This window comes from Crinia signifera, chromosome 1, assembly GCF_055691185.1.
Source record: "Crinia signifera chromosome 1, ASM5569118v1, whole genome shotgun sequence".
Classification (NCBI taxonomy): Eukaryota; Metazoa; Chordata; class Amphibia; order Anura; family Myobatrachidae; genus Crinia; species Crinia signifera.
The window spans coordinates 231,438,670-231,582,848 of NC_139217.1; the positions used below are offsets into that span (position 1 = coordinate 231,438,670).

At 44.9% G+C, this 144,179-nt stretch overlaps 2 protein-coding genes across 2 annotated transcripts; one reads left to right on the forward strand and one right to left on the reverse strand.

Moving 5' to 3' along the window:
- The first annotated feature begins 6,760 nt into the window (after positions 1–6,760).
- Positions 6,761–107,980, forward strand: JSRP1 (junctional sarcoplasmic reticulum protein 1). Its single transcript, XM_083179406.1, is given in 9 exon segments — positions 6,761–6,803; positions 24,235–24,360; positions 56,179–56,222; positions 60,154–60,313; positions 74,595–74,753; positions 76,374–76,450; positions 98,426–98,593; positions 105,995–106,461; positions 106,463–107,980. Coding segments are annotated over 8 exon segments (1,320 nt in total). The 5' UTR covers positions 6,761–6,803; positions 24,235–24,248; the 3' UTR covers positions 106,596–107,980.
- Positions 107,981–120,384: 12,404 nt separating this feature from the next.
- AMH (anti-Mullerian hormone) lies at positions 120,385–133,453 on the reverse strand. Its single transcript, XM_083179407.1, has 5 exons — positions 132,808–133,453; positions 132,492–132,661; positions 131,575–131,695; positions 123,727–123,889; positions 120,385–121,979 (listed from the first exon to the last, which is right to left on the reverse strand). The coding sequence occupies exons 1-5, from the start codon at positions 133,211–133,213 to the stop codon at positions 121,085–121,087; spliced, it is 1,755 nt and encodes a 584-aa protein (XP_083035533.1). The 5' UTR covers positions 133,214–133,453; the 3' UTR covers positions 120,385–121,084.
- Between the last annotated feature and the right edge of the window lie 10,726 nt (positions 133,454–144,179).

A 144,179-nucleotide genomic window follows, 5' to 3' on the forward strand; every position in this document is an offset into this window, starting at 1 on the left:
TTGAAACATGGACGACTATGTTTTCTTCTTGCATATAAAAACTTTGATTTATACCAAAATCCGTGGAGTGCCCCTTCATTCCTTTGGGCCCTGCCATTAGCCCTAAGGTCTCTACTACCTACCATTGGGACGAAGGCACCACGGTGTTGCCACATTAATCAGAGTGCTGACCAAGCAACTTTGCTATATATACTGTATATGTGTATATATATATATATATATATATATATATATATATATATATGTTACATTGGACTGTTATCCTATTAGGTGCAATCTTTTATTGGTCATTTTCGCCCTATCCAATTATAGGCTGTTTTAATTGGCTGAAAAGCGGCCCATGATCGTGCAATAACATGGAGATTGGGATAACTTCCTGATCCCCACTACTTATCACAGATTATGCTTCTGGTGCCCTGATGATTGGCAGGTATTGGGGCTAATTGGATGTCATTGCCCACTGCATCTAAGCCACAAAATCTATAGCATTCTGGGGCATGGTGCATATATACGTTATGCGGTCAAACCTTTGACAACTGCATTTTTAAACTTCCTGTATCCTGCCCTCTGCCAGGACACCCGATTGTAGTGCCTCCTAATATCACTACCAACATCAGACACAAGTGAATTTAAAGGGGCACAGATTGCTATTAGACACTGGGATGCTGTCTGTCTGCTGCCTAGAAGGGTGGGGACCCAAAACATATATTTTTCATCTGGGACCACTGCATGCAAGTTCCTTCACTTAGTTGTTCACATGCCTGTATCTTTCTAATGTAAAACAAACCAGTTGTTCAATATATGACATAGAAACACAGAATTTGACGGCAGATAAGAACCCTTTGGCCCATCTAGTCTGCCCCTTTTTTATCCTTCAGGTAATCTCAACCCTTTTTGATCCTTATTTCTTTCTAAGGATATTCATATGCCTATCCCAAGCATGTTTAAATTATTCTACTGTCTTAGCCTCTACCACCTCTGATGGGAGGCTATTCCACTTATCCACTACCCATTCTGTGAAGTAATTTTTCTAACATTTCCCCTGAACCTACCTCCCTCCAGTTTCAGTGCATGTCCTCGTGTTTTATTACTTGTTTTCCTTTGAAGAAAATTTCCCACCTGTACTATGTTAAAACCCTTGATATATTTGAAGATTTCTATCATGTCCCCCCTTTCCCTTCTCTGCTCCAAACTATACATGTTAAGATCTTTTAGTCTATCCAGGTAAGTTTTGTGATGTAGGCCATGAACCATTTTAGTTGCCCTTCTTTGTACACTCTCCAATGTATTTATATCCTTCTGAAGATATGGTCTCCAGAACTGGACACAGTATTCCAGATGAGGCCGTACCAATGACCTATAAAGTGGCATTATTACTTCTTTTTTTTCTGCTACTGATTCCTCTCCCTATGCAACCAAGCATCTGACTAGCCTTCCTCATTGCTTTGCTACATTGTTCTCCTGCCTTTAAGTCACTTGAAATAGTTTCCATTATAGTACCCTTGATACTATTGAGCTTTTGGGTTTTTGAGTCCCAAGTGCATAATTTTGCATTTTTTAGCATTAATCTGTAGTTGCTATGCTCTTGACCAAATCTCAAGTTTACCTAGAATAGATCATCAGTCATTTGATTTACCCCTCCTGGTGTGTCTACTCTGTTGCATATCTTTGTGTCATCTGCAAAAAGGCATACTTTCCCTTCAATACCATTAGCAATGTCACAAACAAAGATATTAAAGAGCACTGGTCCAAGTACAGATACCTAGGGTACTCCACTGGTAACATGTCCACCCATAGAATGCACTCTATTTACTACAACTGTCTGTTTCCTAACCTGCAACCAGGTTCTTATCCATTTAATTGTTTTATAATCCAATACCACACTTTCAAGATTATTTAGCAGTCTGCGATGTGGGACAGTGTCAAAAGTCTAGGTATGCCACAACTACAGCCCCCCCTTCATCTATTATTTTGGAGTCAAAAAAGTCAATAAGATTTGTTTGGCATGATCTCCCTGCAGTAAAACCATGCTGTTTTGGATCCTGTAAGTGGTTTAATTTAAGATATTCCACTATTCTTTATTTTAATAGTGTTTCCATTAATTTCCCTACTACTGATGTAAGGCTCACTGGTCTGTAGTTACTTGCTTCTTCTTTGCTTCTTTGCAGTGCAACTACATTTGCTATTTTCCAGTCCTCTGGACTGGAACCTGTATCTAGTGACTGTATCTAGTGACTGGTTGAATAAATCTGTTAATGGCGCAACCAGCACATCTTTTAGTTATTTCACTATCCTTGGATGCATTCCGTATGGCCCCATTGATTTATCCACTTTCAGTCTTGAAAGTTCTGTTAGGACTTTCTCCTTAGTCCATAGAAATTGTGCTGTTTCTTAACGAGTGACTACAAAAAACCATCAAACACTTAAAATGATAACTCCCATAGTGATCTAATTCCTTACTTAATATTTTTCTCTCTTTTTTCTATCTCTCATATCTACTTACCTCCATTTCTATATATTTTCATTTCATCTAGGTCCTATTAGATGAAATAGAAACTACAGTATCTCATATCTAAGGACAGACTAGATGAGCCAAATGGTTCTTCTCTGCCCTCAGTTTCTATCTATGTACTAGTGTACCTAATAAAGTGGTCTGTAAAGGCCCATACACACCAGCAGGGCCAGATTAAGGGGAGGAGCACAGGGGGTCAATACCCCTGGGCCCCCTCTATCTAGGGGCCACCTGTGGTTGGCATGTATTTTTTTTAGCTAAAGGTTTTGTGCATGGGAGTGGGGTAGTGCTGCAGCTTCCCCTATCTGCCAATGTGACAATGATTAATGGTGCTGAGCATCGGGAGCCAAGGTACACTGACTGTACAAGTGTGCAGTGCATGACTGGGAGTTGACTAAGACCAACGAGACTTTGCACAAGATGTCAGCAGCTGAGAGGCTTGTGCTGAGCTCTGCTTGGTGGAGCTCATCATATGCTTCTCAGGCCCATGGAGGACAGCAGCAGCAGTGGCCTTGTCATGGGAGGGTTTTTAATTAGAGGCAGCGCTGAGCCTATAAGGGCTCCTACAGCAGAGTAAAGTACAGAGGGACAAACACAGGCCTTTCATGTGGTAATATATATATATATATATATGGAGGAACTAAAGACCAGCAACATCAGATTTTAGTATAAACAAGAAAAAAGTTTATGGCATTTAAAGTGCAGAAGTGACAAAAAATCGATCAACAAGAGGAGTCCATAAGTAGATTCAAATACATCCAATAACATGGGAATACTTAGCAGACATGGTTCTCCCCCATAGACAGGTCATTGCACGACGGCCGTTTCGGTGCTAGTGTGCACCATAATCATGTCTATGGGGGAGTACCATGTCTGCTAAGTATTCCCATGTTATTGGATGTATTTGAATCTACTTATGGACTCCTCTTGTTGATCGATTTTTTGTCACTTCTGCACTTTAAATGCCATAAACTTTTTTCTTGTTTATACTAAAATCTGATGTTGCTGGTCTTTAGTTCCTCCATATCCTAATTTCCATATTGGGACCGGGCACTCAGTAGTTGACACGAGTTAGTGTGTGCAGTTTATCTTCATATTCTCTCTCTCTCTCTCTCTCTCTCTCTCTCTCTCTCTCTCTCTCTATATATATATATATATATATATATATATATATATATATATATATATATATATATATATATCAACAAGGATACAGCACTCCAACCTTCTTTATGCAGTAAATTGCAGGTTTATTTCAGCAACGTTTCAATAACAAGGCGTTATTTCATCAGGCATATATATATATATTGCTCTCTGACTGATGACAAGGTTTCCACTCATCTGATCGATTAGATTACTAGAAGTCAACTCTGTGAAAACATCAGTCGGAAAGTTATCTGTACGTGTTTTGAAAATATGATGCTTTGACAGCATATTCCGATACTGGTCTCATTTTTGAATTCCAATACCGGGTTTTATTCAACCCATGGTTCTGTCCATCTCGCATTTTCTCACCACTCGAAAGAACTAGTGGTAGACTGATACCTTGTTACCCCTGAGGAAGTCCCGTTTGGAACGAAACGCGTAGGGTGATTTCAGGAAAACATATATCCAAAGTGGTATCAAGAACTGGACAAATCATTGTGAAAACCTTTTATGAAAATGTATTGTTTTTACTGTGTTATACTGAATAAATTTTCTATATTTTTACCAGTGTGTATATATCTTTGGTGAAACACGGATTAGCGCACTTCTATACCCTATCCTTCTTCATCTTTATTCCATACCTTTATTAACAGCAAGGTACATAGAAGTGCAACTATCCCAAGTCGCGCAGAGAAGGTCACAACCCCGCTTTGCTTAGATATATATATATATATTTATATTAATCCCCCCTCTGCAGTTACCCATTGACCAAGTTTATACTGCCTTCTGCCTACTGTGTTTTGACAGTGGAATATTCTCCCATGCAGTTTGCAGCCAGTAATGACAACCGGGAGGGGGTCCCCTATCTAAAGTGACCCCGGGCCCCCCCGAAGGCTTAATCCGGCCCTGCACCCCAGGCAATTTTGAACTCAAAGTAGGTTAGTTTTCTCATTTTTAAATACTTTGAGCTCAAACTCAACTAGTGTGTAAGGCTGGGAGATAAGCGCTGATGCATGCTCCCACATCATCGCCACATCATCGCCCCACCCCCATGTTAAAATCGCTGAGCAATGAGCAATGAGCAGTATCCACTAGCTTAGTTGTTTGTGGGAAATAGTTAGGACCCCCTATTTAACAATTGGTCCAATAGAGCTTCAGTAGATATATTCAATGACAATTGGATAACATTCTTCTGTCCACAGACACAGTCACAAGTTCCAGAGAGCCAGTGACACTGGCTCTCTGGAACTTGTGATCTACAGTTTCTCTCACTTTGAGAGGCTAATTTTTTACTATGGACAGAAGAATGTTATCCAATTGTCATTGAATATATCTACTGAAGCTCTATTGGACCAATTGTTAAATAGGGGGTCCTAACTATTTCCCACAACCATTGCAGTAGTTTACTGCAATAGTCACCACTAAGCTAGTGGGTACCTCCATTTACGCATTACGTAAGAGGATACATTACTTTTGGATTGATTCATTGCCCCTGATGAAGTCCTAAGGGACGACACGCGTCGGGACGCGTATTCATGATATATGTGGCATTCATAAGAATATGAATGTGTGGATGAATTCCTATATTCTGGAAAACCTTCAATAAATGTCCATTTGTTTAAAAAAAAAAAATTGTATTATTGTATGTATATAGCCACTGAGTGGTGATTTATTATAGCGCACCTCTATTTCTCTTTCCATTATTCTTCTATTTGTGCCTTTATTAACAGCGGGGCACTATAGGGGTGCTGCTTATTTAAGCGCATTATTAGGGCCACAATTCTATATTTATATATATATATATATATATATAAACATATACTTTTTACATATGCTACTCACCCCATTGTGGACTACATTATGGTCACATTATATTTGTACTGTGTGCTATACAGGGTGGAACTGAGTTCCACCACCTCTAATTGTGAGGTGGAACATTTTAACCTCCACATTGTCCCTGCACAGTAATTTTCACAGAAAAGCATTCTACTTTGCAGGGGGATGCCAAAAACCCTACCCCTGGCCCTGTCTCTGCCTAATGGGGGTAAGTGAGGGGGGGGGGGGGGTAATTAGGTGGCATAGAGAAAGGAGTCCCCCCACCTCTGCATGACCACTTTATGGGCGGGATGTTATAACATCCGCGGCCCCCCTTCGCCGGACATCGCATTTTTAATAACGGCATATGCTATAACATATGCCGTTATTCATGCAAGGGACAGCTCTTGCGGTAAGAGCTGTCCCTTGCGATGCGGTGCCGGCACTGGACTTCCGGGTCTGTGACCCGGGAGTCCATCTGCGCATGCGCAGACCCCGGCGCCGGCCGCAGGGCACGCTGGGAGGGATCCGTGACGGATCCCTCAAACAGCGCTGCGGTAAGAAGCCCATAGGCTTCTGCAGGGATTCGCCAGCTTAAGCTGGCGATTCCCTCCGCAGCGCTGACACTGCGGAGGCGCCATATAGCATATAGAAATGCGGTAGAAACCCCGAAAACGGGGTTTTTACCGCATTTCTGCTATATAGCATCCCGCCCCATGTCCTGGTGCTATATATTTCTTTGTTTTCCATAAGTCATGTTTATACTGTACAATGCGATACTATGCTGTAGTAATGTGTATGGCTTGTCAAATTAGGGTCCCGTTCAGCCCAGCTATGTATCTATGACTGTACCTCATTGCATTTTAATAGGAAAGCCTGTGTTCTTTTCCACAGGGGGCTAGAGCTGTAGCAACAAGAAGTTTGCATCCACATGGCTCGGATTTCTCCCTGATTGCTTGTCACTGTATGCTGCCTGAGATTCGCACCTGTTTCTGTATATTTAGCCACTTGCAGCGTGCCAGAGAAGCATGGACACTGTGGCTTGGGTCTGAAACTAAAAGGTAAAAGACACTTTTATCATTCTTTCTTGTGTAGTTTATCATTTTTCTGATCAGAAATTAAATATATACTGAGGACCTTCAATTGATCAGTAAATCATTGGACAAGGCCGTAAGTAAAGTTAGGTCTGGCAGATAGGGGATTTATATTTAGTAACATAGCTTGCTGAAGCTGGCACACCCTCCCTCCCTGCAGGATACTGGCTTAAACCAGATAATTCATGGAAACTATACACAGAGACATAATGCAGATCTCGATTTTGCAAAAACAGGTACTTTCCTCTGATGGTATCTGGGTGTTTGACTGCTTTCTGTGTGTGTATAGGGAGCCTCAACCATGAACCCCTTTCAGTAACAACTTGTGTTTATCTATTGCATGATCTGTTATTACTAAATGGATGCTTGACTTACTGTAATGTAATCTGACAAGTTTACTCATTTTATTGTTTAATGCAAAATATGTAAATCAAACTTATTTTATAGACTTTTTAAGGCATTCTGATACTTTTCTTACAAATTGTTCCTACTTTGGGTATGATTGGTTGATCCTTATGTAGAGACCCTTCCATTTTGAAACTGCCTAATGGTGTGTACACACGGGCACGATATGGCTTCCGATGTTGCAGATATAGTGCACATCGGAAGCCATATCTAATGCCGATTGTGTACTTTTTAGGGCTAATGAGCCTGATGCACTGCCGATGCACGCTCCCGAGTGAGCGCAAATCGGCAGCGACATAGTGAGGGCAGGCAAGACTATATAGTGCAGATCTGCACTATATAGTCTTTGTGCCTTTACTCACATAGCTCCGGTGGCCGCTTCTCCTGGGGCTGCAGGGCTGAAGCGCAGTGACCCGGTCCCGGAAGTCTGCCGTATAGAGGAGGGCAGGGGGTGTGGCCTCTGATAAATGCATGGGGGGTGGCGGGGGGAAGCTGTTGCTGTGCCAGGACCCCGGGTGTCGCAGCACCCTGCCATCTGTGCCCTTGCCCGGCACCTGGTGACAGGTATCGGTACTGTCCTCTCCTTCATGCCGTGCGATGCGAGTCCCGATGCGATCAGATCACATCGGGACTCGCATCGCACGGCATGTCGACCGTGTGTACACACCTTAAAATTCTAATGTGAAAGACCTGTATATGTTTTAGTTTATTTTAGTTTATTTTCATACTGTTTGTGTTTTATGGTCATTTTATGAAAGAAAGTCTGTCAGGTTGTGTGAACCTACAGGTATGATGAAAAGTAATAAGCTAGCACAATACCAATACACTTTACCTCCTTTACTATTTGGCCTCACATCAAAAAGAGTTGCAGTCATTGTCTCATTCCAACAGTTCCCATTGATGTGTGTAAGATCCCAGGTAGTTGCATATTGGGATCAGTAAGCAACAAATTGATATCAGTTTGATCTGTAACAACCAGATAAGGAAATTGCCATGCAGCATGTATTCACTCTCACCTTTACTTGGTTTGCAGTGGAAATTTTTAAAGTTAAATGATGACTGTGGCACCATAAATGTGCACATTTATAGTGTAGAGACAATTAACTCCATATATTACCCATGCATGTCTGATTTTCACTAATTGCTAATTCAGTGTAGGGATGGTCATTGATGCAGTCGCCATCGATGGTTGCCATCGATGGTGATTCTGCATCCAAATATCGATAGTTATCCATTCTATTTGACTGACTTTCCCACAGGCCAATCAAAATGTGGGGGCGGGGCTTCCGGGTTGTCAGGGGCAGAGCTATGCTCCGTGTCCTGGCACCTTGAAGGAAAAAAAAAAAGAAACATTGTTTCTACTATGCCATCGATGTAAGGAAACCATCCGGTTCTCCCCATCGATGGCAAAAGTATTCAACATCGGCCACAAACAGGGCCAGTGCTAGGGTGTCCGGCGCCCTCCCGCAAACCATAAATTTTGCGCCCTTTCACATTGCCATTGCAACAAGCTGCAGCCCGATTGTGGGAGCGTATGCAACATGCAATCCTATGGAGGATCTCGGGTGCATGTACATGTATGCATACACCATCTCAGTGCTGTGTCCGCAAAATGTTGCAGGCACTAAAGGTGCCCATACACACTGCGAGAATCGCATACGTTATGTGCTAGATCGCATCGCACGGCATGCATGCAATGTGTGTGCTATGCCATCTGAAAGCAGTACAAAAAGTATGTGCAGCACATACTTTTTGAATTGTGCGATGCCCGCAGGAGTGCACATCGCATCGCAAGCTGCTATTGCAGCGTGTATGGCCACCTTTAGGCACATAACCCAGCCCATTATTTGAAAAAGTGTCTAAATTAAGATTTAAAAAATCTACAATTTAAAAAAAATTGTTATAAACATGTATAATAAAAGACTCACTGTTCTTTTGCTGTTTAACTCTTGTGCAGTCCCTCCTCTTCTATCTGCGTAGGCAGGACGCTGAGGACGCCATTACACCCCTCTCGTGACTGAGGGGGAAAGGAGGGTAGAGAAGGAGGAGGTGGAAGAAAAGGAGAGGAGATAGAGGGGGCGGAGTGTTGTGGACTGGCAGTGGCACTGGCACAGCACACTGAGAAAGGGGAAGGAAGGGAGGCGCTGCTACCTGTTCGTCATTTGTTTGACAGCTGACAGACGCAGGGAGCAATGGGTAGGGGGCGGATCTGGACATGACATGTCATCCAGGCATTCACAGACAGCGATTCATGCCTCAGCGCAAGTGTTCGTGAGGAAGAGGGGGCAGGTCGCAGGAGGAGGACAGTGTGTGCGCGGTGCAGGAAGCTGCTCAGCCTCTCCATACTGCCGCCCACTGTCAGACAGGCGCTGCGGGCGGCGTGCAGGAGGCAGTGACAGTGAGGGCTGAGGCAGCTTTAGCAGAGCAGGGAGGGAGACAGTGCCTTTTCAGCATGGCGCCTCCGTGCTTTGTAGGAGCTGCTGAGTGGGTAGCGCCGGCCCTGGCCATAAACCATCAATGATTTTGAATCATCGATGGTCGATGGCTATCCCTAATTCATAGTTCTATTTACAGCAAATATCAACAACAAGACATGTTTCACTGACACACAGGGGTGGATTGGGAACTAAAAGTCTTTCTGGAAAAAGTTCTAGAAGTGGCCACACATGGGAGGTACCAAATCAAATGTAGGTGGAGCCAGCAGCTAAAAAGGCAGGGTTAATACATAATCTCACCTGGGTGGAAGCCATTGGTTTCAATATGATTGGAAGTCTAATGACTTCCAGACTGTTATGTGGGGTACACACCAGTGTCAGTGTTTCTTCCGACCCGCTCACGATGACGCGGGGGGGGGGCACTACCCGCTCACGATGTGCACCGTGAGCTGGTCTGATCCAAAGGCAACCCGCAGGTAGGATCTGAAGAACGACCGACCCGCGGGACCGCGCATCAGATCGGTATCAGTCCACACCAGGACAGAAAAGGGCCCAATCACCACACAATCTACATCCAATCGGTCGAAATTGGATCTAGATTGATGGGATCAGACCCTTGTCGTCCTGGTGTGTACCCAGCCTTAAGCTGCTGTTACAAACCACAAACCTCCATAATTCAAATAATATCTCACTTCTGCCCCCTGAGACTGAACTCCGACCCCAAAACCACCATCAGGCAGACAAACAGCTTTTTAACATAATCCCCATGCAGGGCCGTTTCTAGACAATTTAGCTCCCAGGGCGAAGAAATAAAAATGCGCCTCTGCTGCTGCTTCCTTGGGGAGGGGAGGGGGGGAGCAGAGCGCATCGCGCCTCTCTCCTTCCCCTTCACTGTGTACCTGAGCCGTCAGCCATTCATACCTCGTGGGCTGGCTCCTTATTGGCTGCCAGCCCGCGAGCTCTGATAGGCTGACAGCCCAGTGACAGTGTGAGCGAGGGGGAAGGAGAGATGCGCGATGCCTTCCCCTCCCTCTGCTTGTGTGTGGACGCCGGGGAGGAGGCTGCGGTGGCAGTGTTGGGGGAGCTGCAGGGTGCACGGCTGTTAAACAGAGGCGGACAAGCTGTGCGGTGCCCCGGGCTGATGCACGGCTTGTTCGCCTCTAGAAACGGCCCTGATCCCCTGAACATAAGAACTATCCTCACTCCTCCCTCAGTGGAGCCCAGAAACAGCCCAGAAATTGTTACACCCACAGTTAGCACCCACGTCTGTCCCTTTAACAAATGTCATAGTGGATATGAATGGGGGTCTGCTTTAAATATGTGTTTGCAGAGCCAGGTACTCTGCTCTGCGAACTGGCTAGGTGTGTAAGAGAGACAGGAGGGGGACGGGGCCACAACTCTGGGCAGGGCCAGAATAAAATAAGTGACTGGCTGATAAATTACCTCACAGATGCGTCGGACTATCGGGAATCCTCCCTGTAAGGTCTATGGCCAATCTGCATACAGATAGTGGTAGATGCTCAAATTAGTTCAGTAAAACTTTTCAGGTGCATGCAAGGGAGGGGTTAATACTTAGTAAGTAACAAGACATTGGTTCCCCCGGCACACTGAATAGTTTTAGCAACCAATCTTGAACACTACATGATAATAGAATTCAGAGATATTGGTTACATATACCTGCACAGGTGTATGAATTGCCCCCATGCCGCGTCAAGGCTTCTCTGTATATTGGGGGTCCCTAGCGCTATATCTAGGTGCAGGGTGTGGCACCCCAAAAACTATCATAAGCTAGGAGGCCCAGTGCGGCATGCCAGTGAGATACTATGGGTGAGATTTAATAGGATGAGAGTTTCAGAAAGTGAGAGATTTGGTGAGAAATCTCCAGTTTTTTTTAAAGCGGCAATCATTTACACTTCATAATCAAACTGGTTTAGCAGTGTAAATGATTGCCGCTTTAAAAAAACTGGAGATTTCTTACCAAATCTCTCACTTTCTGAATCTCTCATCCTATTAAATCTCACCCTAAGTGTTAATAATTAGTGATGGGAAGCCGAAGCTATACATAAAGAGAGAGATAAATGAAATGTAATTAAAATAAAATGGCCAATCTGCCCTGCTGACATACTGTACATAGGTGCCAGACAAAGCTAGAAGTAATTGTTAGCACTATTATGGAGTGGCTACTGAGTGGTGTTAATGAGTATGGGACTGTACTATGATGGCTTAATTGCAATGGACTATATAATGATATAATCTATATTCCTATTATGGGATGGATGTGGTACAAAGTGTCAACATTCAGGATTTAAACACAAAAATGTTGCCATTCCGAATGTTGACATGGACAGAAGGCCAGTATGTAATGTGTCAATGCTGCCAGAATGTTGACATTGTAAATGTTGACAGCTGTCATGCCTATCATGTGATTTTGTATTGGCAATGTGAGTATTCCTAAATCTAACCCTATCCCTAATCACAATCTTACCATAAATCATTTATTTTTAAATTGTCCACATTGTAAATGGTATCTGGTCCCTGGGTTGACCACTATTGGTCGGCAGTGATTAGGTTGACACCTAAGAATGGTTGACATACCCTAGGTCGACAATGACAAAAAGTCGGCAAAAGCTTAATATCAACATGTACATGGTCGACACTTAAAATGTTGACACAAGTTTTTCTTTCTTTTTTTTTTTTTTTAGACCGACTTGGTTCCTGGGCATAGAGCTAGATTAAAATACCACCATGCCCGAAGCATGGCGAGCACAGTGGTACACTTATACAGTGTCCATGACGACAAATGTCAACATAGACACCAAAAAAAACATGAAAAACTCATGTCAACCATTTGCGTTTTGTCCATGTACATGTCGACCTTAAGCCTGTCACTGTTGACCTAGGGTATTTTGACCTATTCACTGTCGACCAGAAGTGGTCGACCCAGTGATTGTCGATGTAGACAATGTAGACCCATTATCCTAGAACTTTCTCAATGTTGACATTCTGCTATTACCGACATTAAGATCATTTCAACATTATATCCATATATCTATGAGGCGCTATGGTGACATTATGTGACTATATGTTTAATATTCTGGACTTGTAACTGTATATATTATGCGCCTGAATATTCTGTACCTTACAGATATTGGGAAATATCAAAACAAAAATAAACTATGTTATGGTGGCAAATATACAATTAGTTAATGGATCATATAACCAATATAACATAATTTATTGCATAAATTATAAATATCACATATCTAGGAACTATGGGGGTTATTCTGGTTGATGCGGACGGACCGCTGTATGTACGGTCCATACGAGCAAATTCTGCATTCTTTCGGGCGAGCGTGATTCCGCCCACAACACATCCACACAAGGACGGAGTCAGCACCCGACAATGGGGAGTGGCGTGCATATGAGCGTACGCTCCCGTGCACGGACGGTTCACAGCCCCAATGATCAGAGACAGAACGCAGAGGCGGTGGCGTACGCCCGAGCACAGTAGCATACGTGTCACTTGTCTGGACCAGCAATTGGTCTGATAATGTGAAAATTTATATAATCCAACTTCAAAGAGAAATAGAGCTGTGTAAATAAATTTTTTGAATTGTATGATTGTGTTGCAGTGAAAAAGTTGACACATGTCGACTCCTATGAATTGTGTATCCTGTTTTCTAAAGATGGAAAACACACTTGCACTAAGGGTGTAGATGGTTATACAATAACTAACTGGACATATTGAAACATGTGTATTTGGATTAATACTACATAAAAATAAACCAACCTTTAAATGGTGAGAAGTGTAGAAAGAGAACCTTCCAATGTATTTCAGGGCTGTGTCTGGCTTGCAGCTACTGAAATGAGGCATTTCACTTAATAGCCTGCAGCATTGCTTAATATTGCAGTCAGGTGTATACAATTTACTTGTAATTGGCGTCAATTACCAGACCAGGGCGGCCGCACTCAGGCGGAAACTCTAAAGCTGTGTACACAGGGGGCAATAGGGGCTGAAATCGCTGGGAATATGGTCGCTGGCAACCATATTGCCAGTGATGGGAGTGTGCCCCGGCGATAAATCGCTGGGTACGCGCTCCCGTTTTCTGCCCCATTCTAATCGCTGGTCGATTACCTCTGCGGCACCGCCGGCTGAGGTTCCTTTTCATCAGCGACCATCTCTGGTCGCTGATGAAAAGGAGAAACAGAGCAATATATTGCTCAGCCATATATTGCTAGCAATATATGGCTGAGCAATATATCTCCCCCGTGTGTACGGGGCTTCAGAGTGGTATAGAGCACTCTTTGGCATCCGAATGTTTTTGACCCAAAATGCACGGTGCCCTCGCCGAGCGAGGCGGTTGTCCCTCCGTGCAGTTTGAGTGCACACCCCCGTGTACGCCCAGGTATACTCCCAGTTTTGCCCAGTTTTCCCCTAAAAACGCCCACTGTCACCGTGCGATTGCGGATAGGATTTTTTTGCTCTGGACAGTCCGTTCGTCAGCGGTGTGCTGACGCCGCACATGTGCATAGCGAATGGTACGCATGCGCAGTAGAAAAAAAACTCCGGACCGTGCGAACGTGGTCCACCCGCACCAACCAGAATAACCCCCTATGGGCCTAATTCAGACTAGATCCCAAGTTAAATTTGTTCAAAAAATGGACAAAACCATGTGCACTGCAGGGCCAAATGTAACATGTGCAGAGAGAGTTTGATTTTGATGAGGTGTGTTCAAATTTAAATCTAAATGACAGTGTGAAAATAAAGTAGGCAGTATTTACCCTGCACAGAATAAAATGGGTGTGGTATGAATCACCAACAGTCGGGATCCCGACAGTCATTATCCTGACGTCGGGATCCCGACTGCCTGGTCTCAGACAGCGTGGCCAGCGCAACAAAGCCCCTTGCGGGCTCGCTGCGCTCGCCACGCTGCTGGCACGGTGGCGAGCTATGCTCGCCACCTATTCTATTCTCCCTCTATGGGGGTCGTGGACCCCCACGAGGGAAAATAGCCGATGGCCGTCGGGAACCCGGCCGTCGGTGTTTTAACATTTGGGATCCCGACGTCGGGTTAATGTCGGGACCCCGTCCGGCACCCGAATAAAATAACTCACCCAAATCTAATGGGGCTTACATACATAGTGATTTCAGGCCATTTTCTGAGTGATATTACTTACTTTTTTTAAATATAGTCTTTATTTATTACATATTTCTTACTTATACTCACAATACACATAAAACATTCACCCCTTTTTCGTCGGATCGAGCAGTAACATTCATATTGTCCAATTCCGAACACCTTAGTCATATATACAATACATAAATAACATCCTTCCCATCCATTGTTTTCGGCACGAATTTCCTTGTTCCCCTCGGTCTCCTCGTCCTTTACCCCCCCCCATCACTAATGGCTACCCCCCCCCCCCTCCCTACCCTCCCCGGGATTTGTCTCCTCTAAATCATCCTATATTTGTGTCTCCTCTATACTCTATTAAAGTGCATTACGTATCTATTTTGTTCCTGTGGACCTACCTATTTACCATCATAAAATTCGGATTTTATCCAAATATCCCAAACTAGGTGAAACTTACTTATATTCCCTCTCTTTAAATACATGTACCTTTCATGTGCAATAGTGCTATTTACCAAATTTTTCCATTGCTTTATACTCGGGCTGTCGTGCGCCAGCCATTTTCTAACTATTAATACTTTAACCAGAGTGAGCAAATTTACAATACATTGTGTCTGGTGTTTATCTGTGCCTACTTGTGCATTACAATTTAATAAACATACTTTTTCATTTACCACATTTTGGCTGATGCCCATCCGTCTAATAACTTGGCCAGCCGCTTGCCATAACCTCTGGACATGACTGCACTGCCAAATCATGTGTAGGAATGTTCCTTGGTGTATTCTACATTTGGGGCATTTATTACTATTTCTTTTATTGTATTGTTTAAGTTTTACTGGGGTCACATATACTCTGTGTATGATGAAGAGCTGTATTTGTTGGAACCGTATTGATGCTGTAGCCCTTGTGGGGGATGCCATTACTTTTTCCCATTCCTCATCAGTCATACTCCCTATATCCTTACTCCACTTGCTTCTGTTTTTCTCTATTTGGCTATCTTCTAGGTTCCCTATCAGTATTTTGTATATACCGGCTACTTTGATTTTATTTCTTGGGTCTAGCATTTTCTTTACTGGGGAGTCCTCTATGTTTACCCCTTCCCTCCCATATGTTGATCCCAGCCTACTCCTTAGCTGGAGGTACCTATAGAACATGTTTTTTCCCATATTATATTCAGCTGCCAGTTGTTCAAATGTCTTAATCCTTCCTTCTTCATATATTTGTCCTATTTGTACTATTCCATATCTTCCCCAACAAGCCTTGATTTCTTTTCTCCTGAATCTAACTTCTCCTCCCTGGGTATTTATTGCCCAGATCGGAGTTTCTGGGTCCAGCCCCTCATAACCCATCATTTTATTTATCTGATCCCAGATCCTCTTTGCTTGTTTGATTAGAGTTTTTTTTTTAGTATTCCCCTTGCTATGATCCAATAGAGTCTGCTTTGGGGAGTCCCCCTCTCTATTCTGGTGCACTAGTTCGCTTAAATTATTCTCACTTGTTTTTGTTAGCCAGCTCTTCAGGTGCCATAATTGTGCTGCCATATAATACAATTTAAATTGTGGCAGCCCCAAGCCTCCTTGCTTTTTATTTCTATTTAGAGTGGTTATTTTAATCCTAGCTCTTTTATTCCCCCAAATAAAAGTTGACGTTATACTTTCAATCTTTTTGAATACTCTTGCGGGTATATAGACTGGTGCTTGTTGGAAGATGTAAAGCATCTTGGGTAATACTACCATCTTTACCATATTCACTCTCCCCGTTATAGATAGTGGCAATTTTGCCCATGATTTAATTTTCCCCTGGTACCACTTTATCAATGGTTCCAGGTTCAACTTAGTGAAGTTGTTTGCATCATTTGATATGTGGACCCCCAAATATTTCATAGTACCTGTCCATTTTACCACTCCTTCATCCGTCCGGCTGGATGGGCATCCTCCCTTGCCTGGCATTATACTGGATTTATCCCAATTTATTTTAATCCCAGACTGATGCCCAAACTCCTCCAGTGTACTTAATACAATTGGCATCTCCCTTTCTTGGTGCGCCATGTATATCAGCATATCATCTGCATAGGCTGATATCACTTGTTTGTTTTTTCCTTCGCCGGCTCGCCCCAGGCCTCTCATCCCCGGGTTTTGCCTCAGGGAACATGCCAACGGTTCCAACGCCAGGTTGAACAATGCAGGGGACAGCGGACACCCCTGCCTCGTTCCCCTCCCGAGTTCAAAGGCTTCCGTTACGTACCCATTGACTTGTAGCCTGGCCCTTGGTGCAGCATATAGGGTTTTTATCCAATTTATAAATTTTTCCCCAAAACCAAATCTCCCGAGGACTTCCCATAGGTACCCCCATTCTATACTGTCATATGCCTTTGCGGCATCTAATGAGAGGATACATGGGGTGTCTCCCTCTTGCTGGTCAATTTGTGTGTTTACATAAAACCTACGGATATTTATTGCTGTACTCTTTTCTTTGCGGAATCCTGTTTGGTCCTCATGTACAAGTTTATCCATCACCCCTTCTAGCCGTTTTGCTAACACTTTAGCCATGATTTTGGCATCTGTGTTAATTAGTGATATGGGCCTATATGATTCCATTACAGCTGGGTTCTTGCCTTCCTTCAATATAAGTACTATCATCGCCTCCCCCATCGATTCTGGGATTTGCCCCTGCTGCAGACTTTGATTTAACATCTCTGTAATCTTGGGCACCATTTGGCTTGAGAATTTTTTATATATTTCAGATGGTAGCCCATCGCATCCTGGCGCTTTGTCCCCTGGCATGGCTTTTATTGCTTCTCCAACTTCCTGTTCTAGAATGGGGCTTTCTAATATTACTCTGTCTGCTTCACTTAGAGTAGGTACCTCTATTCCCTTTAGGAATTCTGCTCGCTCTCTTTTTGTGCATGGGGATGTAGACATATACACCTCTTTAAAATATTGAAGGAAAGCACTAGCAATTTCAGGGGTAGTTTCTACCTTACTGCCATCCTCTCTCATCACGTATATTATATTCTTTGGGTTGGATATTTCACCCCTAGCTAGTTGTGCCAAATAGCTGCCCGGTCTATCATATAGTATATATTTGTTGTGTGCCCTGAAGGACTCCTGTTTCACTGTGTGTTCCTGCACTTCATCCAGCCACGCTATCTTGGCATCTAACCATTCCCTTCTTGCCTCCTCGGTTCCATCCTGCCAATATACCTCCTCCCTGGCTTTGCTGTTTCTTTCTGCCTCTACGTTTTTCTCCCTCGATGTTTTTTTAATTTGTGCAATCCTTTGTACAAGAGCTCCTCTCAGGGCAGCTTTCCCGGCATCCCACACCACCCCTTCTGGTGCTGACCCCTCATTATCCATAAAGTATACTTCCCATTCCCTAATGATCTCACTCCCTGCACCCAACTGATTCAGCCATGATGGATGACATTTCCACATCCGCCTACCCCTGTCCACGTGTTCACTGGTCTGAACCACGATGGGTGCATGGTCAGAGATCCCATGTGTCATGTATTCCACGTGTTCTATATGGGGGAACATGGTTCCATCCATTAGGGCCATATCTATACGTGAGAAGGATTCATATGACTTGGAGTAGCAGGAGTATGTTAATGTTTTTGGGTGTTTTTCCCTCCACCAGTCCTTCCACCCTATATCTTCCAGGAACTGGTGCAGGCCCTTGTTGCCCCCACTGGTACCTGTATTGTTCTTCCTCCATCTATCTAAGTTGGGGTCGAGTACGTTATTCATATCCCCCAGGCATATAGCCGCCGCCCCTCCTGATCTTGCCACAAACTCAACTGCCTTTTTCAGTACCTCATAATGGAAAGGTGGAGGGATATACACTGCCATAATGCATACCTGGTTGCAATGTAATTTCCCCTGTAGGAACACGTATCTTCCCATCGGGTCAATTTCCTTTCTCTCACATAAAAAGGGTACATTTTTGTGAATCAGTATCGACACGCCCCTTGCCATGCTTGAGAAGCATGAATGATACATGTTCCCAACCCAAGCTCTTTTCAGGGCCATAGTTTTTTCCCCTGCCAAATGTGTTTCCCCTAAACATACAATCTGTGCCCCATATTTCTTAATTTGGTTCATCACCGTTGATCTCTTTATACGGTCATTCAGACCACGGACGTTCCAATATACAATTTTTACCATATTTTGCCTTGTGTTTTTTCGACAATAGCCTATCTCCTGTTGGTGACAAATCCCACCCCTTGCTCCCACCACCCCCCTCCCTGTATACCATCCCTACTATAGTATACCTAGTGCCCCCCCCCCCCTCCCCCCGACATACTCAAACACATACATCAAACACTTGGGGCAATAAAAAATTTGGCAATCACACTCTTGAGTGAGCCCTCTGAAATTAGTCACTTATTTTGCTTTACTTTGGGAGAGAGAGAAAAAAAAAAAAAAAAACAACGGATAGGGTTCGCATCTAATGACAGCATTCCTGTTTCTTGCATGATTACTGCCCTATACAGCTCGAAATGGCATTGAAACACAGTCTCACATATGTCCGTTTCTTATCTTCCTGTTTTCGGTTTAAAGCTTATCAGCCATTCCGATGCTTCCTCTGGGCTGCAAAAAAATCTGGTTTGTCCTTCTGAGACAACCCTCAGCTTGGCTGGGAACATCATTGAATATTGAATATTTAAGTCCCTTAGTTGCCTCTTGATACTTGCATATTTCACTCTTTCCTTTTGGACTTCTTTAGCAAAGTCCGGGAAGATCATTATATTATTCCCGTTGATTTTTAAGTCAAGCTGTCTTGATTTCCGAATTATAGTGTCTCGATCCCGATAGTTAAGAACTTTTGCTATCAGGGTTCTGGGTTGGGCACCTGGTGGTGGAGCTTTCATTGGGACCCTGTGGGCTCTCTCTATGCAAAATTGTGCTGAGAGTGAGTCTCTACCATACTGGGTTGACAGCCAGGTTTCCACCCATTTTTCGGCATTGTCCCCCTCAGTTTTCTCGGGGATCCCAATTAGTCTTATGTTATTGCGTCTAAGGCGCCCCTCCATGTCGGCAATTTGACTCTGGACCTGTAACACCGTCCCTGTTAGCTTTTTGATTTGTTCAGCCATAGGACCCTGGGTGTCCTCTAGCTGAGATATTCTAGCTTCTGTCTCATTGACCCGGGTCTGTATGCTTTGTACCGATTGTCTAAGCAGGGTAATTTCGGACTGCATTTGCTCTATCTTGCCACTTAATCTCTCCTCACTCCCATTAATGGCCTCTAGCAGTTTCTGGAAGGTGGCCTCGGGTACCGTATCAGACATTGTGGAGTTCAACAGGCCAGATTCATTAGGTGACATTGAATCCCGTTTCCCTTTACTCTGAGCCTTGGACTGGTTTGCACTGTCTCTCGCATACTTTTCCAGTTTGGCAGCAGCTGCTGCTGCTGCAGCCGCCTGCCCAGCCTTCCTCATATTTACTATATGGATGCAAAGTGTTTAACAGGACTGCTTCACGGCTTAGTTCATCAACCTATATATTGCCAAGCATACACCAGTCACCTTTAGAGTCGCCTGTCTATAGAGGGCTTTTCTCTGCTACAGTGGAGTAGGCATCCGGTACTTATATACACAGTCAATTTGAGTTAAGCTCTCCTGGATCGGCCGTTTCCCTCCTACTTTGATTCTGTCCCTGGCCACCTTTCCATACACCACCACAGACCTCCAGAGCACGGTATAACATATGTTGGGTACTCACACAGTTCTGGCGTGCACAACCTCTTTGATAGGCTCCCTCGGCAGATTGCTGCAGTGGCTGTATGTAATTTGCTCCCGCTGCTCCCAGCATATGCCCTCTGGATCGGCTACTTTAGACCCTGGCCGGTTTCCAGGTGCAGCGGGGGTTCTCCGTCCTTTCTCTTGGCCACTCCGTCCGCCTTCTGGTAAGCCGTCTCCCTGTGCTGCACCGCTCACTTGGTCACCCTTCCACGGGTGAGCACATCCCAGCGCCGTCTCCTCCCGGCAGCTGACTGATTATCTAGGGTCCCGATAATGCGGCCACTCTAACCGCTCCGACCACAGGTATCACAGCTGTGCGGTATCGTGTTGCGGCGCCCACCACCACTCTCCCTTCGGCAGCTGGCGTGTGTACCACCTTCCTCACGGCCCGATCAGGGAGCCTCTCTCTCCTCTGCGTATGTGCGGGAACACCACATCAGCGCGACCCTGCTCTCCCAACGCTCACCCAACTCCACACATCAGAGGGCTCACAGGCTCCCGCCCTACACAGAGACTTCCGTGATTACCGCCCCACCGATATTACTTACTTTAACTAGATCGCTCAGGAAATGGGCCTACATCGCTGTGTGTGTATGGGCGATACCGATGCGTGGCCCCATGCGTCGCTTGTGCCTGGCAATTAATATCCAGCATGATGGATAAATCTATAATCGCTGGTGTCTGGGCCAGTGTCCCGGTTGAGTGTTCATCTCGGACTCGGTATTCCTAAAAAGAGAAAAATCTGTATGGGGTTTTCTTGCCCCGTCAGCGAGAAGGCCGTTGCCCTGAGGACCCCTGAATATCCTTTACAGCCCCCCCACACACATCATGTGTTAAGGAGAATTGGTGGGTCTCCCTGCACTAATCGAGTTTCGAAGTATTCTGTGTTCTGGAGAGTTAATTTAATTCTGATTTGAAAGTCCCTAGGATGGGAGTTGATGTAACTCTCCCAGGTGTCGAATTAAGTTTTTGTGAGTTTTTCTTTGTGCAGTGTTGTCTCCAGCCAATCCATCTGGAACAAATGGTGGAGTTTTCCTTTGAATATGTCTAGGGAAGAGGGAGTTGGCTTAATCTAACATTGTAAAATAGATTTGCGGGCTGCAGCACTAATTGCCAACAAAAGTTTTTACAGCCCTTCACTACTCTTTGTTGTTCTGGAAGGATGCCCAAAATTGCCCATTCTGCTGTAAAAGGTATATAATTTAGTAAATGTTCTTGGGCGTAGGCCCTCACCTGCAACCAGAATCTGCGAATGAGAGGGCACGACCACAGGCAGTGATATAGGTCAGCTTGTGGGGTTTGACATTTACCACAGTGGCCGGTATTTGGCATACCAGCTAGATGTTGTCTTTTGGGAGAGAAATAAGCTCTGTGAGTGATATTTAAAAATAATTCTTGATATTGAGCGGATGAAAGTAGTTTGCGAGAGGTGGCTAAGGTTTTGAGTAGCTGTTCACAGTAGAGTGTGGGGAACTGTGTCAGCCATTGTTTCATCCCTGAATTGGAGGTGGAGTGGTCAAGGAGGGGGTTGAAAATTCTATAATGTATAGCGATAGCCTTCCTGGTAATTTGTGTGGAGCGGAGCACTCCATCCAGTGTATTTGAGAGGTCTTGTTCAGATAATGCTTTCAGCACTGAACTAATGTAGTGTTGCATTTAAAAAAATATAGAGGAAAATTCCTCAGAATTGGAAAGGAAGTCTGTGCCTGGGAAAATGTCAAGGGTTTGCCGTTGGTGAGATTAATAAGATCCCTCACAACCCTAAGGCCCTCTTTGTGCAGGACTGTAAAGGGGATGTTTGCATCTCCATTTTGAAAATCAGAGTTGCCTAGAAAGGGTAAGAATAGGCTCTTGTGTGCGTTTAAATTGGAGGAATGTCGCAATATGTGCCACATGTGGTATGTGGACCAAAGTAGTGGGTTTTGTGATATGTTTGTGGGGATTTCCTCTTTTATTTTGTGTAGAAAGGATATTAATGTGTCTCTTACTAAGAAGGCTGCTTCCAGATGTGTGTTGGCATATATATCCGTGTTTTTGAACCAGTCTCTCAAAAACCAAGTAAGGAAGGCGAGATTATAGGCTTTAACATTGGGGAGGCCAATGCCGCCATTAAATTTGGCTTGTTGTAGTTTATTTAGTGCGATCCTGGGTTTCTTCCCTTTCCAAATGAAAGTTCTGAATAGGGTATTTATTTTCGTCAAGTCAGCATTACTTATTAAAAGCGGCAAGGATTGTAGGACATATAGCAGTTTGGGGATGGTTGACATCTTAACTAGACTCACCCTCCCCAAGTAGGATAGCGTTAGGTGTTTCCAGCTATCCAATTCCAAGGACATGGAGTGAATTATTTCTTTAACATTTTTCTGGCAGAGTTCCACAGGGTACTTGGGAAGTTTGACTCCCAGATATGTATGACTTTGCCCAAGTAAAAGGTTGTTTTGTCCAGTTTGAGAACACATTTGTCCTGCGATCAGGTCTGAATTAGGCCCTAAGTATAAAATGTGTCATATAACATTAACATCACACATATAAAACAATTGTAGCAAAAATTAAATAAAAGCAAATTATATTTACCATAATTCCATTTATTCAGAACCACTCCATGGCAGCCTCACTCTGGATTTACATCCCATCCTCCATCTTTTGGCAGGTAGATTTCTTTGTAACTCCACCTGCCTTGGGTATATCCAGCCCCCCATACCTGTCTTCCTCAGTCTTTTGAGTGTCTCCCTGTATTAACAAAGAAACATCAAGGGCGGGAAAACTACAGGCTGCCATGGAGTGGTTCTGACGAAATAAAAATTATTGTGGCAGCCTCACTCTGAATAAGCATTTTAATAGAGGGGATAATAAAGGACACATAGTCAAGTGATGCTTAAAGAATATAATATTTTGATTATACCACCGCTTGTTCAAGTACAACTTTCCCAAAGTAGGCGGCTGAAACATCAATACTATAATAACTGGTAAATGTATGGATAGGTAAACGTATGGCAGCACAGATATCCATCACAGAGACTTGCGTCTTACTCGCCCAAGAGGTAGAAATGGCCGTGGTGGAGTCTGCCTTTAGCTTCTCATGAACTTCCAGGCCACCTTTTTCGTAGGCAAAGGAGATTAATTATTTTATCCACCGTGAGATAGTAACTTTAGACGGGGCCTCACCTCTCCTTGCACCTGAATGTAGAATGAATAATTTTTTTGTCTTGATCTCTCTCTAGATCAGGCATGTCCAAAGTCTGGCCCGGGTGCCAATTGTGGCCCGTGCTGTCATTTCAAGCGGCCCGCAGCCTCCAGCTGGAAGCAGGCAGAGCATCAGATGTGGGAAGCACAGCACAGGACACTAAAGGTGGGGCCCCGGGGAGCGCGCCTTTACCTTGCTGTCTGCTGGGCAGCTCACAGCTCTCTGCCCGGCTGTAAAAGCTTTCTTCCCGGTGGCTGCCGGGAAAAAAAGAAATTACACGGGGGCACGTGCCCTGGTCCCCCCCCCCCCTGAATCCACCCATGCTCCTGGATACAGTAGGGTGTGACACAAGTGCAGCAATATATACAGGCATTTCTGAGCATGTTACTTAATTTAACTACATCACAGAAATGCCCCTACATCGCTGTGTGTCTAGGGGCCATAGCGATGCATGGCCCCACACGTCGCTATCTCCAGCACAGTGGTTATTAATTGGTCAGGCCAGTGTTCTCACCAGAGAACACTGACCCTGACACATCACTCAGCACACAGCGCTTTGGTGAGAATGCTCATCCACACACATCACTACATGTAGAGTAGGGCCCATAAGGCCCATGTGTGCAAAGCAGTTTCTACAGTGCATTAGAATTTTGACTTGTGTTAAATAGTTATTGCATACCTGTATATACTGTAGTATAGCATTGCTAGTCATCAGTTACAAAATAAATAGTTTTTACAGTGCTTTCTCTTTTGTTGGTGTCCCTACAGTGTAACCTCTTGCAATGGAGGAAAGAGAGGTATGTGAGAGAGAGGCAGCGCACCCTGCATCTGTAGAAGACCTTCCTCTCTCTCAAGAGAAAGAAACTACAGACTCAACACTGGAGAAACAGAAAGGTGCTTACTACAGTATATACTAAAAATAAGAAACCTAGGGCTATACAACACTTACCCCCTAAACTAACACATTCCAATTGTGAACATACAGCATACATGCCTACTTTTGAAAACTAGTTTCAGGGAGATTATAGTTGGTAGAAGAATTTTGCACAGCACCCCATTGAGGGGGCGTGTCATGCTCAAATCCAAAGGGCGTGTCTTGTTCCATATATGGAGAGAATGTGAAAAGTGATTGTGAACGTGGCAACTAGAAGCGTGGGTGTGTACTGCTACATCTGAGAGGAATCTTTTCAAATGGCTTATATCCAAATGTAGCTAAAGAAATAAATGGAACCTGCGCTTATCATATCAGGTGCATACACGTCTGAGAATTGACACTGTATCATGTCATTTCTATTTATTAAAAATCAATTTTCACCATAATAGCAGGTGGAAAATATGCACATGAATATATAAGTATATAAAAACTAAGCAGCCTGTAGTAAGTATTATGGCCCTTATTCTGGTTCACTGGCAAAGGCAAATTCCTTCTCAAATAGACAAAACCATGGCCCTTATTCTGATCGGTGCGGAAATTCCCGCTTGCGTACGGGCCGCCGATGTTTATCTTCTGCGCATGTGCAGAGGTCACTCTGCGCATGTGCAGGCGATTTCGCCGCAAGGATTCTCTATACGCCGCACAGGGGGCGTAGAGGGGCGTGAGGGTCTACTTATCCTCATTACCCTATGCATACGCCCAGCGTTTCATGGGCGTTCCCATGCAAACGCGGGGCGTATGCATGGTAATGAGGCCGTGACGCGTGGGTACGGGGCGGGCATCTGACATCGCCGGATGTCAGCTGCCCGCCCCCATACAAGATTTCACACGGACAAGTGTCCGTGTGGTCTTGTGTTGCGGGACCTGGTGGAGCGTGCGGCCCTGCATTCGATGTTCGGCGACCATCGAATGCAGGGGCTGCTCCCACCATGGAGGAGGCGTATCCCCGTCCAATTTCATGCGGATCGCCACATATCCGCGTACGGACGGCCGTGGCGATCCGTATGGAAGGCGGGGATTCGCCTGGTGCGTTGGAGCCGCATATGCGGCTCCGGCCGCACCAACCAGAATAAGGGCCCATGTGCACTGCAGGTGGGGCAGATGTAACATGTGCAGAGAGAATTAGATTCGGGTGAGGGTTTTACTTCAAAGTGAGATCTATATTGCAGTGTAAAAATAAAGCAGCCAGTATCTTCCATGCACAGAAACAAAATAACTCACCCAAATCTAATTATCTCTGCACAAGTTGCATCTGCCCCACCTCCAGTGCACATGGTTTTGTCCATTTGAGAAGGAATTTGCCTTTGCGAGTGGACCAGAATAAGGACCTATGGGGGGTTACAATTTGGATAACAAGTGTCAGGAGCTTCTTCAGATCAGCGCAGGTTCCATTTAGTTATAGGGACTTGCAGTTTGCAAATATAGGTGTGTTCACACAGACACACCAAGGAGTCTGCTGCTTTTCAACTGTTTTGAAACTACACATTATATATTATTATTAAATACATACAGTGCCGGATGTTTGAGATTGTTTTTTAGAAGAATAAAAGTGCAATAGCATAGTTTGTCAAAGCAGTGAAGTGATACATAAATCATACAAGATTTCTCCCCATTCGCACTATGGGGTACATACATACGGGATGCAGTGAGTAGGTCTACAAGCATTATGTTGACAGTCATTTGGTTGACCACTATAGGTCGACAGAGACTAGGTCGACACATGAAATAGGTGAACATGGTCATTAGGTCGACACTAGCATTATGTCGACATGAAAAAGGTCAACTTGAGTTTTTTTTCCCCCCCAGGTGGTTTTTCATCCTTTAATATCCAAGTGAGCATAGAGTGAGACTATAATAGTGTTCCGAGCGCAGGAAGGCACCACGCCCAAAGCATGGCGAGCACAGCGAGCCATAAGAGGGGCTGCGGGACACTTAGACAGTGTCCATGTCGACTTAAGTCGACAGACACAACAATTACAAACTCATGTCGCCCTAATGCTTGTGTTGACCTAATGACCATGTCGACCTTATGTATGACGACCTATTTCCTGTGTCAACCTAGTGGCTGTCAACCCTATGACCCATACTTAATACATAGTTGGTTGCAAAGTATGTGTAAACTGCTCTTAAAATGTAAGGAAAATAACCTAGATCCCTTATATGATGAGCTCAAGTTATGTTCTTGCCACCAACATTAGCATGCCAGACACATCTTTGCCCGTGTAATCAGTGACATTTATGTTTAATTAGTTAAATTAGCAGGCCTCCCGAATCCAGAAAATTAAATTCCCCATCTCACTTCTCCACTCTCATTCACTCTCATTCTTCTCACTACCTTGAGTATGATATTTTTATATTTTGACACTCATCATGTGGACAGTTATGAAATGTTTACATGTTCTAATGCCAACTTTTTGTCCCTGGTGACTCAGTGGTCATTTACTTTCTCCTTGCAGTTGCAATGGCATTTTCTGGTTCCAGTCGGTTATGTGACAAGATATAGCTACTTGAAACTCATCGCGCATAATGGGCCTGATTCTGGTTCACTTGCAAAAGCAAATTCTCTCTCTAATGGACAAAACCATGTGCACTGCAGGTGGGGCCGATGTAACATGTGCAGAGAGATTTTAAATAGAAACTCGATAACTGGGCCCCTTTAACTCTCTTCCAGGGTTGCCTGGCCGGGAGGCTCCTCAAAATTTGGTCCCCCTCCCGGCCCCCTGGAAAGGTGAGCAGCCCTACTGGACACTGGCAGGGACACACCGCATCTCCCCCGCAGCAGCGTTATTTTCCCACGGTTCGCTGCTATTTGAGGGAGGGGGTGGGGCTAAAGATGCAAATCGTGCCATTTAGCCACGCTTGATGACATCTACATCAGGCCCCGCCCCCCGAAGTGGTGCTGACAGTCTCCTCTCCGGGATTCTCCTGGATAGGAGAATTTAAAAGTCTGTAACCCTGCTCTCTACACTATATTTTTCTTCAAGGCTTAGTACATCTGCTCCTTTTATTTTAATGCACAAATGGTAAGTTTTATATGTTTTACAATTTAACACATTAAATGAATACACGCTTTTGTAAATACTTTATATAATATAGTCATCACTACAAGTTTCATGATTATTTACCCATAGTGGCCCGGGTTATAATTGAGTCTGCTGCTGCCTGCAAAGTTACATAAATCCCTGGAATTCCCACTGCGCAAGCGGGAATCCAGACTGGAATGGGACAGAGTCTACAGTAGCTGAGAATAGCCGCTAACAGCAAGGGAAAGGAGTGAGGGTGTCCCAGCCTTCAAGAAGTTGTGGCAAACTATACACCGTGCACACTGACAGTAAGGACAATGGTTGAGTATAGGTCCCTGCAGGGCCGGTGCTAGGGTGTCCGGCACCCTCCTGCAAACCATAAATTTTGCGCCCTTTCACATTGCCATTGCAACAAGCTGCAGCCCGATTGTGGGAGCGTATGCAACATGCGATCCTATGGAGGATCTCGGGTGCATGTACATGTATGCATACACCATCTCAGTGCTGTGTCTGCAAAATGTTGCAGGCACTAAAGATGCCCATGCACGCTGCGAGAATCGCATAGGTTATGTGCTAGATCCCATCGCACTGCATGCATGCAATGTGTGTGCGTTGCGATCCGAAAGCAGTACAAAAAGTATGTGCAGCACATACTTTTTGTACAGTGCGATGCCCACAGGAGTGCACATCGCATCGCGCGCTGCTATTGCAGCGTGTATGGCCACCTTTTTTTTTTTTTTTTATTCAATAATTTTTATTGAAGTTTTGCACATAAACACAAACCAACAAGTACCCCGTATACATATGGGGGTAGTTAGGGCAATAATGTGAAACTGCAGAACAGTCAGGAATAAATAATAATGAATAAATACAGCGGAATTGTATAGTCTTACATACAGTAAGCGGACAGGATAACACATCACCACAACATGAATATCACCAAAGAAAACCAATCATGGTACCACATTCCCCGAAGGCGCCATTCGGGGATGACCAAACAGGAGCAATGTAGCATATGCAGTATAGTGAAACAATAATTGTAAACTGAAGTGAGCAATATACTTCCGTATAGTAGGAGTCTCCTATATTGTATTCTGCAGGGTCCAAATTGACCCGAAGTAAATATAAAAAAATATAAAAATATGTCTAACTACCCAAAATAAATCAAATGAATCCCAAAACAAACCTACCTCAAAAAAAAACCCCACCCTGTATAACCTACCCCCAATTTAGGCATACCTGGAGCCCCTAAACCAATGAACCCCTACCCCACTAACTTCACTATACTAACCCGTTTAACCCTTCCCTCTCCGCGAAGAAGGAAGCAACTAGTGGTCCTTAGCTAGATTAATGAAACTTGCAGAGCAATCAGGATAGATACAACATAATAGCTAATCTATTCCAAGCTAATTAACCCCTTCCATCCCACCCACCCATTTGAGGATTAAAGCAGTATGGATTGATTGGGGCAGCAAAAAAAAAAAAAGGATATGTAGCAAACGAGTACACAATACTAATGGCTCAAAACTGGGCTAGACCCAGTTCTCCCACAAGCGATAAATATAGCAGCTATTGCAAATATATTGCTATGATAACTGACAGGATATAAAGCAGGCTTGTCCAACCCGCGGCCCGCGGGCCGCATGCGGCCCAGGTCGGCTAGCAATGCGGCCCAGGTCGGCTAGCAATGCGGCCCAGTGCAATTTTTTAAACTGGGAAAATCTGAAAAGAGAAAAAAAAAACCTGCTGGGAACGGGCTTCAATGGCTGTTGTGGGGCATGATGTTTCTTCTGAAGCCCGGTCCCAGCAGTCCTTTGCGGAGGTGCACGGGTGCACGGGTGACGTCATCACACACCCGCGCACTGACATACGGCGCTTACAAGATGGTCAGGCGCCAAAAGGAGTCGGTGGAGGCTGGCACTCAACGTGCAGTTGGCCGCCATAGGGAGGGAAGGAAAGCAAAGCATATCTGGCGGCATAAAGACAGCGCTGGGTCCTGCTGCAGTGCTGAAGGTGGAGGGGTGGACGGCGCAGCAAAAATAGTAAGACTTATTACAGGTCGGGTGGGGTGGCGTGGTTTGGGGGGGGGGTGAAGAAGAGGAACTGTGGGGCATGTGTGTCACCTAGCACTGTGGGGGCATATGTGTGACCTGGCACTGTGGGGGCATGTGTGTCACCTGGCACTGTGGGGGCATGTGTGTCACCTGGCACTGTGGGGGCATGTGTGTCATCTGGCACTGTGGGGGCATGTGTGTCACTTGGCACTGTGGGGGCATATGGCACTGTGGGGGCATATGTGTCATATGGCACTGTGGGGGCATATGTGTCATATGGCACTGTGGGGGCATATGTGTCATATGGCACTGTGGGGGCATATGTGTCATATGGCACTGTGGGGGCATATGTGTCATATGGCACTGGGGGCATATGTGTCATATGGCACTGTGGGGGCATATGTGTCATATGGCACTGTGGGGGCATGTGTGTCACCTGGCACTGTGGGGGCATGTGTGTCACCTGGCACTGTGGGGGCATGTGTATCACCTGGCACTGTGGGGGCATATGGCACTGTGGGGGCATATGGCACTGTGGGGGCATATGTGTCATATGGCACTGTGGGGGCATATGTGTTATCTGGCACCCTGTGTCAGAATGTGAATTTTTACTCATCCCCTGTGTCAGAATGTGTATTTCAGCTTATTTTCTGTGTCACAATGTGAATTTTGGCTTATTCTGTGTGTCACAATGTGAATTTTTACTCATTCCCTGTGTCACATTGTGAATTTTGGCTTATTCCCTGTGTCAGAAAGTGAATTTCGGCTTATTCTCTGTGTCAGAAAGTGAATTTCGGCTTATTCTCTGTGTCAGAATGTGAATTTGTACTCATTCCTTGTGTCACAATGTGAATTTTTACTCATTCCCTGTGTCACATTGTGAATTTTGGCTTATTCTCTGTGTCAGAATGTGAATTTTGGCTTATTCTCTGTGTCAGAATGTGAATTTCGGCTTATTCTCTGTGTCAGAATGTGAATTTCGGCTTATTCTCTGTGTCAGAATGGGAGAAACAATGTCAAACATCTCACTAACTTCATTTCCAATTAAGTTTAATATGTTAACTATGTTGTCTATGTTTTTTTTGGATGATCAGGTATCGTTACTGTTATTTTATTTTATGTGCGGCCCAAACCAAATTTTCATCTTCTAATGTGGCCCAGGGAAGGTGAAAGGTTGGACACCCCTGATATAAAGCATAAATATACCTCCTAACTATGGCCCTTATTCTGGTTGGTGCGGTCGAGCCGCATATGCGGCTCCGACCGCACCAGACGAATCCCCGCCCAACCTACGGATCGCCACGGCCGTCCGTACACGGACGGCTGGCGATCCGCATAAAAATGGTGGAGGCTACGCCTCCACCATGGTGGGAGCTGCCCCCTGCATTCGATGGTCGTCGACCATCGAAGGCAGGTCCGCACGCCGCGGCAGCTCCCGCAAGCTGAGACCACACGGACAATCGTCCGTGTGGTAGCTTGTATGGGGGCTGAAAGCTGACATCCGGCGACGTCAGCTTTCCGCCCCCATGAGTTGCGTCATGCCCTCATTAGCATGCGTACGCCCCGCGTTTGCATGGGAACGCCCATGAAACGCGGGGCGTACACATAGGGAAATGAGGGCATGATGCCTCTCACGCCCCTATACGCCCCCTTTGCGGCGGACGAAATACGTCTGCGGCGAAGGGGGCTGCACATGCGCAGATTCACCTCTGCGCATGTGCAGAGTAAAAACATCGGCGGTACGGCCGCACGCGGGCCGTACCGCCCGAACCAGAATAAGGGCCATAGAAAGGACCCAATACAAATGAGGAGAAATGTATCCAGCTGAGGATATTTGTGGGCCAGAGACCCATGTCTTTAAGCACAGAAGGCCCAGGTTCATCTCTCCCACCCATATATAAGAATATGATACACATGAAAACCAAGGGTATGTGATGACATACAGTGTAGGGCTGTAGAGGAAAAGCTAATCTAGCAATTGTAGAATTGTAAGCTGAAAAGTATAAGGAATACTGACATTTAAGAGAAAATAGCACACAAGCGAAAATACAAGTTAAATATTAGAAGAAGAGATATCTCAAATTCAAATGCACTACAGAGTGTTAGTCAGGCCAGTCTTCAGATCCAGTAAAGACAGGTGGTATAGTAGTCTCTTCTCCATCAACGGGTGGAGCAGGAAAATTCCCATAAGAGCACCGGCTATCCCAAGCTGGCGCAGAGTTTATTAAATGGAAACGAGACTGTCCCGTACAGTCGACAATAGTTACAGAATTATCGACTGTTAACACAAGTCCCAGAGAGCACACATCCCCGACCTGTAGAGATACAGGAGTTATATGGGTCTTGGTAGCATGACATTGTCGCAGAATGTCCCCAGACTCATCAGCGGGCGTAACATGGGTATCTGTGAAACAGAGTCGTGGAAAGTCCTCAATGACAAGAGGTGAAACAGTGGCATAATTAGCAGGAGAAACCTCCACATGTCTGGTTGAATCCAGGAGGGATATCAAAATAGGCGGTGCCAGGATCATGGATGGAGAAGTCAAGGATATTGTTTCCAGATCATCCAATTTAGCGAGGATCCTCTGGGTGGAAGCACAAATGGCTTGAGGAATTTGCTGCAGTGGGTCAGACATAGTTGGCATATTGCTTGTGTGTCAGGATGAGTTCAGTATTCCTCCCACTGCAACACTGGATATGTGGGTGCTCACTCACTTCAAGATAGTGCAGGCTAATAAGCGGAGAGGCTAACAAGTGCAGAGTAGTATAGGTAGATCAGTGTCTCTGTCCCCAGGAATGTTGCCCATTCAGCAATATGCAGCCGTCAGTGTGTCTGGGCTAAGGAGCTGTGCGCGAGACCTAAAATGGCCGCCAGAGACCCTGAACACAGCCAGTCTAGGTGCCGGAGTCCAAGAAACCACCCGCAAGGAGACCAGAGGCGGAGCGCCAGGAGATAGTTAGGCAGTGCAGTCCCGTCCACTCACCGGGTCACTCACCCCCCACGGAAGCGAGAGGTAAGCCTGGCCGGATGTTTGGCGGGTGTGGCAATAGGGGATATTAGGCCGCAGTCTTCCACCGGGTCTCGCCGGTCCCGGGATCGGCTGTTTGTATAGATAAAGAGCTCACCGAGTGCAGTGTCAGTTGGAGCAGCTTTGCAGAGCAGAGGTTAGTATTGCTCAGGCGTAGGATGGGGTTAACAGGATATTTAGCCGGGGAGCTCAAACACCTTGCGTCCTACTCGTCTGCCGCCGTGGCCACGCCCCCCCTATGGCCACCTTTAAGCACATAACCCAGCCCATTATGTTAAAAAGTGTCTAAATTAATATTTAAAAAAAATCTATTAAAAAATTTGATAGAAACATGTTTAATAAAAGACTCTTATTTTGCTGTTTAACTCTTGTGCAGTCCCTCTTCTATCTGCGTAGACAGGACACTGAGGACTCCATTACACCACTCTAGTGACTGAGGGGAAAAGGAGGGGAGAGAAGGAGGAGGTGGAAGAAGAGGGGCGCCGGAGTGAAGGGGAGGCGGCGCTGCTGAATGTTCGTCATTTGATTGACAGCTGACAGGCGCAGGGAGCAATGGGTAGGGGGCGGATCCGGACATGACATGTCATCCAGGCATTCACAGACAGCGCTACATGCCTCAGCGCAAGTGTCCGTGAGGAAGAGGGGGCAGGTCGCAGGAGGAGGACAGTGTGTGCGCGGTGCAGTGAGCTGCTCAGCTTCTCCATATTGCCGCCGACTGTCAGACAGGCGCTGTAGGCGGCATTCAGGCTGTGTGCACTCGCGGTGCAGGGAGCAAATCTTTATACTGCTGCTCGCCCACGGGCGGTGTGCAGGAGGCAGTGACAGTGAGGGCTGAGGCAGCTTTAGCAGAGCAGGGAGGGTAGCGCCGGCCCTGTGTCCTGCCAGAGAAAGCCTCTTCCCCTGGTGCTAGAGCAGGGCTGGCAATCAGTGTTTCTTCAGGTAATCTTCCCAGTGCGCCTCCATCTCTTCCCCCCCCCCCCAAAGTACAGACAGGTATCATGCCACCCATACACACCCCCTACGGGCAGGAAGCTGCACTTACTAAAGTACTTTACTTGTTATCTTTTACTTAAGGACACACCTCCTAAGTGGAGATAATACCACAGTTGGAGCTAGACATGCCCTTTGGGAGGACAAAACACTCCTTCAGCCTGCAATGTACAACTGACTATAATCTCCTTGAAACTTGTTTCAAAAATAGGCAATACAATATGTACTTCATGTTCATCGTGTTTCATCGACTTAGATAAAATTATAATTAAAGTGTAGTTCTTTATTCTTGGCTTGTTGCACATTCAGATCAATAAAGCAAATTTGAACCTAATTGTTAGCAGTAAATGGAAACTAAAGCCAGGTACACACTAGCCGATGTGTGTCCCTGACTATATTGGCAGCGGCGGGGACCCGGCATGGTGCCAGCATAGGCATGTGCATACAGATTTGCTGATGCTGGCACAGGAGGAGCAATGGGGGGAGCGGGGTGCATACTGCAGCTGCAGTATGGCCCTTGTTACCAAGAAACTACCTTATCTGCACTTTGCAGATGAGGGAGGGGTGTCATTAACTATGTGTGGGAGGGTACACACTAGGGGAGGGATGTAGTAATATACATTGCTGCCCTTCGCTGCCCGGCTACTAACATATGCGGTTGGCATCGTGGTGCTGTGACGGAGCCCCCCCGCGATACCTGTAATGTGGTGTGCGGGGGGTCTCCATCACCTCCTGAGCGCCTCCTTCTCCCCTCAAGCTAAGACGACTGTCCCCGGCGCCTCCTCTTCCTCCTGCAGTCGGAAGGACGTCCGGCTGCTTTACTAGGGGGAGGAAGGGTTTACCTTCCGGGTCCAGGAGGACCTGGACTAAACTGAGGGAGGGGGAGAGGTGAAGTGGTAGAGGCGGTGGGTTGGTGTCGGGCGCGATAGAAGCCCATAGGCTTTTATAGGGTATAGCCACCCAAAGGATACCCTGCCCTGCGGTAACTGTTCGTAATGTTGCTGTCGGTTTGCTGGACCCAGTAAGCCCTTTCAGAACGCACCTGTTACCGGGTCAAACTGTCATGAACCCGGTAATTAGATGCGATCTGAAAGGGGTATTACTTTCTTGTCTAGTGTGTATGGGGCTTAACCCTGTATATTGTATTTGGTGTCCATTGGTACAATAAAACCTCAAAATGTTTTTATTTCATGTAATTCAATTTCTTATATGAATCTTATTGTATTATACCCCTTTCACACATACCAAAAATACTTTTTTTTCCAATGTACAGTACAGTTTTGGTCATGTGTATACAGACCAGGTACACAACCCTGCTCAATACCAGGGTTTTTCCTGAGACTGACCAGGGTTACCTGCAGTGTAAAAGGAATAACCTGGGCCATGCCTAAAATAATAACTGGCACAGTAGCACTTGACTGTTAGTTAGAAGACTCAGGTTTAGTGTGACTGATCAGCATCCAGAAATAACCTGGGTCCATTCACCACATCTTAAAGGAGTCCGGGCTCCCTCCTCTCTGCCCACAGATCTCCGGAAAATGGCACACTGACCACTTTTTGGGTGATTTATTTATGTAATGAAAAAAATGGGACTCGGGACGTGTGCACCACACACACTGCACCTATTATAAATAATGGGTTAAGTACTGAAATGCCGACTTCAATGCATGGCCAATGTCCTGGACCCAAGCCAGGTTAAAGACTGGGGTTATGTGTAAAAGAGGTATTAATAACCATTTCCTAATTGTTCACATACTAGGCACACAAGGTTACTGAGACAGAATTGAAATTAAGAGATGCAAATGACATTAGAGATTTAAAGTACATAGGATTTCTGACAGGAAAACAAAAGAGTAATGCTGTGTACACACGGGGGAGATATATTGCTCAGCCATATATCGCTGAGCAATATATGGCTGAGCAATATATTGCTCAGTTTCTACTTTACATCAGCGACCAGAGATGGTCGCTGATGAAAAAGAAACTGCCGGGGGAGCCCGGCAGTGGTAACATAGGTGTGCGCACATTGAGTGTTAGGGGTGCACAGGCACCCCCTAATGCTGTGCCCCACCCTTATGAACACCTCTGCTGCTAACAATACCAGCAATACCCATAACCAAAGACTTTTGCTTTTTAGAACTGTATTCCATTTAAAGAAGCGCCCATCCATCAATTATATATGTGTTTGCATTGTTAATTGAACTAGACCATTGCAATATCACTAAATACCTGCGTCATCCATATATGTTTATGACTGTATTTGCATGTACTGTTACACAGAGTAATTAGAAGATAATGAAATAAGATCTGAAATAAGAACTGAAATAGGCAGGAGATTTTGGTATGGCTCAGAGACTTTTTATATTGTAGCGAGTGCCAATAGATGATGAAAGACACGCCTCACACGCCCAATAGGTGGAGCTATGCACACTCCTTTGACGGTGCACCCCCTAATAAAATGTGCTGCGCACGCCTATGAGTGGTAATCAGCTGGTCGCAGGAGCATGTTCCTGCGACCAGCGATCACCACAGGGGCAAAAACGGGAGCGCGTACCCGGCGATATATAGCCGGTGCACACTCCCATTGCGGGTAATATGGTCGCTCAGCGACCATATTTCCCGCGATTTTGCACAAAATCGCCCCTGTGTGTACGCACCTTAAGTACTGTTTGTTCGGTTTGAATGAGAGAAATTTACATACAGTAGCCTCCTTTTGATTTCAAGTGGTACTGCAGTTGTTATTTGGTTGTATTTATAAACTCTCCTTATGCTGGACACTAGATGATAAAATACTGAATAAGTGCAATTTTGTTGGTGTCCATGGAAAAGAGAAAATTGTCAGTCACTGCAACAGTACAGCGACGTGACTGATTTTGTTTCCCATGAATTCAGGTGCTTGAATTCCTATGATAAGTCAGATAATATTATATTGCGCCTGTATTGTTCTTGGCAGGAATTCCTTATGTTTGTAACAAGAGAGCACTATGAGATAGAACAGAATGTTACTCCCATAATTTTGGTCTCTCCTGTGAGAACATAATTGCAATTCCATTGCTAGAATGAATGATGTTAAAGGCACAGGGGCCACTTTAACAATCATATATACGAAACTGACCTACAGTCATTTTAACTAGCGCACTTTTAACATGTTTAGCTTCCACCTACACATTAATGCAAAGAGGCTTGCTTAAAATAAATTCTGCAACAAGAAAAAGAGAAAGTACTCTTTTTTTGGGGGGGGGGGGGGGGGGCACGCTTTGAATTAAAACTTTACGTTTAATCATAAATTTTTGACATACTGTAACAGGACGAACACACATTAAACATACAAAATACTAGAAACTCTATTCATGAGAGTACTGTAATTATTGTGGATTGGTTTTTATCAAGAAAAGGCTTACCAATCTAGAAAAAATTCTTATTGGGAGCTGCCAATCACACAAAAAAGAGGTACCACAATGTATGGAGTGGACCGCGAATATTTGTTTTTACTTATATTACACCATAAAATGATAATAATAATAATAATGATAATAAATGCTTATCAGGCCTTTTCTCTTACTATTATTTTTTGAAAAGATAAGAGAAGTAATACCTTCTACTAGGGTGGGATTTAACAAAGAAATTTTGCCTGAGAGCGTACTTTCTGTGCAGCCAGTAGTTGGTACATATGAAAAAAAGAAGATAGAATGAATTGGTGTCTGTACACCCCTGCAGTTTGTTTGTTACCACGGTGACTGCTGCTGATATGCTCTATCCGGACTGGCTCTACCAGACCTTACAATTGAGCGGGTCTATCCGTGTGACAGTTGCAGATTTGGGTGTGATAAAGTTGGGGTATTCAATCTCTCAATGTTAGAGTGGGTGACTCCCTGGTTGGCAATGCCCTTGCAGGGAAGTCTACCCTCAATCAATGAGGTTTTAGCCCAGAAAGTGTCTGTACACGCTGCTTTCTCCCACATGCTTTTCAGTATTGGTGGACGATGAGCGGTGTACTCTACCTTTAAGTGCCACTTGAAAAATACAAGCAGGATAGGTGTATAAGAGAAGGTAGAAAATAAAGCAGTAGGCAGGAAAGAGTTATTACTGTGATAAACAATATATCAGGAAAAGATTTTTCCATAGTCACAGTAATACCGTGTTTCCCCGATAATAAGCCCTACCCCGAAAATAAGCCCTACCCTGGCTTTTGATGACTGGTCCAAAATAAGCCCTACCCAGAAAATAAGCCCTATCAAAATTTACATTACCCGAGTGCGTTCACCAACTTCAATACCCTCAGGTCCACTCTAACCCCCGCTAACCCCCTTCACCGCCGCTTGAGGGATGCTGTACAGTACAATGCTGTTCTGCCATTGAATACCCCAGCTCCAAGTCCCAGGGATGCATCGCGCCCTGCGCATGATGTCACTGCGCTCATCACGCGGCTTCTGTACATGGCGGGAGCGGATAGCAGCAGTGCCGGTGGAAAGCAAGAAGAACAACAGAACTGGAAGAAGGTTGTAGGTGAGGAGCATGGCCGGGGGCATGGTGCTGTAACTGGGGGCTGTGAAAGCAGGACTGGGGGCATGGTGCTGTAACTGGGGGCTGTGAAAGCAGGACTGGGGGCATGGTGCTGTAACTGGGGGCTGTGAAAGCAGGACTGGGGGCATGGTGCTGTGAAAGCAGGACTGGGGGCATGGTGGGCATGTTAATTAAAATAAGCCCTACCCCGAAAATAAGCCCTAGAGTGTTTTTTGTTACAAAAAAATAAATAAGACAGTGTCTTATTATCGGGGAAACACGGTACCACTGAATAATATGCATATATGCATCAATTTTCTACTGCATAAATTCATTTAGTTTGTACAGCAAATAATCTATAAGATTACTGTTGGTAATCTCTCTCTCAGCAGAATAAATAAATAATATATGAATTCTTTTATACAAAGAGTTATCTTGGAGGTCACTCTAGGTAATTTCTCTCTCAGCAGAATAAACAGGTAATATATATCAATGAGTCACCAGGTTTATAGTATATATTTCAAAGTAGCACTCTGATACATAACATATAATACAAATAGGCAGAAAAAGTGGGTCATATTCACAAATACTTGTTTTTGGAGTCAGCCCCTAAATAGGGGTCTTACCGCCACCCAGATTCCTGCCGAAATGCAGCCAGAAGAGATGTCAGTCTGCTGAAAAAGAATCCCTGATCCCCTTTCTTGAGGCCTGATAGCGGTGGTGAGGAGTCTGGTACCTCCCCAATGGCTGAAGGTGTAAGCTAGATGTGGGATAGACAGCTGTTTCGCAGAGGTCCCGCTTCCTCAGTATCCTAACCCTGTCTGGCAAGTGCTGGGTTTTATCTAGTGGTCAACCAATGAAACAATGGGTGCATAAGGATGACGTGAGGTGGGTGTGTCTGTTACCAAGGTGCTAATGGAAGTTACTGAAAGCCCCGTTACTTTGTCACGTTTAAGCATAACTTACTATATTTAAGCTTGATGCTCTCCCTTGCACTCTGACCGAAACGCAGATGTACTGCTACATCTGGCGTCAGTCCAGAGGGGGAGGCTTTGTAAGAGCGTGTGCTCCCGGTAATCTGTGCTTTAGATGTGGCGCGCTGTTATGACGTGCGTTTGTATGAGGTGCATCGGCATGGCAACGTGTACTATGCCCGGCTGTCTCTGTATAGCCGCTTCATGAGCACTAAGGCTCTTTTGATTGTGGCATTTTGCGCCGCTGTATTACCTCATTTTTTACGGCTATCACTTGTCTGTAATGAGGATCATCCCGTAGGTAATATCTGTGCTCGGTGGTCTCTCCTGTGACGTGTCTGGTGACGTGCATATATACAAATCATGTTGACTTGGCAACATGTTGATTAGTCCGGCAGTATGCCCGGCTGTTTCTATGTGGCCGCGTTATAAGCTCTCTGGATATTTTAATTGTGGCATTTGGCGCCGCTATATTGTACCAAGTTTTAAAGCTATCACTTGTCTGAAATAGGATTAATCAAGTAAGAGATGTCTTGTTGCATCACATATTACTCTCAGGGGAGCACCTCCACAACATTTATTAGTGCAGAGGCACCTGATATATCAAAATAGTGGATCATCATATATCACATGTATATTGTACTTAAAACTATATGTGGTACTAGTGCACAGGTTATCTGTCCCAATATCCCCTTCCCCATGTTGAAACTTAAAATAAATTCTATCAGCCTAGAATGGCCAGTTCTGATAAATGGCGACAACAGTCATGTCTCAATAATGGGCCCAATTCACACCTACATACAGGCAAGGCTGTGGATTCACACATGAGCTGGATTTCACTTGAGCGGGGTTGAGTGGGGCAGCCTTTACCTGCTCCCTGGGCTCCTAACACTTGCAGCCCACCGAGCAGGTCTGAATCAGGCCCAATGGGCATCTTATAATGCACAACATAATTTTTTTGGTACTTATGTAGTATCTGGGCTGCCGATTTTGTGATTGTATGCTTTACCTTAAGGCATACAATCAGATGCGATGCGATGCGATGCGATTTTGCATAGGATTCAATGTTAAGAAGGTCCTTTTCATTTCCCCACTATCCAAGTGGGCATAGAGTTGATTTTATATAGCGTGGCGAGCGCAGCGAGCCACCGAGCCCGAAGCGTGGCGAGCGTAGCGAGCCCCGCGAGGGGACGCATATTTCTTAAAAAGTATTCTGTGTCCCCTCGCGGGGCTCGCTACGCTCGCCACGCTTCGGGCTCGGTGGCACGCTACGCTCGCCACAGGTTTATATCCAACTCCATGCCCACTTGGATAGTGGGGAAAGGAAAAGGACCCCTTTTTCCCATTGAATTCTATGTTAAATTGGACTCAGACCATTTTAACATTGAATCCTATGGAAAAATCTTGACCATCGCATCGCATACGATTTGGTCGCATGCGATGCGATGCGATCCGATCCGATTTCTAAATCGGACGCCCAGATACTACATAAGTACCATTTTTTTTTATAAATTTGAGTTCCAACATCTCTGTGAAGGAGCCCATACACGCTCCGTTGTGGACCGGCTCCGTTCTGTACTATGCGATGCGCGCTCCCGCTCATTACATAGTAAGGTACAAAAAGTACTAGCTACACATCGCATCGCATTGCATGCACACTGCATGCACAAGGCATGCGATGCAATGTGTACTAATTAAGTCCCGAACGGATCCGTTAAAAGGACCGTGTATGGGCAGCTTAAGAGATGTTCAAAATTTCCGCAAAAAATGCCAGCGTCACTCACATTTGTTATATAAATTCAAATTAAAAAAAGATTATATTTCTTGTATAAGGTGAACATTACAGGTCATTATGGTGAATACAAATGTTTTGCTTGCCCATTTTCACACCTATTTTGACAAATTCGATTGGAACTCAAAGGCACTAAAGTAAATATTACTTCCGTCAACACATATACAGTTGTGTACTTTTATCTTGGACTCCACCATTTCCTTATTTCAGCAATCAGTAGCGCACGCAGGGGGGGTTTCTGAGTACCCAGAAACCCCCCCCCAGGAGTCTAAGGGCCTTAAGCTGAAAGCTGAGGGTCTCCTCTTTCCATGGGTACAAGAATTTTAAAAATCGGCCCTTGGGAACCGGAGATATCTGACTTCAAAGCAGTGGTCCCCATCCAAGCCTTTTAATTGCTCTTCCCAGTCAGATATTTCAGGTTCTGTCTGACTTAGAGTTTTTATTAGGGTATATTCCAAAAGCTGGGACTCTCCCCCTTTGATGGACACTAGTAGCTTGTCTCTACTGTGCCCAGAACCAGAGATAACAGCCTTCCAGCACCTGGTTACTGCTCCAGCTCCACACACCTGGTATGTAGTTTTATAAACTTGTTTGCAGATTGTTTTGCCTCCTGAACTCTGATCCCCTAGTCCCCAATACCATTTGGTAGGTGGGATTGTCTAGTTTTTAATTCCATTAAAATCTAAGAAATCTATTTCTGGGAACTGGAGATATCTGCAGTCAAGCAAGCTGTCCTCCCACCAGAAAATTATGAATAATAAGCCCACTCCACTATACACCCCTCCTCTGCATATTAAACATCCTCTACCACCCTGGAAGTTATGTATCAGGGCCCCTTCATTCAGCCCAATGCCCCCTTCTCCCACCCCATCTCACACCATCTGTGCAGTAAAGGGGTAATTAGTGGAAATTACTGATCCAGGCCCTACATGCTGAGCGGTTGATATAATACCCCCTACCACCCGCGGGACATCAAAGCTTCCCCCACGCCTACCGCTGGAGGATCGGTAGGGGCCCCAATACATTGCTATGCCCAGGGGTCTACACTGCTGTTATGTATATATATATATATATATATATATATATATGTGTGTGTATATTATTATTATTATTATTATTATTTATATACATTTGGTCTATCTATAATACTTTAACTGACCCGGCATATACTGGGTCACCTAAGTGTCCATCTCCGTGCTTTGCTCCGCCCCTCTGGAAACCCCCTTCTGAAAATCCTGCGTTTGCCACTGGCAATCCCTATGCTTTGTGCATATGTTATGTTGCATCGCACTCTACCCCACAACTCACCCCTGTATTCTCCGTCTAGTACAGGCAATTTGTGCTACCCTTGCCCCTGTCACTAATATGTATTGTACTTATACAATGCGCTTATGCTATGTTTAGCTATTGTGTTATTATTATTATATTTTATTTATGAGGCGCACAAAGACAAAACAAAAGAGTTCCACAATTCAATACACACTACAGCTTAGATGTAAGTAGTGAGGACGTGAGCAACGCACTACTAGTGGCTGGTGGCCAAAGGTGGAGATGAGTATGCGGATGAAGATGGTCGCTGAGTGTCTGAGTATGGGAGAGCTGTAATGAAGCTTTGATTGCTGCTATACTGCAGTGGTCTTTCAGGTTTACCACCATGTATGGCACTGTGGACACTTTCTGGCCCCTTTTAAATAAATACTAATAATAAATGTTAAAAGAATGACCATGGCGGGACGGTCATTAGGTCCACATGGGGAAGGTCGACAAGCATTAGGTCGGCCACTGAAGGCGGTATTTCATGCCCTATCATCCATAGGGTGTGGTAGGAGAATACAAGAGTGCCTGTCCCCGAAGCATGGTGAGCACAGCGAGCCATGCGAGGGTATGCGGTCCACTTTTTTAGTGTCCATGTCGACTGTGTTGACATTGGGTCAAAAAAAGTAAAAAAAACTCCATGTCGACCATTTGACTGTAGATCTTCTCCATGCCAACATAATGCTTGTGTCGACCTAATGACCCTGTCGACCTAACCACATGTCGATCTTCATGCATGTCAACCTTCAATGGTCGACCTAGTGCAGTGATGGCTAACCTTGACCATACTTGCCTACTTTTGAAAATTAGTTTCAGGGAGTTATAATTGGTAGCAGAATTTTGCACAGCGCCTCATTGAGGGCATGTCATGCTGCCTTCACCCAATGGGCGTGTCTAGTTCCATATATGGAGAGATTGTGAATGTGGCACCTAGAAGCGTGAGTGTGTACGGCTACATCTGAGAGGAACCTTTTAAAATGACTTATATACAAATGTAGATGAGCCCTAAAGCAGTTAGTAAGAGATACTATACTTGGTAAAGTGCTGGGAAATGGTGCAAATGAATTAATGTAAATGTATCTGTCTCTAATTCCTTTTTTTCACCAAAAATGTAACAGTGTAATGTGGGCTATTGTGGGCAGTGAAATGAGGGAGATTGGTATACTAATGAAGGAGAGAGGGAGAGTGCTGCTATTTCAGGGAGGCTCCTGCAGAATGCAGGAGGGTAGGCAGCTTTGACGTTGACACTACAGCTGTTGGTGAACTACGCATCCCAGCATGCCCTGCATCAGTTTTACCTTGGCTTAAATAGTAAAACTGTAGCAGGGCATGCTGGGATGTGTAGTTCATCTGGAGTGTCAAGGTTAGCCATCACTGACCTAATGACTGTCAACCTAATGCTTGTCTATGATATGATACATACCCTACTATAATGACTGCATATTTATCAATATGGATACATTGCAGCAATAGAAACCTTTACATATCTTTTATCACTGACATTTACTGTTGGGAGTTGAGCATTGTCCAGTTCCCTCTACACGTGTAACGTGCTCAGTTGCAAACGCAGGATTTTCAGAAGGGGGTTTCCAGAGGGGCGGAGCAAAGCACGGAGATGGACACTTAGGTGACCCAGTATATGCCGGGTCAGTTAAAGTATTATAGATAGACCAAATGTATATAAATAATAATAATAATATACACACATATATATATATATATATACATACATACATACATACATAAATACATACATACATACATAACAGCAGTGTAGACCCCTGGACATAGCAATGTTTTGGGGCCTCTACCAATCCTCCAACGGTAGGGGTGGGGAAGCTTTGATGTCCCGCGGGTGGTAGGGGGTATTATATCTACCGCTCAGCATGTAGGGCCTGGATCAGTAATTTCCACTAATTACCCCTTTACTGCACAAATGGTGGGAGATGGGGTGGGAGAAGGGGGCATTGGGCTGAATGAAGGGGCCCTGATACATAACTTCCAGGGTGGTAGAGGATGTTTAATACGCAGAGGAGGGGTGTATAGTGGAGTGGGCTTATTATTCATAATTTTCTGGTGGGAGGACATCTTGCTTGACTGCAGATATCTCCAGTTCCCAGAAATAGATTTCTTAGATTTTAATGGAATTAAAATCTAGAGAATCCCACCTACCAAATTGTATTGGGGACTAGGGGATCAGAGTTCAGGAGGCAAAGCAATCTGCCAAAGAGAATATAAAACTACATACCAGGTGTGTGTAGCTGGAGCAGAAACCAGCTGCTGGAAGGCTGATATCTCTGGTTCTGGGAACAGAAGTGACAAGCTACTAGTATCCATCAAATGGGGAGAGTCCCAGCTTTTGGAATATACCCTCAAAGAAACTCTAATGCCCCTTTCAGACCGCACTTTGTAAACGTTTTTTTTACCGTTTTAAAACGGTAATCTGTGCGGTCTGAAAGGTGCAGGACCCCATAACCGTTTTACAAAAGCCGATTTTGTAAAACGGTTAAAATGGAGGGTCCTACCCGTTTCAGACCCGGTATTTTTGCATCAAAATCGGGTCTGAAACGGTATTTAGGACCCAGCCAATGAGCTGGGTCCTAAATTCAGAGCAGCAAATATTTAATGAGCACTCATTAAATATTCGCAGCACTGGAGCCGCCCCCCGCTGCCCTACCCCCCGCGCGTGTCGCCCCCCCCCGTGCATGTGTCGACACCCCCCCACGCGGCGCGTGTGTCGACACCCGCCATGCAGCCGGTACCTTCGTTGTGGATCCCGGCAGTGAAGTATGGTCGGGGAAGCACTTATGAAAAAAAAGCGTCTTTCAGAAAATGGCTGCCCCATAGGAAAACCTGTTTTAAAAAACTGTCTTTCGTATGGGGGCAGCCTTTTTCCGAAAGTCACTTTTCTTATAAGAAAAGTGACTTTCGGAAAATGGCTGCCCCCATACGAAAGACAGTCCTATGGGGCAGCCATTTTCTGAAAGACGCTTTTTTTCATAAGTGCTTCCCCGACCAACTGCAGTGCTGGATCACGCAACGGAGGTACCGGCTGCACAGGGGGGGGGGGGGGGGTTGTTAGCCCTGGGGTGGGGGGGATTTGGGGGTGTTAACCCCCGGGGGAGGGGGGGCGGGGGCGGCGCGCGCTGAAGACTGGCGTTGACCCTGTTTTTGGAAAGTTTCCAAAAACGGGTCTGCCAGTGTAAAAAAAAACGCACTTAAACGGTAATATACCGTTTAAGAGATGCGGTGTGAAAGGGGTTTTACCTGGCAGACCTGTTTTTGGAAACGTTTCCAAATACAGGGTCAAAGCCAGTTTTGCGGTCTGAAAGCAGCATTAGTCAGACAGAACCTGAAATATCTGACTGGGAAGAGCAATTAACAGCCTTGGATGGGGACCACTGTTTTGAAGTCAGATATCTCCGGTTCCCAAGGGCCGATTTTTTAAATTCTTGCACCCATAGAAAGAGGGAACCCTCAGCTTTCAGCCTAAGGGTACTCTGCTCCCTCCAGGTAAGTCCTCAGTAGCCACGAGTGTCCCTGTATCCCTCTACGCGTTTCTCCGCCTACTCACATCAGCGGCTTCCTCAGGAGGTATATGCAGTGTCTCTCATCTCCCAGCTTTTTATGTGTGATTTACTTCCGGCCCACGCTCGCGCGCAGTTCGCCGGTTCACACCTCATTCTGATTGTATGCCCGCGATCATTATGCGTGTCACGTCTCCTTTTGTATCGGGTATAGGTTCACTCACGAATAATTTGTCCTTTTTTGTTGATTATTATTTGCAAGGCCACGTAGGGAAACTCCAATCTTATATCCAAGATACTAAACACTTTCTGAATCGTATTAATCAGGTAGAATGGAGAGAAGGGTATATCCTACTCACGTGCGATGTGGAAGCATTGTACTCAAATATACCCCAAGATTTGGGAGTAGAAATTATGAAAACATATTTGGAGAGAGATGTAAACCTTTCAGACTCCCTACGTGGCCTTATCTCACGTTCGATTAAATTTATTCTTAGTCACAATTATTTTTTGTTTAATTCACGCTATTATTTACAAACACGGGGGACTGCGATGGGGACTAGGTTCGCCCCGAGCTTTGCGAACCTATACATGGGGGCCTTTGAGGACCAACATGTGTGGGGGAGCGAGTTCGGGGGGAACCTAGTCCTCTACTGCAGATTTATTGATGATTTGTTTATAATTTGGAAAGGGGATCCCACTAGTTTATGCACCTTCACGGAAAGTCTTAATTTTAATAATTTTGGATTAAAATTCACGAGCACCCATAGTTTCACTAATATTAATTTTCTCGATATAGCGCTCTCAGTCAAAGGAGGTCGATTAGAGACTGAGACCTACATCAAACCCGTGGACCAAAGCAGATATTTAAACTATAGGAGCGCTCATGACAAAATCTGGAGAGACAATGTCCCAAAAGGACAACTAGTGAGAGTCAAACGCAATTGTTCATCTAAAAAGATATACCATCAACAACCTAATATACTGTTATCCTCCTTCAAAGAACAGGAATACCCAGATGAAATTATTCAAAAAGCAGTGAAACAGGTAGAAAAAATTCCAAGGGAAAATTTATTGATTATGAATGAAAACAGCTATAAAAAGAATAGTGTGAAAGAAGATAGATCATCCCAATTTGTTACACAGTATAATGAGTGTTCAAATGAGATCAGAAGTATAATGAAAAAGAACACAGCTCTATTAATGCAGGACGACTTCTTAAAGGACATTATAGACCCTAAAGGCCCCCATACACTAGGGCGACTTGTCCTTAGGACAAGTCGCCCCCGACTTCCCCCTGAGCTTCCCCGGCTGCTCCCCGGGGGAGCTTGAATAGATTGGCACTTGATGTGCCATTTTTTACATGTGATAAATCGTCTCGATTTATCACATGTAAAAAACCCGGGGAGCAGGGGGGGGGGGCTACAGAGGTGGGAGCAGGGGGGCGGGGGACGCTGCGGGGGACAGCGTCGGTGCGAGGCGGTAGAGGCAGCAGGGGGGGCTGGGGACGCTGCGGGGGACACGTCTGTGTCCCCCGCTGCTGGGGACGCTGCGGGGGACAGCGTCTGTGCGAGGCGGTAGAGGGAGCAGGGGGGGCTGGGGACGCTGCGGGGGACACAGGCGGCAAAGAGCCGGGCAGGGGGAGCCGGCCGGGAGCTGTCAGTAATGAATAAAAAAAAAAAGCCCATACAATGAATGGGCAGCCTGTGATTGGCTGCTGAGCGCTCTCTCAGCCAATTGCTGACTGGCTGAGAGAGCGCTCAGCCAATCACAGGCCGCCCATTCATTGTATGGGCTTTTTTTTTTTTATTCATTACTGACAGCTCCCGGCCGGCTCCCCCTGCCCGGCTCTATGCCGCCTGTGTCCCCCGCAGCGTCCCCAGCCCCCCCTGCTCCCTCCACCGCCGCGCCGCCCCGCCCCACTAGGTCCCAAGTCGGGTGGTCGGACGTGCAGCAGGTCCGACCACCCGACGCAGATCCGATGCGCACGGGACCGCGCATCGGATCTGAGGGGACATCAAAACTAGCCGATTTTGGTCCGATTTCGGCCAGATCCGACTGATCTGGCTGAAATCTGACCAAAATCGGCTAGTGTATGGGGGCCTTAAGGGTAAAGTAATCTTCAGAAAAGGGGAGAATTTAAAAAGTAAATTGGTCAAGAGCCATTTTTCAGAAGACACACAGATTAAGACAGATTCCGGAAATGTTAGGAGTTGGATTCCAGAGAAACCATGGGGATTCCACAAGTGTGGCAATGACAAATGTATTACCTGCAAAGGGGTGGCAAGGAAATCGGTAGAATTCAGATCTAATAGTACAGGGGAAACTTTTCAAATAAAAGAATTTATGAATTGTAGGACTTCGTACATAATCTATATGATCCAATGTGGCTGCGGCTTACAATATGTGGGCCGCACCATACGCTGTTTAAATGTAAGGTACCTGGAACATAGGCGGAATATTCTGGGGGGCGTCAAAAATCATCCATTATCCAAACACATTTCAGATTGCCAAGGAAAATCATTGAATGGTATTGAAATCAAGGCCATAGAACATATTAAGAACACAGAAAGAGGCGGGGATAGATATAATAGACTTTGCAGTCGAGAAGCCTATTGGATATTCCGCCTATGCACCTTGGTACCTAAGGGACTCAATGACACAATAGAATTAAATGGAATATAAGTACTGACCACCTCTCTTTTTTTTTTTTTTCCTTCGACCCCGATAACTGATTATAAGTACACCTGCTGTTTGGGGATTCTGGTTCTTGGGGGAGGGGGGGTATTGTATCATAGAGATATATAAGTGAAGTGTATTTCCATATATCGGAATATAGTATAGGCTCAAGAATTTCTACATCTATATAATATTAAATATTTTTTAAGAAATATGAAATAAACTGTATTGGAGGTATTTAGAAGAGTATAGTGTGTATAAATAATATCTATATGTGAGAACAATGGTCCATAACTATATGATTTTATATGATTTTAGTATGTCCATAGGGACAAAATGATTAAGTAGAAGTAACAGGCTTTAATAGAATTTAAATGGTCTGCATATCTTGCGCTAGAATAATTGAACAAATTAAGAAATTATAGCTATGTTTTATTTGTTATATGTTGTCCTTTGTTTGTATGTGCTTGTAAAAATGCTCAATAGATACTAGTACTTCATATATGTGAAAAGCACAAAACGATGTCTGTATGCAGCGTCACCATTTCCATGGGAACTCACCAATGTGGGATTATGAACCTCCTACTGCGTGGAACGCAAATCTTACCAGGTGACACGCACAAAACCAGCTGAGGTACTGATCTCGCATAGAGTCGCGAGAAGACGCATCCATGAAATACTAAAGTACACGTCTAACTCCCCCTCTCCCAGCTCTCGCGAGATGGGGTCAAAAGGAGACGTGACATGCATAATGATCGCGGGCATACAATCAGAATGAGGTGTGAACCGGCGAACTGCGCGCGAGCGTGGGCCGGAAGTAAATCACACATAAAGGCATGCGATGCAATGTGTACTAATTAAGTCCCGAACGGATCCGTTAAACGGACTGTGTATGGGCAGCTTAAGAGATGTTCAAAATATCCGCAAAAAATGCCAGCGTCACTCACATTTGTTATATAAATTCAAATAAAAAAAAGATTATATTTTTTGTATAAGGTGAACATTACAGGTCATTATGCTGAATACAAATGTTTTGCTTGCCCATTTTCACACCTATTTTGACAAATTCAATTGGAACTCAAAGGCACTAAAGTAAATATTACTTCCGTCCACACATATACAGTTGTGTACTTTTATCTTGGACTCCACCATTTCCTTATTTCAGCAATCCCTATGCTTTGTGCATATGTTATGTTGCATCGCACTGTACCCCACAACTCACCCCTGTATTCTCCGTCTAGTACAGGCAATTTGTGCTACCCTTGCCCCTGTCACTAATATGTATTGTACTTATACAATGCGCTTATGCTATGTTTAGCTATTGTGTTGTTATTATTATTATTATTATATTTTATTTATGAGGCACACAGAGACAAAACAAAAGAGTTCCACAATTCAATACACACTACAGCTTAGATGTAAGTAGTGAGGACGTGAGCAACGCACTACTAGTGGCTGGTGGCCAAAGGTGGAGATGAGTATGCGGATGAAGATGGTCGCTGAGTGTCTGAGTATGGGAGAGCTGTAATGAAGCTTTGATTGCTGCTATACTGCAGTGGTCTTTCAGGTTTACCACCATGTATGGCACTGTGGACACTTTCTGGCCCCTTTTAAATAAATACTAATAATAAATGTTAAAAGAATGACCATGGCGGGACGGTCATTAGGTCCACTTGGGGAAGGTCGACAAGCATTAGGTCGGCCACTGAAGGCGGTATTTCATGCCCTATCATCCATAGGGTGTGGTAGGAGAATACAAGAGTGCCTGTCCCCGAAGCATGGTGAGCACAGCGAGCCATGCGAGGGTATGCGGTCCACTTTTTTAGTGTCCATGTCGACTCTGTTGACATTGGGTCAAAAAAAGTAAAAAAAACCTCCATGTCGACCTAACCACATGTCGATCATGTCAGTGGAGTGATGGCTAACCTTGACCATACTTGCCTACTTTTGAAAACTAGTTTCAGGGAGATTATAATTGGTAGCAGAATTTTGCACAGCGCCTCATTGAGGGCATGTCATGCTGCCTTCACCCAATGGGCGTGTCTAGTTCCATATATGGAGAGATCGTGAATGTGGCATCTAGAAGCGTGGCTGTGTACGGCTACATCTGAGAGGAACCTTTTAAAATGACTTATATACTGTACAAATGTAGATGAGCCCTAAAGCAGTTAGTAAGAGATACTATACTTGGTAAAGTGCTGGGAAATGTTGCAAATGAATTAATGTAAATGTATCTGTCTCTAATTCCTTTTTTTCACCAAAAATGTAACAGTGTAATGTGGGCTATTGTGGGCAGTGAAATGAGGGAGATTGGTATACTAATGAAGGAGAGAGGGAGAGTGCTGCTATGTCAGGGAGGCTCCTGCAGAATGCAGGAGGGTAGGCAGCTTTGACCTTGACACTACAGCTGTTGGTAAACTACGCATCCCAGCATGCCCTGCATCAGTTTTACCTTGGCTTAAATAGTAAAACTGTAGCCGGGCATGCTGGGAAGTGTCAAGGTTAGCCATCACTGACCTAATGACTGTCAACCTAATTCTTGTCTATCCTATGATCCATACCCTACTATAATGACTGCATATTTATCAATATGGATAAATTGCAGCAATAGAAACATTTACATATCTTTTATCACTGACATTTACTGTTGGGAGTTGAGCATTGTCCAGTTCCCTCTACACGTGTAACGTGCTATTGCTTGGTCACACGTGTATCTCACTTGAAGCATGACAATAGAAGCCCCTACAGTACTTTCAGTTACTCCCGTCTTAGCTCACTAGAATTTAGTTACTTATTCAAATTCAATGTAGGGTCCCTAAAGTTCATCAAATCTAAGGGGCAATTTTACTTAGATGGGAGTTCTACTGAAGATGAGATGATGCCCACAGCAACCAATCAGATTAGGAGCCAGATGTACTAAGCTTTAATAGTGATAAAATGGAGAGTGATAAACCACCAGCCATTCCGCTCCTGCCTGACATTTTTCAAACACAGTCTGTGGCATGGCAGGTCGGAGCTGATTGACTGGTTGTTTATCACTCTCCATTTTATCACTTTTGAAGCTTAGTGCATCTGGCCCTGTATCTATTATCTTACATAAATAAATAAATAAGGGCCCTTGACTCAGTAAGCTGCCCCACCTAATTCCCGACCCCCCCACACACACACCTCCGTATACCCTCGCAACTATGTGAGGGTATGTGTTAGAAAGACACATACCCTTGCATGTGCCCGCAGCATTAGAAATTATTCGATGGTCGGCGACCTTCACAAATATGTCAGTTGAGACTGTCTTATATTTGCATCCGCCAGCTTGAAGTCATGGCAGGCGTCTGACGTCATGGCCCACCGACGTACCCATGGGAATACCCAGCGCCACCCCTATCCCTCCCTCCCCCTTCGAACTGCCCAGCAATTGAGCAACTCGTCCTGGCCATTTGCAGTTGTGATTTTTTACATTGGCAGAAATGCGCATGAGCAAACCAATTGGGGCAGGGGTCAAATTTGTTTCACCAGAATCAGCCCGATTATGTAGCAAATGGAAAAAAACATGTACACTGCAGGTGGGGCCAATGTAACCTGTGCAGAGAGTTAGATTTGGGGTGTGTTCACACTGACATTTAAATTGCAATGTAAAAATAAAGCAGCCTGTATTTACCCTGCACATAAACAAAATAACTTAATAAAATCATCCCTGCACATGTTACATTTGCCCCATCTGCAGTGCACATGGTTTGTCCATTTACTAAAAAATGTGTTTCTGCGATCAGGTCTGAATAAGCCCCTAAGTTGCAGCTTTGACAGCAGCCAATTGTCATTGATTCTGTCCACCAGACTTAACCCCAGGGTTGCCGACTTTTACAATCTCCTCTCCGAGAGAACCCCGGAGAGGAGACTGTCAACATCACTTCTGGGGGCAGGGCCTGATGGAGACATCATCAGTCCCTGCCCCCAGTAATGCAAATACCGCAATACGCGGGTCTCCGATGAGGGGGCGGGGCTAAATATGCGAGCTTTGCATATTTAGCCCCCCCCTTCCGTTGAAATGCCGCGAATCGCGGCAATTTAACCCTTCCGCCACCACAAGGTACATGAGGGTGGGAAGGGGACAGCCGGAATCCGAGAGGGTTACCCCCCCTTTCCGGGGGACCGGGAGGGGGAGACGATTTTCGGGATCCTCCCGGCCATTCCGGGAGGGTTGGCAACCCTGCTTAACCCCTTTGCTGGTACTCCCGAGAATTTTCCAGGCTATGCGCCAGTGCTCAGACTAGCAAACCCGGAAAATCCTCAGGAGTGTCACTGTCTGCGCTCCCTTCTTCTGGGCAGCGCCGCTGAGCACTGAGATCAGCGCTGCGCTCAGCTTCAGCTGCTGCCCGGCTCCTGCTGCCCGGCCCTGCCTCCTTTCCCCTCGGCTGTGTGCGGAGTGACCTTGCTAACGTCACCCCTTACAAAACCGGGTGGCTCCCACTGTGTTTCCAGGGGCCGGACAGCGCCGTGCAGTGGGGAACACTCCCACTGGGCAAAACTTGCCACCACTGAAGGGGTTAAAATGCTGGAGATCTTGATTGTAAAATCAGGGAGTATATTACTAAATGTTACTTGTAATCGATTTAGATGGATTTCAGATCAATTTGAAATATATCTTAAACAATGTTGGGCTGCCAGGGCTAAAACTCACATTTACCAACGTTTAAAAGTTATATTTAAAATAATGTAATTATCATTATTATTAATAATATTATTGTTACTATTAAGTTTCATATATAGCGCAGCAAATTCTGTTGGGTACTTATATGTTAGTTGGGTGCCCACTAAGCTATTTGCTTAGTTTTACACGTCTGCTCACCACGCTTCGGGCTCGCTGCGCTCGCCACACTATATAAAGTCAACTTCATGCCGACATGGATAGTGGGGGTATGAGCGTACTAACTATAATGGGCGCCTAACTAACATACTGTATAAGTACCTTCTGTTGTACTTTACACTTGAAAACAGTGATAAAACAAAACTGAGGGTATCACTCACCTGGGTGCTCCTCTGCCAAAAATGCCAAGAAAGGGGTATGGCTTAAAGGGAGGGTGTGGTTTTGCAGTTGACCCCCATTTTTGTTTCTCTGAGGTCCAGAAGGTGCCTGGCTGCACCTGACCGGAGCCTATCTTAACTGCAGTGTTGGCTCATACTCTGTAACGGGAGCCAGATGCTACACGTTATATTAAAGTACAGCACACAGCTCCTTTCACTGAGCAGGGGCTTGCACTGTGGTGTCACCCTTCAGCTACCAAGTAACACAGAGCTCACACGTTATGTGTAACACACCTTGTAGTGTATGTAAAATATGAACAGAATACTACAGCATCACTGCCAATTGTTACTATAGGAAGGATAGATAACACCATAGGAAGGATAGATAACAGAAAAAATGTGGTATAGGGCAGATGCTGGAATTTTCAGCACTCAGTGATTCTGTACCCAGAATCAGACGGGTGTGGATCGCTAGATTGACAAGATTTAGGATGACAAAAATTAGGTCGACCACTATTGGTTGACAGACAGTAGGTGGACAGGGTCAAAAGGTCAACATGAAAATGTCAACATGAGTTTTTAGTTTTTCATAAGTGTCTGTCGACATATGTCGACATGAACACCATATGCACCACGTCCCCTTGCATGGCTCGCTGCTCTCTCCATGTATAGGGATTGGTACCTTCTTGTGCTCAACACACTATTATATTCCCCCTCTACATCCACTGGGATGATAAAATATGAACAAGTCTTTTTTCATGACAACCTTTTGACCATATCGACGTAATGCATGTCAACCTTTGTCATGTGTCGAACTACTGCCTGTCTACCTAGGCACTGTCGACCTAACAACTGCATATGGAATCAGAGTAGCTGAAGGGTTTAAGGTGACAAGGGCACTGGCTATATGGATAGTGCTAGGGAAAAACAAGAGTTAAGGAGCCCATACACGCTGGGCGTCCGTTCTGTAAGTTTAAAGTACACATCGTATCGCATCGCATGCCTTGTGCATGCAATGCGATGTAAAGCTAGTACAAAAAGTATGTGCATTACATACTTTTTGTACTGTACTATGAGATTGCACGGTTTAACCCCTTCTGGCTTCGGCTGTTTGCAGCTGCCCGGGGGGGTTTGGACCTGTAGATGTGTATGGTAACTGAATCACAAACACACGTGCTGCAAGGATGTAACACAGGTCTTTACTCAGCATGAGGCAGACACCAAGTGGAAGTAACAGGAGAACAACAGTAAGTAAGTCCCCTCAGCATGAATATATCTCCCAGGATGCACGGCATGCATTTACAGGACCCACTCGGCCATTCATGTGTTCGGGCATCCAAACTCCCGAGCGCTTCCAAATGTCCCTGAACGGTACTTGTTTCCTATCTGGGCGCCCAGGTTTTCAACGTACGGCACCGTAATGAAATCGTATCGCATCGCATCGGATTCGGTACGCGATGATGTACGATGGCATACGATGCTATCCGATCCGATCCGATTTCATTTTAAATCGGATCGCATCGCATGCGGTGACGCGATCAACCCCGATTTTTACATTGGAATCAATGTTAAATGGTCCCTGAGACCCGATTTTACATTGATTTCAATGTAATAACCCCGCAAACCCACGATTTGTATAGGAAACCCCCCCCCTGATGGTTTAAAATGCGCCTCCATTGTTAACGCCACCCCAGTATTGACGTCAACCCGAAGCGTGGCGAGCGGCGGCGGTACGCGTCCTCCGACTTTTTCATACCCCCACTATCCACGTCGGCGTGGAGTTGAGAATAGAATAGTGTGGCGAGCGCAGCGAGCCACCGAGCCCGAAGCGTGGCGAGCGCAGCGAGCCCCGCGAGGGGACGCGGATACCTGTGAAGCCCGCGAGGGGACACGGATACCTGTGAAGTATCCGCGTCCCCTCGCGGGGCTCGCTGCGCTCGCCACGCTTCGGGCTCGGTGGCTCGCTGCGCTCGCCACACTATTCTATTCTCAACTCCACGCCGACGTGGATAGTGGGGGTATGAAAAAGTCGGAGGACGCGTACCGCCGCCCCTCGCGGGGCTCGCTGCGCTCGCCACGCTTCGGGTTGACGTCAATACTGGGGTGGCTTTAACAATGGAGGCGCATTTTAAACCATCAGGGGGGGGTTTCCTATATATCCTATGGGCCAACCATAAAAGCGGGAACGAAATCGGATCGCATCGCATCGCATCGTTCAATATCGTGTATGTGCATTTGTGGTATCCGATGCGATCCGATTTTTATACGGAGAATAGCATGGTGCGCAATTAACGTAGCGGGCGCCCAGATAGGAAACAAGTACCCCCTGAACTTCCCCGAACTTGCCTGAATGGGGCTGGTGCAATGGGCAGCGGGGGAGGGGGGGCAGCGGCAGTGAAGCCCCTATGATCTGGGTGGAGAGGCAGAGAGGTTGCAGGGGGAGGGTTGCAGGCAGGATGTGTTCCCATATGGTGGTGCACCAGTGGAGCACAGCTGGAGGTACCACTGGCAGTGGCGCACACACCTACTCATCAGCAGCATGCTTGGAAATATTCAGGGAGAGCCCGCTCCTGCAGCACAGCTCAGCTCGGAAAATTTCCAGGCATACCACCGAAGTTGCAGCATCATGTTCCTTTTAGCTTCTGCGTTTGTCACTGCTCCACTTAAATGGAATTAACCTTTTAAATATCACTTTGATTTTAAATAAAGCTTCAATAAAAAGTGAACAGTCCATTTTTACCTCTTGGTCTTTTGGAATATATATCACTTCCTGTGTCCTCTGTCCGCAATCATTGTTCATTTTATGCAGTTGTGTTATCAATGTGTTCATATCTGAATAATAATATAATTTATTTTTCCTATTTTAAATAGTGACAGAAGAGAAAAGAAGCAAGGACAATATAAACACCATAAAGGTAAATGCAGGGCTTAAAGTGGTAGCGGAGAGGTAGTGCATCTCCTTTCCCATAACCTCCCCCCCCCCCACACACACACACACACACCTAGTGTTTATAGTAAATCACAAAGTTGTGCCCCTTATACACATAGGCCCTTATTCAGATCTGATCGCAGTACAAATTTGTACTCAAAATGGGCAAAACCATGTGCACTGCAGATGGGGCAGATGTAACATGTATAGAGAGTTAGATATTTGTAAGTTATTTTGTTTCTGTGCAGGGTAAATACTGGCTGCATTATTTTTACACTGCAATTTTTTTCAGTTTCAACACACCTCACACAAATGTAACTATCTGCACAGGTTACATCTTCCCCACCTGCAGTGCACATGGTTTTGCCCATTTTGAGAACAAATTTGCACTGCGATCAGATCTGAAGGGCCATAATGTACTCAGTTGTGCTGCTTATTTATTTATTGACAGTTTCTTATATAGCGCATACATATTCTACATTGCTTTACAGAGAATATTTGAACATTCACATCAGTCCCTGCCCCAGTGGAGCTTACAATCTATATTCCCTACCACATGTACACCAGGGACGTGCAGTCAGGGGAGGCAGGGGAGGCAGAGCCTCCCCTGTCATAATGATGAAAATAATAAAAAGAAGATATTTATATATCTTCTTTTATTATTTTCATCATTTCTCCCTCTCAGGCTGCCTCCCACCCTCTTACACTGCTGCATGTGAGGGTGGGAGGCAGCGGGAGAGGTGCCTCCCGCTGTTTACATTGAAACACCGGGCAGCGGGGGGCGGGAAGGGGTGGGCAGGGGGGCAGGGTGCAGCAATGGGCTGTAAAAGCCCATTGAAAATGAATGGGGAAGCGGCACTTATACTGGTGCCGCAATGACAGCGGCACCAGTATAAACGCACTCCCCCAGATGTGATTGGGCCAGCAGATCCAGTGCTGGATCCGCTGTCCAATCACACATGCAGGACCCGTGAGACGATGCAGCAGCGCAGGGCGCGGGCAGCGGGGAGTCAGTCCGGCGCCTGTTGGAAGATGGACTGCCGCCGTCACCGCCGTGGAGAGGACCAGCCGCCGTCACCGCCGAGAAGACAGGTGAGTTCGTCGGGTGGAGGGAGGGCAGGTGGGGCGCGCGTGTACCGGCGGCGGGGGGTCCTGTAGTGATAGCCACAGCCGCATCTGTCAGCATGTCCCACTCAGACCACCCCAGCAGCAACGGGGTTAATTCGACGCGCGTGTACCGGCGGCGGGGGGGGGGGGGTCCTGTAGTGATAGCCACAGCCGCATCTGTCAGCATGTCCCACTCAGACCACCCCAGCAGCAACGGGGTTAATTCGGCGCGCGTGTACCGGCGGCGGGGGGGGGTCCTGTAGTGATAGCCACAGCCACGTCTGTCAGCATGTCCCACTCAGACCACCCCAGCAGCAACGGGGTTAATTCGGGGGACTCAGACACCTGCAGTGCTTTAAACAGAGAAATGTACGTATGAGACTACCCTGTGCCTTCCATCCCAGACGCTTCATTTCCAGCCAGGCTATGGAAATTAACCCCGTTGCTGCTGGGGTGGTCTGAGTGGGACATGCTGACAGACGTGGCTATCACTACAGGACTGTTCTGCACCCCCCCCCCCCCCCCGCCGGTACCAGTGACGTGCGGTGAGGTCAGTGCCTCCCCAGGCAATGACCTCACCGCACGTCACTGATGTACACACACAGACATTCTAGGGTTAATTTGTTGGGAGACAATTAGCCTACCAGTATATTTTTGGAATGTGGGAGGAAACCGGAGTACGCAGAGAAAACCCACGCAAGTACAGGGAGAATATACAAACTCTGCACAGTTAGAGCCATGGTGGGAATCGAACCCATGACCTCAGTGCTGTGAGGCAGTAATGCTAATCATTACACCATCCATACTGCCTTGCTTATACACATCTGTCGCTGTAATTTCAGCAGCTCACTGTCCATATCCTTTCAGCAGATTCCCCACCTCTAAGTCCCTCCAGCTCCCTCTGGGTGTGGATCAGTTGGTCACCAGGAAGTTGTTAGGTCGACATCATTAGGTCGACATGCAGGAAGGTCGACATGAGGCTATGTCAACATGGGTTAGGTCGATAGGGCCATTAGGTTGAGATGGGTCGAGATTAGGTCGATATGGGTCAACATGTCAACATGGAGTTTTTCATTGTTTTGACCCGAATGTCGACACAGTCGACATGGACACAGGTTAAAGTGCACCGCGTTAAAGTGCACCTTCGGCTCCGTGCGTGGCTACGCTCGACACACTATTTTGTTCGCTCACCATGTCCTACTGGATGGTAGGTAATAAAATATTGCCTGTCGGCACATGTCGGCTCTAAAAATAGAAAAAAAAACCCATGTCTACCTTTTGATTGTCTACCTAACCCATGTTGACCTAATGACCCTGTCAATCTAATGACCCTGTCAACCTACCTGCATGTTGACCTAGACTCATGTCGACCTTCCTGCATGTCGACTTAGACACATGTTGACCTAAATTGCTGGGGACCCAATGACCGTATCCCCTCCCTCTCACCCTGTCTTCAGCAAGCACAGAGCCTGCTCCTCTTAGTGGCTCTTCTTCACTTCAGCGGAGATGATGGCATTACATCACATACACTGTGCCAGAAGAAGCTGCTGGGACAGGCTTCTCTGTTGGAATTACTGTTCAGGGCTGTGGTAGAGGAGGAACTCAGTTCCCCCTACCATTAGAAGTGGTGAAACTCAGTTCCACCCTGTTCCCCTTTACTTTAACCCCTGGATAAATGTAAATATAAATATATGAGTAGTTACCACGTGATATCTCTATCACTGTTGAGAACACAACAATCAATCTTTCTCCACAAGCTCACTGCCTAGGGGTCATCCTTGACTCTGAACTGTCCTTTATTCCTCACATTCAATTTGTCTCTAAAATCATGTTGCATGCAACTAAAAAAACATATCCAATATTCATCCATTTCTTACACAAGACACTAACTCTAAACTCAGAACTCTAATCCATGCATTATCTCACGCATTGATTATTGCAATAGCCTCCTTACCACTACAATCCATTTTAAATGGAGCAGCGAGGCTGATCTTCTTAGCTAGATGCTCCATGTCTGCTGATCTACTCTGTCCCTCCATTGGTTGCCTGTATTTTAGTGTATTCAATATAAAATACTTCTACTCATATTCAAGGCCATTAACCTGACCACACTAAAATATATCTCTTCGTTTATCTCAAAATATATCCCCACCAGGCTTCTCCGCTCTGCGCAAGATCTGCTTCTCTCATCAATACTCAATACTAAGGGCCAGATTCTCTAAGCTTCAAAAGTGATAAAATGGAGAGTGATAAACAGCCAGCCAATCAGCTCCTGTCTGGCATTTTTCAAACACAGCCTGTGACATGGCAGGTAGGAGCTGATTGGCTGGCTGTTTATCTATCTCCATTTTATCACTTTTAAAGCTTCGAGAATCTGGCCCTAAATCACTAGGCCCCGGAGGGTCCTGCTTGCAATCTTACAATCTATAGGGATATTATGAAGGATACATAAGGATAGGATGGAATCCATACCATGGCAGTTCCTCCAGATTACAAAACAGTCCTGATGGGATGCAATAAGATGTGACTGCTAAGCTAATGGAGGTTATGTGGGTATTCTTTACTTTTTCTTATTATCTGATTTGACCAAATAATTTACATGTTATTGACTATTATGTAAGTAATTAGCGCGATATAGGAGATTTTGTTTCTTGTATTATGTACTATAGTTCTATTTGCTGTAGGCTTGAAGCAATTGGAGTGTAAAAGGTCTGATATATTAATTTATATTCAGAGTTCTCTATGCAGTCGTCCCAACCTAGATGCAAGTTATCCTGAACCCTTTCATTCTAATTATCTTCTCATTACAGGAGACTGAAACAAAGTGTGGTGACCAGAATGAACTGAAGATTACAGAGGAGGTTGACTGTTTTGTCGAAGCGAGTTCTATTAAATACTATGAGCCAGAGGGAAGTCACAATCTCTATATGTCAAAGCCAGAAAAAATGAAAGCTACAGAGTCAAAACAGGGTGAGAGCAATGCTTTGTTTTACAATAATTTATAGTAAAGTACAGGGGACATTAAAAGTGGTACAATTCTCCCCTGAAGTGCAACGCCATTAAAACTAAATGGAATGACTGAGGGACAAACTACACAGACCTGCCCAGAAATACACAAATATATTTTAATATTACCAAAACCCCTTTTTATTCACAGAACCAGAAAAAAGAAAGATAGGAACAGCGCTGTACTGAATATATGAAATATTTAATAAAATTTAAACATTTAAAATACAATATTTGGCCAATATAGACACACAAACATATAACAGGAACTCTGAGAAATTCGTCGCTAAAGTTACAAGCCACTGATACCCCTGGATTACAATAAGAATTACCACAATACTAATGTGCACATTTTGTGGGGACTTGAACTCTGACCTGTCTAAACCTACTAACTGGCTCTGCTAATGAGTAATGAAAGTCAGCAACTGCATGCATAACAAAACTAACCAGTTCTAACACCAAGGGGGGAGTTCCTGTTATATGTTTGTGTGTCTTGTGTGTCTATATTTTCCAAATATTGTATTTTAAATGTTTAAATTTTATTAAATATTTCATATATTCAGTACAGCGCTGTTCCTATCTTTCTTTTTCTGGTTCTGTGAATAAAAAGGGGTTTTGGTAATCCCCCTACAGGTTCAGCAGCAGTACCGAATATACAATCAGCGCTCAGTATCATTGTGTGGAGTCTTTATCCTACAGTACTTACTCTGAGACCTTCATATTGTTTACTGCAAGCTGATTGAAATCTTTTGGCACACCGTTATTCCATACTGTTTCCTGGCATTTGCTAAATAATGGCAGATGCAAGTAGCAATCATATTAGAAGAACAAATGTGTTTATGACATTTACCCATATGGTCAAATTGTCTTGTCCTAATTTGACCTCCACTATATTTTTGTACTTTATCTTTGTTGCTCAACATTTTTCGGATAACTTGTGTAACATTTGCGGCTATAACAACAGAACAAAACTTTGCACTTTTGGTACTAAAGGCTGACCATCTTCAAAAAAAAGGGTAATACAGGTACTCCCAGGGATCTGCAGCAGAGCCGGCCTTAGGCATAGGCAGACTAGGCAGTTGCCTAGGGCATTTGGAATGCCTAGGGGCATCAGCAGCTTCTGCTGATTAAAATGATATGCAGCATGCCTATATTCTGTGTGTGAGTGAGGCTGTATCTGCATATGAAATAGTGTATTCATTGAAATCACTGTAACATAGCATTCCTTATGCAGGTACAGCGACAGTCGAACACAGAATATAGGTATGCCGCATATCATTTTAATCATTGGAAGCTCCTTGTGTGTTCTGGTCACATAACAATGCAAATAAGATGAATTTTCAGCAAAGGCACCCAACGTTAGCAGAACTGGCCAGGAGCTGCATGGCCTATTGAGGCAAGATGTATGAGGAAACATCTGTATCCAAGCAGAGGCAGAGCTCACAGTGTTTACCGGCTGTGCGAGTGCTGTCTGCGGGTGGGTTGGTTGTGCAATAGTGTTCAGCATATGTGTAAGGGGCATTATGTGTGTCATGTATAAATGCATTAAAAATGTGCGACATATGTGTAACAGGCATTACGTGTGTCATGTGTATAAGGGCATTAATAATGTGCAACATATGTGTAATGGGCATTATGTGTGTCATGTGTATAAGGGCATAAATAATGTGCAACATAGGTGTAAGGGGCATTATGTGTGTCATTATGTGTATGAAGGGCATTAATAAAGGTTGGCATAATGTGTAAGGGGCATTATGGTTATAAGGACATTAATAATGTGTGTCATGTGTAAGGGGCATTACTGTGTGGTATTATCAGGGGTGCCAAGAGAACGGGGTAGGGGGTACAAATTACCCAGGCAGAGTCTGATGGAAGGGCCCAGTGGGGACCCCGGGTCCCCTCTCCTTAAGTGACAGCAGAAGCTGCAGCTCTTCTCCTCTGCCCAGCACACACTGCTTTGTGCTGGGTTGCAGTGTGGCCATGGAGGTGCTTGAAATACAATATTTTCTCAGGATTGTTTTCTAAGGGTATAATGTGAATAATGTGAGGAGTAATGTATATAAGGTAAAGTGGTACTACTGTGTGATGTAACGTGAATAAGGGACACCATCACATGATATAATGTGAATAAAGTTGCACTACTGTGTGGCATAATTGGAATTGGGGGTACTATTGTGTGGCCATGCCCCTTCCCAGCAAGAACACACCCCTGTTTGGGCTGCGCACCGAATGTGTGCGCTGTTTCTATTTAAAATATTGCGGGTAGGAGCACCAAAATGATGACTGCTATGATGAGGGTTGATGGTGCTGGGAAAGGGGAGCAGGGTCAGAGGCGGAACTAGTGGAGGTGCTAGGGGGCACCAGACAAAATCTTGCCTAGGGCATCATTTAGGCTAGGGCCGGCTCTGATCTGCAGCAGCGGCAAGTCTTTTGAAAGGGATTTTTAAAATTCTGCTGCCGCTCACTGCTGCCTGCCCTGTCGTCTGGCACTTGCCCCTCACTGCTACCCACCCCACAGAAAGAGTTTTTAAATTCTGTTGCAGCTGCCTGCCGACCGGCATGCAGCAACATGACCTATGTTGTCACACTGCGGCGCCATCAGCAGTAGATTCATGCCCTAAACCCCAAACCCAGCCAGCTAAACCTACCCCCCTCTCCCCGCATCCTACACTTATCCCCTTCTAAGTGCCTACCCCTAGCTCTCCTCGCAGCCTACCCCTAACACCCACACACACACAACCTAACCCTAAATCCCCCCCAACACCACCACCTATATTGCCTAAACCTAATCAGCATAGTAAACTTCAGTTCAAAATCCTGGCAGCCGGGGGTTCCAGTGCTAGTATTCTCATTGATGTTGGGATTCTGGTGCAGGTCTCCTGACAGAAGAATAGATAGATAGATACCCACTAAGCAAGGACATACAGGCAGCAGCCCAACCCCTTCCATCCCATTCATGGACAGGTGTAGATGTGTTCTACAGGGACAACGTGCATGTAGTGTGGCGAATGAAGCAATCCCATGGGTGTCCATTCATACCTTGCTCCAGACCCTTTCGTGCTGTGTCACATGATTGCATTTGGGGAAAAGACCTCTGATGTCACAATCTAGTCCTAACCCCCTCCTAAAGCCATGCTGAGCTTACTTCCTGATTAGGCATGAACAGAAAGTCATGTGACTGTGCACTGGAGGAGCCTGCAGGCATGAAAAGAGAGGAGCAGCCTGCAGCATTAGCAGCCAGCCATACAGAGGAGCTGAGACTCAGCATTGGTAAAATCTGCTGCAGAAAATATGGGGGGGGGGGGGATGGGGGGGCTTGCATATCAATGAAAGCTGCATGGCGTGTCATGTGGTTGGCTGTCATAGGTCCTATAGTCCACTAGGGTCTAGCAATTATCGGGAATTGCCATATTAATGTGTGCTAGAGTGGGGGACAGTGGCATATTAATGTGTACTCGGTAGTGGGGTGGTGGGGAGCAAAGACGGATTTAGACCTCATAGGAGCCTAGGCAAGATACTGGTTTGGGGCCCCTCCTGATCAAATCCATAATACCATATTTTTGCTGCTGATTGTAGGTGGCATGGATAAAATACCTTGGCGTATGTGCAGTCTGCCGATAAATGGTCAGCTGCGTGAACATCAGCATGTGCAAATCCGAAATAGGCTCTAGGCCATGGGTCTTCAAACTGCGGCCCTCCTTGCCACAGTTTTAAACTGTAGCAAGGCATGCTGGGATTTGTAGTTTCACAACATCTGGAGGGCCGCAGTTTGAAGACCCATGCTCTAGGCCCCTTGGAAGTACACTTAATACCTGTGCTATATTTAAAGTAAACTGACTGCCCACATACAGTGCATGATACTGTTTTGTGTGTCCAAATAATTTTATCCTATCAAAGAACATCAAGGGTACTTTGGGAGTGTGGGTAGGTCCATGTGATGTTACAACATCATGTGATAGTCATGTAATGCTCCTCTGGGAACGTTTTGGATGCGCATGCGTGGACCTCGGAAAAGTGGCGCCTTCATCGTGGGACTCCAGACAGGTAAATATTACAAATGAGTGCAGTCAACAGTTAATAGGTCGAATACTATAGGTCGACAAATAAAAAAGGGTTGACAAGCTTTTGGTTGACATTGGCTCCCACAACAGGACACTCCCGGCCAACGAGTGGGACGCTGGACCGTCCCCCAAAAATCGGGACAGTTAGGATAGATAGATGCCCATGGAACACTGGGCATTCCTATGGCCCAGCATTGCCAGCACTCCCATTCCTCCCTCCCCACTGCAAATGGCCCGGCGACTTTTTATATCGCCAAGGCTGTTCACAGTCAGGGGTTGCACTTGCACAGAAATGCGCATGCGCAAACCCCGACTATCGGGGCAGGGGCCGAATTCGGTTCACTACGTGTGAACCAAAATCGGTCTCAAAGTGTAACACAAAATAACATACCTTCTTTAACTTTTCCCCGTGCATGGTTTCTCTGGAGCCAGGTGGAATGATCCTGTGCTGTGGGCATCAATACATTGAATAAATGTTGCAAGAACAAGAGAAAAGAACAATGTAAAGGATATGCATAAAACTATGATGTGCAAATAAATGTCCAAACCTCAGGTCAAAAATACATAAAGCAAACCAGTAAATGCAGCAGCTCTAAGGTTGCACAGACCTACATAATTTATTTATTTATTTATTAACATTTTCTTATATAGTACACACATAGGGGGTTATTCTGGTTGACCCACAAAGCTGCGAAACTTGCAGCTTTGTGGGTCATCTAAACGCCGCCCACCGCCCTTACGACCGTCCTCCTGGAATGGCCGGGAGGTTCCCAAAAATCTGGTACTCCTCCCGCCCCCCTCCCCCCCCCCCAGAAAGGTGGGCAACCCTCCTGGATACAGGTGCCAAAAAACCCCCTCCCCTCATGCAATTTGTGTAATTTAGCCCTGCCCCCTCATCAAAGACGCGCTAGTTGCGGGATTTGCGGTACTTGGAAGGGGCTTGATAACGTCTACATTAGGCCATGCCCCCAAAGTGCTGCTGACATACAATTCATGCTATTGTATCTACATTACATTACATTACGGGTAAGTTTACTAAAGCTTCTAAAATAAAAAGAGGTGATGTTGCCCATAGCAACCAATCATTCTGACAGTCGGAATCCCGGATTGGATACCACCATAAGGAGTAAAATTACTACTTTTAAAAATGAAAAGAGGTGATGTTGCCCATAGCAACCAATCAGTTTCTGCCTATCATTTCTCTATTGCCTCCTAGAAAATAATAGGCAGAAACTGATTGGGATTCCGACTGTCAGAATGTCCCAAAAGTCGGAATCCCATACTTTTCGCCGGCTTACGGCACCAATTTGCCGGAAAGTCCTGAAATCTGTGAAAACAGATGTGAATTTTCAGAAAACAGCCATGAATTTAACAATCCACAGCAGAGAAAGCAAAGCAGATCCCACTTTTACAAAGTGGGATCTGACAGCCTTCAATGCTATCGGTAATGGCAGCATTATTGTCGTTAACGACAGCATTGAATAGGTGAGTGGCATTACTCCCCTGTTGGGAAATACCAGCACAGATTGCATACCTCCCTCAGTGTCCCTTTCTTCCATAGGAGCTAAACTAAAGAACCCAGTGCATGATGAGCTTTCTGTTAGAGCCAACTTCTGCAAGTGATTATGACATGGTCAGTGCCCCAGCTGTACCGATCAGAGCTGCCAACAAGGACAAAATCCTACAGTATATCCCGTGTCCTGGTTCATAATTCATTTCAGTTGCATGGTGAATTTAAATGAACAAATGCCCAAAAGCAAGAATCTTTAATGCAATTTTAAATCAAAACCATAAGTCAGGGCCAAATATGAATGAACAAGCAGACTTCCATTACAGTTATGTGACAATGGTAACCCTACTAAAAAAGTTGCAGAAGGGATATCGCCTACTTTTCTGCCAGACAAGCCACAAGTATACTCACCTCTAGCCAAGCGCATCCTGTCAAACATACACATGACACAGGGGCGGAACTACCGCTGGTGCAGACAGTGCAGTGCACCGGGGCCCAAGGGATTAAAGGGGCCTGGCACGCTGAAGTCCCCCCCCTTTTTAAAAAATTTGCAGTGCCGCGCACGTCCATGGGCGGCTGGGGGTATGTGGCCGGTCGGGCCTGGCAGGCAGCAGAGAGTCAGGACAGATACAGGGGGAGTTCGCTCCCCTTAGGGATGAAGTGCCCACTGCTCAGTGCTTGAGGTGTTGGGCTGTGCTGACTGCTACTGCAGACAGCTTCCCCTCCCCCCCCCCCATCTCCTGCGGTCAGCGGGCACAGGATAGAGGAGCTGTGAACGGCGCACAGCCCCTGCCTGAACTCCAGCAGCAGCAGCTGCTCGTCCGCGTCTTTCTCCCCGCTGAGCATCGCGGACAGCTTTCCCGCAACACCGCTCACTGCTGGATCATTGTATGCAGCGGCTGTACCTTGGAGCATACTTGCCTACTTTTGAAAACTAGTTTCAGGGAGATTTAGCTGCTAGTACAACGCGCTACGCCGTTGAGAGGGTGTGCCATGCTCCGCCCGGAGGGCGTGTCTAACTCCTCCTATGGGTGTACGATACAGAGAAGACGAGAGAGAGAGAGAAAGAAAGAGAGAGAATGAATGTGTAAGAGACAGAGGGGGGTGGGGGGGATTGTGCGAGAGACACAGAGGTGGCAGAGAAAGAGAGGGAATTTGCATTAGAGGGAGAGAGTGTGAGAGATGAAAAGAGAGAGCCCGTGAGTGAGACAGAGAGACAGTGCACCATTATATTACATTACACCCCCACCCTGTTAGAGCTAGTACACGCACCACTATATTACACTACATCCACGGTAGTTGCTAAATCCAAGTGGGCTAAAGGACCTTTATCGCCTGGGGGGGGGGGGGGGGGGGGGGCTCCACTATCCACACTACCTCTGGTTAACTTTAGTAACCAGGTGGCGTGCAAAGTCACTGCGCCGAAGCGTGGCGAGCAAAGCGAGTCCACAAGGGTCCATTTGGGTCCCTTCTCTGGACCTTACTCCTCCCCCTCTCCTCCCCCTCTCCTCCCCTGTCACATCACAGGTCTTTTAGCCCACTTGATTTTAGACCAAAACCTACATCCACCCCATAATACAGGCAGTACATGCACGATTACATTACAGTCCCCCACCCCATAATACATCCAGTCCACCATTATATTACATTATGTGCACATCAGCTCCCCCCTTCCCTTATTACAGACAGTACACACACTTCACTGTATTACATTACACACAGCCCCCTTTCCCCCATTAAATACTCACTACTGGCAATGTTGATGCTCCTTCCAGGGAGGCAGACACCTGGCAGTGTGGTGGAGGAGGCAGCTGACCACAGGCAGAGGAACACGGAGAGCTGGCCTGATGCACGGACTGAGCCTGCTGCTCTGTGTGTGGTGGGCGGGGCCAGCCTCCGGTAAGCTGCCAGCTCTGGTCTCTGCTCCTCACTCACATACAGTGATTTCCTCTCAGCGCCGCACAGCAGCTCGGCCAGCGCGGTGGCCGGCTGCAATGTTCTCTCTGCCCACCACTATTTCGGGGCTCGCGCATGCGCATTGCGCCGCCCGGATTTTAATAGAGGGGTCCCGAAAACCGGGAGGATACAGGGGGTTTGCGGGGGAGCGGGAGGCTCCGGTGAAAGTCGGGAGCCTCCCGCTGAATGCGGGAGGGTAGGCAAGTATGCCTTGGAGGCAAGTGGCAATCTATCCCTGCTGCCCCGCCACCATGCGGAGGCAGGGTAACTGATTCTCCTGTCTGAGGGGATGTGTTAGTCCTGCTGGCTGCCTGGCTTATTTTGCTACTGATCGGAATAACTACTATATGCAGAACATGCTGATGCACTGTTTAATTTTTTTTTTGTAATCTAAAAATTCAAAATATATATGGATTGTTTCTATTTTCTATGTATATATTGCTTTCTATGGATCATATTCACCGACATTTCAGTTTGCAAAAAAGGGTGGCGAGCTGAATTCTGCAAAAAGTCAAAAAAAAATATGGCCAAAACATATTTTGGCACCTGGGCCCACAACTCACTAGTTCCGCCTCTGACATGACATTTGGTTAGCGGTAGATGCTCAATTAGTTTAGTAATACCACTCAAGAGCATGAGACAGAGGGGTTAACACTGAGTAAGTAAAAAAAGACATTGGGGCAGATGTATTAAGCCTTAACAAGAGATAAATGGTGATAAAGAGATTTAAACGGCTCGTTACTAACTTTTTTCAAACCCTGGGCCAGATGCAATAAGCTTCAAAAGTGATAAAATGGAGAGTGATAAACAGCCAGCCAATCAGCTCCTACCTGCCATGTCACAAAGTGCATCTGGCCCCCAGTTTGATGTCATGCAGGAGCTGATTGGTTGTTTATCACTCTGAATTGTATCACTTTTAAAGCTTAGTGCATCTGGCCCACAGCCTGTAAAAGCCCCCATACACTATGCGTTTTGGTCCCGATTTGACCCGATTCAGATGGATCGGGCAGTGAAATCGGGCCAAATCGCATGCCCAGACACCCGGTCCAACCCGATGCGCGGTCCCATGCGTATCAGATCGGAGTCGGGAGGTCGGACCGGCTGCACATAAGATTTGCTAAATCTTATGTGCAGCCGGGCAGGGGACGCTGGAGCAGGAGGCTGTGCTCCCGGTAGGTGGAGGGAGCAGGGTGGCTGGGACGCTGCGGGGCGGACGCTGCTATTAGGGAAGAGGCAGCGGAGTGCAGACGCTGCGGGGGACAGAGGCGGCACTAACGGAGAGCCGGGCAGGGGGAGCTGCCGGGAGCTGCCGGGAGCTGTCAGCGCTGGAAAAAAAAAAGCCGGTACTTATGTAGTATCTGGGCTGCCGATTTTTTGATTGTATGCCTTAAGTTAAGGCATACAATCAGATGCGATGCGATATCGCATCGCATACGACCATGCGATGCGATGACCCGATTTTTCCATAGGATTCAATGTTAAAATGGACTGAGTCCATTTTAACATGGAATTCAATGGGAAAAAGGGGTCCTTTTCATACCCCTACTATCCAAGTGGGCATGGAGTTGGATATAAACCTGTGGCGAGCGTAGCGAGCCACCGAGCCCGAAGCGTGGCGAGCGAAGCGAGCCCCGCGAGGGGACGGTATTCTGTGTCCCCTCGCGGGGCTCGCTACGCTCGCCACGCTTCGGGCTCGGTGGCTCGCTACGCTCGCCACAGGTTTATATCCAACTCCATGCCCACTTGGATAGTAGGGGTATGAAAAGGACCCCTTTTCCCATTGAATTCTATGTTAAAATGGACTCAGTCCATTTTAACATTGAATCCTATGGAAAAATCGGGTCCATCGCATCGCATCGCATGCGATATGGTCGGGTGCGATGCGATGCGATGGACCCGATTTCAAAATCAGCAGCCCAGTTACTACATAAGTACCAAAAAGCCCATACAATGAATGGGTAGCCTGTGATTGGCTGAGCGTTGCCCATTCATTGTATGGGCTTTTTTTTTCTCAGCACTGACAGTGACAGCTCCCGCCGCCTCCCTCTGCCTGGCTCTCCGTTACTATCACTGTCCCCCGCAGCGTCCCATGCACGCTGCCTCTGCCCTTCTAAGCAGCGCGCCCCACCAGCAGCCCAACGTTAGAAATAGGATTTACTCCCGCCGCTCGCCGCTACACCAGACCCTGTGGCGAGCGGGAGAATAGAAATAATCCTATTCAAAATCTGGGCGGCCGCTGATGCCCCCAAGCCATTATCAAGGCTTCTCTGCATAGTGGGGGTCCCTAGCGCTATATCTAGGTGTAGGACGTGGCACCCCAAAAAAACAGCATAAGCTAGAAAGCCCAGAGTAGCACACCAGTTAAATACTATAGTGTTAGTAAATATTAGTGATAGGAAGCTGAAGCTATTTATAGAAAGTGAGAGATAGAGAGAGAAAAAAAATGAAATTACAATATTAAAGAAACAGTGTGAGAAAAAAATAGTGATAATAGAATGTAAAGGTGTGCAACACTAGGGCCACCCAGCTTAACCAGTCCAGGGGCACCGCACCCCACACCACCGTAACCCTATATTCTCTCCAAGGACCTTCGGGAGAGGAACTTACCAGAGTCTGCAAATTTCTATTTTATGACAATTGTTTTCTTACACTGCATTTAGCAGGTGAGTGAGGAACCATGGGCCCGATTCAGACCTGATTTGCACAGCAGACGATTATTGATAGCCTGCACATGCTTTAGTACGCATGTGCAATGCCTGTTAGTGAAGAAATCCTGCTACTTTTTTCCTTTGCAAGTTGAGTTCTGGGAAGTAAGCATCTGGGGGTGGTAACCGGCCGTGTAGTGGGAGTGCTAATAAAAATGCTGACGTAACAGAAGAAATGGTAGGTGTGCCCGAGTGTTTTATGGGAGGATGTGTGACGTCAGTTTCAGATATAGCTGTTTTTATTGCTGCTACCGAGTAAGGCCCTGAGTACTCCGAGTTTGCGATAAGTAGTAACCAGTGGAACAATCATTAGATAGTGAGCATCTAATGAATGGTCTTGGACATTTTTGCTCAGCTGTGATGTCTTCACTAGCCATACACTTCTATTCGCGAGCACATTCATTTGCAAGGTATAATTTCACTATAGTGGGGCAGCATCTACCTGTTCGCTGACCGTTACTAATTCACGATCAGGTCTGAATTGGGCCCCATGTATCAGCATAAGTACGTAATACAGTACATTTTGTTAAACGAATGGGTTTGTGTGCGCTTTAGTACATATGCATTATAATGACTACAAATAAATTATACAAACATACAATGCACTTACGAATCAATTTAATGGATCTAATAATTGGAGCTGGCACCTAGTGAAACTTGTCTCGGTGTGTCTCAGGTATTTGTACTGTATGTGCCACTTTTCGGGTCCCCCAGCTACTGCTCTGTCTTCAGGTCAAACAGCAGACAGCTAGTTTCGCTAGGTGTCAGCTGCATGTATTGGGACTCTAAAGATCCACTAAATAAATCCGTAAGTGCATGGTTGGGAGTTTGTGACATTTAACACTACTTACCTTATCTATACGAGGGGAGGTGTCTACATGATGATGTCAGCGGGGATGTTAATCCTATCCCTTTGAAACTATGAATTGGAACCGAACTACAGAGCATAATCTTTGCATAACAGCTGATTCGGATATTTTTTTAAACCATTTGAGTGCCAACATTGCTGTGAGAGATCCTCAAAATATCCATTCAAAATGCCAGCTCCAATCACAGTGACTGTTCTTATTTTGGGTGCAATAATTAACTAAACTTCAATTAATTGACTTGGCTGTATTTGTATTTATCTACATAAGTATAATTCAGCGATGTTTGTGTGTGTGTTTATGTTCCATGATAACTTGCAAAAGGTTTAATTAACAGTCCTCAAACTTTGCACACTACTGTACCTTATCATCTTAAGGGACCATCTAAGTTCAAAGATGGGTTTAATCGGACGAGCCCTTATGGGTGCTGTCATAAGTGTCCATGCTATTCCTGTTGTTTTCATGCATTGTGATATGTCGTTGGAAAGCTTCTGAATTTCTCAATACAACACAGTAAACAGACTCCCTTAAGTGGGCCCTTAAAGGCCTATAGGGTCCATTCAATGAAAAACATTTTCACTTTACAAAACTTTAGACAAACTGAAATTAATAAGCGACTCATCGGCAGAGCGGTCTGTGAATCGAATGCTGTAGATATCGTTGTGAAATCCATGGGAGATCGCTCCCCAGTCAGTTATATTTTCTCTTGTTTGCTTATTCACTGAGGGTTTTCGGGATCTTCTGTACCTGCTGCAGCAGCTGCTGCCCACAATTTTATAACTGTAAATATTTAAATAAATCCTATATTTATTTATATTGATCTCTCTGTTTAGTTATATAACTATGGGCGAGATGTATCAAATGGAAAATGCGGTAAAACCCCGGTTTTACCGCATTTTCCTATGTATCAAAAATGATACCGCAGTGAAGGGTATCGCCACCTTTGGGTGGCGATACCCTATAGAAGCCTATGGGCTTCTTTTCGCCGCCGACGCAAACCCGCCGCCTCGCCGACCCCCCCTCTGGCTTACCTTCCTGAAGGGTCCTCCTGGACCCTGGAAGGTAAATCTCTCCTCCCCCTATCGACGCAGCCGGACGTCCTTCCGGCTGCAGGGGGGAGGAGGAGGCGCCGGGGACAGCTTGCTTAGCTGTCCCCGGCGTGACGCCACGTGAGGGATGCAGGAGCCGGCTGGGAGGTGACGGAGACCCCCCGCACACCACATTCCAGGTATCGCGGGGGGCCTCCGTCACCGCACCACAATGCCAGCCGCATATATTAGTACATATGCGGCGGCATCGTGGCGGCGCGAAGGGCGGCGATGTATTTTAATACATCCCACCCTAAATACAGTACATCTTTCATGTACTATTTTAGAAAACTAATTGGGAGCAGCAACAGATTTAGTATTTTTAGCATAATCTATGATTGTGCACAATAATATTGTATTGTTATATTTTGAATGGCCACTGTCAGAAGAATTTGTCACTTTTTAACAATATACACTCAATTTACAGCTGTGCTCATAAGTTTACATACCCTAGCAGAATTTGTGATTTTCTGGCCATTTGTCAGAGAATATGAATGATAACTCACAAACTTTTCCTTCCCTCATGGTTAGTGGTTGGGTGAAGCCATTTATTGTCAAACAACTGTTTACTCTTTTTAAAACATAATGACAACAGAAACTACCCAAATGACCCTCATCAAAAGTTTAGATACCCTGGAGATTTTGGCCTGATAACATGCACACAAGTTAACGCAAACGGGTTTGAATGGCTACTAAAGGTAACCGTCCAGCGGCGTAACTATAGCACCGCAGCCCCCGCCACCGCGGGGTGCCCTGTGCATGTGGGGGCGCCGGGGGCTGCGGTGCTATAGTTAAACCCCCCTCAAGGGCGGCGGGGTATGGGGTGCTTGGCGGGGCGGCGGCAGGGGGGGGGCGCCCCCCCTCTAACAGCGGGGGGGCGCCCAAAACGTAGCTACGCCACTGTAACCATCCTCACCTGTGATCTGTTAACGTGTAAACAGTGTGTGTGTGTGTATAAAAGTTCAGTGCGTTTCTGGTCTCCTGAAACCCTTGCGTCTTTCATCCAGTGCTGCGCTGATATGTCTGGAGTATGAGTTATGGGGAAAGCAAAAATAATTGTCAAAGGATCTGCGGGAAAAGGTCATTGAACTTTATAAAACAGGAAAGGGATATAAAAAGATATCCAAGCAGTTGGGAAGGCCAATCAGCAGTATTCAAACTCTAATTAAGAAGTGGAAAATGAAGGATTCTGTGGAAACCAAATCACGGTCAGGTAGACCAACAAAAATGTCAGCCACAACTGCCAGGAAAATTGTTTGGGATGCAAAGAAAAATCCACAAATAACTAAGGCCCTTATTCTGGTTGGTGCGGTAATATCCGCGTGCGTTCGTGCCGCCGATGTTTTGTGTCTGCGCATGTGCAGAGGCGTCTCTGCGCATGTGCGAGCGGGACGCACGGCAAAATTCCGCATGAAATGTGTACACTACGAACAGGGGGTGGAGAGGGGTGTGAAGGGCTGTTTGGGCTCATTACCATATGTTTACACCCCGCGTTTCATGGGCGTTCCCATGCAAACGCTGGGCGTACGTATGGTAATGCGGCCGTGATGCACGTGTAGGGGGCGGACATATGACATTGCCGGATGTCAGCTGCCCGCCCAGATCCCTGCGGGAGCTGCCTGGCCACTCGGTCCTGCATTCGATGGTCTGCGACCATTGAATGATGGGGGAGGTTCCCTGAGATGGAGGAGGTGTATTCATGAGAAATACACGTGCGGTCCGTTCGGACAGCTTCCTACCGCGTTCGGACGGAGTTGGCGATCCGTATGGAAGGCGGGGTTTAGGACGCACGGTCCTGGCCGCATATTCGGATCCGGCCGCACCGATCAGAATAAGGGCCTAAATCTGAAATACAGCACTCTTAAAAGAGTAAACACAGTTGTTTGAAAATAAATGGCTTCACCCAACCACTAACCATGAGTGAAAGAAAAGTTTGTGAGTTATCATTCATATTCTCTGACAAATGGCCAGAAAATCACAAATTCTGCTAGGGTATGTAAACTTATGAGCACAGCTGTAATTAAGGTTTTGCTGATTAATGTTTTCTTTTTCCTCTAAGCACCAAAAAGTGCAACAATGAAAAAGAAGCCAGAGCCCAAAAGTTTGGTTCCCTTAAGAGACGAGGATGTGGCTCCCTGGAATGGAATTACACTCAACAGATGCCTTGTTGTCGCTGCTGTTGCTGCCCTTTTGAGTATGGGCTTCCAGGTTCTCCAAGGTAGGAGAGATCAAGTAAATGCATAATAAAGATAATGTAAGAAATAATATTGTAAATGTTCAATAGGATGTAAATTGAACAGAGAAATTATTACATTTTAGAGGTTCTACATTTCTTTTTTATGCTTCCACGTGGAAGTGCTGTACAATTACAATCCTCATGCTGTAATATCACAAGTTCAAGTGTTGAGCCAGAGCTGGGACATTACTTTAGAATAATTCTTTGTGAGTTATGCTTGAAATTGTACAAAAGTAGTTTGTTTTATTCTTCATCTATAGACTGTCACAGATTTAGTAAGATTTGGTGATCCTGTACCAATGTACGCTACTCTATTAATGTAGAGGTGCAGAGTGTAATGGACTCTAGTGGAGTCTAGTGCTGGTTCTGTGAAAAGAGCAATGCAAGAGTACAGGCTAGAACTGTGACCTGAGCATAGTGAAGGCTAGAAACACTAAGGTGACCAGGAGCCAAGGTTCACAGTCCAGATGGTTATCATGAGCTACTAAAAGAGATGGTTTTAAATAGCCATCCTAATCCAAAGACTTCTGTGATAGGAAAACCGAGACACATGGCAACAACTGAAAGGGACTTACAGTAAGTGTCTCTCCAAGATCTGCAGCCACAAGAACTCCAAACAGAAAATACAAACCATTTAACATCCGTTTGGCTGTGATAAGTAGGTACCGTGGTCTGACGCATAGTAGCAGAGTGTAAGATTTTTAGCAGAATTTTACTATATTGTCAGTCAGTGCAATCAAACATTTGTGCATTTCTCAAACACATTTAAGCTTAATAGTTACATCATAGAGGTAGAGATGTATCAAACATCAGGGAGTGATAAAGTGGAAAAATCTAGCAATGACTGGAACTGATTAGTTTTCCAATGCCCTGTTCAAACTTGAATCCGATCTTAAGACTTCAAATCATAAAACCAACTTGGATCAACTTCATAGTTGTAATATTGACAAGTTTGTGGTCCTAGAACTGGTTCAATTGCAGTGAAGATGCTCAAAATTGTTTAGAAATAGTTCCTAAACCATTTTTATTGAATTGGTTCCAAAACTCAAAAGGTCAATGGAAGTCCTCAAACTTAAGTGTGTGAGCTAATTTAAACATCTTGAAGCTGGAACAAGCACATTAGATCATATTTGCCTACCCTCCCGGAATGGCCGGGAGGGTCCCGCAAATCGGGTCCCCCTCCCGGCCCCCCCTGGAAGGTGGGCAAGTCTCCCACATTTTTTCCATAGCCCTGCTCCCCCTCTCCCTGCGGTCTAAAACTTTGAATTTCGCAGGTCTGCGGGAAGGGGCAAAAATGAGGCACTTTGTATAATTTTGTGTCATTTAGCCCCTCCCCCATCCATGGACCCACAATTTGATGCGGCAGCCTGTCGTGGGGGCGTGGCTTTGTGACATCATTAAAATATATTTAGTCTAATATCATGATCATATTGTGAAAAAAGTTTCAGGCCCTTGAATGGAACTAATTCTATGGGACATTGAAAGGGTTAGAATTTTTTTTTTTTTTTTTTTAGGAGTAGTCAAATGAGAAACTGCAGAAAACATGCTAATGCTATCTTCTCTAATTTGAGTTTCTCAACTCATTTATGATATATTCCTCAGATGCTGTTGACTCAGATGATAGCTTAGCAGAAGTAGAAGCTGAAGCTTGGACACCACCTAATCTAAATGACCAGCTGGTAAGAACAGAGCTCTTGGTATTGAGGATAATGACTACAATTGGCTATCGTCGAAAATGTATTTTTACTGACATTTAATAATGCATGAATGATAAGGACACTGCCTCTTTTCTCTAAATTTTTAATATATCAGAGTTGGTGCTGTGATCCGGGAGCACGCAGTGCGGCTGTCTACTTATAAGGGGATGTGCAATTTTCATCAAAAAAGTATGTAAGAAAGGGGATTAATATAATGTGTATCTGCTACTTACTATAACAAACATTCCTAGTATTATAGGTAAATTTAAATTTATTGCCAAGCATAGACATAATATATAATACAATACAACAGTTTAAATGCCAATACTACATAAAATCAAGTGTAAGCCAAAGAGAGTGCCTTTCCAGGCTTAGACCACTTAATATATAGTTTTTAGTTTAAGCTCAATTATTATTAGAGTTAATTAGTTTCCTTAGTTGTAAGCACTGGTTGGTATAGTGTGTGCGCACACAGACTAATAGTTAATTTGAACCTCTGTTACTGTATGGAGACCCAAATTGTATCAGTTGATTTGGGCTTCATGTAAATCGGAGTATAACGACTGTCACCTCCAGTGTGAAAGCCTTGTAACAAAAACCAGGACTACCCTCCTGGCACGAATAATTGGACACAAGCCTTAGAATGGGGAAATGAAAAGAGTCAGGAGATCTTTTTTTCCTTCTGGAATTTTTTCCCCAGCTACTGTAACTGGAAATTGACATTTCTTAATAACAGGATAGTCATGTGGCCTGTGTTGTTATGTTGTGGGGTGGAAGCAGGGCTAATGCTCCAGAATTCCAATGACTTTATTCAGGGCCGGTGCTAGGGTGTCCGGCGCCCTCCTGCAAACCATACATTTTGCACTCTTATTTATTTATTTACAGGTTCTTATATAGCGCAGCAGATTCCGTTGCGCTTTACAATAGTAGACAGTGATAAAACAAACTGGGTAACAACATACAGACTTGGAGGTAGGAGGGCCCTGCTGCAAGCTTACAATCTATAGGGATATTGGTGGAAACACAAGGACAGGCACCAGTAATACCATAGCAGTCCCACCAAGTTACAAGTCCAGAAGGGTAGCTATATAATACATAAGTGCCTCAGAGGGTTATGCATGTAGAACTTAAACATTATAGGCTTGCCTGAAGAGGTGAGTTTTCAGGGAACGCTTGAATGTTTGGAGGCTATTGGAGAGTCTTATTGTGCGTGGAAGGGCATTCCATAGGATGGGAGCAGCCCGATGAAAGTCCTGTAATAGTGAATGGGAGCTGGTGATCCGTGCAGAAGAGAGACGCAGATCTTGTGCAGAGCGGAGTGGTCGAGATGGGAGATATTTTGTGATAAGTAGAGAGATATATGCTGGTGCAGTATGGTTAATAGCTTTATAAGTTAGTAGAAGTGTTTTGTATTGAATACGGTAAGATACAGGTAACCAATGGAGGGACTGGCAGAGCGGATCAGCAGATGATGAGCGTCTTGCAAGGAAGATCAGCCTAGCAGCAGCATTTAAAATGGATTGTAGTGGTGAGAGTCTGTTCTTGGGAAGACCAGTCAGGAGACTATTGCAATAATCAATGCGGGATATAATGAGTGCATGTATAAGAGATTTAGTAGTTTCTTGTGTGAGATACGGTCGTATTTTGGATATGTTCTTTAGATGCATGTAACATGATTTGGAGACAGATTGAATGTGGGGAAGAAAGGACAGGTCAGAGTCGAGGATGACTCTTTCACATTGCCTTTGCAACAAGCTGCAGCACGATTGTGGGAGTGTATGCAACATGCGATCCTATGGAGGATCCACCATCTCAGTGCTGTGTCCGCAAAATGTTGCAGGCACTAAAGGTGCCCATACACGCTGCGAGAATCGCATACGTTATGGGCTAGATCACATTGCATCGCATCGCACTGCATGCATGCAATGTGTGTGCGATGCGATCCGAAAGCAATACAAAAAGTATGTGCAGCACTCGTGACTAAGGGGGAAAGAGGGGAGAGAAGGATGAGATGGAAGAAGAGGGGAGGAGATAGAGGGGGCGGAGTGTTGAGGACTGGCAGCGGCACTGGCACAGCACACTGAGAAGAGGGAAGGAAGGGGAGTTGGCGCTGCTGCCTGTTCATCATTTGATTGACAGCTGACAGGCGCAGGGAGCAATGGGTAGGGGGCGGATCCGGACATGACATGTCATCCAGGCATTCACAGACAGCGCTACATGCCTCAGCGCAAGTGTCCGTGAGGAAGAGGGGGCAGGTCGCAGGAGGAGGACAGTGTGTACGCGGTGCAGGGAGCTGCTCAGCCTCTCCATACTGCCGCCCGCTGTCAGACAGGCGCTGCGGGCTGCGTGCAGGAGGCAGTGACAGTGAGGGCTGAGGCAGCTTTAGCAGAGCAGGGAGGGAGACAGCGCCTTTTCAGTATGGCGCCTCCCTGCTTTGCAGGAGCTGCTGAGTGGGTAGCACCGGCCCTGACTTTATTATACACTCACCCGGAGCCTAGCATGTCTTTGAGAATGCATTAATGCAGTTTAGCACAGTGCTGATAATCTCTGCAAGGTCACTTGTACGTAGGTACTTAAACAATATATTATATATAATATTTATTTTGTATCTTTTTTTATTTGTGGTCATCTTGCATCAATAGGAGGATCTGGTAGTGAAGCATTGCTCTTCTTGTTAATACAAGTCCAACAAAAGTAAATACCAGGAAAAATTACTTTGTTTAGCGGACTAAAAAAGTAAAAAGTAAAAATGTGGGTGGACATATAAACAGTCATATGCTATCGGTGCAGATGTGTTTTTGATATTCCATTGGTCCTGGAGGGGAATAGTGTGAGGTCCTACCTGGTGCAGATGGTGGCACGTATAGAGTGCAGGTAGAGCAGCTGGTAGAATGGAATACATTTTATATGTTCTTTTTTAGTACAGTCTGCATTTTCAGGACGACTTTTTTTTTTTAGGTTTATAGTTGTTTTCTTTTCAGTTAATAGCTATTTCTGTGTGTTAAGATGTTATTTTGTAGTGAATATGGTGGTTATTTATCAAGAGTCGTGTTTATATTTGCTACTTTGGATGGTGTTTCTGACCAATATTTTAATAGCAATGCTTCTGCTAGCCATATCTTTCTAGTAAAAGCACTGCCCTTTTTTGGCAATGTACATGATGCAAATAATAAGGTGTGTCTCTGTCGTTGTGTCACAAATGTTCAGGATGCAATCCTGTACCTCAGAATTGACTAATACCCAGAGCTGAGGCATGGAAACTGCTGGTGGTGTTCATCAGGGACCCTCTCAAGAGGGTTTTGGCTTAGAGGCATTAGATACATGGACTTGACTGCTGAGACAAGGGGGGTACTAATTATCTGGGCCCGGGCTTGATGGAGCTGCCCAGCGGGAGCCCTGGTCTGCTGCACCCACTCCCCTCTCTCCAGGGCAGCAGCAGCACAGCACTGCAGAGAGGCTGCTGAGCCCGAACTAACCCAGCTGAGAGGCACCAAATCTTCCCTGCTCCACTAAAACTTTTGTCAACAAAATTTTTCCCTTTTGCTGCCGAGAAGTTGGCTGGGCCCCGGTAAAATTTTGGGGGCATGTCCTAATCTTAGGATGTGTGGTCACACCACTGAAATGTTACAGGGGCCTTGACCAACCTCTCGGCAGCACTGCATGTAGGTCTCGGCCCTAAGCCTTGGTTTACGAATACAGGTGCTGGTGACACAAGTAGCTCCCTGAATTACTGGCAGCAAATAAAGACTGTCTGTGGATAGTATACCTCTGAGTGATTGCAACAGGAATGGTAACACTGATGGAATTGAGCCCAGATGGAAGTAACTGAAGATTTGCTTTTTAGTAACAATACTGGAATAGTACTGAACAACAATGGAACTAGATTAGAGAGACTGTACTCTGACAGAGAGGCAGGCACTTTCACTTACTTTTATAGGAAGGGCTGACCTTATTTATTTCAGCGGCGTAACTATAGCACCGCAGCCCCCGCCACCATGGGGGGGGGGGGGCGCTGTGCATGTGGGGGTGCCGGGGGCTGTGGTGCTATAGTTAAACCCCCCCTCAATCCCCCGCAGACTTACCTATAGCGCTGGTCCCGGCGGCTCCGTTCTTCTGCTGAGGACCACCAGAAAATGGCCGCCCCCATATAGCACACAGTTCTCTGAAACTGTCTGCTGTATGGGGGCGGCCATTTTCTGGTGGTCCTCAGCAGAAGAACGGAGCCGCCGGGACCAGCGCTATTGGTAAGTCTGCGGGGGATTGAGGGGGGGTTTGCATGGGCGGCGGATAGGGGTGCTCGGCGGGGTAGGGGTGCTCGGCGGGGCGGCGGCGGGGGAGGGGGGGCCCCCTAATGGCGGGGGGGCGCCCAAAACGTAGCTACGCCACTGATTTATTTATTTACAGTTTCTTATATAGCGCAGCATATTCCATTGCGCTTTACAATAGGAAACAACAGTGATAAAACAAACTGGGTAGAAACAAACCGACAAAGAGGTAGGAGGGCCCTGCTCACAAGTTTAAAATCTATAGGGATAATAGGAGGGATACAGAAGGATAGAATTCCATAGAATGGCAGTCCCATCAGATTACAAGACAGTCCTGATCTGATGCAATTAGATATGAAAGCTAATGGAGGTTATGTGGAGGTTCTGGAATATGATAAGCTTGTCTAAAGAGGTGAGTTTTCAGGGAACGCTTGAAAGTTTGGAGGCTAGAGAGTCTTAATGTACGTGGAAGGGCATTCCATAGGGTGGGTGCTGGCCAACAAAAATCCTGCAAGTGTAAGTGGAAGCAAGTAATGAGTACGGATGAGTGATGGATATTGTGCAGAGCAGAGAGGTCAGGTGGGGATATATTTTGAGATAAGTGACGAGACATAAGTCGATGTAGTCAGAGTAATGGCTTTGTATGTAAGTAGAAGTATTTTATACTGAATGCAGTGATATACAGGCAACCAATGGAGGGACTGAAAAGAGCGGATCAGCGTAGAGTTCAGCAATAGGGGGAGTGGCTTGGGTCAGCATGGAGTAAGCAGCCATGAGCTGTAGCTCCTCTCTTACCTCCATAGCGAAATCCTGAGCCCTGACACGCCACGCTGCGGTGGAAGCCTGACGGGGACATCTCCTTAGAGAACTGTGGCGATTACTGGAGCTCAGCAGCGTGGAGCCCAGCAGCGTGGAGAACGGAACAGCAAGTGATTGACAGCTGGGCGGGTGTGCGGCTGGTCCCTTCCGGCGTCTCTAGGCTCGGCGGCTCCTGTGAGAGAGGACGCAGAGAAGCACTGAGGTATTGACGGCTGGGTTGGTGTGCGGCAGGTCCCGGCTGAAATTATTTTGGCTGAGGCGGCTCCTGTGGGAGAGGACGCCGCCGGACAAGAGAGGGCTGGGCGAGTGTGCGGCAGGTCCCGGCTTAAACAACTGATGGTTGAGGCGGCTCCTGTGAGAGAGGACGCCGCCAGACAAGAGACGGTTCTCTAGCCCCAGCCTGCTGATTTATTTTAGAAAGAGCGAGCTCCAGGAGGAAGATAATCGTGGTGACTATTTTCGGTGCTCCCTGGATGTGGTAGCAGGCGGTGAGTTATTCTGCCTTGGATAAGCTGCAAGAGAACAGGTGGGAGCTGGAGTTCAACTCCATAAAACTATAAAGGAGATATTGCAGGCTAATCAGCTGAAAGACTTTTATGTGAAGAGAAAGTGCCTAGTGTGTGACTAAAGGATTACATGCCGACTTTCTATAAAGTGACGACATTGATCAGTTAATCATCCCTTTTTTTTTTGGAACGGGGAGAGGAGTTGAGCGTATTTTATAAGTTACTACTAAGAGCCATGAATGATATAGCTCCTTGTTAAAATATAACAAGGCACCAGTTATCCATAGAACAGCCACGTGGTGATGAGACTTTTTTGCTGCTTGTGCTCATTTTTTTGAAATAGAAGGAAGATCAATGTGTGCTATCTGCTGCAAAAACTCCTGTGTTATTTGACTATTTGCTCCTTAAAATCTAGATAAAGGGGCCTAAGACTCTGTAAATCGACTGAACAGTTTGGTTATTTATCTCTCCAAAGTGTCCTGTTTAAGAATTATTCTATATAGTTAAAGTGCAGCTAAATATAGTCTGATCTCCTTTCAAATATTGAAAATGGTGAAGGGTGCAGCAGCAGCAGCGGCCGCTGCAGCGAAATTAGAGAAATACACTCGGCAAACACAAAGCTCCGCTAAACATGGGGATACCAGTTTATCAACTTCTGTGGTGGAGGGAGAAATTCCCAAACCCGGAGATACAATGCAACCCATCCAGCAGATATTACAGGCTATATCCTCCTCGGAACAAAGAGAAAAAATAGCTCAGGTACAGGTGGACGTCTCCTTGCTGAGACGGGATTTACAAAAAATTTGGGATAGGGTAAGTGAGACCGAACACCGTATCTCAACATTGGAGGATACTACATCTCCTATCCAATTGAAAGTAACAGAAATGTCTACACAGATAATCAATATGCAAGATCAAATTGCCGATATTGAAGGGCGATTAAGACGAAACAATATTAGATTTATTGGGATTCCCGAGAAAGCGGAAGGAGCCACCCCAGAGATCTTCATCGAGAACTGGTTAATTAAATTGTTTGGGAAGGCTGCATTCACATCACAATTCTCTATAGAACTGTCACGACCACCATGGCTGCTACCCATGCCTCCCATACTATGGTTACCTCTGAGGCTCCATGATGCTCTGTGCCTGTTTGGGCCTTGCTGGACACACAGCCTGGAGTTTGCTGCACATGCTTCCTGCAGGCTGGGAACTGTCGCCGCCCCTAGGCGGCGGCCATCTGGTTTCTCCAATGGGACTGCACTGCCAATCAGCTCTAACCAATTGCAGTGCAGCCCTCCTGATAAATACTGACTGACTAGGTCTAGGAGTCAGTCAGTAAAATGATGTCCTTCCCTAGACATCTGACTCGCTGCTGCCTGCCAGGTATCTCCAAGAGGAATCCTTCTGCTTGCCTGCTGTACTCGACCATCCACCTGCAGGACCCTGCTGCCGCCTCTACGGTCCGGACAAGGTTAGCCCCGTCCAATCGTCCAATCTTTCATTCAATTCTTCAATCATCAATCCAATCATCTTTCCAAGTATATTCTTCAGTTCGATTATTCAAGTTTACGTTTATTATCCAATCTACACTTCAAGCCATCTTCAGATATCAACCTCGTGCTCCACCCACTACGAACTTTACAATAACTTTTATATATCATTGACTTTGGTTATTGCATAGCTTCAGTATTACCTTTGTGCCACTATTCATCTCCTGTATTACAGTATCTTTATTAAAACTGGTTTTCTTTTATCCAAGTGCATCACTCCCTTCTGTCGTTTATGCAAAAACCTTACATCAAGGCACCTAGCCTCCGTTACACTCCAGCTAGTGCCACTGCTAGCGTGACAAGAACGAGCCCATAGGCTACCATCTCGTCCATTACCACCAGGTTCTCCTGCTAGAACTATCATTGCACGTTGTCTGCATTACAAAGATCGGGACACTAGTTGACTCGTGTAAAGGGCCCTTTAAATTTGGATGTGTAGAATGTACTTGTCTTCCCGGACTTCGCTCAGGAAGTACAGAAAAAGCGTTCCCAGTTTATACAAGTAAAGAAAAAACTTTGAGACCGCAGTATACAGTACTCAATGTTATTTCCAGCAAGATAAAGAGTAATCTTTAATAATTCTACTTATTTCTTTACATCTCCGAAAGAAGCAGAGGATTGGCTGGAGAAACAGCCACATGCTATATAGAGGAATACTTTGTAATATGTGCTCGAGATGATTAATTAATGTTGTAGAGATGTAAGTCAGGAATAAAACAACTTCGAGGGAAGGAGGGAAGGAGGGAAGGGTGAGAGAGGATGTGGTGGAGTGGGGTGTTTTTTTTGTTTTTTTTTCTCCCCCATCCGACTCCACCCAGCTCCTCCTCCCTATATTCCCCTGCAGCGTGAGGTGTTAGGACCTAATATGTGTTTTTTGAGAGGGGATCCTGCTGAAGAAAGTGTAGTGGTCTTTTCCACTATCCCCCCGATTAAATATTCACTTTTTCTTTATGATGTCTTTTCTTTTTTATGTGGGGTATGGGTATACCTAAAATTTCAAGGCTATACAGGTAAGAGTAAGGGAGGTTTTTTTTTCTTTCTTTTTTTCTGTACTATTATTACCTATGCGCATGTCTATGATACCCTTATATGTGGAAAATTACGTGAAATGGGTCAGAGGAGTAATAATCTATGTTGTAAATACAGAAGGAATTTAAGAATATTTAGCGACATAAAGGCAATGTGGAGGGTATTTTTTTTCTAAGTGGTCATTGGTACTGTCGCAGATAAAGAAATATAAATCTGATGTAATATGTTTGTTTGAAACTCATTTGTTTGGTAATAAAGTGTTATCACTTAAAAAACCTTGGGTCGGGCATATTTTTCATTCTACCTTTTTTAGGAGTGCGAGAGGGTTATCGGTAATTGTTAGAAAGTCGGTACAGTTTCAGTTGGAGCAGAGAGAAATTGATACATTAGGCAGATACATTTTTTTGCGCGCCTACATTAATCGTAAATTAATACATATATTGACTGTATATGTTCCCCCGCCATATTCAAATGAAGTGCTGCGACAAGCAGTTAAATTTATTGCTAATTCGCCCATGACCCCCATAATATGCATAGGAGATTTCAATAATGTAATGGATGCAGATATAGATAGGTGGAGAGAAGTACCTAAAAATGGATTGACATCCTCCCCTACCGCATTTGCACATTTTGTGACAGAGATGGGTTTGGTGGATGTGTGGAGACAAAGAAATGTGGATGTTAGAAAATTCTTGTGTTATTCAGCGACACATCATACTCTTTCGCGTATAGATTTAGCTTTAACTTCCCCAGATTTAACCCCGGATATAGGGCCTTATTCTGATCGGTGCGGCCGGATCCGAATATGCGGCCAGGACCGTGCGTGCGAAACCCCGTCTTCCATACGGATCGCCAACTCCGTCCGTACGCGGTAAGAAGCTGGCCGAATGGACCGCACGTGTATTTTTCATGGAATACGCCTCCTCCATCTCAGGGAACCTCCCCCATCATTCGATGGTCGCAGAACATCGAATGCAGGACCGAGTGGTCCACCAGGTCCCGCAACCTCAGACCACACAGACATTTTTCCGTGCAAAAGCAGGGATCTGGGCGGGCAGCTGACATCCGGCGATGTCATATGTCCGCCCCCTACACGTGCGTCACGGCCGCATTACCATACGTACGCTTAGCGTTTGCATGGGAACGCCCATGAAACGCGGGGCGTATGCATATGGTAATGAGCCCAAATAGCCCTTCACGCCCCTCTCCACCCCCTGTTCGGAGTGTTCACATTTCATGCGGGATTTGGCCGTACGCCCCGCTCGCACATGCGCAGAGACGCCTCTGCACATGCGCAGACACAAAACATCGGCGGCACGAACGCACGCGGATATTACCGCACCAACCAGAATAAGGGCCATAGTACTTATAGATTATCTATCAAGGGGAGTTTCGGACCATTCTCCGATATCCCTCATCATTAGGACAAACCCAGATCAGGGGACGAAATTATGGAAGCTCAATCCGTTTTGGCTGACTCTTATGGGAGAGGGGTTGGATTTGGTATCGTCTTGGGAGGGATTTCAAATAGATAATTTGCTATACTCCGACCCCAGTATAAAGCACAATGCTTTTAAGGCATATATGTGAGGTTTATTTATTAAACGTATATCCCAGATTAAGACAGCTAGCAGAGAGGAAGAAGAGAGATTAGAAAGAGTGAGTAGGCAATTAGAGGCTCAATACGTAGCGTCACAATCAGACGCAGATAGAACACTATGGCAGGATGCACAAAGGGAATGGGTGAATTGTCTGTATGAAAAGTCAAGATCCTGGCTTCTTTTCTCTGGACATGAGAAATACTTAAATGCCGAGATAAATGGCAGCTATTTGGCATATCTGGCTCGCACGGATATTGCCAATAGCAATATAATTCAAGAGATAAAGAAATCGGACGGACAAATATGCTACTCAGGGGTGGAGGTGGCAGGGGTTTTCTGTGATTTTTATGCTTCCTTGTATGTATCTAGGGCTTCGTACTCTGATATACAGTTGGAGGATTACTTGGAGACAATTAAACTCCCACATTTATCGAATGAGGAGACTGAGGCTCTGGATGTCCCGTTTACAATACAGGAAATAGATGCTGCTATATTATCGCTTCCCGCCTCAAAAGCTCCTGGGTGTGATGGGCTCCCAGCGGAGGTGTATAAGTTATTTAGGAAATTTTGTACTCCATATCTGTTGAATTTATTCAACTCACTTCTTGACTGGGGATGTCTCCCAGCATCTATGGCGGAAGCAAATATTATCGCAGATAAAGAAATATAAATCTGATGTAATATGTTTGTTTGAAACTCATTTGTTTGGTAATAAAGTGTTATCACTTAAAAAACCTTGGGTCGGGCATATTTTTCATTCTACCTTTTTTAGGAGTGCGAGAGGGTTATCGGTAATTGTTAGAAAGTCGGTACAGTTTCAGTTGGAGCAGAGAGAAATTGATACATTAGGCAGATACATTTTTTTGCGCGCCTACATTAATCGTAAATTAATACATATATTGACTGTATATGTTCCCCCGCCATATTCAAATGAAGTGCTGCGACAAGCAGTTAAATTTATTGCTAATTCGCCCATGACCCCCATAATATGCATAGGAGATTTCAATAATGTAATGGATGCAGATATAGATAGGTGGAGAGAAGTACCTAAAAATGGATTGACATCCTCCCCTACCGCATTTGCACATTTTGTGACAGAGATGGGTTTGGTGGATGTGTGGAGACAAAGAAATGTGGATGTTAGAAAATTCGGTACTTGTTTCCTAGAACGGCCACAACGATTTAGATCGTTGTGGTCGTAAGATAAAAAATCGGATCGGTCGCATCGCATGCGATTTGGTCGCATACGATGCGACCGATCCGATCTGCCGATTTTTCACCCGATTTTTTTTTTTTTTACACCAGATTTGTTTAAATTGCCCCCCCAAATGTTAATAAGTGTGCTAGACCCCACGATAGACGTGAACCCGAAGCGTGGCGAGCGCAGCGAGCCCGCGAGGGGCGGCGGTGCGCGTCCTCCGACCTTTTCATTCCCCTACTATCCACTAGGGCGTGGAGTGAGAATATAATAGTGTGGCGAGCGCAGCGAGCCACCGAGCCCGAAGCGTGGCGAGCGCAGCGAGCCCCGCGAGGGGACGCGTCTAACTTCACAGGTATACGCGTCCCCTCGCGGGGCTCGCTGCGCTCGCCACGCTTCGGGCTCGGTGGCTCGCTGCGCTCGCCACACTATTATATTCTCACTCCACGCCCTAGTGGATAGTAGGGAAATGAAAAGGTCGGAGGACGCGCACCGCCGCCCCTCGCGGGCTCGCTGCGCTCGCCACGCTTCGGGTTCACGTCTATCGTGGGGTCATGGCGGGCACATAAAAAATGTGAAATGGGTCATATTGGCCCATTTCACCTTTTTTATCATTTTTCCCTATGTGAGATGGACTTAATCAAGTCCATCTCATCTTGTGCCATTATAATGGCACAAGACCGACCGATTTCAATGTTAAAAGATTTTTTAACATTGAAGTCTATGGAAAAATCGGGTCAATCGGTCGGTCGCATCGCGGCCGATTTTAATTGGTCGCGACCGACCGATTGACCCGATTTCTGTCAATCAAATGGAAAAAATTGTAAAAAATCGGCCACATCGTGAGGATCGTGTCCCTTAATTAAGAGCCACGATCACTCACGATTGTGGCCGTTCTAGGAAACAAGTACCGAAAATTCTTGTGTTATTCAGCGACACATCATACTCTTTCGCGTATAGATTTAGCTTTAACTTCCCCAGATTTAACCCCGGATATAGGGCCTTATTCTGATCGGTGCGGCCGGATCCGAATATGCGGCCAGGACCGTGCGTGCGAAACCCCGTCTTCCATACGGATCGCCAACTCCGTCCGTACGCGGTAAGAAGCTGGCCGAATGGACCGCACGTGTATTTTTCATGGAATACGCCTCCTCCATCTCAGGGAACCTCCCCCATCATTCGATGGTCGCAGAACATCGAATGCAGGACCGAGTGGTCCACCAGGTCCCGCAACCTCAGACCACACAGACATTTTTCCGTGCAAAAGCAGGGATCTGGGCGGGCAGCTGACATCCGGCGATGTCATATGTCCGCCCCCTACACGTGCGTCACGGCCGCATTACCATACGTACGCTTAGCGTTTGCATGGGAACGCCCATGAAACGCGGGGCGTATGCATATGGTAATGAGCCCAAATAGCCCTTCACGCCCCTCTCCACCCCCTGTTCGGAGTGTTCACATTTCATGCGGGATTTGGCCGTACGCCCCGCTCGCACATGCGCAGAGACGCCTCTGCACATGCGCAGACACAAAACATCGGCGGCACGAACGCACGCGGATATTACCGCACCAACCAGAATAAGGGCCATAGTACTTATAGATTATCTATCAAGGGGAGTTTCGGACCATTCTCCGATATCCCTCATCATTAGGACAAACCCAGATCAGGGGACGAAATTATGGAAGCTCAATCCGTTTTGGCTGACTCTTATGGGAGAGGGGTTGGATTTGGTATCGTCTTGGGAGGGATTTCAAATAGATAATTTGCTATACTCCGACCCCAGTATAAAGCACAATGCTTTTAAGGCATATATGTGAGGTTTATTTATTAAACGTATATCCCAGATTAAGACAGCTAGCAGAGAGGAAGAAGAGAGATTAGAAAGAGTGAGTAGGCAATTAGAGGCTCAATACGTAGCGTCACAATCAGACGCAGATAGAACACTATGGCAGGATGCACAAAGGGAATGGGTGAATTGTCTGTATGAAAAGTCAAGATCCTGGCTTCTTTTCTCTGGACATGAGAAATACTTAAATGCCGAGATAAATGGCAGCTATTTGGCATATCTGGCTCGCACGGATATTGCCAATAGCAATATAATTCAAGAGATAAAGAAATCGGACGGACAAATATGCTACTCAGGGGTGGAGGTGGCAGGGGTTTTCTGTGATTTTTATGCTTCCTTGTATGTATCTAGGGCTTCGTACTCTGATATACAGTTGGAGGATTACTTGGAGACAATTAAACTCCCACATTTATCGAATGAGGAGACTGAGGCTCTGGATGTCCCGTTTACAATACAGGAAATAGATGCTGCTATATTATCGCTTCCCGCCTCAAAAGCTCCTGGGTGTGATGGGCTCCCAGCGGAGGTGTATAAGTTATTTAGGAAATTTTGTACTCCATATCTGTTGAATTTATTCAACTCACTTCTTGACTGGGGATGTCTCCCAGCATCTATGGCGGAAGCAAATATTATCGCAATATTAAAACCAGGAAAGGAACCTACAGCTCCGGAATCGTATTGTCCGATTTCATTGTTAACAACAGATATAAAAATACTGGCAAAAGTATTAGCGGCTAGATTGAGTACAGTTATTGGGTCTATAGTTCATCAACATCAAACTGGCTTTATGCCAGGTAAATCTACTAGCCAGAACTTGCGGAGATTATATTGCCATCTTCAGAGAGTGAACTCGGCGGAGTCGGGGGCAGTGGTAGTGTCACTTGACGCTGCCAAGGCCTTCGACTCTGTCGAGTGGAGGTATCTATGGGGTGGTCTTAGAAAGTTCGCATTTGGGCCAAGATTTATAAATTATATACAATTGCTTTACTCTAATCCTAGGGCTAGAGTCACAATAAATGGCTATACATCAGACACTAGGCAGGGGTGTCCCCTTTCCCCTGCATTATTCGCCATTTCTGTTGAGCCTCTTGCATGTTTATTGCAAGAAGCAAAAGGGGTCAGGGGGATAAGAATAGGAGAAGTAATCAATGTAGTGGCTCTATATGCAGATGATGCATTACTCTTCTTAAAAGATGCCGAAGGCTCGCTTAAAACTGCATTTCAGATAATGAAAGAATTTGGTAAATTCTCAGGAATATTGACCAATTGGGAAAAGTCATATATACTCCCTATATCCGGTCAGATTCCTGAAGATGAACCTATAGTCCAAGAACTAAAATGGACAACTAGGTTTAAATATTTAGGAGTGTGGATTACACCTAAGGCTACCCAGTATGTAACACAGAATATAGACCCGATAATATAAAATTTTAGGGATAGAGCCCGTGCATGGAAGAAGCTACCATTGTCGGTTCTAGGCCAAAATTTGTATACGTGCTGCAAAATTCCCCAATATATAGACCAAAGCAGGTATTTAATAAGATTGAGAAGGTGCTGATGTCTTTTATTTGGAATAATGGCCCAGCTAAGGTTTCAATTAAAACATTATATAAATCGCAGTTATTGGGAGGCTTGGGTTTATCGAATCTGCGGCTATATTATTTTGCTTCACAGTTAGCATACATGTCTGAGTGGGTAAAGAGTTCGGCTGATGCAACATTGGTACAGTTTTTAGCCGAACAAGTGGAGTATTTTCCCTTCATTATTAGGTATTTAAATAGATATTTATTTGATAGGGGGGTGGGTGAGTGGGGAGGGGGTGGGATTAGCTGGGGGGGGGGGAGAGGAGTGGAATTAATGACTCTTTTTTTTCCTTTTTCCTTTTTTCTTTCCTTTTTCACGATGGCAAATGCCCCTACACAGCAGTATATTTTATTGCTGATTTATGCATATCAAGGTGGGTTAAAGAGGTTACACAGTAATTATGTAAGCTAAACACTTAAGAATGATGGAATTGCACACAACAAATATAAGATATAGTATAAACACGTCTCTTCTTCCTTTCTTTTCTCTTTTTTTTTTTCCCTTCTTCTCTTTTTTCCTTCTTCACGATGGCAAATGCCCCTACACAGCAGTATATTGTACTGCTGATTTATGTATACCAAGGTGGGTTAAAGAAATTACACAGTAATTATGTAAGTTAAACACAGGGCCGGCTCTACCATTAGGCAGCTTTAGGCAGCTGCCTAGGGCGCCAGGCTCTGGTGGGGCACCACCAAGTCTGCCTATCAAAAATTAAGGATCTCTATGAGGATCCTTGTTGTACTTAATGCAGGTGGCTGCTGTAGAATTTCTAAAACCTCACTTCCATACTTTCCCTTGAGGCATACTTCCCTACTTTGCTGCCCCTCCTCCTTGTACTCTTTTGTGGGTGGCAAAGGGGGGCCTCCAGGGAAAGTAGAGGACTTGCCCATCTTCCCAATGTGAGGCTGGGAGAACCATCCATTTTTTTTGAGCCTCCCTGCCTAAGGGGATGGAAAAAGTGGGTATTGGTGACAGTATGGGGGGGGGGGGGTGCAGTAAGGTGAAGTTTTGCCTAGGGTGCTGTGAAGCCTTACACCGGCCCTGGTTAAACACTTAGAAATGATGGAATTGCACACACTAAATATAAGTTATAGTATAGGCACGTTTCTTCTTCCTTTTTTTTTTTTCTCTCTCTCTCCTCTCTCTCTCTTCCCCCTTTTCCCCTCTCTCCCCACTTCTCTTCTTGGTTGCTCCTTCTCCTTTCTTGATCCTTCTCCCCTATGCATGCATATATATTAAAGTAAAGGGACTATGGAGAGTAAAAATTGGATTGTTTATGGGTGTTGTCTCAAACTGACATAAGCCAGCCCTCGCAGCTGCATTCAAAATGGATTGTAGTGGTGAGAGTGTTTTCTTAGGAAGACCGGTAAGGAGGCTATTGCAATAATCAATGCGTGATATAATGACCGCATTGATTAGAGTTTTCGCAGTGTCTTGTGTTAGGTACAGACAAATTTTGGATATGTTTTTTAGATACATGTAACATGATTTAGAGACAGATTAAATGCGAGGAATAAAGGACAGTCCAGAGTCGAGGATGACCCCTAGACAGCGAGCTTGTGGAGTAGGATTGATTGTTGTGTTCTCAACAGTGTTAGAGATATCAGGTTGGTAACTACTCTTGGCTGGTGGGAATAAACTTAATTCTGTTTTGGAAATATTGAGTTTGAGGTGGTGAGATGACATCCAAGATGAAATGGCAGAAAGACATTCAGAGACACGGAGCAATACTGATGGTGACAATTCAGGGAAGGATAGATAGATTTGAGTATCATCAGCATATAGATAATACTTAAAATCCGAAAGAGTTGATCAGTTTGCCAAGAGAGGAGGTTTAGATGAAGAAAAGCAAAGGACCTAAGACTGAGCCTTGTGGTACTCCCAACTGACAGAGGTAGTGAGGAGGAGGTAGAATCAGAGAAGCGAACACTGAAAATACGATTAGATGGGTAGGATGAGAACCAAGAAAGGGCTGTGTTCTGAAGACCTAGGGATAGTAGTGTTTGTATGAGAAGAGAGTGCTCAACATTGTCAAAGGCAGCAGAAAGATCTATTTTTGGAAAGAAGAGAAAGTATGTCTCTGTGTGGTGCACAGGTTATTAAAAAAGGTAAAAAGTAACTTTTATTTGGATACGTTTAAAAGAATGTAGCGAAATATAGACAGACAGTGATACATACAGACACACACAGTGTAGGTTTAAAAAGGATTTTTATCCTTTTTAAACCTACACTGTGTGTGTCTGTATGTATCACTGTCTGTCTATATTTCGCTACATTCTTTTAAACGTATCCAAATAAAAGTTACTTTTTACCTTTTTTAATAACCTGTGCACCACACAGAGACATACTTTCTCTTCTTTCCAAAAATTGTCAAACCTGTGTCCAGTGGTAGCACACCCTCCCTACTCACGGTTAACCAACCAATGTACATATACACTGAGGGTAAATGAGAACAATAGTGCTTTGATAAATCCTGTGCGACTGATTGCCCCACGTCCCCTTTCCCCAAAACTCATAGCAGAAAGATCTAGAAGACTAAGAAGTGAGAAATGGCCTTTAGATTTAGCAGTGGCCAGATCCTTTACTACTTTAGTCAGTGCTGTCTCTGTGGAGTGTTGAGAACGAAAGCCTGACTGAATGGGGTCCAATAGGTTGTAGGAGTTAAGAAAGTGTGTTAGGCGAGTGTAGTCAAGTCTCTCAAGTAGCTTGGAGAGGCATGGGAGCTGAGAGATAGGACAGTAGTTAGAGAGACAGTTTGTAACAGAATTCTGTTTTTTTTTTTTTAAATGGGAGTGATAAGTGCATGCTTTGGGATAAGCACAGGAGGCAGAGCTTTAGTGACCCTTATGAGCACTAAGAATATAAGAAGGGAGTCTGTCCTCTGAGGACTTCCGGTGCGGCTGCGTTGCTGTCCAGCCGCATTACCTTGCCAGGACCTTTAGGGTCCATCCGATCTGGACAGTGATATCCCGGCTACAGGAACACCGCGGGTGCTTTATGGACAAGTTTTTGTCCACTCAGATTCCTGGAAAGAACCTGCTCTTACGGACGTAGGGGGAGTGCACCAGTGCACGCTGGATCATCCACCATGACTTCAGGTGATTTCCACCACATCTGCAGCAGCTAAAACATTGCATACTGACACCCCCTTTCCCTCATCTTCCAGATATTATCCAGGATACTGTGCAGCCCATGCTGCAAGAACAGGCTGCTGCTAATGCTGCAGTACTTCAGCAAGAAGTCCTGGACATAAAGAGCCAGTACAAACAGCTTGCCAAGCTTGTTTTTTGAGCACACTGTGGGGCAAAATTTCCAGGCTGTCATCTCACTGCAGGAGGTCACCACACAGCTACAGAAATCTGACACACAGGCCTGAGGTAAATTGAACGATCTAGAAAATCATTCCCATAGGAATAACCCAAAAATTGTAGGCCTCCCAGAGTCTCTTACAGGGCCAGCGCAGCGCTGTATCATTTTCTGAAACAAACATTGCCTGAATCGATTGGTATTCAAGATGTTTGCTCAGACCTCATCATTGAACGTGCGCATAGGACTGGTCAATTGCGCAATTCTCTTTCTGCTAAACCGAGGGTGGTCCTCTTCAAATGCTTGAACAATGTCCACAAGGAGACCATTTGGTCTACCTCCCGACACAAAAAGAACCTCATATGGAAAGACTCCAAGCTTCTTGTCTTTCAAGACTATTTGCCTGAATTAACAAGAGCCATTTACTCTGATCTGCTCTCAGATGGCCCAAGATAGAAAGAACTTCACCCTGCTGTATTCTGCCAGTTTGAGATTGTTTGAGGGTTTATCCTACAAACACTTTACCTTCATGGAAGATGCTGAAGTGTTTCTGGCAGAACGGGACTCACCGGATACTGAAAATGACACTTGAATTTGTGAGCTTGTTCCCTTTCCCCTTCATCTCGGAGACACTGGAGCTTAAGAGTTGCTACCCCGTTCTATCACTTTTATTACTATCTTTTCCTGCAACACCTTCTGTTTAGGTTTATTATGGTTACTGCCTCGGTATCAAGAGGGCTCCCCAGCCCCACCCTTTTAATACGTAGCGGCGGATTAGGCTAGGAGCTCCGCCATCTATTGTTTTCCAAAATGTTTAATGTTGAATGTGAATTGTGAAGTTGTTTTTTCTATAGTTCTTCATGGAGCAATTTTGTTGCTCTCTATTTTGTGTTCTTTTTTCTTCCCCTCCCCTCTTACCTAATTGAGAAACTGCAGACAAAGGTGTACATTTTACCACATTTTGTGGACCTGTCCGATACTCCAACCTTTCTTGCTCATGGTGCGTTCACTCATACAACAAATTGTACCCCTTCCTACACCCCTTACTTTGGCTAACCTCCTCCTGTGTGCCCCCTCAGATCATGCGCCTATGGATATCCAACACACTCATTCTTCACATTTCATGCTCTGCTAAATATCAGATTGGAAGTTCCCCACAGCCCCTAGTCGCAGAGAATTTCTAAACAGAATATGGTTTGTGGCAAAGATGGAGTACATAACTAGTCTCTAAAACAACACGGTATTATAATTTAATTTTATCTGGCTCCCCTGGTATTCTCATCATAATCAGGGCCGGTGCAAGTCCTCCGCCCACCCCAGGCAAATCCCCCCCCGCGCCGCCAGCTCCCCTCTGGGGGGATTTCAGAGCGCCACTACCCGCTCCTGGGCGGGTGGTGGTGAAGGGTGCTGACGATACTGCGGCACGTAGGGGGAGTTGCGGGAGATACTGAGGCGGACGCCCGCACCCCCTGTGTCCAGGGGCAGTGTTGATTCACCGGCGGGATGGGGGGAGGGAGGGAAAATCACAGACTTACCTGCTCCACGTTCCCGGCTTTCTGGTACCTCTCTATGGTACCTCTCCTTCGGTGGCTCATTACCGCCCTCCAGTGGCCGGCGCCCTAGGCAAATGCCTAGTTATGCCTAGTGGTGGCGCCGGCCTTGATCATAATATCCCTATTCCTGGTCTCCAGTAAAACTGCCTACTCCCAAAATCCTATGTGTCTCTATTTACCCTCTGTAGGCTTTGGCTCGCTATACCAGACCCTCCCCGAGCGCTACCCTTTCCACACCTTAGTTCATGCAATGTACTCATGGAAAGTTACTCTTTCTCGCTATATTTTCACTTGTATTTTTGATTTCTTTTTTTCCTCTTCTACTCTGTTATTTCAGTTCCTATAATTGTTTCAAAATTTAGTGATATGACTAAATCAACAGATGCTAATACACTGTTGTATGTAGAACTCCATTTGCAGTTAGTTCAAACTGTTTTTAAATTACTCCAAATCATCAAATGTTTTTGTAATTTCTTCATGCCAAATCTTTATTCAATAAAAATGTTGGAAACGAAAATGCTGAGCGTTCCGATGTAAATGCACCCGTGACACGCAGATGTCAGCTACCTGTCCACTTCACGCACAGGGCGCTCGTAGATGTGAGACACCAGAGAGGTGTCTAACATCTGTGAGCGCTGTAGAAATCATTCAATGGTCGGTGACATCCAATGATGTCATCCCCACACTAAATGTTATGTGCTAAACATCCATTCGCAGCCGTGTGGGGAAACTCAGCTTGCGAGGGGGAGGTCAGCGGCCATGTGGGTGGTGAGTGGAGTTTGGTGGACTCGGCAAGGCTGCGAAATTTACGTGTCAACCAGAATAAGGATACAGGGTTTTAGTGAGACCAGGCTTTAAATGGCTTGATTGCCTCACCTGGCTCACTCCCATGATTCACATAATTAGTTGATCAATCCGTGTTCCACAACTGTTATGCCCCCTTACAAAGGTTCTGGGGACTATGGCATTAGGATGCACTGCACAGCAACTAGAATCCTTATTATATTCTCTGGGCTGCAGTATCATAACCAATGCGGCCCTTCCCACAGATTCTAGCAGGGCGCGGTTTCTGGGTGTGTAGTTTGTTTCTAGTTTCCTAGCCTGGTATGTGATGTGGTGTGGGGAGCAGAACAGTTCATAGATACAGAAAAGCAAAGAGACATAGGATGATAAAATAAGATGCTGCAGAGGGAAGTTGTGCTGAAAGTGCGCAGGAGAAATAGGTCATTTGGGTGCCCATGGTGGATGACAATGTGAGTGATGCGGATGAATGCAGATTACTTAGGGTAGGTATTAGGTGAGAGCATGAGGAGGATAGTTGATAGAGCAAGAGAGGAGAGTTGGAGGAGATAGTGTAAAGGATTCTTTCCTACTTTTAAAATGTCACCTACTGGAAGGGATGTCCAGGTTGCTTGACTATTGTGCAAAAATGCACCAGCCAAAAGTGTGATGGGTTGATGTCTCTATGAAGGACTAGGCTGCTGGGACCAAGGAGAAAGCAAGAGCTCAAAGCATCCTAAGGATGTTCCAAGCATCAGCCTAGGTCCATTCCAGGAACCCTATATATGAAATACAGGTAAAACAGGCAGTGTGATGGTGCCTCCCCCTATGATGGTAGAAAAAAATGCTTGAAGACTGTTTTTTCTCAGCTACTAAGCTTTATTGTCAAAAGTTCTTTATTGTGCTCCATTGTTTTTACCCATTTCATTTATTTCCTTGATTTATTTAGATTGCAGGGGAGAGAAGGGTGGTGGAGGGTATAGCTATGGAAAGTCCCCCCATACACTACTGCAACTTGTCTGATGCACAAGTCATATGCGATTTCCTTTGATCTCGCTGGGAGTGCTTCCATCCGATTTGATGTGTCAATTTTTAATTGCCACTTATCTCATGTAAAAGGACTCCCGGGGAGCTGCTGATGGAGTTTAAGGGAAATTGGATGCAGGTGCTAAAAAGTACCCACGTTGTGCACCTGATAGCTTGAATTCCGATTTATCCTATGGGCAGCACATCTGACCTGTGACTCCAACCCTGTGTGCATGGGACTGCGCATCGGTTCGGATCTGAAACACCTGCGATTTGGCCACTTTTCATCTGATTTCTCATCCCCTTGCGTCTGAAATGGATGAAAAAGAGGACAAATCGCACCAGTGTATGGGCACCTTATGGTACTTCTGTTCAATCCACAAAAGTGGCTACAAGATATACAGAATTACTAATAAATAGAACATTACTACTCTAGGAAGAGTTATGTGAGGAAATTCGGGCCCCGGAGATGGGTAAATGCACAGAAACAATGACAACATACATGTCTTGAATAAAATAGTTATAAATTAAACTGAGGATATACAGACCTTAAGAATGACAAACCAGCATCACTATTCTGCCTCTTCAGGCATAGCATGATCCGTATTAATATGCCTAGAATGGTTCCCTTACTTACACAGTCCATTATAAGTTAACATTTCGCCAAATGTTTTCAGAAAACTAACATTTTTTTTACATATTAAACAAAAATAATCAATATGTAATTATTGATGTATAGCAGTAGAAGCATCTGGTACAATATTGTATTGCACATGCCTTAAATTTGAGCTAGTGGATTCTAATATTACTGTACAACTAAAACCAAAAACATTAAGATCAGTAACATACAATAAAAGATATCTAATATTGAAAAATGTCTTCTCTTTCAACAGCCAGAACCCTGGTTTTTTGAAGGTTGGTTTGGTTCCTCCAAGCCAGAATTATCTGCCATAGAGGAGTTGGAGTCTTATGACATTGAAGATACAGAAGTTCTGGTGATAGAAGAACCAGAACCATCTGCAGTTGAAGAACCAGAAGTATCCATTGTAGAAGAAGATGAGGTAAAATAAACTAAGGCACATGTGTTAATACAGGCCGAGAAGAAAGAGAAGTACAAGCAAAAGCCAAGGGAACAGTGAGGGTTAAAGGGTAAAGGCAAATGTGTGGAAATGCAATGTACTTGCTGATGGCCGAGCCTTGGGGCTGGCTGAAGTTCATGATGTGCAATGCAAGCATTACTGCATATGCTCGTAATCTGCTGGGTCCTAGTGCCCAGCTGCCGTTGTCTCCCAACCTGCAGGTCTGCCATTATAAATAAAAACAATATCCTGAAATAACTGGGGGATCCGCAAATGATCAAATGGTTTGCAAATAAAATGAATGGCTGTGTTTAGAGCTGAAAATGCTTCCAGCTCTTCCAGGTTATGTAAATGCCGCCCAAGTCTTATTGATAAACCATCAGTCTTAGCGCTGCTGTATCATAATATAGGCAGTGTTGGGATTCAAATAAATTAACGACAGGTTCTATGTTGCGATGGCCATCGTTGCCATTGCCATCGATGGCAATTCTGCAACTGGCCATCGATAGTTGTAAACTATGCAATGGCTGACCATCGATATTTTTACATATCGATAGTCATCCATTGTGTTTGATGTATTGGCCTGTGGGCCAATCAAAACACTGGGGTGGGGCTTCACGGGTGTCGGGGGCGGATCTATGCTCCGTGTCCTGGCACTTTAAAAAAAAAACATAATTTTGCTGTTCCTTCGATGGAGGAAAACCATCTGGTTCTTCTCCATCGATGGCAAAAGTATTCGACATCGGTCATGAACCATCAATGATTTCGAATCATCGATGGTCGATGGCCATCCCTAGTTCTATGTCCTAATGCCCATTGCACATAAAGCTGCACGCCATAATGCCAATTACACATAAGGCCACACACCGTAATGCCCATTACACATTGTGCTACACACCATAATGCCCATTACACATTGTGCTACACACCGTAATGCCCATTACACATTGTGATACACACCATGATGCCAGTTACACATTATGCCGCACACCATGATACCCATTTCATATTTGAAACATAAGTGCCACTTACCTACATGCTCATTGCTAGGGGAGTTTTGCTCGATGCCAGGGGCTTCATGCTTGATGCCAGGGACTTCATGCTGGATGCCAAGGGGGCTTCATGCTTGTTGCCAAGGGGGAGTAAGTTGCTCGTAGTCAAGCGGGAGTGATCTTACTGCCGCAGAAGCAGCAGTGAGCGATCACCAGCTTACTGCAGAGGCGAAGCAAGGGCACTTCCCTGGACACTCCACCTTTTCCCCAGGTCAATCAATGTGCATGCAGAAAGTAAGGGGCATTGCCAGCTACAGTACAGGCACTTTTTCCTGCAGTGCAGATCTGGAAGCACAGAGAGAAGCTCCATGGGACCTGCCTCCCAGTCAGTATTATTATTGTAATATGGGGCGTCAGAATGGGGGGTGAGGGCAAGGGGGCGGCTTGCTTCCCCAAAAGAGGCTGCGGGGAATGGGCAGTGAGAAGCGGCAGGCAGGCTGGGGACTGAGCAGCACCATTAATAACATCAACAGCAGCTGTAGATTGGCCCTTTCCCCCCTGCATCCAGTCACTGTAAATCTTCAAAGAAGCCCAGCCGGTGCCGCTACCCAGTCCCCCTTCACTGGTATGCGGGCGCTGACTTGCGAATTCTCTTCCGGTCCTTTGAGAGCCGGGCAGAGAGCTGCGTGCTGCCCAGCTGTATGTTTACTGTAAGCAGGTCCGTGGCTATTTTGAATTCTCCCGCTGGGCCGCGAGCCAGTAGGAGCTTACGGCCCAGCACCCAATAAGGAGCCACCACTGCCGCTCCTTATTGGCTGCCGGACTGCGAGCTCCTATTGGCTCGCGGTCCAGCAGTAACATTAAAAATAGCTGCAGACCTGCTTTGTGTATACAGCCGAACAGCACGCAGCTCTCTGCCCGGCTGTCACAGCTGCTTACAGTACATTGTGAGCGTCCCCGGTGCTCCTTAGCAAACGTTTCTGCAGAACCGATAATATATTAGGTATCGGTTCTGTAGAACCGGTGAGAACCGGCTGAATCCCACCTCTGAATATAGGTACAATTCTTATAAAAGTAAGGACTGTTCACCGTTTTGGTTGTCAATGGAAATTGAGTTTCTTTTATTTTGCATAGTTTGAATGGATACTACTATGTGTGTCTTACATAATTTTCATCTGACAATTATATGGGGTTTAGTGATTTAGGAGGGGATGTTCTAACATCCGCGCCCCCTTACCGCCGCCAATCGCCAGGTACCGCAAACATAATTATCGCATATGCTCTAACAATTAATTATGTTTTCTTGTGTTAAGAGCTGTCCTTTGCGGTGTGAGACAGTGTGTCTCACCGGGACCCGGCGGCGCCCCCCTCCCTCCCCTACCCAGTGCTGCTGCTGCTGCGCCGGGCTCTCCTCCTCCCTGCACCCGGAAGAGGATCATAGTGCAGGAAGGAGAAGGTCACAGGTCCGGACAGCACAGCTCTGTGCTGCCCAGACACAGGTGAGGGGGGTCGGTGTGGGGCGGCGGTGGGTCACGTTAGAAGCCCATAGGCTTATATAGGGCATCGCCAGATTTTTCTGGCGATGCCCCCTATCGCGATAACCCAGCGGGGGATGCTTAGAGCATCTCAAAATGCAGTAAAAACCCTGATAACGGGGTTTTTATCACATTTTTCGTTTAGAGAATCTCCCCCTTAGTTTTAACCTTAGTGTGCTTCTTCAATGATTTGTCTCTAAAGGTCACATAATAATGGATTACAGTCCATTTGTGTACAGATAAAATGTTTCAATAGATTTAAAAATACCTGTAAATAATAAGGATATCTCTGTAGGAGTACCCTTCTTAGTTAGCGTATATGTATATCAGCAGGAGCATAGTCAGAACTCTGTGAGCCCCATAGTAACACTTTGAGGAGGCCTGTGTCCAAATGCTTATAGTTATTTTATGAACCATAGTAGTGCCTTAGTTCACATGAGGTCACATTCTGGGCTGCCAGTACACATTATGCCGCTCAGTATCTCCAATTCACATTTTACATACAGCGCCCCAAGTTCATATTATGCCACATTACAGTGCCCTTAGTTCATATTGTGCTCAGTTTATGTTATGTAACATTATAATGCCCTTCAGTTCATTTTATACCATATTATTACACTGAGCAGGTCCATGGGCATAACTAAATATATTGTAGGCCCCATGGCAAAAGATTATTAGGGCCCATATTTATCTTTCAATGGTGAATAATGTATAGAACTTATTCATATTTAATAGGGAAGGGGCCCCTCTCAGCTTTTAATGTTATTTACTGATCTGATTCCCCCAAAATGTTTCTGCAATGTAGCAATATTCTCTATTACTTACCTTTTCTCTTTGATCTTGATCTGACATAATTTATTGGGAATAAAATGTAAAAAAAAAAACAGAATAACGACTGGCATTTTGAGAGAGGAGGAGGTCTGTGCACATCCTCCTCGATCCAGGACCCCATCCACTCTGCTGGCAGCCATTTAGCGCAGCACTAAAGAATCTGAACTCTAGAGTAGTCATGGGCAAGACGATTCATTGGAATGAGTTGAGACACACGGCTCAGCTCAGTGAAGTGTGTTGAGACAGTGACTCGGCTCTCGAGTCACTACTCATATGGAATTACAGGCACAGGGAGTAGGGTTACCACCTTTTTGTTGAGAGATTCCCGGACATTGGCCCGCCCCTTGACACACCCACTGACCCATCCCAGCCCCACCCCCACCCCCAGACCCGCCCCCAGACCCGCCTTATGTTGATTTTTTTTTAAACCTTTGCTTCCATTTCATTCTTGATTTTGCATACCATAATTCCAGTTACATGTTATATCACATACATTAATGGCCATTACAAGTTATGCCACACATCGTGATGCTAATTCCGTGTTATGCCATATACCGCAATGGCCATTACACATTATGCCAGGACTCAACAGAATTTTTGCACAGGATGGACAACATGGACAGTGCGCGCCGAAGGCGCGCGTCAAATTTTTGACATAATCCCGACACACCGCAAACCCATTATATAGTATACCACATGCCATAATGGCCATTACAAGTTATGCCACACATCGTGATGCCAATTACGTGTTATGCCATGTACTGCAATGGCCATTACACATTATGCCAGGACTCAACAATTTTTTTGCAAAGGATGGACAACATGGACAGTGCGCGCCGAAGGCGCGCAGCAAAATTTTTGACATAATGCCGACACACCGCACACCCATTATATAGTATACCACATGCCATAATGGCCATTACAAGTTATGCCACACATCGTGATGCCAATCACGATGTATTATTCCATGTACTGCAATGGCCATTACACATTATGCCAGGACTCAACCAAATTTTTGCACAGGATGGAAAACATGGACAGTGCGCGCCGAAGGCGCGCAGCAAAATTTTTGTCATAATGCTGACACACCGCACACCCATTATATAGTATACCACATGCCATAATAGCCATTACATTTTATGCCACACACCGTAATGCCCATTGCACGTTTTAATGAACTTTGTAATTCCGATTACTCATAAGCCCACACATGATGCCCATGACATACTATATAACACACCGTAATGCCCATTACATACTATATAACACACCGTAATGCCCATTACATACTATACAACACTGCAATGCCCATTACATACTATATAACACACCGTAATGCCCATGATATACTATATAACACCGCAATGCCCATTACATACTATATAACACTGCAATGCCCATTACATACTATAAACACTACGCAATGCCCTTGACATACTATATAGCACCGCAATGCCCATGACATACTATATAACACCGCAATGCCCATTACATACTATATAACACTACGCAATGCCCTTGACATACTATATAGCACCGCAATGCCCATGTCATACTATATAACACCGCAATGCCCATGTCATACTATATAACACTAAGCAATGCCCATGTCATACTATATAACACTAAGCAATGCCCATGACATACTGTATAACACACCATACACATTTGACACATAAGTGCCACTTACCTATATGCTCAATGCCAGGGGCTTCATGCCGATGCCAAGGTGGACTGAATTTGCTCGTTGCCGAGGGGGATAGATCTGTGCCTCTGTGCTCGTTGCCGAGGGGGATAGATCTGTGCCTCTGCTCGTTGCCGAGGGGGATAGATCTGTGCCAGTGTGCTCGTTGCCGAGGGGGATTGATCTGTGCCAGTGTGCTCGTTGCCGAGGGGGATTGATCTGTGCCTCTGTGCTCGTTGCCGAGGGGGATTGATCTGTGCCTCTGTGCTCGTTGCCGAGGGGGATAGATCTGTGCCTCTGTGCTCGTTGCCGAGGGGGATTGATTTGTGCCAGTGTGCTCATTGCCGAGGGGGATTGATCTGTGCCAGTGTGCTCGTTGCCGAGGGGGATTGATCTGTGCCAGTGTGCTCGTTGCCGAGGGGGATTGATCTGTGCCTCTGTGCTCGTTGCCGAGGGGGATTGATCTGTGCCAGTGTGCTCGTTGCCGAGGGGGATTGATCTGTGCCAGTGTGCTCGTTGCCGAGGGGGATTGATCTGTGCCAGTGTGCTCGTTGCCAAGGGGGATAGAAACTCCCTCCCCCGCCTGCGGGAGGCAGACAGGCTTGTCAGTGTGCCTGTGCCTGCCTGCCCGTCCCCTCACGTCTCCCCCGCTGTATTCGCGGGAGAGACGTGCTGCTGTGCTGTATGATTTTAACATTTCTAACTCCCGCTGCTGGACCGCTAGCCAATGGCCGTTCGCGGTCCAGCAGCCAATAAACTGGTGGCTGCTGGACCGCGAGCGGCCATTGGCTAGCGGTCCAGCAGCATATGCAGCACCGCAGCAGCACGTCTCTCCCGCATACACAGCGGGGGAGAGTCGAGACGTGAGGGGACGGGAGCAGGGCAGCGGGGGAGCGGGGAGACGAGGGGGCGGCGGCGGCGGCGGGCGGGTTATTCCCGGACTATGTATAGTCCGGGAAAGCCACCCGCCCGGACTCCGGACGCCGGTCTTAATTAACGGACTGTCCGGAGTAATTCCGGACGGGTGGTAACCCTAACAGGGAGACAGTGCAGGGCTCACAGCACACTCATGGAGTTGCAGAGTCTCTGTCCCTCAGTGTGTGCCGTGTGCTGGCAGACAGGCAGTAAGTCAGTGGCTTGGCTCATGACTCGTGGTGTGGAATTGCAGGCACGGGGAGACAGTGCAGGGCTCACAGCACACTCAGGGACTTGCAGAGTCTCTGTCCCTCAGTGTGTGCTGTGTGCCGGCCGACAGGAAGTAAGTCAGTCGCTGGGCTCATGAATCGTGGTGTGGAATTGCAGAGAGACAGTGCACGGCTCACAGCATAGACTTGACTTGGAGCTGTTACTGCACTCTCCTTTCTCCTGCTGAGCCTGACGATTCAGAGAGGAGGGGCTGAGCCATACTTGCCTACTTTTGAAAACGAGTTTCAGGGAGATTATAGTTGGTAGTAGAAGTTTGCACTGTGCCCCATTAAGGGGGCGTGCCATGCTCCACCCAAAGGGGCATGTCTACTTCCATATATGGAGAGATTGTGAAAAGAAATTGTGAACGTGGCACCTAGAATCTTTTACATTTAATTATATCCAAATGTAGATAAGCTCCAAAGCAGAAATTAAGATCTGCTATACTTGGTAAAGTGCTGGGAAATGGTGCTGATGATTCAATGTAAATGTATCTAGCTTTCATTCCTTTCGCCCCCCCTAAAATGTAACAGTGTAATGTGGGCTAGGTGAAATGAGGGAGATTGCTAGACCAATGAGGGAGAGAGGGAGATTGCTGCTATTTCAGGGAGACTCCTGCAGAATGCAGGAGGGTAGGTAACTATGCCACAGTGAGTGACTCGAATCATGTAGTCAGCTTAATGGTTCGAGTCACTGAGTCGAGGCAGCGATTCACTAGCTATCTCAACTCTAGAGGGCTCAGACTCAGCACATGCATCTGGCCCATAGTGTTGTTTAGTGTTGTTCACCATTTGCAAATCTGTTTTTTTTTCTTCTATCAACTAGTATTAGATGGAGCCTATTTTAACAGAAACTCTTTGCAGATAGGTTAACCCAGGAGTTCCCAGCACCCCACACAGTTCACGTTTTCCAGGTCACCTGGCAGGTGCACATATGCATTCATTACTCATTGACACATTTTAAAAGATCCACAGGTGGAGATACTTATTTTACTTCTGATTCTGTGAGGAGACCTGCAAAACATACACTGTGTGGGGTCCTGAGGACCGAATTTGAGAACTTGTAGGTTAAGCAAAAGAGAACACGTTAAGATCATTGATATATAATGGATTATTAGGTATCTGATATTGAAAAATGTCCCTTCCTTTTTCAACAGCCGGAACCCTGGTTTTTTGAAGGTTGGTTTGGCTCATCTAATCCAGAATTGCCTGCTATAGAGGAACTAGAGTCTCCTGACATTGGAGAACAGGAGGTTCTGGTAATAGAAGAGCTTGAAGAACCAGAAGAAGATGAGGTAACTGAAACTAAGACAAATTTGTTAGTACAGGAATCAAAAGTGTCAGAGAAAGAAAAAGAGGAAAAATTCAAGAAAAAGCCAAAGGAACAGTGGGGGTTAAAGGCTAAAGGCAAATACATGGCAGTCAAAGCTACTAAAATCCGAAGAGCACCTAAGGATGGATCTCACAAAAGAGAGATTTTCCCCTTTCCTAAGAAAGTCAAGAAATTTAATAAGTCTTCTTCAGAGGCAAAGGCTAAGTCATACAAAGAAAGAAGTTATCAGAAAAAGTACAGTGATAGGAAATTTGACCACTCAAACAAACAGGAATTTGGAAAGTCATACAAAAAGAGAGGGTGAGCAAAATAAATACTTCAAAAAAGACAAAGGGAGGAGAGAAGAAACGGAGAACAAAAAATACAAGCAGTATCATCATGAAAAGGACTACAAGAGGAAGCAGGATTCTGCACGTAATCGTTAATGCATCTTAGTATCTTGATGCTTACAAACTCATTTGTGTGTCTAAAAAGCAGTACAATAGCTGTGATACGGGTAGATTATACATCTGATAGAAAATAATAGGATGTCTCCCGACCAACCGTATCTGTGTGGCTGTGAATGAACAATACGTCATATAATCAATTTCCTTCACCATGAATGTGTTAAAGAAACCCCATGCCATCCATGACCTAATGTTTTTTTTTGTCATCTTTTGGGTTTAAAGGAATAAATATTTAGTACACACGTAGTGCGAGCATGAGTTTGTAGCATTTGTGCAACAGTATTTATACATACAGAACATTGCCACTTAAAGCTGAATAGAATTCCCTTTAAACATACAGGCGCCTTACTTAAAAAGTTATTTGTATGTCAATGCTCTGCAATATTTTGATACTTAATCCATATCTAGGGCCTGATTCAGATTTGATAGTTGATCAGCAAATACGCAGATTGAGTGATTATCGATTGACTCCGCATGCGTAAGGGTGAATAACTGCATTTATTGTAAATGCAGTGTGGCCAGATGCTGAATAACAGGAAGCCGCCATTTTGGGAGAGTGACCGGACATTTTCTGGGAGTGTCTGAAAAAGATGCAGGCGCGCTCTGGAGTTTTCAGGGAAGGTCTGTGACATCAACGCTGGCCTTGAACAGCCTGTGTCTGCCACAGAGTTGTAGAAGGGTCAGACTTCCTCGCATTTGCACGGGCTAAAAAAAACATTCAATGGTAATTGCGTATGGATAACGATCTGCGATACTTTCACAATTCATTCACAGATGTGCACGAGGTGGGTTTTCTTTCTGTCTGGGCAGAGGATATCTACTCCCAATCATCTTTAACTTTGCAGATGAGCGATCGGTTCTGAATCAGGCCTCTAGATATGAACATAATTCAAACCCACATGTTAGTCCATTGTTTTGTTTTTATGTATTTTTTCCAACCCTAAATGAAGCCGGGATCCAGATGATAAGTGGACAGTCAATAAGTCGACAAAGACAAAAGTATTGACATGGCTATGGTCGATACATTGGACTTTTTCATACTTTTACAACCATGTAGACCCCTCTTGGGAATGGTAAAATGTAGCGAGTACTGCAGTAGCATTGCGGTGGGGGGTTCACACATGTTCAGGTGTCAACTTTGACACTTGTCGAAATTTTGCAGAGTCAACCTTTTGGGGTCAACCTAATCACTATCGATCCCATGATACACACCCAATGAAGCAAACAGTCATCAAATGTGTTCACAGTATGTTTTCTTTATTTATGTGACTGTCTCCCAATCCACACTTACTGTATACACCATCGGTCTTAGTACTACTGTATCTTCATATAGGTACAATGCTTAATAAAACGTTTTGATCTTATTGGGAATCCTGACTGAATTTCTTTGTTTGCATAGTTTGAAAGGATACTGGGCCTAATTCAGAGTTGATTTTTGACCTGCATCTAACTGCGAGTGGTTAGCCACCGCCCAGACAAAGTGAAAACCCGCCCTGTGTAAATCTGCAATTGAATTGTGAAAATGTCACAATCCGGTATCCAGTCAGTGCAAACGTAAGTCTGACCCTTTCACAGCTCTGCCAACCCTCCTATAAAATGCCTGGGCCCACCTGCATTCTTTCTGATGCTCCCAGAAAACAGACAGTCCCCCCCCCCCCCCCCCCCCCAAACGCTGACTTCCTGTCAGTCAAATTGCAAAGGAATTGCAATTAGATATTTTTGATATTTTGCTATTTATACGGTATGTGCAGTCATTTGATAGTCGAACTGCAGTGCTTGAAGTGAGAAGCAATATACACTGATGTGGTATACCACCACTACCGCACAGAGCTGCGACCACATGCAACACTTCCCCCGCTGAGGGCTGCTTGATGTCTTATAGCAGTGCACAGCCAGACAGTAAACCCAGGAGTCTGAAGTTACTTTAACTGGCTGTTCCTTCAGGCTCCTTGGATCACTGTCTGGCTGTGAGCTCCATGGCATCAGGCAGTCCCACACCCACTTCTGTGCTCAGTAGCTGTTGTTCAGCCAAGTGCGGCAGCCAGCAGGAATCAGCAGCAGTTCAGGGCACCATTTTTTCAGATGGTGATTGCAAGTAAGACCCTGCTGGGTGGTGTAATGTGAAGAGTCCGGTGGGGGCACAGAAAGGCATGTGGTGGGATGGGGCATGGGGGGCACAGAGAGTCATGTGGTTGAAAGGGGCCAGGGTGGCACAGAGAGGCATGTGGTGGGAAGGGGCCTGGGGGAGGACAGAGAGTCATGTGGTTGGAAGGGGCCAGGGTAGCACATATAGGCATGTGGTGAGAAGGGGCACGGAGTCCTGTGGTTGAAAGGGGCCAGGGTAGCACAGAGAGGCAAGTGGTATATCGGAGCACAATATGGTATGTGGAGGGAGAAGGGGAGCACAGTCTAAGGTAAGAAAGTTAGACAGTTAGGGCCAGATGTACTAAGCTTTAAAAGTGATCAAATGGAGAGTGATACACAACCAGCCAATCAGCTCCTGCCTGACATTTTTCAAACACAGTTTGTGACATGGCAGGTAGTAGCTGATTGGCTAGCTGTTTATCACTCTCCATTTTATAATTTTTTGAAGCTTAGTACATCTGGCCCTTAGAGAGCATAGTGTGGGATATGGTTTGAGTAGGGGGATGGGACACCCCAGATCCATTACGTTGGTGCCAGGACCTGGCTGTCAATCACTGTCTCTCTCCTCTCCTGGCATGGATAGCGGTAGCCACTCTCCAACCAGATAGAAGGAGTCGCCACTGGTGTTATCTGTTAGTTATCTATGTGTTAACAGTTATATCTGTGCATAAGTGTAGCTAGTACTGGGTCAGGATTGTCACAATATTTAGGGGAAATAACATGGGAAACTAATTTCACTGTACCTCTGGATTTGGGGCATCATTTGGAAGTATATGACCCTGTACCATGGCACAGCTGTAAAAGGACCAGTGCAGGGGAATTGGTCTCAGAGCTTTGTAGGGCTTCATTTTCTGGCCACACGTAATTTGTGTAGGGGCAAGTAATTCCTTTGGTGCTGTAGTCCTTTTTGTCATTCTATGGCTGCCCTTAAGCGCTTATGTCTCCTGCTGCTATCTTTGCTGGCCCAGAGGAGTACATGATTGACTGGATGGATATGGTGTGGTTATTGTAGCTTCAAGCTGCACAGGAATATCGGTGTTTAAAAAAAATAAAATATATACACACACACATATATATATATATCCTATGTGTGTATTTTTCTTCTATCTGTGCCTGTGTGTGTGTTTTCTCTTATCGGTGCTTACAGTATGTGTGTGATACACACCATAAATTACATGCAGACAGTGGGCCAGATTCTCTAAGCTTCAAAAGTGATCAAATGGAGAGCGCCGGGGAGTGGGCAGCTGACATCACCGGATGTAGGCTGCCTACCCTCTTCCCGTACAGGGGCGCCGCAGATCTAAAGGTGCCCATACACGTTACAATTAATGTATACAATATTGTATACAATATCGCATCTCATCGCATTTCGGTTTTGCGATAAGATGAGATCTAGTACAAAAAGTGCTGCACATACTTTTTGTACTAAATCTCATCTCATCGCAAAACCGAGATGCGATATTGTATACAATGTGTATGGGCACCTTAAGACACTAGAGAGTTTCTTAGATCTGCAAGAGCAAGTGGCATTTAACGGCTTTGCGGTCCCCCAGTCAGGGGTTAATGCTTTAGCAAGGGTAACTAAGTTCCCTCTGGCTGTGGCATTATCCTGCTGACTGTTTGGACCCAGTGCTTGTTTTCAAAATACGGGGGAAAGGACCACTACTGTTTGTCCCCCATATTTTGGGAACCAGCCCATAAGCCTGGTGCTGGTTACAGAAATATGGGGAACCCACTTTTTTTGCGCCCCTGTAATTCTGCAACCAGAACCGGTTGAATGAGCCCGGGGGCCATACCTCCCAACTTTGGCACTTCAGCAGGAGGGACGCTGCTGCTGCGCGCCGGAGACGCGTCGAAATTTTCGGGGGGGCGTGACCTAATTTGGGGGCGTGGTCTATACTCGCGGCTCATCCGTGAGGCCACGCCCCCATTTTGCCGCTATGGGGGCATGACCCAGAGGCTCTGTGAGCCTCTAGCCATGCCCCCAGCCCCCTGGCTGCGGGAATAGACGCTGTGCGCATGCGCACAGCGTTTATTCCCCGCTGCTTAGCAGCTGACAGGGGGGACTCCCAACAGCCCCCCCACACCGCGGGACACTGCCGCCCGCGGGTGGGACAGCGGGACAGGCCCTGACAATCGGGACTGTCCCGATAAAATCGGGACTGTTGGTAGGTATGCCGGGGGCTGATAACCACACTGCCTAGCATCGCTCAAATCTGGCAGATCCATACGATGCAGGTACATATTTGGATGCCATATATCCGGCACCCAAATATGAACAGCTATGACATCAGACAATACGAATCTGGAGAATACAGCAGCTTTGTAAACTTGCTGTATTTTCCATTTGTATTTTCCGTTTGTACCCGTCTGTACATATACGGCCATCCTTTGTAAATTTCACCAACTTTGTTAACGTTGGAGAAGGAGAAAAAAGGTCAAAAGATCATCCTGGAAAAACTACAGACCCTCAAAATAATGCACAAAAACTCCCCTTCTACTCAGACTACTGCCTGGCAGCAACTGTTTTTTCCAGTATGGTAACAAGCAGGAAATGTATTTGGCCAGGGCCCTTTGAGACAAAGAGACACTCTTTATATTCAGAGAGTTAGGTATTCAACCCGGGTGGAGCTGGGTCGAGGTGTGATCTGAATGCACCAAAATGAATAACCCATGTCGACCGGCCTGGAATTTGTACCCTGGAAAAAAGAAGGGTTATACCCAGGTCGGAGCCGGGTTGCACTTAAAAACTACAGACCAATGATATTCGACCTGGGTCTGAGTAAAGAGTTCTGATTGGTTGTTTCCATTCAGCTGAGGCCTGCAGAACACACAAACACTTTTCTGCACTGCACAGTGAGCACATGTTATTAGAGGACATGCATAAAGTGTACTGTACAGTATTGTACCTCTACTTCTGCAAACTGGGGTAATGAAGAAATCACCGAGTGACAGTCAGGGATGCTAAAACTTAACAGAACATCAGTAAAATGTTGGCAACATCTGGCTTCATTAGCACCCAATAGCAGATCATCACCCAGCTAAAGGCTCAAATAAAACAGTTTCATAAGATCAGTGACCACAACAGAAATCAAAGTGATGCTGCCCTCAAGGAATGGCATTATTTTGATCTCTGTGCCAATGCTTTTGGCCATACTGTATTAAGCAGCCATTGACATTATCATCTAGCCTGGCTTCTGCTGAAACAAGCCTGGCCTGTGCTGCACAACCACTGCCTGTTCAAGTGACCGCAGTGGCAAACGCAGGATTTTTAGAGGGGGGTTTCCGAATGTGATCCACAATCTCCCACTCTGCAGCACATTGGAGTAAGTACGGGAATCTTGGGGAGCGGTAACAGCCATGAAAATTGATCTTTTTATACACGGGATACTATATGGAATAAAGTATTAATAATGAACAGTACGGATGGTCTATAGCTGGGTTAGCCAACTCCAGTCCTAGAGAGCTACCAACAGTTAATGTTTTCCAGATCTCCTCACGGAAGTAATTAGCTCCACCTTTGGATCTTTTAAAATGTGTTAGTGAGTAATGAGTGCACCTGTGCAGCAGCTAGGTTGTCTGGAAAATGTGAACTGTTGGTAGCTCTCGAGGACTGGAGTTGGCTACCACTGGTCTATAGTATAGGCTGTTTCAAACAATTGAAGTGGTCAGGAAATGTTGAAATATATCATAATAAATACATATTATATACCAGTGCTATTGTTTCATCATTTAAGGAACTTGTAAAGAGTAGGGGGGTTTCTGGGCAACCAGAACCCCCCCCCCCCCCCCTGCGTTTGCCTATGGACCCCAGAGGATGACCCTGCACCCATGGTGGCTGATCTAGTGATGATGGAAACAGACAGTGTTTTGCCTACAACACAGGCAGATGATGAGGCACAACCTGGACCTAGTTAGTGCACAACAACCAAAATGAAGCCTTAACAAGAATCATGTAAGTCACATTGATAATAACATTAACAAACCAAGTTAGCCATACACTTGTCCAGCGGCAGTTTTTACCTGTGGGCTGCGGGACTCTAAACCCCCCCAACCAGTTGAAATCTGCCACTGTGCTCAGCCTAAGGAGCCCATTTAATAAGGATTACATATACAATTGGATCTGGGGACTGTGGAAATACTCGAACCTATTAATGGTGTCCTGTAAAAAACTGGCCTGAAGGCAGACAAATAAGTAGATGGTATAGAACTTTTACAAGTGCCCGTGGCGTCGAGAAGGGGGGAGAAGGTACTTTATACCGGGCCCGGGTCTGCTGGGGTGGGGGGGGGGGGGATTGCAGAGAGCTGTGCTGTGTGCTGAGCTGGGGAGAGAGACAGCTGTAGCGGCAGCCTGTCATCTCTCTCCCCCTCTCATTTTTTTTTTCAGTGGGGCGTGACAACCCCCCGTTCGGTGGCCATGCCCCCTACATTTTACATTCACTCTGAGCCGGAATGTGGACATGACTGAAGGTCGACATGGGGTTAGGTTGACGGAGCATTAGGTCAACACAAGCATTCGGTCGTCATTTGGAAGGTCAACAGTCAAAAGGTTGACATGGGGCTTTTTACTATTTTGACCCGAATGTCGACACAGTCAACATGGACACTAAAAAAGTGCACTACGTTCATTTGCATGGCTCGCTGTGCTCTCCATGCTTCGGGCACACTATTTTATGCTCTAGTGGATGGTAGGGCATGAAATACCGCCTGTCGGCACATGTTGGCTCAAAGAAAAGTGAGAAACCCCATGTACACCTTTTCACTGTCAACCTTCCCCATGTCAACATATTTCTTAAGTGGTTTAATTTATGACCGTATAACCATGTTCAGACGAGAAAGGATGTTGTTAACGATGTGCAGGAGTACGCATTGTTAATGATGTCTAGTATGTATGGGGCTTTATATTACATAAAGATTTCTATCACCTTTATGTTGATTGTTTTAAGCCTCTCCTTCAGACTATAATTACTGAGCTATGGAAGTGTGGTTTATTTCTATTGCTAGATTGGGTCAGTATAATTTAAGTGAATATTCTTCCTTGAATCTTGAATCTACTGCACATTCTTATTCACATTCCTATTTGTGAGCTGCAAATCTAGTCCGAGAATTTTGATAAAACACTGCACTCACAGATGATGTAATTGGTATGTTTGGTATGGCTCTGCTCAGCATAAAGGTGTCCAGTTACCTTCTAAATAGTATTTACCAGAGGGGTGGTTGCGTTGACTGAGTGCTGCACTTATGCGGGTCTTATTATATTGTGAGTAAAAATACAGGAAAGAAGATGTGCATGAGGTGTGAGCAGGACCGGATTAACAATGGGCATGATGGAGCTGTAGCTCCGGGCCCACTCTCCAATAAAATATGCTCATTTTGTTGTTGTTGGCAGGGGCTTTCCAACGAGCCTCGCCTCATGTCGCTAGCCCCCTGGAAACCGGAGATACTGCCAGGCAAACCTGGAATGTTTTTACCATAGGATAACATGGGACCTGTTAATTCTGACCTCCACCCGGTTCCAGCGGCTGCCAGTTCCCCCTCCGGCATCACAGAAGCTCGAGGTTGATCTCAATCTGATACCATGCTGGTCCATATGGGTTCAGAGATATTGTGGGTAAACCGATTTTTTCATTCATGAAATGTTAATTTCATGGCTGTTCGTGTTGTTTGAGGGCAGATTTCTCTGGAACCAAACGGACCAGTTTCAAGGGACCAAAATCCTTCGAAGCCCAATAAAAAGTTCATCAATATGATTTTGGTCTTATGTAAATGGATCAGTTGGTTCCGAAGATATAGCCGGTTGTTTAAAGGGGGGGGGGGGGGGGTTTCTCTCTCGCTCACACCAGAAAATGCAGGGACTAGGCTGGTGTAAAAGGGGCCAGCACGGGAATGTCCCTGCATGATTCTGGGACCATATTCCATAGGTAAGTCCCTGCATTTTCTGGTGTGAAAGTTTTAATGTGCGCCTTTGGTGCGCAATGCCCCTGTTAATGAAGCATATTGTGAATTTTTGTTCAATCAGTTTGGTATAGTGTGAATTTTGGCTCAATCCATGTGGCATAATGTGAATTTTGACTCAGTCGGTGTGAATTTTGGCTCATTCCATGTGGCATAATGTTAAGAGGCAAGTACAGTATAAGAGGGTTACTATTGTGTTGCATGATTTGTGTTGTATAGGGTGTGGTAAACTTAGGTGACCACATAAAAGGTGCTGAAATGTTGTCTACCAGTTTTGGCTTTCAGTATTTTTTTTATGACTAAAGTGCCGCCTCACCCTGCAAGTATCTTTCGGACATCAGCATCCTACTGTATCCCCATGCATCCTGTGAGTGTCAGAATTTGTAATAAATATATATATATATATATATATATATAATTGCATAGATGAGGCACTCTTAGGGCAATTGGGATACGTGCAATGAAAGATATGAATCAACTGGTGCCCTCCATATAGTAGGTATATCCTACAAATACACAGTTCCTGGTGGCGGCACTCAGTAAAATAATCACACCATAGGCAGTAGCTTGTAGCCGACGTTTCAAGGCCGTCTGGCCTCTTTATCAAGGTGCAAAGAGATGCACCTTGATAAAGAGGCCAGACGGCCTTGAAATGTCGGCTACAAGCTACTGCCTATGGTGTGATTATTTTACTGAGTGCTGCCACCACCAGGAACTATATATATATATATATATATATATATATATATATATATATATATATATATATATATATATATACACATACAGGGCCACCGACAGGGTGGTCTTTAGTCCCAGGCCCCGCCGATCTGATAGAGGGTAGGGCCCAGGCAGCTCTATCCCCTGCAGCACGGTCATCCCCGCCCCTTAACTGTCCTTGAGCCCGCCGCACAGCTCCGAGTTCATTACGGGCCCGGCGGCCACGGTGGCTCATTGTGACTGCGCACTGCACATCCTCCTCCAGCAACAAGCCGGCCAATGGGATTTGGAATAGGAAGCCCTCACCGCGCGGTGTGGAGTAATGATGTCATGCTGTGCGTGACAAATGAGTAGCAGCGCAGCGGCAGCACAGTCAACCTTGCTGCATGCTGCATAACATGGAACATGAACATAACATGGAACATAACATGGCAGGAGCTGCCTGCCCGCCACCCTGACCCTTGCCTTAAGGTACCAAAACGCAAAATGCCCAGCAAGGGGGGTGGGGAGGAGGTAGGTAATGGGTGCCCACTGCCCACCAATGTTTATGTATTTATACATCCACTGCCCACCAATGTATATATTTTTATATGCCCACTGCTCACCAATGTATATATTTTTATATGTCCAATGCCCACCAATGTATATATTTTTATATATCCACTGCCCACCAATGTATATATATTTATATGCCCACTGATGTATACATTTTTATATGCCCACTGCTACCAATGTATATTTAAACACCACTGCCCTCCAATGTTTATTAATATTAATGACGTATAAATTACCAGTGGCAAACGCAGGATTTTCAGAAGGGGGTTTCTAGCGACACTCCTTGCCACCTACCTTTACCAGCTAATCCACCCTGATCAAGTTGGCTTCATCCCAGGTCGACAAGCTTCAGAAAACACCAGACGGGCTCTAGACATAATGCATTCCATTCATAAGCAGAAATTGCCATCTCTAATTCTAACATTGGATGCTGAGAAGGCATTTGACCGTATTTCATGGTCTTTTGCCTTCCAGGTCCTTAGAAGGATGGGTTTTGGTGGAAAATTCCTCCAAGGTATTCAAGCTCTATATCAATCCCCATCTGCAACTGTATCAGTTAACCGCTGTACTTCCTCACCTTTTGGCATCACAAACGGCACCAGGCAGGGTTGCCCACTCTCACCTTTAATGTTTGCACTTGTAATGGAACCCCTCGCCGCGAGAATACGTAGCAACACGGATATTGGAGGTGTGCAGGTGGGGCTGACTGAACATAAGATTGCATCATATGCAGACGATGTTCTGCTGTCTCTGGGTAACCCAACTCAATCCCTGCAGCCTCTACTAGCTGAAATAGACTCATACTCCCAATTTTCTGGCTATAAAATGAACGCTGACAAGACCGAAGTCCTAGACTTCTACCTCCCCAGGCCAACCAAACTAGCACTGCAGGCTTCTTTCCCATTTAACTGGCACAAGCGGAAAATTAAATATCTTGGTATCTTTTTAACTCACCAGATTCACCAGCTATTCCAGGCAAATTTCCCCAGGGTTTTAGATCAAATTAAAACAGACCAACTAGCATGGTCTTCCCACATCATATCATGGATATGCCGAATAAACACGGTGAAGATGAATATATATATATAAATATATCTTAGCTCTATTTGGCAAGTGACACCATTGTAGAAAGGTCAGCGTGATAGCCAGTACCTCTGGTAATTTTTCTCATCCACCCAGCTTAATAAGAGCAGGTTTGCCGCATCTATTTAAAAACTTGTGCCAGATTGCGAGCCATTCGGGGCTCACGATCCGACAGACCACTGCAGCTTCTGATTGGCTGTCGAACTTCAAACTGCGATTGGCTCCCGATGCCGGCTTGAGTTTTGAAATAGCCGAGGCAGACCTGCTCTCATACATTCTCTGTCTGACTGTTACCACAAGTGCACCCGGCCAAGACCAGATAACTATACAGAATAATGAATTGTCACATACTATACAAGCACTCTTTCTTTGAAAATCAAAAAAGTCAGATCATGCTCTTGTATTGAAAAACCTGATCGAGGTAATACTCACCATAACAGTTTTGCTTTTTAACTAAGACCTTGTGGAATTCCTTGTAGATAAAGCTTAGGCTTATTTTACAGTCATGTAACAGAATTCACATAACATCATATTGTTATTACACTTCACATTGCAGAGATTTGTTATAGTAACATGTTTATGTATTCAGTCCAACACTGTTAGGAGTCACCGCGACTCTAAAATAGCAACAAGCGCTTATCTTATCTTTGCACTTTCATAATGAGGACAAGGACGACGTGTGATGCTCAACACAGGATTGTAGAATATTTATCCACTGTTTCTATACGTCTGATTCATGGATGCACTCTTCAGCACAGTAGCTGCGGCTGTATGCTGTATGCTAATGCTGCAGGGTTGTCCTATGTAAATACATGCTTCCTGGCTGCTACTGTGATCCCCTGCTCAATGGTAAGATTCCCAATCATTCATTGTAAAACTGCAAGATCATTGCTCCAACATGCGTCCATGAATCAGGCCCTATGAACAAATATTTATGTAACAGGATTGCTGGTTACAAAGGCAGTAACATCCTATTGACTTTATTATCCAATGTCTAGTTAGTAAATTGCTGTCAAAGATGTTTACATGTGTATGCTGCCAGTGTTATGATCGTTTAGTCGACCATAACTAGGTCGACAAGCATTGGGTCGACACCACTAGGTCGACATGCAGCAAGGTTGACATGGGTTAAGGTCGACATGGGTCTAGGTGGACATGATATTAGGTCTATACTAGCATTAGGTCGACATGGGTAAGGTCAACAGCCAAAAGGTCGACATGGGGTTTTTCACTGTTTTTTGACCCGAATGCCGACACAGTCGACATGGACACCGTTTCAAGAGCAACGCATCCAGTCGCATCGCTCGCTTTGCTCGCAATGCTTCGGGCACACTATTTTATTCTCCCACCATGCCCTAGTGGATGGTAGGGCATGAAATTCTGCCTATCGGCACATGTCGGGTCAAAAAACAGGGAAAAACCCCATGTCGACCTTTTGACTGTCGACCTAGCCCATGTTGACCTAACGCTAGTGTCCACCTAATGTCATGTCGACCTAGACCCAGGTCGACCTTGCTGCATGTCGACCTAGTGGTGTCTACCCAATGCTTGTCGACCTAGTTACTGTAGACCTAATGCCCGGATCCCGTTATGGCAAGCTAGACTTGGCAATTGCTGTTTGAACCTACATTAAATACAGGTACACCACCAATTTTCCAACACCCTCGTTTCCAGCACTGTGCTGGGTGGGTTATAAATATTCTGGATACAGGGGTAGATGTGTGAAGCAGCAGGGAGGAGAAGTGATAAAGAGGTAGGGTATACATATTTAAGTATATATTTATATGAAGACATAATGCACTTCTTTAATGTTTCAATCTGTTAGTTACAACGTTGAAGAAATGCTGTGTTGTGTGTGCATTATATCTCACCGTGAGTGCTGCCTATCTGTCTACCTGTATTCTCCCATCTGGGATGTGTGGGCACCCAGCGAATTTGCCACTTTGTTATATAATCCTGCAACACCATTCCCCTTACAATAAGGCCACAACCCTTTTGATCGCGTCGCCGCAGTTCATTTTTTCATGGCATGTGATGTTTGGAACTGGGACCACCCGTTACTAACTTTCTAGTTTTGCCTATGGTTTTTAAGTATACAACATTGCCATTAAGCTTTACTAAATCAACATTTCCCACAAGTGGCAGTAGCTGTGTGTTGCAGTCCCTATTGTCAAAGACTTGTCCCAATGTTTTCCCTGAAATTTTCAGTACAGAGTATAGACTAAAAAAATTCTGTGTATGATAAAAATTTGCATCAACTATTATAGTTTTAGGAGGTGTATGTAAATTATAGCAGGACTGTTTTAGATTATTTTTATTTTTATAATAATAGCCAAATTTAGTAAATGAATGATAACTTATTTCAGAATGTTGGCAACTGTGGTACTTTAAAATCAAATGAGTCTATTTAAAGAAAAACATGCACTCTAGGAATTTCAGGGATTTCTTCTGGATTCCCGGAAGAGCAGGGAATGATTAATACCAGCACGTGCCAGCCTGTGTTCTGCCCCAACAGCCATGATTCATGCAGGTCCGGTTTAAGGGGGGGGGGGTGCTCAGACCCATGGGCCCCCCTCCATCTAGGGGCCCCTGTGGTCGGCATGTATTTTTCAAAAAATAATACTTTTTTTTAGACTAAATGTTTTGTGCATGGGTGGGGTAGTGCTGCAGCTTCACCTATCTGCCAATGTGACAATGATTAGGGGTGTGCTTTGTGTTTTGACAGTGTAATATTCTCCCATGTCATTTGCGGGCAGTAATGAAAAGTGGGCGGGGACCCCCTGTTTAAAGTGACCCAGGCCCCCCAAAGGCTTAATTGAGTCCTGAATGCATGACCGATGACCAACAAAACTGCTGTCTGTAGGACAATACAGAGGAAAAAGTGGGAATTGACAGCTACTTGACTTCAAACCTAAACCAATCACTCAACATTTGTGCCTTGAGTGAGTTTTCACATTCATATTTTTCCAGTAAAATATCTTTTTACACAGTCCGTTGGGAATTTACACAAATAGAAAGCAGGTTATATTTTTCATTGGTAGCTACACAAAAAGGGATGCTGCATTGTGTAGTTTCCGAGGCGGAATTACCTAATTGAAACTGGGTTTTTACACTTCAACTGACTAATTCTGTCCAGGTACTGTAATACCCCTTTCACACCGCACAAATAACCCGGGTTGTTTCCAGGTTGTTGCCAGGTCGGCGTGCTGTGTGACATTGCTTTCAAATGAGTACAGGGGTAAAGTGCAGTCATTATTTGGCAATAGTTAATAGCTGTAAACCCCGATAGGGAGTGATCATAATAGGAATATCTTGTCTGTTAAATATTTGTTTATTTTTTATATAAAGCAGTAATGGAAAGTAACCTCTAAGTCATACATAGAAACACATTATTTAAGCTAGCAATAAAGTAAATAAAAGAGAGATACAGATAGGAATACTTTAGCCAAGTACGCCTCCCACCAAGCTCTCCATTCCTTAGTGGAATCCAGGAGCTGGAGGAGCATATTGCTGTACCTCCCGCCATGTATCTCCACATCTTTTGAGAATACTTTCTAGATAAGTGAGAGATGTATCAAACCTTCTAAAGAGGGCAGGTTGAGAAGTTGCCCATGGCAACCAATCAGCCTCTAGCTTCCATTTTATAGACTGTACTTGAGCAATGATAGCTAGAAGTTGATTGGTTGCTATTGTTAACTTCTATACTTGTCCTCTTCAGAACATTTGATGCATCTCCTCCCAAAGTTAGGTACACACTGAATTGCTGTGTAAGCTATGGGGGTAACATATCAGAGCCTGCGTACAAATTGACATATCGCCCCTTCCTCCTTTACACTTTCTGCATATTGCTGGTACACACTGAGCGATCATGCCAATATGTGGTTCCAGTGTGTACCTGGCATAAGTCCTCTAGCTATCAGTTACACTGGAGTGTGTTGTGAGGAATATATTATAGAAAGGTAAACATTAGATCTTCAGCCTTTAAACTCTAGTGTCATTCCCTAAAAAGCCTATCGGCAGCCACATTCTTTGGCAACCATGTTGGGATAAAGATGAAGCTTAATACCATTTTCATGTGCCACCATAAGCCACTGTTCTTGGTATCGAACAGGGACACAGCAAGGAAGGCGGTCAAGACTAGACTGTCTTCTCTCCTGCAGTTGGATGAGTAAAATAACATGGGCCTGATAGTCACTTTGAGTGGTCTGTGGGAAGCGGCAAGGTCCCACACAGTTGTTGATGTTGATTTCCTCTGGAAAATGAATGTCCTTATACTGTGGATGTGGCTTTAAGTTGATGGTTAGCTCTTGAAGGCGACAGTGAGGTTTGAGGCCTGCTCCACGGTTCTGTCGGGATAGCTTCTTGCGGTCTTGCCAATAAGCATGAATCGTCTGTAAAGTTTTAAGAAGCATCAGAGAATGTAGTTTCCTATGCTGTTTTTCTCTCATCTGCAGAGATTTCTCCTCTTCCACAGGCAAAAAGCTAAGATTCATATGACCATGACATGAATTTAAGAGTTTTTTCAGGACTTGGACATGATCAGCAGTTGAAAAAACTTCTTTCATGTCTTCCAGTACCTCTTGTGTTTTTTCTGTGATACTCTGTAACAATGTCTCATTCAGTCTTCCTTGAATTCTATGAGCTAGTAGACTTTTGCTTCCTGGTAAAAACAGGAAAACTAGGGGCTCTTGAGACTCTATCAGCCATTCCAAAGCCTCCAGCTCTGTAACATTTAAAAGTTGGGGACGAAGGTCTCCAGCACTTTCATCATCAGGATCCAGGGGGAGATGTACGGTGGAGGATGCTTTATCATGTGAGGTCATCAGAAGTGTTGACAAATGGGAAAGGGTTTCCAGAAACTCATCTTTCTTTTTATAAGTAACTGTAGCAGCGAGATTTTCAACGCTGTAAAAATAAAAACGTATAAATGTGAACTTTTTGTATTTGTAAGGAAGAATCAAAAAAACAACAGAAGGGGCTTTAGTACATTTAAAAATCTGTAAAAAGACCCAGAAAACATATATTTTTTTCTTTAGTACATCCTGCCCAGAGACTGAACACTGGTCCTTTCGTAAAACACTGCTGCAGGAGGCCTGACAATATTTTGTCTGTATTGGTGTGCTTTATGTTAAGTAATCTTGCTTTCTCATTATTATTATTATTATTATTATTATTATTATTATTATACTGTATGATTTCTGAAAAATCCATAAAGGCGATCATGATAGAAGCCAATTACATACAATGACCTAAAACATAAGGTGGCCTTAGAACATGTGAGCTTAGAATTTAAAAATGAATCTTAAGTATTAATAAAACATGCTATATGTATTTTAATAACCTTATAGATTTTTAAAAATACATTTTTGGGTCAAGGGTGACCAGTAACTTCTTAAGATGACCACATACATGATTATCTGGAAAACCATCCAACTAGTTGGCTAATTGGTGAAAAAAAATGTTAATTCAGCCGGTTTGTTCAGCTGCGAATTTGCAGGCTCTGCAATTAATGAATAACCATGCATGTGTACGCTCCGCAGTGCCCATGCTGGAGCCGTCCGTGTGAACAAAGCCAGCAATGGATAGCCATCGCTGGCTGTTCGTAAGATGATTGGTGTTATCTGGGGGGGTCGCCTTAAAACGCAGAGGGGTCCGGCCAAGGGGAGGGAGGCCCCCTGATGTCTCTTCACAGTAATGACAGCGCTGAGTAAGTCTAGACTTACTTTGTGGCTGCAAACAGGGGACTGTGAGGGTGACAGGCAGCTGGCAACAGCAGAGTGAGGGTGACAGACAGTCAACCCACTGCCTGTCACCCTCACCCTGGTGTCACCCTCACGCTGGTGTCATCCACTGTCTTTTTAACTGTTTGCACTGGGAGCAGAAATGTCTAGACACGGCCCTGGCTATCAATTCTTCAAGACACATAGGGGAAAATTTACTAAAAATACGAATACAAATTGTTGTATTTTTGGCATAGTAAATGGCAAAAATATGAATGCGCCTAAAATATTTGTATATTAATAATACGAATATGAATTTTTTTAGGTGTATTTGCCTTAGTAAATTTCCCCCATACTGTACTAGTCAAGGGCAGAGGGCAGTCTGGGAATCATTAAAGCCATACATTATATATATATATATATATATATATATATATATATATATATATATTATTTTTGACCGTAGCTTTGCTGAAAACTCCTTGATAAAGATCCACTAAACAGGATCGAAACGTCGGAAGAGGTATTACTTTGGTCTTTTTTTGAAGCATCACTTGGTATGTTTTTTCTTTTTTTTGACTTTTTTGAATAAATACTAAAAGTTTTTACGTATTGGAGAGTGCTCCGTTATTCCCTTCTTGGGGAATTTGGATTGTGTGTATTTGGCACACCTAGGTGTGACCTTGGGGCAACCCATAAAAGTAATCTACAGTGTGTGCGAGTGCAGGTACTAATATCTATCTATCTATCTATCTATCTATCTATCTATCTATCTATCTATCTATCTATCTATATATATATATATATATATATATAAAACTATCACACTTCCTTACAATTTTACAATACACTGTGCTGCAGACAGCTGTAGAGCTAAAGCAGTTTTAACATTCATTCAAATGGACAAAGAGGTAACAAAGGTAAATACACACCTAGATGCTGATATATTCTGATCAGGCTGTAAGATGGAGGGATAGCTTCCAGGCTCGACACTGTGGCCTACAACCATGATTAGGACTGGTGTGATCTTAGTGAAGCACTTTGTATCCTTAGCAAACAGGTACCTGGCAGCTTCTGCAGTTGAGAGAGCAAGTCCTGTCCATGAAAGGCAGAGGAAATGATAAGAAAGCAGCCCTACCTCATTAGTGATATTCAGTACTGAGTAGTCAGGTGATATATACAATTTGAATATATACAGTATGTCTTAAAATACTCCACTTCAAACTAAAGCTGTGTACACATGCTTCGATTTTCCCTGTTTTCAATTTGATTTTCTTTATAGAAGCAAAATCGGTACTTATGTAGTATCTGGGCGTCCGATTTTGTGATTGTATGCCTTACCTTAATATATCGATGCGATTCGATGCGATTTTGCATAGGATTCAATGTTAAGAAGGTCCTGTTCATTTCCCCACTATCCAAGTGGGCATAGAGCTGATTTTATATAGCGTGGTGAGCGCAGCGAGCCCGAAGCGTGGCGAGCGAACGCATATTTCTTAAAAAGTATTCTGTGTCCCCTCGCGGGGCTCGCCACGCTTCGGGCTCGGTGGTTTGCTACGCTCGCCACAGGTTTATATCCAACTCCATGCCCACTTGGATAGTGGGGAAAGGAAAAGGACCCCTTTTTCCCATTGAATTCTTTTTCCCATTGAATTCTATGTTAAAATGGACTCAGACCATTTTAACATTGAATCCTATGGAAAAATCTTGACCATCGCATCGCATACGATTTGGTCGCATGCGATGCGATGCGATCTCTAAATCGGACGCCCAGATACTACATAAGTACCGCAAAATCTAATCGAAACCTAATCAAAATCGAATGTTTTTTAGGACACTTTCAACTGGCATTCAATTCGATGCGCGCTCCCGTTTTCTCTATATCAGGGCCGGTGCTAGCCACTACAGCAGCTCCTGCGGTGCAGGGAGGCACCTTGCTGAAAATGCACTCTCCCTGCACTTCCACTCTGCTACTGCTGGGTCCGGATCTGCCTGTGATGCGCCGGTCACACAGGCAGGTGCAGACGCTGAGATTCGGGAGCAGCAGCCACCTACAGTAGTATGGGCCGGGGTAAGTGCCACCAAGGAAGGGTAACAGCCGGGGGGGGGGGGGGTGGTAGTGGATGGACGGACAGGGGAGGGGATGATTGGACAGGGAGGGGATGGACGGGACAACTGCTGAGCATTTTCACCTTAGACCACCAGGGAAAAATAATTAAGAGATCAACTGCCAATTTTAAAACCAATTTCATATGCTTAACTAATACCACACAAACTAAATGTACTACAACATATGTGTGCTATTGCCTCTTGATAAAGGGGTATGAAAACCCCGAAACGAGCCGTTGGGGCTATGCAATAAATTTGAAGTTTTACTTCTTTTGAACTTCATGCTGCAGTGACGTGTTTTTCCTGTGCTAAGGGATCCTGACTTATATATATATATATATATATATATATATATATATATATATATATATATATATATATATATATAATGGCTGTGTGGGGGTTTGCTGAGGCACAAATGGAGGCGAGTCAGCTTTGCAAAGAAAAGTTTACTGTGTAACAACACATATCTCGGTGCCGACGTTTCGGGGTCCCGTGTGCCCCGTTTTCCAGGAGAGAGATCTTCTCTCTCCTGGAAAACGGGGCACACGGGACCCCAAAACGTCGGCACCGAGATATGTGTTGTTACACAGTAAACTTTTCTTTGCAAAGCTGACTCGCCTCCGTTTGTGCCGCAGCAAACCCCCACACAGCCATTATCCAATTCTGGCTGCTGGCACCGGAGCACACACACCGTACTGCCGGACCACTTTCTCCAAGATTATATATATATATATATATTTATATATATATATATATATATATATATATATATATATACAGACACACACACACATAATGTCCATCATTTAATTTATGTGAGTTTTACTTAAGCATATTAAATTGGTTTTAAAAGCGCACTATCCCTGGTTTTGTTTTGTGTGTGTGGGGATTGGAGTGGGGGAAATGCAGTGTGGGGAATAGGGACACCAATTTCCTTTCTGGTACATGGCACCAAAATGTCTACATACCGCATTGCGGCTACTGGGCACATTGGGGCAAATGTATTAAGCCTTAACAAGAGATAAATTCAAGTGTTATAAGGAGAGATAAATGTCCAGCCAATTTTTTTCAAACACAGCCTGTAACATGGCAGTTGGCAGCTGATTGGCTGGACGTTTATCTCTCCTTATCACACTTGCATTTATCTCTTGTTAATGCTTAATACATCTGCCTCATTATTTGTATAAGAGGCATATTACTACGGGCCTATACATACAAGTGCTGTCTCTTGGTAAAGTATTGGAGGGCGCAAATGTATAGTTTGCAGGGGGGCGCCGGACACCCTAGCACCGGCCCTGCTCTATATCGAAAAGAAAAATAGACTGTGCAGCCAAGGAAATATCAAATACAATCCAGTAAATTGAATGTGTACACTGTGAAATTGATATTGAATTGAATGTAAAGGTGCGTACACACGTACAGATTTTTCTGTCTGATATATCTGGTGGGAACAAAAACCTGGAAATGTATGGGCGCAAATGACAATCAAAAAATTGTTCCCAAATGCTTGAAAACAGACAGTGATCAGTCAGAAAAATGGTTTATATCATTCTAATATAACAGTTTATCAAAGCATATTTTTTTTCGGTACTTATGTATTATCTGGGCTCCCATGTTAAATACACCCCATTTTTTCATACCCCTACTATCCAACTACGCATGGAGTTGATTGTATATAGTGTGGCGAGCGCAGCGAGACACCGTGCCCGAAGCGTGGCGAGCGGACGCGGTCTCATAAGAAAAACGGGAGCCCAGATATTACATAAGTACCTTTTTTTCTGTTTTCCTGCATTTGGGTGGAAATTTGTGATTGTCATTTGTTCCCATACTGTCATTTCCAGGTTTTTGTTCCCACCAGATAGATCAGACAGAAAAATCTGTACGTGTGTACGCACCTTAAAAGGCCAGATCTACTGCCAGATCTAATGGAAAGATCTAATGCCAGATCTAATAGAAAATCGAATCTAACATCGAATCTAAAGCAAATCTAAAGCCCTGTACACACGCTTAGATTTGCTTTAGATTTGATGTTAGATTCGATTTTCTATTAGATCTGGCATTAGATCATCCCATTCGATTTGGCATTAGATCTGTACTTTTGCATTTGATTCAATTTTGATTTCACAATGTAGGCACAATGTACTCATTTGATTTACTGGATCGAATTCGAGATTCCCTTGGCTGCACCGTAGATTTTTCTATTCGATTTTGAGAAAACGGGAGCGCGCATCGAATCGAATGCAGATCGAAAGTGTCCTATAAACCATTCAATGTGGATTCTATAAGCAAAATCGAATCGAAAACAGGGAAAAATCTAAGCATGTGTACACAGATTAAGTGTGTGTACACAGCTTTCGGGAAAGAAAATTTTGGTACTTATGTATTATCTGGGCTCCCATGTTAAATGCACCCCATTTTTTCATACCCCTACTATCCAACTACGCATGGAGCTGATTTTATATAGTGTGGCGAGCGCAGCGAGCCACCGTGCCCGAAGCGTGGCGAGGGGACGCGGTCTCATAAGAAAAACGGGAGCCCAGATATTACATAAGTACAAAAATTTTTTATAACATTGCTTTTCAATGCTGTGTGCTCACCAATGTGTCTGTATCGACATAATGCGTAAATGACACTCAGATTACCATTTTTTATTCTTCATCAACAAAGCACACATCAAATTGGTTTAAGGTATGTTTTCTGTAAATGTCTCCTAATCCATGCTGATACATGGTATAGTGCAGGTGTAATTTGTTGATCTTATTGGAAATACTGGCTGAATTGCTGTGTTTGCAGCATAGTATAAAATTTATATGGCTGTGTGTGTTTTACATAATTTCCATCTCACAATAAATGGGGTACAGTGACTCTGCAGTCACCTCAGCAAGGAAGGTGGGGGGGGGGGGGGGTATTTAAAACCAGGCTATAGCTGACCTTAACCAAACTATATCTGGAACTAAGGGGGTTATTCTAGTTCACTCTTTCTGACAAAATCCTTCTTAGATGGACAAAACCATGTGCACTGCAGGTGGGGCAAATTTAACATGTGCAGAGAGAATTAGATTTGGGTGCAGTTTTACTTCAAAGTGAGATCTATATTGCAGTGTAAAAATAAAGCAGTCAGTATTTAACCTGCACAGAAACAAAATAACTCACCCAAATATATTTCTCCATTTTGTCCATCTAAGAAGGATTTTGTCAGAAAGAGTGAACTAGAATAAGGCCCTAAGTGACTAGAAATATAAGGCTTCTTGGACTCTAAATGGGTTCATTGTCATAGGCGTGCGCACATTGAGTGTTAGGGGTGCACAGGCTAATGCTGTGACCACCATTATGAACACCTCTGCCACTAGCAATACCAGCAATATCTTTTTGCATTGTTAATTGTACTAGACCATTGTCATATCACTACACACCTGTGTCATCCATATATGTCTTTTACTTTATTTGCATGGAGTAATTAGAAGATTAAATTTGAAATAGGCAGGATATTATGGTGTGGCTGAGAGATGTCTTATATTGTAGCGAGTGCCAATAGATGATTGGAGACACGCCTGATTGGTGGTATTAGACAGACCCAATGAGCGGTGTTAGATATGCCCAATAGGTGGTGCTAGGGGCACCCCTTTGACGGTGCACCCCCTAATAAAATGTGCTGCACACGCCTATGTTCATTGTACATAATAATCTCTCTAGAAAACAAACCCACTACAATCGTTCCTGCTGCTAAGCACCTCACCAAGGGCAAGATGTACTAAGCCTAGAAAAGTGATAAAGAAGAGAGTGATTTATCACCAACCAATCAGCTCATAACTGTCATTTTGACATGGCAGTTAGAATCTGATTGGCTGGTTGTTTATCACCCTCCATTTTTTTCACTTTTCAAGCTTAGTACATCTTGCCCCAAATATAATTTTAGAGATGTGTCTGTCCATCTCTGCACTGACTGGGGTGACCAGAGCATAATATGCTCCTCACAGAGAGCTCCAACCTAGCAGAGTACATTACACAGGCAACTGCTGAGGGAGCTGCTGAGCATGTAACACTTAAATCTAACTCTCTCTGCACACGTAATGGGGGTTATTCTGATTCACTCAGAAATACACAATCACTCTCTAATGGACAAAAACATATGCACTGCAGGTGGGACTGATGTAACATGTGCAGAAAGAGTTAGATTTAGGTGTTTTATTGTTTCTGTGCAGGGTAAATACTGGCTGCTTCATTTTTACACTGCAATATAGATATCAGGTTGAAGTACAGACCCCACCCAAATCTAACTCTCTCTGCACATGTTACATCAGCCCCACCTGCAGTGCGTATGGTTTTGTCCATTAGAGAATGATTGTGCCTTTCCGAGTGAATCAGAATAACCCCCTATGTCTGCCCCACATGCAGTGCAGCATGGTTTTGTTAATTTGAGAAAAAAAGTGCTTTGCGATCAACTCTGTCTGAATCAGGCCCTTTGTTTATTTTTGAGAGGCAGAGAGGAGCCTGTATTAGGCGGAGATGCAGGTCCTGATATGCCACATGGAGTAGTCTGGGGTTGCTCCAAGGTAGGTAACTCTTAGTTCAGATACAGTATACCAAGTAAGGAGCCATTATCATGTGGCTCTTTGCTAACTAATTGTAGACCCAATTTAGGGTAACAGTGGTGTGGGGTGCGGTGCCCCTGGACTGGTTGGGCTGGGTGGCTTTAGTGCGGCATCCCCTTACATTCTATTAACACTTTTCCCTCACTAACACTATATATCTCTTATTTTAATTACATTTCATTTATCTCTCTCCTTATGTATAGCTTCGGCTTCCTATCACTAATTGTTAACACTTAGTATCTCACTGGCATGCCGCACTGGGCCTCCTAGCTTATGATAGTTTTTGGGGTGTCACACCCTGCACCTAGATATAGCGCTAGGGACCCTCAATATACAGAGAAGCCTTGACGCGGCTTGGGGGCATGTCATATGCCTGCGCAGGTATATGTAACCAATATCTCTGAATTCTATTATCATGTAGTGTTCAAGATTGGTTGCTAAAACTATTCAGTGTGCCGGGGGAACCAATGTCTTGTTACTTACTAAGTATTAACCCCTCCCTTGCATGCACCTGAAAAGTTTTTCTGAACTAATTTGAGCATCTACCACTATCTGTATGTTTATTTTTACTGAGAAATGATATCATATACTCAAACACATGTTGCTGCCAACTATTGTACTGGGAGGCAAAGCAAACAAATGGCCTAGGTGTGTCTACAAGTTTTATTAAGCCAATGGAATATATGGAGAACCATTATAATTGTATGTGGGGATAAAAATCTAGATCTACCACTTATCTGAATATTATTCATTATACAAACTATCAGTTTGCCCTTCTGCTCCACTGGAGGTTTCTGTCCTCCCTGAGCTCGCCTTAGGACACCTGCGTTATGGTTTGACAGGTGTACCGCCCCAGTCAAACTCCCCACCTGCCACTGTCCATTACACAGAGCATTCTAATGTCATAAATACAATACAGGCCCCATCTTTGTAATATCTACAAAATACAACAAGCTGTACCTCCAGGTCACTGTAAGACTAAATACAGTATTATTCAGTCCTCATCAATATATTTGAATCGGGGACATGTAATTGCTATATGGAATAGCAGGTGCAGTAATTATTGGGGCTTCCCTTTTAATATTCCTAGAAATGCCACTGATTTTATGGCAGTGATTGGCTTGAATCTCATTAATATTTTTTTTTCCCATAAAAAGGCAGCATCAGCTGTTTGCAGACATATGCTCTTGAGGCAACAGTAATCCAGCAAACCTATGATTTACAGATTCAGTGGCTGGGTAAATTGAAGCTTAAATTTACCCTGGTTTAATTAGCCGCAGAATCTGTGTAACTCATAAGTGTTACCATGTCTATCATTAAAGCTGCCCATAGATGGTCCGTTCCCGGACCGTCCGTTCTGTACTATGAGATGCGCGCTCCCGTGCATCTCATCGTACGGTACAAAAAGTATGTGCTGCACATACTTTTTGTACTAGCTGTTCATCACATCGCATTGCATGCACACTGCATGCACAAGGCATGCGATGTGATGCGATGTGTACTATTTAAATCCCGAACGGATTTGTTAAACGGACCGTGTATGGGCAGCTTAAGGCTAATTTTAAAAATGATAGATCATGAATTTGTGATTTTTTTCAAACAACAGATTTTAATTTTCATATAAGCATTAAGAAAGAAAAATCATATAGAACCAAAGTGCATTGTACTTAATAAAATTATTATTATATTTTTATGTGCAGCCATATACACATTGGGGGTGATTTTGGTTGGTTCGCAATAGCAAACTCCTTCTTTAATGGACAGAACCATGTGCACTGCAGGGGGGTAGATGTAACATGTGCAGAGAGAGTTACATTTGGGTGAGTTATTTTGTTTCTGTGCAGAGTAAATTCTGGCTGCTTATTCTTACACTGCAATTTAGATTTCAGTTTGAACATACCCCATACAAATGTAACTCTCTCTGAACATGTTACATCTGCCCCAACTGCAGTGCACATGGTTTGATCCATTATTTACATGCAACCTTAAATAAATCAAGTTTGTGATCTTTGATATTTATAACTAAATCCATTTACAGTAAGCTATAGTTGTGATTGTGTGCCTTCATTTTCTTACCATTGGAATAGTGTTTCATATGAAATGACATATGGAGTCTCAAGTCTCCCGGCTCAATGGTCCTAACTGTCCCACTCAGTCTGACGACAAGATAGCGTGTCTCCAGTGACAAGCAGACAACCTATAGACAGAATGCCTTAATCAAGAGCTGCTGTACAACTTCAATAAAAAAAGGACTAAGGACCTTAATTTCACCAGCCACCTCTATCTCAGGGCCTTATTTTGGTTCATTCTTTCTGACAAAATCCTTCTTAGATGGGCAAAACCATGTGCACTGCAGGTGGGGCAGATGTAACATGTGCAGAGAGAATTAGATTTGGGTGGGGTTTTACTTCAAAGTGAGATCTATACTGCAGTGTAAAAATAAATCAGTCGGTATTTTCCCTGCACAGAAACAAAATTACTCACCCAAATCTAATTCTCTCTGCACATGTTACATCTGCCCCCCCTGCAGTGCACATGGTTTTGCCCATCTAAGAAGGATTTTGTCAGAAAGAATGAACCAAAATAAGGCCCTCAGTGACAAATATACATGTGCTTTTGTTGAATCTATATTATATTGTTTTTACTTAAGTTATTTATATTTATCCGGTTTGCATTCATTTTGAAATATGCTTTTGTCAATGTGCAACATATGTATTGTTTATTGTTCTCTATGTCATAATGGACTAATAACTAGGGTCTCATTTCATTATTGTTGAAACAGAAACATAAAGTAAAAAATCTGAAATGATAATTAAACATACATTATTTTTTTTCATCCATAGTTGTCATAAAAAAAAATCCTGAAAATGTAGTGAGACCTATGCTAACTGTACAGTCTTCAAATATAACATCAGTTAGTCTTCAAATATAACATCAGTTAGAATAGAATGACCCTGACATAATAAAACTAATATTTCATGACACCGACTTACCTGTCCTTGTTTGATAGCTTCCCCTGACATTAGGACCTTGGATGTCGGTGCAGGTATCGGTGTATCTGGATAAAAGACAGCTAGAAGTAGATGCAGGTGCTGGAGGAGAGGGTAGACATGTTGCTGCACAGTGCCATGAAACTGCATGCTGGCCCCACTCTCCCACTCCACTGTGGGCCAGGAAAAAGGGTATTTTATTATTGTTAATAATACAAAAGAATAATCAGTGGCAATGAAGAGTAATAGAAACTTGTATAGCTATATAATATTACCTAGGAATGATGAAAATGACTCACTTAGGGAATAAGTAACTCACCTTTCTGTAGATGCAGAAACACAAACTGCTTCCCTTGAGGTTCTGTGAGAAAATTTGCGAGTTCTGTCATGGCTACCATGTTCTCAGAATGCGTATCCCCTGGGCACACCCCAAACAATGCTTGGTGATCATATAAGTCTTGTTTAACTGAATCCAGAAAGCCAGTCTCATACTGTCTCAGAAGTCCATGTGTCTGAAGGTTGCCCCAGCTTGTCCCTGTGCCTTCCTCACAGGCTGATCCCTCACCGTGACTCTTCCCATGCTGAATAACCCCTTCTTCCACTGACAGCATATGTCTGTTCTGATCCACTCTGGCAAGTTCTCTTTCCCGCTCTGCAACATCACTGGGTAATGCTTGGCAAAGAAATGGAAACAAAAGCCACCAGACAATTGTGGAAATCCCCATTACAGCGCTTTTAGTCAACAGGAGTGGAAGAGACCTAAAACACAACACTACTTTAAGCCTCTTTGGTCAAAAATGTACTGGGGCAAAGGCATCTTTTGGAACAGACTACATTCCAATTAGAAAGCCAAGTGTCTTCTAGAACAATGGTTCTGTCACACCCCTGGACGAGAAAGGAGAAGCTGCCAAAACCTGTGCAGAAGGGAGGAAAGCTCTGGTGTTATGGACACAACTTAAACCTTGAACAACCTGTGGGATGTATATTATCCCATGTGTGTATGTGTGTGTGCTTGAACAGATGGAATGGGATCCCTAGCTGTGTATTTTTAGAACTCTGCTCCTGTGAAAGAATCTAATGTACCTTGTCCTTGAACATAGGATAACAATTGCGCTATTGAATCTTCATCTACAAGAGTAAAATTCTGTGTTCTTTTTTGGCATCATAGTTATCAATAAGCCAGGATATTATACAGTTATTTACAGGATGAGGGAGCTGTCTGATTAATGTATAATTAGAAACCTATTTCAGCTTTAGCTGCCTCTGAGTAGCAATGCTCTACGGATTGACTGTGAAGCAATAACACAAAATATTGATTGCCATTCCACCTTGAATCCAAGGGGGTAGATTTTCTAAGGTGCGGGATTATAAAAGTGGAGATGTTGCCCATGGCAACCAATCAGATTCAACTTAACATTTATTTACCCCCCGTCCAGAAGGTAATAGCTAGAATCTGATTGTTTGCCATTGGCAACATCTACACTTCTATAAACCTGTACATTAGTAAATATATTAATATAAGTATTGGCTTCTACTGACCATAAGAAACTAAGGGGCAGATTTATTAAGCTCGGTGAAGTGATAAACTGTCTGGTTTTTATCACAAGCCAATCAGCTCCTACCTGGGAAGTTTCAGGCTTGGTTTGAAACATGACAGGTAGCAGCTGATTGGCCGATGATAAAAAAACAGACACTTTATCACTTCACTGAGCTTAATAAATCTCAGTAGCGCACGCAGGGGGTTTCTGAGTACCCAGAACACCCCCCCCCCCAGGAGTCTAAGCTGAGGGTCCCCTCTTTCCATAGGTACAAGAATTCTAAAAATCGGCCCATGGGAACCGGAGATATCTGACTTCAAAGCAGTGGTCCCCATCCAAGCCTGTAAATTGCTCTTCCCAGTCAGATATTTCAGGGTTTGTCTGAGTTAGAGTTTTCTGAGGATATATTCCAAAAGCTGGGACCCTCCCCCTTTGATGGACACTAGAAGCTTGTCTCTACTGTGCCCAGAACCAGAGATATCAGTCTTCCAGCAGCTGGTTACTGCTCCAGCTCCACACACCTGGTATGTAGTTTTATATCCTCGTTGGCGGATTTCTCTGCCTCCCAAACTCTAATCCCCTAGTCCCCAGTATCATTTGGTTGGTGGGATTCTCTAGTTTTTAATTCCATTAAAATCTAAGAAATCTATTTCCAGGAACTGGAGATATCTGCAGTCAAGCAAGCTGTCCTCCCACCAGAAAATTATGAATAATAAGACCATTCCACTATACACCCTTCCTCTGCGCAGGGCCGTCTTAACATTAGGAAGGGCCCCTGGGCAACCTAGTTCACTGGACCCCCCCCAAATTAGTTTGCCCAGGAGCCCACAGTCACCTCCCCAACCCTCACCTCTCTGGCTCCGTGCGGCAGCCAGTCAGCTTCCGGCGGCCGGGGATCCGATCATCTTCGCTGGGGGATCCGGGCAGCGGGATCAGGGCAGCGGCGGTAGCTAGGAGCCTGCCCTGAAGTGGCAAAGCGCTATTAACTGGCGGGGCGGGAAGCGCTGTTGCATTTGAAAAGACTGGCCAGACGCTGTTTGGCTGAATTCAGCCAATCAGCGTTCGGCCAGTCTTTTCAAATGCAGCAGCGCTTCCTGCCCCACCGGCAAATAGCGCTAATGGGAAAGATGGTGGCCGGGTGGCGGGGATCCGACCATCCTCGCTGGGGAAGGGGATCAGGGCGGCGGTGGCGGTAGCTAGGAGCCCGAAGCGGCGAAGCACTATTTGTCGGCGGGGGCGGGGCGGGAAGCGCTGTTGAATTTGAAAAGACTGGCCGGATGCTGATTGGCTGATTTCAGCCAATCAGCATTCAGCCAGTCATTTTAAATGCAGCAGCGCTTCTCGCCCCCCCTGCCGGCAAATAGCGCTTCGCCGCTTCGGGCTCCTAGCTACCGCCACCGATGCCCTGATCCCCCTGCCGGATCACCCAGTGAGGGTGATCAGAACCCCGGCACACGGCCCCCCGAAATTAAATTCACTGCTAGCTAGGAGGTGAAGCGCTATTTGCCGGCGGGGTGGGAAGCGCTGTTGCCTTTTCAAAGACTGGCCGGATGCTGATTTTCTGAATTCAGCCAATCAGCGTCCGGCCAGTCTATTCAAATGCAACAGCGCTTCCCGCCCCGCCGGCAAATAGAGCTTCGCCGAATCAGGCTTCTAGCTACCGCCACCGCCCTGATCCCCCTGCCCTGATCCCCCAGCGAGGGTGAGCGGATTCCCGGACCCCAGCCACCATCTTTCCCATTGGGCTGGGCCGGGGACCCCTAGGTCCTAGGGCCCCCGGGCAACTGCCCATCGTGCCCAATGGGAAAGACGGCACTGCCTCTGCGTATTAAACATCCTCTACCACCCTGGAAGTTATGCATCAGGACCCCTTCATTCAGCCCAATGCCCCCTTCTCCCACCATCTGTGCTGTTGATAAAAAAAACCTACCACCCGCAGGACATCAAAGCCTCCACTCATAGCACCTCCCACCCCTACTGCTGGAGTATCGGTAGGGGCCCCAATACATTGCTATGCCCAGGGGTCTACACTGCTGTATGTATGTGTGTGTGTGTGTATGTATGTATGTATGTATGTATGTATGTATGTATGTATGTGTATATATATATATATATATATATATATATATATATATAAAATTTATTTATTTTTTATTGTTGTTATTATTTATATACGTCTATCTATCTATAATACATTAACTGACCCGTCATATGCTGGGTCACCATCTCCGTGCTTTGCTCTGCCCGTCTGGAAACCCCCTTCTGAAAATCCTGCGTTTGCCCCTGAATCTACCCCTAATTCTGGGGCATTGTCACCTAAATACAAACATTATCTTTTTATGTAAAAATGGAGACATTTTGTGCGTGATAAGACTTTTATTTGGTCATTTTCATGTGACAGTCACAATTTTTTGTCCCACGGGGGGGGGGGGGGGGGGGGGGGGCAGTTGGGAGTCTCCCTGACACTCTAGCAGTATCTATTCACAGGAGGGAGAGAGGGACATGGCCAGCAAAAATGCAAGGCCACACCCCCTAATATGTACCACTTGGTCACTAGTCAGGACATAACAAAAGCGCCGCTTATACAGGATGCCCGCAGTAGCAGTGCCCCTTATACATAATGCCCCCAGTATCAATTCTGCTGTCCCTCCACTCACCCAAGAAAGACTGGCTGGCCAGATAGATCTCCTCCTCTCCTTGACAGACTGAAGCCCTGGATCCCGCTAGCTCAGCTCCCTTAGCTGCCGGTAACTCTGCCCCTTTTCCAGGATCCGCACGATGCTGTCACAGGGGTTTGGGAGGCGTTTATAGCTGCCGGCGCTGCTGCCTGTCAGACTGTAACAGACACAGCAGCAGTCGGCAGCCACAGCACGCAGCAGGGATGCAGAGCAAGGAGAGCACCTCTCCTGCCCAATGCCTCCCTGGTTTGCATCCTCTGCTGAGCAGGTAGCACCAGCTCTGATCTCTACCTGCACTTTGTTTGGAATAGCTTTAAATGTAAAATAATTTGCATTGAGACATACAAAAAGTGATGATCATCATTACCATTCATTTGAAAATCACCACAAAACTTCTCTGCATGGGGCAGTCAGGATTCCCAGTCACATAAAATACAATTGCATATAAAGGTCATTATGCAGCGTTACACACAAAACATTCCAAACTGATGAGTTGATGCAGACTACTCAAAGTATCATACAGTAGAAGTCAGGGAGATCTCCAGTTACAGCTAAATTGTGGAGGCAGGGCCACCTTAATTTATGGGCAGCTGCCCAATTGTGCCACAATTCTAGTGGCTTTTGAGCAGGGGCAGGTTGGGCCGTGAATGGTGCCTGAGCTGTTTGGAAGGCATGTAGAGAATTTTGTCCAGCCTTTCTGATTGTAAATGCCCGACAATGAGAATGGACAGGCAGCATGTCGACCTTTTGACTTCCAACCTTGCCATGGTTGACCTAATGGTAATGTTGACCTATGTCATGTGTCTACCTAAGCCATGCTGACCTTCAGTGGTCAACCTAATAGGTGTTAACCTAATGACCATTTACCCTGCCTGCCAGACTCCATCTTGACAGGGAATTGCTGTCAACATGCTTATTGGTGGATGGCTGGAGAGGGGTGCAGCATTCTTTTCCTGCCTCCCACCCTGTAAAAACAGAGTGAGTTGCTATCAGCAGGCTGATTGGTGGATGAATAGAGCTATCCACAAATCAGTCTGCTGATAGCCATTCACTGTATGGAAGCATATAGAGGACTGCAGGGGCCTCTAGAGTTTAACAGCAGCCACCTGTATTAAGTACAACAAAGCTGTCTTCCACATAGAGGTCCCTAATTTGGTGGTAGGCAGACTCAGTGGCATCCCCCTAAAATATCCTGGCACCCTAGGCAGCTGTTTAAAGCTGCCTAATGATAATGCAGGCCCCGAGTACAACTTCTCGTTTAGATGCCTTAGTATTTTGGCTTTTGATTTTAATGTGTTTCAGTGAATACGGTTATTCTGTTGTGCTCTATTGTTACCATGCTGGATAATCCTTTGTCTGCATTTATGCAATCCTAAAACCATGTAGTGCAATATTGCTAACATGTAATGTGCAATTCTGCTAAACTGCACTGTGCATTACTAAATCCTTCTTACAATATTGTTTATTCCTGATGTCCTGTTCAGTTGTACTTAAATTATGCCATCCTGAACTTTGCTACTTGTATCCTGAAATATATTTACTCTGCATACCCAGGGCTGCCACTAGAAATGTTGGTATAACTGGTTGTGGCATAATAGTTGAAACAGCCTGCAAAACAGTATAAAAAGTAACCAGTTCCTACCCTGCTTGAATCCACTTGTGCAGCAGCTTGACTGTCTCACCCGTTTTATGAGCAGCAGCCAGCTAGGTCAGGAAGAGCGAGGAAATCTCAGAGCAGCAGAAGAGCTGGAGAGTTACTGTACTCAAGACACAAGAGCAGAGGGCAGCAGCGGCCCTGTATCAATCCAATGTCCTGGTATGCAGTGGGCAGCAGCCGCTGTGAAGTCGGATCCGCCGCGCTCCCTCCACAGGGCTCCTTTTGTGCAGCACAGTGGGGTGGGCTGCAGACTAATCGCCGCCCACCGCTGTGGAATGAGGGGGGGGATGGCAGCAGCTGTGCATACCTGTACCTTGTATTTTGTGGAGTTTTCATACCATTGTTTGTGCAACAACACACTGCCATTATGCATGGTGCAAACATGCAGTATGGCCCTAATTTTGGTTCACTCAAACGCAAATTGCTTCTCAAATGAACAAAACTATGTGCACTGCACTGCAGATGTAACATGTGCAGAGAGTGAAATCTATATTGCAGTGTAAAAATAAAGCAATCAGTATTTTCCCTGCACAGAAACAAAATCAGTGGCCGTCTAAATGTAAGGCCTCTTATTGGCTGAGAGCTCTCAGCTAATCAGAGGGCAGTCCAGTGTTTTAAAAAATTTTTTTTTTCAAATTCTCCCACCGCTGCCCCCCGCTAGCACTCCACCGCCACCCACCCGGTTCCAGATGGTAAGCAACATCAGGTGCTGGAAGAGGACACCATAAGATACGATCGGATGCGATGGGACATCACATCCGATCACATAAGCGTATGGGCACCATTATAAGCACTTCGTTTTCTTTGTGAAATATAACCTATCAGCTAAAGTGGCATTTACTTTCTTTCTATCCAGTGATTCACATTACAAACATTACATTGTAAATATGCGAATTATACTCACCGATAATTCCTTTTCTTCCTAGAAATCCCATGGCAGCCATGACAATGGGGGTATTCCCCTCCTCCCACTAGTTAAGACAGGATTTTTTCTAGGGACCGCCCACCTTGGGTATAACAGTCAGCTCCTCCCTTCTCCCTGTGTCATTCGAGTGTGTCCGCAAAAACGGTCCCTGAAAAACATCAACACATAACACAAGAGCGGGAAACCAATGGCTAATATGGGATCTCTAGGAAGAAAAGGAATTATCGGTGAGTATAATTCGCATATTTCTTCTACGATCCCCATGGCAGCCATGACAATGGGACATACCCAAGCAGCATAAAAATGCAAATAATTCATGTTTATTATAGAGGAATCATCTTATGGATAAAGCCTCTTGTAGTACATGTAGACACATTCAATTCATAGTGATTTGTGAAGGTATGGACAGAAGCCCAGGTAGCAGCTTGGCAGATCTCCTTAACCGATGCTTTAGCCCTTCTGGCCCAAGATGTGGATACTGCCCACGTAGAATGTGCCTTAATCACTGGAGGTGGACTCTTGTCTTCTTGTTTGTAAGCAAATTCAATTACTTCACAAACCCATCTAGACATGGTTTGCTTTGCTGGAGCCAAACCCTTCCTTGGTCCTTCAGGGATGATAAACAGATGATCTGTCTTTCTCCATTCCTTTGTACATTCGATGTAGTTAGACACTGCTCTCACCAGGTCCAACATGTGAAAAAGCTCTTTGTTCCTCATTAATGGGTTGAGGGGAAAAACTTGGTAACGATACTTCTTAATTAATGTGAAATGCAGAAATGACTTTAGGCATGAAGTCTGGATGAGTACGCAAAACGATTCTATCAGGAAAGATGATCAGATATGGTTCTTTTACCCAGAAAGCCTGTATTTCGCATACCCTTCTGGCTGATGTAATGGCCACCAATAACAGAACCTTCCAAGTAAGACATTTGGTACTTATGTAGTATCTGGGCTGCCGATTTTTTGATTGTATGCCTTAAGTTAAGGCATACAATCAGATGCGATGCGATGCGATATCGCATCGCATCGCATGCGACCATCGGATGCGATGACCCGATTTTTCCATAGGAATCAATGTTAAAATGGACTGAGTCCATTTTAACATGGAATTCAATGGGAAAAAGGGGTCCTTTTCATACCCCTACTATCCAAGTGGGCATGGAGTTGGATATAAACCTGTGGCGAGCGTAGCGAGCCACCGAGCCTGAAGCGTGGCGAGCGAAGCGAGCCCCGCGAGGGGACGGTATTCTGTGTCCCCTCGCGGGGCTCGCTACGCTCGCCACGCTTCGGGCTCGGTGGCTCGCTACGCTCGCCACAGGTTTATATCCAACTCCATGCCCACTTGGATAGTAGGGGTATGAAAAGGACCCCTTTTTCCCATTGAATTCCATGTTAAAATGGACTCAGTCCATTTTAACATTGATTCCTATGGAAAAATCGGGTCATCGCATCGCATCCGATGGTCGCATGCGATGCGATGCGATGTACCCGATTTAGAAATCGGCAGCCCAGATACTACATAAGTACCAGACATTTAAATTAGATGCTTTCTATAGGTTCAAATGGTTGTTTCATCAAAACTCTAAGAACCAAATTTAAGTCCCAAGGAGCAACCAAGGATTTAAATGGTGGACGAATTATTTTGATAGCTTTGCAGAATATCTTCACCAGTTTCTCTTCTGACAGACGTATGTCTACTAACACACTAAGCTCAGCAATCTGAGATATAATTGTAGACACCGCTAACCCAAGTTCAAAACCTTCATATAAGAACTGTAGTACTTTAGCCGTAGGAATATTAAAGAAGTCTTTCTCAAAATGACCCCAAGACATAAACTTGCTCCAGGTCTTGTAGTATGCTATAGACGAGACGTCCTTTCTTGCTTTTAGCAACAGGTCCATTACTTGGCCAGATAAGTTGTGGTGACTCAGAGTAGCCCGCTCAATCTCCATGCCTTTAAAACAGAAGGATCTGGGCTCTGGATGAAACACTGGACCCTGCCTCAGAAGATCTGGGGAGACAGGTAATTCCCAGGGTTGATACACCGACATTCTTCTCACATTCGTGAACCAGTCTTGGCCAAAACGGTAATATTGCGATGACCTCCACTTGGTCCTCCCTGATTTTCTTGATTACCTTGTTGATCATGGGAAAAGATGTACCCCAGATTGAACTTCCATTTCACAGAAAAGGTGTCTAGTACTGCCGCTTGAGGATGAAAGAATTGAGTAAAATTTGTTCACCTTCCTGTTGTTAAATGAGGCCATAAGGTCTACTTCTGGTCTGCCAAACCTGGTTACTATCATCTCGAACACCTCTGCAGAAATCTCCCATTCTCCTGGTGAGATCTGTCTTCGGCTCAGAAAATCTGCAATGAAGTTTTCCGGTCCTGGTATGTACACTGCTGAGATTGAACTAAGATTCTTCACCGCCCAGGACATGATTTTCTCTATAACTGCTAATATCTGCAGGCTCCTTGTTCCTCCCTGATGGTTTATATGAGCTAAAACCGTCACATTGTTGGACATCACTCTCAAGTTGGAACCTCAGACTCTTTCCTCCAAGCAGACTCTTTCCTCCAAGCAGCAGATGACCTCCCATACAGCTTGTAATTCTCTCACGTTTGAGGATCTTGCACTTTCTCTTTGAGACCAGACTCCTTGTACTGAGTAGATGCGCACCCCAACCTTGCAAACTCGCGTTTGTGGCGAGTATTAAGAACTCTGGACTTGTTAGACTGGAAAACCTTGCCTCCAATACTCTTGACCACCATACCAGAGATTCTCTTGTCTTGCTGTTCAACTGAATCTGTACATTGTCCTTGCTTTTGTTCTTTACAAATGGAATTACTTACCACTGTAGACTTCTCATGTACCATTGTGCCCAAAGAATTATATGTATGCATGATGCCATCATTCCCAGAAGTTGAAGGCCTGTTTTCAGAAGACATGTTCCTTTCAACAACACCATCTGTGCTAAGTTCTGGATTTTCACACACCGATCTCTTGATAATCTCGCTCAAAAGTTCCTTGTATCTATTGAAACCCCCAGAAATTTGATGTTCTGGGAAGGTGTCAGTTGACTTTTTTCCTGGTTGATAACCCAACCATGACTTTACAATACAGAGAATTTTCCAAAGTACTAGCGCAGTAGTGAATAATTTTCTTATCACTTGGGATCTTCTATTTTCTGTATCAGATCCTTTCTGGTGTCTAATGGAAACTGACTTACAGTGAAATTCTAGCAGGTGTACCCGTAGCAGTTTCTTTAAGGACACTTCAATTTCTCAGGAGAACATACAGCATGAAATAAACTTACATGAGCTTCCATTCACGCGTGCACATCAAGGTTTCTTTGTCTTAGGATGATGACGGACCCAAATTGCAGGTAAAGTATTTATTTGCACAAAAATCCAGGTATTCCAACATGAAAAAAAGGTAAAAAAATAGTCTCAAGCAGGTGGGTGGATCACTGACGGCTGTTATCCTCTGTCCTGGGTATGCTGCAGACAATGCCGGACGGGAGAGGAGAAGCTTGTGTACGCCGCTGCAGGTCTGTCCTCACGCTGCTTGTAGGATGCGGCCAATCAACGCGTTTCGGATAGTAGTCTATCCTTTTTCAAGATGTGCCGCTTGAGCTGCTGGAAGTGCTTTTAACAGCAGTCTATTACGTCATGTGACCGCAAGCTGGCCAATGGAAATTTTACCTATGTCCGGCTTCAAACATTTAGGGTACACACTGGGCAATTTCTTAAAATTTAAACATTTAGGGTACACACTGGCCAATTTCTTAAAATTTAAAATTGGGTACACACTAGGCAATTTCTTAAAATTGGGTGGCAATTAAAACATGGGTGACAATAAAAAAGTGAGTGACTTTTAAAATCAATTAAAATATCATATAAAATAGTGAAGAAGTGCGTTATACATAGCAGCATATTTGTTTTATATTTAGCAGCATAGTTAAACATATTGCACATAAAATAGATACAATATTGCACACAACCTGATTAAGCCTCCAGCAGATTAACATATAGATACATTAACTCATATATGAAGCCGGACATTTCAGAAGGGGGAAGAAAATGAGAGAAAAACGGAAAATGGAAATGAAATGTATATTCACTATGAATACTATGGTCCCTAACGGACTAAATGTAGACTATGAATACAAATGGCTGATATAATGTAACTATAAAACATACTAATCCACCGTTTTTCTCTCATTTTCTTCCCCCTTCTGAAATGTCCGGCTTCATATATGAGTTAATGTATCTATATGTTAATCTGCTGGAGGCTTAATCAGGTTGTGTGCAATATTGTATCTATTTTATGTGCAATATGTTTAACTATGCTGCTAAATATAAAACAAATATGCTGCTATGTATAACGCACTTCTTTACTATTTTATATATTTTAATTGATTTTAAAAGTCACTCACTTTTTTATTGTCACCCATGTTTTAATTGCCACCCAATTTTAAGAAATTGCCTAGTGTGTACCCAATTTTAAATTTTAAGAAATTGGCCAGTGTGTACCCTAAATGTTTAAATTTTAAGAAATTGCCCAGTGTGTACCCTAAATGTTTGAAGCCGGACATAGGTAAAATTTCCATTGGCCGGCTTGCGGTCACATGACGTAATAGACTGCTGTTAAAAGCACTTCCAGCAGCTCAAGCGGCACATCTTGAAAAAGGATAGACTACTATCCGAAACGCGTTGATTGGCCGCATCCTACAAGCAGCGTGAGGACAGACCTGCAGCGGCGTACACAAGCTTCTCCTCTCCCGTCCGGCATTGTCTGCAGCATACCCAGGACAGAGGATAACAGCCGTCAGTGATCCACCCACCTGCTTGAGACTATTTTTTTACCTTTTTTTCATGTTGGAATA

Excerpts from the sequence above, each read along its gene's own strand:
- AMH (XM_083179407.1), bottom strand. The coding sequence starts at position 133,213 with ATGGGGATTTCCACAATTGTCTGGTGGCTTTTGTTTCCATTTCTTTGC. Across the intron at positions 131,696-132,491 it reads AAGCTATCAAACAAGGACAG|GTTGTCTGCTTGTCACTGGA; the intron begins GTAAGTCGGTGT and ends TTCTGTCTATAG. Across the intron at positions 123,890-131,574 it reads TATGAAACACTATTCCAATG|GACTTGCTCTCTCAACTGCA; the intron begins GTAAGAAAATGA and ends TTTCATGGACAG.